Source organism: Chlorocebus sabaeus, chromosome 23 (genome assembly GCF_047675955.1).
Source record: "Chlorocebus sabaeus isolate Y175 chromosome 23, mChlSab1.0.hap1, whole genome shotgun sequence".
Classification (NCBI taxonomy): Eukaryota; Metazoa; Chordata; class Mammalia; order Primates; family Cercopithecidae; genus Chlorocebus; species Chlorocebus sabaeus.
In genome coordinates, this window is record NC_132926.1 from 51,368,863 (window position 1) to 51,513,041 (window position 144,179).

At 37.8% G+C, this 144,179-nt stretch overlaps 1 pseudogene; it reads right to left on the reverse strand.

The window, feature by feature from the left end:
• Nucleotides 1-142,462: 142,462 nt before the first annotated feature.
• LOC103245166 (ADP-ribosylation factor-like protein 2-binding protein pseudogene) overlaps nt 142,463-144,179 on the reverse strand; it is a 12,294-nt pseudogene continuing 10,577 nt past the window's right edge.

A 144,179-nucleotide genomic window follows, 5' to 3' on the forward strand; every position in this document is an offset into this window, starting at 1 on the left:
TATGTGTCTATTTTTGTGCCACGCCAGTACTGTGCTATTTTGATTACTGTAGTCCAGTAGTATAGTTTGAAGTTGGGTAGCATGATGCATCGTGTTAATGTAATTCATCACATAGACAGAAATAAAGACAAAAACCACATGATCATCTCAGTAGATGCAGAAAAGGCCTTCAGTAAAATTCAATGTCCTTCATGGTAAAAGCTCTTAATGAACTAGGTATTGAAGGAACATACCTTAAAATAATAAGAGCCATATATGACAAACCCATAGCCAATATCATACTGAATGGAGGAAAGCTGGAAGCATTCCCCTTGCAAACTGGCACAAGGCAAGGTTACCTTCTGTCACCACTCCTATTCTACATAGTATTGGAAGGTCTGGCCAGGGCAATCAGGTAAGAGAAAGAAATAAAGGAAATTCAAATAGGAAGAGAGAAAGTCAAACTTTGCAGATGAAATGATCCTATACTTAGAACACCCCATCGTCTCAGCCCCAAATATTCTTAAGCTAATAAGCAACTTTGACAAAATCTCAGGATACAAAATCAATGTGCAAAAGTCTATAGCTTCCATGTACACCAACTACAGGCAAGCCAAGAGCCAAATCACAAATGAACTCCTATTCACAATTGCCACAAAATGAATAAAATGCCTAAAAATACAGCTAACAAGGGAAGTAACAGACTTCTTCAAGTATAACTACAAACCACTGCTCAAAGAAATCAGAGATGAGACAAACAAATGGAAAAACATTGCATGCTCATGGATAGGAAGAATCAATATGGCCATACTGCCAAAGCAATTTATAGAGTCAATGCTATTGCCATTAAACTATCACAACATTCTTCACAGAAGTAGAAAAATACTTTAAAATTCATATGGAACCAAAAAGAGCCTGAATAGCCAAGGCAATCATAAGCAAAAAGAACAAAGCTGTTGCATTTTAAATTCTTAGGATATATAAATCTTTTTTTAAAAAACTCTATTGTTTATTTATACTTAAAATTACTAAATAAAAGTTTTATACATTTATCCTGTTCATTATCATGTTTTGAAATATGTATACATTGTGGAATGGCTAAGTGTCTATCAAGAGATGAATGGATGAAGAAAATGTGGTCTGTATACACAATGGATTACTATTCAGCTTTGAAAAGATGTAAATCATGTCATTTGCAACAACATGAATGAACCTGGAGCACATTATGTTAAATGAAATAATCCAACTAGAGGATAAATATCACATGATCTCATGAAATCTAAAAAAGTTGAACTTAGAGAGGCAGAGAGTAGCATGGTGGTTACCAGGAGCTGAGAGCTGGAGGTTGAATTAGTTTAGGGAGATGTTAGTCAAAGCACACAAAATTTCAGTTAGACAGGAGGAATAAGCTCAAGAGATCTATTGTGCAACATAACTATAGTTAGTAGCAATAGCAATGTATGTATTCTTGAAAATTGTTAAGAGTAGATTTTAAGTGTTCTTACCACAAAAAATTATGTGAGATAATTCATATGTTAATTAGCTTGATTTATCCATTCTTATTTCTTTTCAATATTCATTTTATTCTTCATCTAAGACCTACAGTTTCTTTTCTGACCTCTAACCAATTCTCATATCTGTTTTTGTTTCTTTCACATTTCCACAAGGAGAAATAATATTACAAAATATTGAATAGTGGCTATCTTAAAATGATGAGATTATTTGCCTTTTATTTTCTAAAATAGCTTAGCACAAACTTTTACTTTTTTCTTTCTCCTCCTCCTTTTAATTTGAGAGTGAGTAAATACTTGCATGAAATTTTAGGTTTCTAGTTTATTGAAGGGCAGGAGTTATGTTTTGTAAAATATTTAGCAAAGCTATTGTAAAGATGAATGGGTAAGGATGTTTCTACTTATAATAAAGATACTATATATTTCCAAGAGGTTAAATATGTACAGCATAAAAATATACTATATATTTCCAAGAGGTTGCCTAAATTATTATATTATAAATATGTTATTGATATAATTATATTATGTAATTATAATATATAATTATATATTATATATTAAATATACTATTTGTATAATTATGTTAATAGTATATTAATAGTATATATAATAAAAATATAAATACTATAATATATTTACAGCATAATAATTTATGTAACCTCTTAGAAACTTAGAAGTATTAAAAAATGAATATGGCTGATTTTAGATTAATTATGAATAAAAAGGGCATTTTCTATTGAAATGCTGATATGTTTAATTTCAGAAGTTTGAGACATTTTAAACTCTAACGTGGTAGCTCTGAAAAATCTGCAGAAGGATGTAGGAAGCAACTCTAATAAATGTTATTCAATAATTCTATATATAACTTTGTGATTATTTCGTGAAAGACCTTATTATCGATTAAAATTATGTTTCAAATTAAGAGTTTATTTTTACTTAAGCTTTTTATTCTCCAGTTTTGTTTATATTAATTTGAATCAATATTTTCTAATAAAGTAGGATCAGACAACCACTTGGGGAGAATAACAACCTTTTCTAATATATACTTGGTGAAATTGCTTTAATTAAATCTAAATTATATGCCTAAATACCAAATGACAGATACCGCAGTAGGCCTAGCTGAAGGTCAGATTCAGTCTACATATTATTATTGTTAAATATTTGGCATTCAAATATTCCCACCCTTATATTTTCCTCCAAAAGTCATTGTTTGTTTAATGGCCCTACTGTAATTGGTGAGACAAGTACACATAAAAAACCTATTAGCTAAGAAATCAATCCCTTGATTCCTATGATTTACAGAGAATGTTAACAGAAAAATTCACAAGAAAGCAATACCATTAATTGTGGGTTCAAATCCCTCAGAAGCCACTGTAGCCTGCCAAAGGTCATACTACAGATCATACATCACAATGCCATCTGATATCTCTTCATAGCCTATTAAGTAGAAGTGGTTACCTATTTCAGTTGGGGCACAAATTCAGTTCCCTACAGGAATTTGAGATAAATTTCCTCAGTGCTCACTTACATTTTCTCCAGTCAATTTGCCATTTAGGATGAAGTGATGAGGAATAGTTGATGTAGCTGAATGCCTAGACAAGTTTAAAATGAGGCAATGTATGTGATTATTCCTCTACCAACTGCATTACTATCTGGCCAAAAAAAGATAATGCTATGCCACTTAGGACTGTAAATTCTACTGCCAGATGATAACTGCACTAACCAACATCAACATCATCCAATAGACAGGTCATACAAGCCTTTGAAGGGCCAGAAACACATTTCACCTTCAAGGTCTTAGAAATTCAGTAGAGACACAGGATCCATTGCAGTGTTTCAAGTAGAGAGGTGTCTTTCTCAAGGACAAGGATGAGGAAAGTTTGTCTGTGGCACAGTGATCTTTCACCCAGCTTCTGAACAACTTGCAGCCTGGAGGGAGCAAATAAAAGAAAGCTTGACAAGAATCAATGTCTTTGTTTTGGAACTTTCAAAACAAAATGGCAACATATTTCATTCGACGATAAAGTTAGAGAGTAAACTGCTGCTACTCCCTTTTCTTCTCTTCATCTGGATTCAAAATAATTACTATTTTAGGTAAGATCCAGGGTCTGTTGAACTTAGAATTCTCTTTTTCTTTTCTGCAGTCAGGCATTCAGGGCTGTGCTCTGGTGAGGAAAGGTTGTCATATTATATTACCGCCTTTAAAATTATCTGTAGACGTTCCAGATTTCGAGATTTTTCTCCAAGATTTTTCAGGTCATGATTGCAGGTAAAATTTCAGCCAGTGACCACCCAAGCACCCCATAATCATGTAACAACATGGACTCAGGGATTATTCAAGCTGATGCTGGGGACACATTGTCAGTACAGATACACTGAGTATATTGAATACACTTCTAGCTCACACACACAGACCAGTCTAGACACCCTGATAGGTTTCATCCATAGTTATACCGAGCATCCGGTCTGAACATACCTTTCATCCCACTGGCCATCTTAGATAGATCCTACTGCATTGATGTTGGAGAAGATGTTAAAGCTAAGACTGCCCAAAATTCTCATCAGGCCATTTTCTCTTTCTTTATAGTTGCAACAAATTATGGTTTCATTTAATTGCTCCAGGCTCTGACTGTGAAAGCATCCAGGAATCACATAAAAGCAATTTTTGCTTTTCTTTCTATTTTCTTCTCTTTTATAAAGACCACTGCTTACAGGACTCTTGTAAATAGTGATCAGCTTGAGACGTGAATACAATTCAAAGTATTTAGTAGATCTTTTAAAAATCAACCTTAGAAGTTATATAACGTGAAACATCCCAAAGATGTCTTCTATTTTAAGCTTAACAGTGCCTAAAGTAGAATTGTACATTTTGATAGAATCTTCTGTGATTTGCTTAATTCATTGTAATGGAAATGTATGTGAAGCTATGCCAACATTTTAATCATTGGATTCAAATGTGATATCTTAGATAAATTATGTTGTCAATTGTGTTCATAAGGAAATATATTAAGGTATATAATGTATTCATTTCATTAATGACTATAAAAATCTCTAGTATGGTATAACTTATATTTAGTACAGGTGGCTCAGGTAAACCAATCTGAGTAACAATCTCTTCGCATTTGCTGCAGCATCTCTTCATTTCTTTGTCACGGTGGGAATTAAAAATATCTGAAATACGTTTTTCAGCCTCATGTATGGAACACTGCTTTGCATTTAATTGCACACTTAATATGTTTGATACATCTTAGCTGTGACAGTTATGGTTTTATACACCTAGAAAATGGAAGGTCATTTTAAAAGGAACAATAATTTGCTTTATTTGAGAAGGAACAAACAAAATATTTTTTGTAATTTCTGCTTTTCCTTTTTGAATGGGAATAAAAAAGCAGTCACTTAAGTGGGCGATGTTCGTATTATGTTGCCACCATTATTTGCTTGTTCTCAAACTCAGGTGTGGGCATGCATACATTTATATTCTCTAAATATAAGAGCCAGTATCACCTATTTGAGTGCTGCTTCTCACAGAAGACAAAGATAAAATGACTTGTCTCCATTACCGATTGCCTAGACAAATGCATAAACACATGCCATAAATACTAAGTCAGAACTGACCTTCACAAAAAACGTCTACAAATGAAAGCGTCATGTAAGTGTTCTGAATTTAAAGACTGGGTAATTTATGGAACACAAAAAATACTACACCCTAGTTAAACATTAGAAAACCATTTATATGCTCTACTATGCTTATTTTTCTTTATCATCCTAATAACAAATAATTTGTTATATTGTTATTTCAGCTTCTCTACAATAGGATTTCTAGGGTATCTAGCTTTATTTTCACACACAGCAATATCTCTCTCACAAGCAATGAGACTCAAGCATGTCAAAAGGTATTTTCTATGAAGTTTTGTGACAAACACTATGATACAAGTTCTGCTACTATAATAAGCTTAACAGACACATTTTAGTTGACAACTGATGTACTAATAGGAGAATGAATTGTGATTTGGAATACACTGAGTTAAATCAGCTGTAGATGTGACTTCTGCTTGCTATGTCACTGCATATTATTTTCAAACAGTGTAAATTACTAAGAACAACCAAAAGTTTGAAGGGACTTAATATCATGTGGTGTCAGGAAAAGAGAACATGCTTAATGGCACAGTAATTAATGCTGAATTCAAATTGAATTCTGTGAGTCTAAAAATGTATCAGGGGACTTGGTTTTAATCTTTGCAATCACAGTGAACAAAATAAATTAATGATAGGTTACAGAGAATGCTATCAAATGTGTTATTCCATCTTACAGGAAAGCAAGTGCTAATGAAAAACTTTCTCTGCAGGCAAAGTGAAACTCATAATTGACAGCAAAAAGATAGAAAGGAAGGCAGTATCATATGTTTTATGGAAGCTTTTACTCAGAACTCTAAATTAGAAAATCTGTCCTTCCACACTTTGACCTCAAGGAAATGATTGAATCCTTTTTTGTGTATCTGAAGTCCACTAATGGAACAGTGCTGAAAAATATGGAAATTTAGACAGCAGGTCCTTTTTTAAAGCGAGAATACACATGTGCATGCACATGAAAACAGAAAACCTCATGTAGGCATGATTTTAACTGCACGAAGAGCTTCATTTGGTGGCCACTGTAATAGATCCTGGCTATCAGGACCCATCTGAGGGCCAGGCCTCCTCCAAGGAGCAAACTCACCTGCTTGACCCCAACAGTTCTGACTTTTATCTAATCCCATTAGCTCCTTAAACTTGGTAAAAACTGGTAAGCCGTCTCTCCTTTCTGTGTTCAGATTCCTGGATTTCAATTTGTTATCCAGTTCTCTTTTCTCCCCTTTGTGGTTTCTTCTGAAAAGCTTCCTCCTCCCCAACCCAGTGCCAGATCATCCCTTCAGACTCCTCATTATCATGCTACCTATGGCTCTGGCCAGGTGTCTCTACCCCACTTTGTGTGATTACATCAGATGAGGGCTTCTCACAGGCTTCCTGTCCTACATGAGTGTCTATGGTGCTCTTGAACATATTCTTCAAGCTTAAATTTGGAGTTAATCCTAATTGTACAACGGTATATCTGGGAATGAGAAGCAACTAATATGAAAACAAATGCTAGTGGGAAAGGTGTGCAAACTCATTTGAAAATGTTAGGCAATTGTCAATTTATATTCTAAGCTAAAATGCAAATATATCCAGTCCTTTATTTTTAATTGATGGATAAAATTGCATGTATTTACCATGTATAACACAATGTTTTGAAGTATATATACATTACGAAATGACTGAATGTACCTGATTAACATATACATTACCTCACATAGTTATTATTTTTGTGAGCAAATCTTGATATCACCTAATCACTTACTAAAAGTTAGTGAAATTATAGATGTGTGTATAGAATTTTCTGGCAGGTATTTTCCCCACTTCCATGAAATAGTACAGGTTATTAAATCTTTCAATAAATAATTGTAAGTCACTTACAAAGGTTTAAATATGGAGAACTACAGGCTTTTCTTATACTGTATGAATTGCATGGAGACACAGGTATAACTGGCAGTAGAGGTATTACCTGAATGGATCTCTTATGAATTAAGATAAAGACAGGCATTTCAACATTGAAATGGAAAGAAGTACCTCACATTCAACTATTGTCTTTTGCTAGTTTGAATATGTGGATTAATATATTCAACATTTAGTAAAAATAAATAAAAACAAAAAATTAATTTGTAAAAATAAAATATGAGAAAAAGGCTCACCAAAGAGTAAAATATATATTCAATCTTAAAGAAATATTTGCCCTTAAAAACATGTGTTATATTTTATTTCCTGTAACAAATGTATATAGTCATAGGAGTTTCTAAATTTAAACCCACCACAAAATTTTGAGAATATATGGGAAACTGTTTTTCCCTGGAATGTGTCCCAAGATACTTCATACTAAAGGTTTCTCAAGCAAATTCATTTTGACTTAAGCTTAAACCCAGGATCAGATACTTTCTAGATGATATGAATAGACACATTACTTACCAGGGTAGGACTTTTTAGAAGTTGATTATAGTACATAAATTATCCCATCCTTAATATATAAACCTGAACTAAAACAACCTGCAGGGTGTTCATGACAATTTATGCAAAGTCAGTATTATGCAAAAAAAATGCACCCCTGCATACTAAAAATGAAAAACAGCATCCCTAACCAAGTGTCTGCTTAATTATTAAGACAGTCAGGCTTCAGTAATAAAAGGCTTTCCTTCAAGAAACCCAATATGCTTGCTAAGCCTCTGTCCGCCATGTCCCTGAGGGAATGTCTACTTTCCTAGTTTACTTCTTTCTGTGCCCTCAAATTCTTCACTTCACTTGATTACTTTCCCTCATTTTCATAGCAATGTGCTGATATTTTCTGCCTCTGCATTGTTCTCAGACCATATGGAGTGTTTCATCATTACAGGACCTGCTTACGTTTTCTCTCTACCGTGAAGCCTTGCAGCTCACCCCAGAGCTCCCTCTCTCAGCTGTTGTGTTGGTCTACGTCACTTGTTTGGCTTTTATCTTTAATGCCCAAATAGTATTAATTTTATTTGCATTCATTTTTATCTCCATTCAGATGGCAAACATGGAAGCAGGCAGCAACCCTGATTTTTAAAATTCTCTCCACGTTCTATTATAATGCTTTGTATGTTATATATACTGAATAGATGTTAGTTTTTTTGACTGATTGAAAGAAGACAGCTAAGGAATTAAAGACACCTAAACATTTCACACAAACATTCATATTTTTGTGTCCAGCTTGGGCACTGCTTAGACTGAGATGTCAGTTGTTTGTTCAAACCCCTTAGGTCTGGTAGAGTGCTGCTCAATGGATGGCTTGCAGACCGGGCTGGAACATGAACTGATTGCCAGCAGCCCCTGCCAAGATAAAGAATTTATATCAGAAGGTAAATGAACAGTGTCACTTAGCACATTGTAGAGTTCAACTGACATTTTATTTATTTGTATTATTTTTAGCTCGTCAAGGTATAATTGACATACAAAAAATTGCACACATGTAATATGTTCTTAGTTAAAAAATCGCCAAAACCAAAACCTGAAACTACCCCAACAGACACACACACGTGCACACACACACACACACACACACACGCATGCACATAAATTAATTTTAGGACATGATGGATATATTTAGTACCTTAGTTGTACTGATGGTAGTATGGGTGCTTGTATATGTCCAAACTCAACAAACGAGTGATTTTTTTTTTTTTTTGAGACGGAGTCTTGCTCTGTTGCCCGGGCTGGAGTGCAGTGGCCGGATCTCAGCTCACTGCAAGCTCCGCCTCCCAGGTTTACGCCATTCTCCTGCCTCAGCCTCCGGAGTAGCGGGGACTACAGGCGCCCGCCACCTCGCCCGGCTAGTTTTTTGTGTTTTTAGTAGAGACGGGGTTTCACTGTGTTAGCCAGGATGGTCTCGATCTCCTGACCTCGTGATCCGCCCGTCTCGGCCTCCCAAAGTGCTGGGATTACAGGCTTGAGCCACCGCGCCCGGCCGAGTGATTTTTTTTTTAAAGTGATACTTTAAACCAGCGAAACTGTTGTGTGTGTGTTTTTTAAAATTATTTTTAAAGCAAGACTTGATGAAGAAAGCATTGACACAGTGAGAAATACGGTGACAATATTTGGTGATTATAGTGAGGATAACAGACATGTTCTGGTTGACAACTCTGATATATTAATAGAAAAATGAATTGTGATTCATTTGACTTACATTCTAGCCCAAGCTTCTTACCTCATGTTGAAGCTATTAAAAATAATTCAGACCTGCTGAGTTGAGCAGTGCTGGTCTTTGTACTCCTCCCCTGCCTCATGAGTGATTGAGGGGGAGCATATTGCATGTATTTTGTATAATACTATGTAAAAACTTTACTTTCTTGAATGTATAGTTTTCTTAAGCTTCAGTTTCTTCATATATAAAATGGGGCTAATCATATTTTCTTCACAGAACTGTCATCAGAATTAAAATTTTAAAAGTGCATGAAAAGTTTTTTAGCCCAGGATCTGGGATATATGAGCACGAAATAATTGGTGCCTGTGATTACTATTGAAGCTATATCCTATGGGCTATTTGCTGTTCTAGCAGAATGCATTAGTTATAAAATTTAACATATTATTTTATATTTAATTGTAAATATAATTAAAATAAACCATTTAAACCTACTGAATAAACTTTTAAGAAATTGATGAAGTTTCTCATGGTAAGATGCAGGCTTTGGGAGATATGAGTGTGTTCTATCATGACTGAAAGTTGCCTTAATAAAGAAGGAAATAGTGCCATATAGGACAACATGTTCTAGAACCTGAGAATTCAGCTGAATAAAAGAGCCCCAAATTCCCTCTTTTTTTTTTTTTTTTTTTTTTGAGCCGGAGTCTCGCTGTCTCCCAGGCTGGAGTGCAGAGGCGCGGCTCACTGCAAGCTCCGCCTCCCGGGTTCACGCCATTCTCCTGCCTCAGCCTCCCGAGTAGCTGGGAGTACAGGCACCCGCCACCATGCCCGGCTAATTTTTTGTGTTTTTAGTAGAGACGGGGTTTCACCTTGTTAGCCAGAATGGTCTTGATCTACTGACCTCGTGATCTGCCCGTCTCAGCCTCCCAAAGTGCTGGGATTACAGGCATGAATCACTACGCCCGGCCAATTCCCTCTCTTATGGAGCTACAGTCTTGTCATTTTTGGAAATGCAGTGGTTTATTATGACCACAATAGCCCTTATGCTTGGTACTATTACCTCCAGACCTCTATGTCTACAGAGAGTTTAGTCTGGATTAGTTGAGGATTGGGCCGTGACTTTGTATTGCTACCTGACCGTTTCCTAGGCTTTGGGTGAAGGGTCTTCCTCAGCAGAGGGACTGTGGACTAAAGGTGGTCATTGCTGGGGTGAGGGTGGGGCTTTATCAGGCTCCCTTGGAGGCTGGATTCCTTGTCCTCCTACGCTCAGCTGCTCAACCATATCCAAAGCAGCCCTTACCCTCACAGTCCTGCCATGGCTAAGAGGCTTCTGACTGCTGTGGCACCCATGGCTATCTTTATCCTTCAGTTTCCTTTTCTATTCATTCATAGAAAAACCCTGTGGTAGTTAATTTTGTGTGTCAGCTTGATTGGGCTCAAGGATTCCCACATAGCTGGTAAAGATAATTCTGGGTGTGCCTGTGAGGGTGTTTGTGGAAGAGATTAGCCTCTGAATCCATAGGCTAGGTAAAGATCTGCCCTCGTTGATGTGCATAAGCATCCAATCCACTGAAGGCTTGAATATAGCAAGAAGGTGAAGAAAGGGGAAATTTGCTCTCTGCTTGAGCTGGGACATCTATCTTCTGCTTCAGACATCAGTGCTTCTGGTTTTGGGGCCTTTGGGCTTGGACCAGGGCTTATGCCATTGGCCCCAGATCATGGGCTTTTGAGTTTGGACTGGTACTATGCCACTAGCTTCCCTGGGCTGGGCCTCCAGCTTGCAGATGGCAGGTCGTGGAACTTCTAAGCTGTATTTGTATAAACCAATCCCACTGAAAAAATTTACTTCTATGTATCTCTCTATATCTTATTGGTTCTGTTTCTCTAAAGAACCTTGACCAATATAAACAGTATGCCATATGATTTAGGTATTGCTTAAAGTGATTTGCTTATTCATTGGAGCAATATAGCAGCAGGCTAGAAACTTGTAAGTAAAATTCCTTTTTTTTCCTAATGAGATTTAAAAAAATATCTTTCCTATGGGTATTTCTAGACCATATTGTCCTTCTTATATGTATACAATATACTTGAGGTTATAACTTAAATGCTTTAGGTACTCTTTAATTTCATGCAGCCATAATTAGCTATTTATGACTACCATTATGTGCACTGCCTCCTGACCATTTTGAAGATCATGCTTGGCTTCACAGAGCAGTTATTTGACTGTGTGTGAAGCCATCAGTGAAACCAGACTAATTCTTTTATGAAGGGAAAGATTGCTTTCTTTGCCACAAACAGAACTTCTTTTCTAATCTAATGAAATCACTTGAGAATTTATTCATATGAAATCTTTGTGAAATGAAATCTGGGGATGCAAATAGATGTTTACCTCCACTTTACAATTTGGAAAACTGTTGTATGTGTATATACATATCATGTTTTTTTCTCCTTGCATACTGCAGTCTGAAACTATAGAACATTTTAACTTATGATTCAACTGTAAATCAAATGCTGGGATGCAAGAATCTTTTAATTTGGCTATGTGGTTTCTATTTGTTTTTACTATTTAAAATATAATGTTTTTGAAGACATAAATTATTGAAATTATTTTATATTTTTCTCCTTTTCAATTGAAGGACTTTATCTTGTAGATGCCATCTTTGCTAGTTTCCTTTTCTTTTCTGTTCTATTTTTTTTTTTTTTTTGAGATGGAGTCTTGCTCTGTTGCTCACTGCAACCTCTGCCTCCCAGGTTCAAGTAGTTCTCCCACCTCAGCCTCCTGAGTAACTGGGACTATAGGCGCACGCCACCATGACTGGCTAATTTTTGTATTTTTAGTAGAGACAGGGTTTCACTACGTTAGCCAGGATGGCCTCGATCTCCTGAACTTGTGATCCGCCCGCCTTGGCCTCCCAAAGTGCTGGGATTACAGGCGTAAGCCACCGTGCCCAGTCTTCCTTTTATATTTTATTGGAACATATGCCGTACATTCAGAATTAGTTTCCTCAAAGAAGATGCACAAGTATATATGGCTTGTGTCAAAAATCATGAAAAATACAATATTAATGTTGACATCTTTGGTGGCAGTTCGGGGAAACAAAATAAACAGAATATTTTTAGGTAAGGAATTACAGTAATAATGAACACTCTAATAATAATTCACTTTCAGAAACATGTTAATACTAGATTAAATGTCATAAGTAAGACAGCAGGGAGATAAAGAATGAGATACCTGCTTTTCTCGTTGGTAATTAAATGAAATCAAATTCAGTGAGGTCTTAAGAAAGGGAATTGTAGGCTAGAGGGCCTTAGGCTGAGGTGAAGGGAGGTGGCTGATTAGAATTTTAAAATATCTATTTATTGGACCTCTTCTCACATGCATACTGCTACATCCACTAAATTCCAGTGTTTCGCTATTACCAAACAAAAACACAAAGGAAATAGGAACCTGACCAGAGCTCTAAGTCACTTCATGCATTTGAGAGTTTCTACATAGGTGTGTGTTCCAGTAACATTACAGAAACATATGTCACTCAAGGAAACCACGACATATATGAAAATAGTTGCTATATGATGTGTTTAAGTGTAAACAGGACAGAGTGAATCATCACTGGATGAGTGACTGAGGCCCATTTGGAGGATAGAGTGAGAGTGTGAATCATCTGTGGGAAAGGCAAAACACATAGGAATTTCTAATTTTGGGACCTGGAATTTGACCATTGCAGATGTTAGTATGTTTTAGCATTCAGTGGACAAATGCAATCTGCCATAAATCAAGATTGATTTTAGTAATCAGTTTTCAATCCTGAGAGTCACTCTTCAGCACACAGGATTTAAACTCATTTTACTACTGAGTTGTAAGTCCCTTCTCCTTCCCACTTGTGGAAAGTACAGAGGAAAATCTGGGAACTGTTGGAATACTACCAGGAGGGTAGCAGCAAATTTGAAAATTAATAATTCTTAAACATAATGCTATAACATAGTGATCTAGCCAGATCAGTTGTAGAGTATATCACAAAACAAATGACAAGCATATACTTAAGTGTCTTAGTAATCCCTCGTATGGGTGAAAAGAGGGGCATTATTATTTATGCTTCACTGGTTTGTGCCCCACCTGCCCATTTCAACCCGAGTCCAGCTGGAGAACACTTATCACTGTATCACAGCTACCCAATAGTTACACTGCCTTCCCTGTTGTTCCTGGGATCTCTGGAGTATCTCACATCTGCTCCAAACTAGCAGCCTCATTCAGTCTTTTCATGAGCACCCCTCCACCTGCCTCAGGAATTTTCTGTCAGTGCTTCCACTCCCTAGTTGCTGAGTAATGTGCTATCCTATTGCCTGCCCTCTGCCCCTGGAGCTGTTCTGCATTTGATTCTGAATTTGGAGAGTGCCTTCTCCCAAGCTGTTATTCAACTTGGTTCCCAAGTTCCAGAGCTGCAGGAATCAGCCCCTAAGTCTCTTGTGGAAAAGTCCCTCCAGCTTCTGCTTTCGGCCTCTCTATGGGTATCAGATCTATTGTGTGGGACCAGGACACTGTCCTCTCCAAGGGCCTGGCTTCCTCATCCCTAACCTGTCATCCACATACTAATAACAGATTTTACCCAGTAACACTATTGCTTAATGCTTATCCACTGAAACCAAGTTGGTCCTGGGTGATACCTGACCCATAATCTACCATAGTGAGATGACTGTTGAAACTTATGTTTCCACTAGGTCCTAAGTTCCTTCTTCCCACTTCTGGAAAGTAGAGAGAAAAACCTAGGAACTGTTGGAGTACTGCTAGCGGGTAGCAGCAAATTTGGAGATTAATAATTCTTAAACATAATGCTATATAACATACTGGTCTAGCTTATGCTAAAATGTAAAGCTCCACAGGGCCATTTGGACCAGTTAGCTTTCTGTGTGGCTGGCGATTAGACAACTGTGGAATAAGCGAGAAAGAGAAATGATAAAATGCGGAACAAGGAAATTAATTATTTTGAATCCAAACCATTAAGCTCTTAAATGACATGCTGTATTTAAATATTATTTGGTAGAAAAATAAAATCATTAAAAAATTTAAAACAGGTGAATAACATGGTTAGTTCTTTCTTTTATTTTTAAAAGATATTCTTGGTAGCAATGCAAGATAGATTAACCTAGGGACATGCAATGAGACATACGTAATGACTAATGCAGTAGTCCAAGTAAGAAACGATGAAAACCTGATAAAAGTCATGCACTTATGTTAATAGGAATGCAATATTTATTGTTTACCAAATTAAAGATATCAAGCTGAAACCTAAAGAGACCAGAAAGAAGTTATTAAAAGCATGAAAACTTCAGTCAGAATGTCTGGGTTTGAATTCTGGCTGAATATTTACTATCTGTGTGACTTTGGATGAGTTACTTAATCTCTCAGTTTTCTCATCTACAAAAGAGCAGTAATAATAGGACTTATTTGATAGGTTGTTGTGATAATTAAATGAGTGATACATGTAAAATACTTAGAAAAGTGCCTGGCCTTGTTCTTATTCCTATTCTTAATCTTATTATCATTATTTCCCAAGATCATATAGCTAATAATCTAGAATTTACATTTTGATTGCTTGATCTCAAAGCTCACACTCTTAAATACTCTGCTAAAGATAAGAACATATTAGACTGAGAATTTGAGGGATAGCACAAACAAAATATAAAGAATAAAAGAGAGTGAAGTGTCCAGAATCACATTGGAGTTTCTTATTTGGATGCGTATCTAGGACAATAAAGGAAATCAGAAAACCAAGAGAAGAAAACTTTCTTGAAGAAGGGAGTAATTAAAAATGTCATGCAGTGGCATATGGCATCCTCAATTACTGCAAACAAGTGATTGGATTTCCAAAAGGGATAGAAGGAAGGAGAAGTCAGTATCCTTGATCAAATAATTATACTCACCTAACTGAGAAGTTTAACTTAGAATTTAAAACTTCTGGCAGAATATGGCTTTGGTCAGGTTGGAAGGGAATTCTTGTCTAGCAAATGGAATGTAACGATGTGATCCAAATGATAAATGGAAGAGGTCATTAACTGCTGTAGTCTTTGCTTTTGGAAGAATATAGCTGTATTAAACTGTGAATTTTAATGTTGTGATTCTGAAAACCTAACATTTTAGCATGCTTGTGATATTCCCAGATGATTATGTGGACCTGAGAAAAATATTGACTAAGATGAACTTGATGCATTTATTTGTAAGGTTTTTCTCAAATGAGCTTTAATATCAATAGTATACTAAAACAAAAGTAGAATTTACTTTTCTCTCTGTTAAAATAACAAACTTTGATTATTGATCTGCTCTTAATAAGTTGTAAAAGGTTTTTCTTTACCTTTTAAGTAAGGTAAGGGATAGATTCTGTGTTTTATCAGGAAAATTTCCTGTGCTTTTTGTTGAGATTATTCTGTTCTTCACTACCTAAAAGGGCCAAGACTTATCACTTTTGAAAGGGCTAAATGTTTTTACAATTACATTACCTTCTATGTTAACTTTGGAAAGTTTTTTGTTATCACTTTGATTAAATAGGTAGCCGGTATTATTTCTCAGTGACTCATAATCCTTTTTAACCAAATATTCAATCCTCCTAACAACTTTTGATATATCTGTCTTTCCCAAATAAAATCTTGAATGAAATCTTCTTAATCCCAGATGGATTTTGAAGGCCCCCTGGAAAATCATAAAAGATCTTTCATCTTGTAAAAAGACAGGTGCAAACATAATTAGATGTATTTGACATGTTGAATTGAATGGAAAGCACTGTCAAATAAGAAAAGATGTTTAACCTTTCCTAAGTTATATTTGTGTAGACAAAACATAATAAATATAAATATTCCAGAAATTGTATTACGTTTCTGGAAATTTGTCAATGTTTTCTCATTCCATACATTCTAGTGCTATTTTACCTCATATTGAACAGCAGTATAGTGTTATCAGTTGTAATTCTGTTTTTTTTTTTTTGAAAAAAATGTAAAAACAACCATTTAAAAACACTTGTAAAAGCAACTGAGTATTAAAGAACAACAAATATATTTGCCAATTACAATTCTTAACAAAATAAATTCCTCATCAGATCTTTAACCATAGCTATTTTAAGTCTTTCATCATCCACAGAGAGTTTTTTGTTTTACTCTGATGTATTATTAAAAACTCTTGTAATTCATGACAAACACAAGTTTACCAACAAAAAAAGTGCTTGTAATAATCCACAGACCAGAATGTTTCATCTTCAACAGAGAGAGAATGTTTCTGAGATTCATGGGAAGGATTATGACATGTACTCTGAGGCACAAACTTCAGATGGCCTTCAAAATTATTTAAACTTCAAAATTATTTAAATAATTTTGAGACAATGCCCCTGGAGTGAATCAACATTTCTCTAACTCTAGTGGAGAATCTGATAGGTTCACGAGACAGCCAACCCTTGATCAAGCAGAAGAGAATTACATAGTACTAAGTGAACTGATGAAGAATGATTATGGGTTTTGTTTGGATTATTGCTGATGTTTTAATGTTCTGTTTTCTGGAAAAAAGAAATTTCTTTCTCTTTTCTCTTAAGCTACCTAGAAATCACAACATTGTGGATTATACTTTTGTAAACAGAAATGAAATAATTTTTTTCTCCCTCCCGTTCCCTCCAGAATTGAGGCATTCTTATTGAATATTCTTATTTTCATGTCAATATAATTATTTGCGTAGGTTTGAGGTAAGAGATTAGCAGGACTTGTTTTCATGACCCTCTTGATCAAAACAGAATGTAATTTCTTAAACTAGCCCAAATCAGCTAGGACTAGGAATTGTAATGCATTTTCATAAGACACTCCCACCAGTGCCATAACAGGTTACAAATGTCCCAGAAGCTCCCCTATATGGTTCTAGGAACTCCCACCTCCTTTCCAGAAAGTTTATGAATAACCTCCCCCTTAATTAGTACATAATTAAAAGTATGTATAAATATAGCTAGTCAGCAATCCGTGAGTGCTACTCTGAACCAATCTGCCTGTAGGATAGCCCTACTTTGTCTATGAAACAGCCATTTTGCTATACCCTATTGCTCTAATAAGCTTGCTTTCTTTCAGTGTCAGCTTACCCTTCAATTCTTTGCTGAGCAAAGCCAAGAATTCCCCATGGCTAAGCTCCAATTTTGGGGTTCTCCTGCATCAGGTTCAATAAGAATCTGCCCTCTTTGTAACACAACATAATTAGAAACATTAGTTATATAACTAAGGCTTCAACTGGAATGTCATATCTGAGAATGATCCATAAAATTAGATATTACCAGACAGTTTTAACAAACTAAGGTTGACTTTATGGAGCCAATGTTTGCAAACCCCGTTTGGGAAAACTTGACAGGTACCTGACTTACAGAATTCCCAGCTTACAGATGAGTAAGGAGGGTCACTTCTTGGCAGACCCAGGAATATTAGAATATTTTAGGAACCTAAAGAATAGTAACTGGCTTGTCTTCCTAGCCAAGAGGGTTTTAAAAGTCCAATTAGAGACTCTTTATGAAAACTTCCAGCAAAGCAAACTCAAAAAAGTCTATGTGGCCAATTACCATTCTTGCTGCACCTAAATAAGTAATGAAGCTATATTTAATGCAAACAGACTTATTTTGCGATTGAGAATAATCTTACTTTGATGATCTTTGATCAAAAAAGGTGAATGAGATAATGTCCTTTGCAGGGACATGGATGGAGCTGGAGGCCATTATCCTTAGCTAACTAACGCAGGAACAGAAAACCAAATACCACATGTTCTACCTTATAAGTGGGAGCTAAATTATGAGAACACATGGATACATAGAGGGGAACAACACACACTGGGGCTTATCAAAGGGCAGAGGTTAGGAGGAGGGAAAGGGTTAGGAAAAATAACTAACGGATACTAGGCTTGATACCTGGGTGATGAAATAATCTGTATGACAAACCCCCATGACAAAAGTTTACCCACGTAACAAACCTGCACTTGTACCCCTGAACTTAAAACAGAAGCTTAAAAACTTATATTTCAATAGCACACCCTTGAGTTATCAGATCCTATTCCTACTTATTGTCTTTGAGGTATTTTTCTCTGCTCTGTAAATTGCATAGCTTTGTTACTACCTGTAAATTATGCTTCTGTCATTTGGCACAATTGTCCATCCTTACCAAATTTTAAATTTTTGAAGTTTCCTTCAATATTTGGTTACTTCCTCCAAAGTAGTGTTTCCAGTTTTTCTCCCACTCTCCCGACTGGGCATCATTGAGAAATAAAATCTGACTGCCGAGATTCTTACTGGGACTCTAGGTTGTTTCATAACTGGCCTTTTCCACCAAGATCTGAGGAAGCCTCTAAGCTGAAGCTAGATGACTTGAGGTTTATATCACAGAAGATCCTGTATGAGAAAACTTTGTGCCTGGAACTGCTGCTGTGTAGGCCACTTAGGAAGTTCATTGGAACTCCTGCATCTTCCGTATTGTGCTGCTGGAAACAACCATAACGGTGACAGTCTTACTAAAGCCTCTGATTCTGTCCCATCACCGAAAACATTCAGACTGCAAAGTACAAAATTCATGGGATTCTCACTGCCATCTTCATCCCACCATCTAACTATTCTTCAAGCTCAATGTCCAGGAATCTCACCTGACTGCCCACTCATCTCAGAAACGGAACTGAAAGTCTGCTCCTACCAAAAGCCTTTGCTTTTTAAATTTTTCTGTAGGAATTCCTCACACTAAATGACTAATTGCTTGCATTATCCATCAGATATTTTCTACTGCCGAGTCTCAGCAGATGGTGCAACTAGTCTTTCCACAACAGAAAGCTGCTGAAATAAACTGTATGGATGAACTTGGTTTCCCTGGATCAAAAGGGGGAACTGATCAAGGTGGCCTTAACATTCCCCTCAGCTTAACTAAATTTTAGACTAGCTTCTTTCTGCCTTTAGTTCTATGGCCTTCCTGTTCCTTAGAGCATTTGCTTTAGAAAACTTGTAATTTTAAAATATTTCTTTACCTCATTGAGATGTAAATCTTTTTTATTTTTTAAAGTCTCCTGTCAGTTTTATACAACCCAGCACTCTTCTCAGAAGCCTCGGAGACATTCCTTTGAAATCCATCATCAATGAAGATAGAGCCCCTACCTTCTAGTTTCTGTGTAAGTGTAGGAACAAAGTTTAGTGGGTGCCTTGATCCAAGTTGTAAAGTTACTTCCCTTCAAAAAGATAGGGGAAAGTTTATTTCTCCTTTGTGTAAAGCCAGTTAGCTAATTAGATGACCTGTGGTCTCTGCTCTTCCAAGCATTTAAAAATCCTCCTGCTATTTGCTTCAGTGGAGTTGAGTTGACTATATTCTAGTCTCCCTCCCCGATTGGCAAGAGCCTTAAGTAAAGTTTTCCTGGCTTGGTCATGACATAAACGTTGCCATTTTTGATTTGATAATATGAAACCCACAAAAGGTTTCAATTTTTTTCAGATATCCTTAGATGTTATATCAAATATATAAATTATTTTGGACTCACAAATCTAGAGTTTAAAATTAAGCAGACTATAGGCAGTAAACCTTTTTAATCCAAATTAAAAATGTATCCAACAATGCAGGTATTTAAAAAAATTCACTGGTGGCTTAGCCAGGTGCGGTGGCTCACACCTGTAATCCTAGCGCTTTGGGAGGCTGAGGTGGGCAGATCACAAGGTCAGGAGATTGAGACCATCCTGGCTAACACGGTGAAACCCCGTCTCTACTAAAAATACAAAAAAAATTAGCCGGGCATGGTGGCAGGTGCCTGTAGTCCCAGCTACTCGGAAAGTTGAGGCAGGAGAATGGCGTGAACCCAGGAGGCGGAGCTTGCAGTGAGCCGAGTTTGCACCACTGCACTCCAGCCTGGGTGACCGAACAACACTCCGTCTCAAAAAACAAACAAAAAAATTCATTGGTGGCTTTATATTACCAGGTGGATTGCTGTGTGTGTGTGTGTGTGTGTGTGTGTGTGTTTTCCCAACCCCAATAAGATTCTTTGTAAGTTGTCCAAAAATATTAGTGATTTATTAGTGATGCATTTTTTTCCCTAAAGGGATAAAGTTAGGATTTCTGAAAACCTGAATGCTGCTTCCTCCTATGAGCATTAGCACCTACCTGAGTTCCTCAAAGCCTTACTAAAGCTGAAACTTTGATTACAAATCTGGACTCCTACCTTAGCTAGCTGCAAAGGCATGCATGTGAGCCCTAAATTTTCCCTTTAGTCTTTGTTTTTACACTTAACCTAGAGGCAAACTCATGAAGTGGGCTTCATGGGTTAGCATCAACAGAATATTTTTCAAAAGAAGGGCAGAACAGGTGGAATGATGCAAGAGAGAGAAGGGAGAGGACGTTTACCCTACGGAAGAGCATGCTTGCATCAGCTTAGTTCAACTTTTAATTCTTGTCCACTTCCTGATAAAAGTTTTATGCCCTTTTTCCCTTAACAACTAGGCATAATTTCTTTTCCTTAGGGGTGAAGCTTCAGCAGTATAGAAAGTGTCATGAATAAAATCTGAACAATTTTCCATGAGAAATTTCTTTTAAGAGTCCCATAGTAATATTCATTTCCTGTTTTCAGTGTTTTTTTTTTTATTTTTACTTTTTATTTTTATTTTTTTGGCTGTTCTACAATGTTTGATTTTCTACCCAACTCTTACTTTTTTTTTTTTTTTTTTTTTTTACTTGCTCTAGGTCATCTTCTGAGTGTAAGATTTTCCACTTTTCTTTAGCTAACTTAATTTAATTCTGAAATTCAAAAAGCTTTTTTCTAAATGTTATCTAGTATAAACGTATATTTAGTATTTCCACAAGTTTTCAAAGGAAAGATCACATGATCAATGCTTTATGCATGAATGTCGGCATAATCAGACTAAAAATGCCAGAAAATGCCAGTCTAATAAGATAGAAAATTGGCCACAGTGATTTATTTCCCTGAGGCTGGAAGAAGTCTTCACAGAATTCAACAATTTGAGGGAGAGAATCTGAGAGCTCTGGTTTTGTTTTCTTTATGGCTTTATTTCTTAAACTATACACACAATTTAAGCAATTATTCATTGCTTCTTTGCAGCCATTTCATCCTTTATTAACAATTGACCTGTCTGATAATTTTATTAGTCATTGTGTTTTAATGACTTTTTATGGATTATATACTAAGAAGTAAAACTACATGTTCCCCAGTTGAAATAATGGAACTGCTTTAAGAAATCTATAGAGAAAAAAGAAAAACTAAATGATTGTTCATGATTAACAAACTGTTTTTATAAACTTTTTTCACCTCAATGTCTCCTTATCCTTACTTTCTTTTAACACCTATTTATACCATGAAGCAATAGTATTCTAAAGAGCACACTTGTGGAAATACTGAGTTAGGTATACTCAGTCAAAAAATGAAATGTCTTCAGGTGGCTTTTTTTCATCAAGATCATTTTGTTAAGAATATACAATTTAAATTGAAAAATATATGTCACATGACAGCATTACAGCAGAGGTACAGCATCTGCTGTGCTACTATGATTGAATTTTCAGGGTGTCTGTACTTTATTGAATCCAGATTTGGATCTTCAACTTTGTACATTCAGTGGTTCAATTTTATCAGTTGCATTCATGTGTTGTAAAAATGAGTTATGTGGCCGGGCGCGGTGGCTCAAACCTGTAATCCCAGCATTTTGGGAGGCCGAGACGGGCAGATCACGAGGTCAGGAGATCGAGACCATCCTGGCTAACACGGTGAAACCCCGTCTCTACTAAAAAAAAAATACAAAAAACTAGCTGGGCGAGGAGGCGGGTGCCTGTAGTCCCAGCTACTCGGGAGGCTGAGGCAGGAGAATGGCGTAAACCCGGGAGGCGGAGCTTGCAGTGAGCTGAGATGGGGCCACTGCACTCCAGCCCGGGCAACAGAGCAAGACTCCGTCTCAAAAAAAAAAAAAAAAAAAAAGAGTTATGTGAGGGGCAGGAGAAGATGGCAGAATAGAAGTTTCCATCACTTGTCCCCTCTGCAGAAAGAACAAATTTAGCAACTACCTTTACAAAAAAAGCATCTCCATAAGAAGCAAAAATCAGGTGAGCACTCACAGTACCTGATTTTAACTTCATATCACTGAAAGAGGAACTGAAGATGGTAAGAAAGACAGTCTTGAGTTGCTGATGCTAGTCCTTTCCCATTTCTCCCACAGTGGCCACGTGATGCAGAGAAACTTGTGCATTTGAGAGAGGGAGAGTGCAGAAATTGTGAGATGCTGGAAACAGGCCCCAAGCCTTGCTATGAACAGGCCATGAGAAACTGGCCATAAACAAGATCTCTGCAGCACTGTGACATGCTTGTGATAGCTGTGACGCACATGCTGGAGGTTGCTGGTTTACTGGAATGAGGGCAAGGAACACCTGGCCCAGCCAGGGCGGAAAAACCGCTCAAGGCATTCCTAAGCCACAGACAATGGCACGAGCGATCTGTGTCTTAAGGACATGTTCCTGCTGCAGATAACAAGCCAGAACCTGTCCTTTTGTTCTCCATAAGAATACTTTCAGTAAATCTATAAACTGCAGAAACGATGTTTGTCACGCCTTACTGTCAATAAATAGGTGGGTCAAACACTGTTCGAGGCTCTCAGCTCTGAAGGCTGTTAGGCCCCTGATCCCACTCTGCACTCTACTTCTGTGTCTGTGTTTTTATTCCTCTAGTGCCACGGGGTTGGGGTCTTCATGACCGAGCTGCTCTTGGCAGTGAGACTTTGCATAGAACCCAGTGTGTGCTGTGCTGTCACAGTGGAAGGCAAAGCTGAGCTGACCTCAGCTGATGTCTGCCCATGAAGGGAGCATTTAGACTAGCCCTAGAGAGAGAGGAATCACCCATTCCAGTGGTTGGCAGTCTAGGCCACAAGGACTACAGGTTCTAGTGCTGAGCTGGTCTCAGAGTCAGTGACTTACTGAGACACCAGCCAGGTCAGCTAACGGAGTGCTTGTGTCACCCCTCACCAAGCTCCAAGCTGCACAGCTGGTGCCTCCAAAAGATACCCCTTTCTTCTGTTTGAGGAGAGGAGAGGAAAGAGTAAAGAGGACTTTGTTTTGCATCTTGGATACCAGCTCAACCACAGTAAGAGAGGGCAAGAGCCAGTGTCTCGAGGCCCCATTCCAGGCCCTAGCTCACAAATAGCATTTCTAGATGCACCCTGGGCCAGAAGGGAACCTGCTGCTTTGAAGTGAAGAACCAAGTCTTGGCAGAATGCATCACCTGCTGACTAAAGAACCACTGGGCCATGAATAACCAGCAGCCATACCCAAGTGGTATGTCATGAGCCTTGGGTGAGACTCTTAGATGTGCTGGCTTTAGGTTGGACCCAGCACATTCTCAGCTGTGGTGGTGTGTCTGGTATTGGTTCCTTCCAGTGGGTTCTTGGTCTCGCTGACTTCAAGAATGAAGCCATGGACCCTCGCAGTGGGTGTTACAGTTCTTAAAGATGGTATGTCCAGACTTTGTTCCTTCAGATGTTCAGATGTGCCCGGAGTTTATTCCTTCTGGTGGGTTCTTGGTCTCCCTTGACTTCAGGAGTGAAGTCAAAGAACTTTGCAGTGAGTGTTACAGCTCTTAAAGGTGGCACATCTGGAGTTGTTTGTTCCTGCTGGTGAGTTCATGGTCTCGCTGACTTCAGGAGTGAAGCTGCAGACCTTTGCAGTGAGTGTTACAGCTCATAAAGGTTGTACGGACCCAAAGAGTAAGCAGCAGCAAAATTTATTGAGAAGAGTGAAAGAACAAAGCTCTCACCACGTGGAAGGGGACCCCAGTGGGTTGCCCTGCTGGCTTGGATGGCCAGCTTTTATTCCCTTATTTGGCCCCACCCATGTCCTGTTGATTGATCCATTTTACAGAGCGCTGATTGGTCCATTTTACAGAGTGCTGATTGGTTCGTTTTTACAGAGTGCTGGTTGGTGTGTTTACAAATCTTTAGATAGACACAGAGCACTGATTGGTGCATTTTTACAGAGTGCTGGTTGGTGTGTTTACAAACCTTTAGATAGACACAGAGCACTGATTGGTGCATTTTTACAGAGTGCTGATTGGTGCATTTACAAATGTTTAGCTAGACACAGAGCTCTGATTGGTGTGTTTACAATCCTTTAGCTAGACAGAAAAGTTCTCCAAGTTCCCACCCAACCCAGAATCCCAGCCAGCTTCACCTCTCAATTCCCCCTCTAAACAGGACACCCATCTGCTGTTGGGAATTGGGTGATGACCGTTCTAGCTACTTCCTGCTGGATAGGGGTGAAGAAGGGGCCCTGCAGTTGTAGTGTCCTCCAGATGGGAACTCTCTCGGCCAGTGAAAGGGCCAGCAGGTCAGTCCAGGGGTCCTCGGTAGAAGTTGTTAGTTGAGCTCATTTGGGATTCCGTTTGTAAGACCATCTGTTGCTTGATGGCCTTAATCCCAGAGGAAACAAATTTGACAAGGAGTTTAAAAATACAGAGCCCAAAGGCAAGTAACAGCAAGATGGCTGCCACAGGACCTAGAAAGGGGGAAGCCATGTTGCCCAACTCCAGAGGTTAGTATAAGAGTTTGAAAGGCTTTGTCTGATTTCAGAAGCCTTGTCCTGTAACTGCTAGGTGGCGTCTTGTACTATCACTGACTGGTTAGTGTAAAAACTACACTCTTCCCCTAAGAAGGTACAAAGTCCTCCTTTCTCAGCAGTGAGGAGGTCTAGGCCTTGGCAGTTTTGGAGAGTCACTGCTGCCAAAGAGTCTATTTGGGATTGTAGAGTAAGGATAGATTTTGTTATTTCTTGCAAACTGTCTGAGAAATCCTATGAGAGTGTGTGGTAGTAGGATAATGAAGTAGATAAACTGGCTATTCCGGTTCCTGTAGCAGTAGCCATTTCTAACCCTATAAGTAGGGGTATTACTTGTATGGCTCTGCACTGATGGACTTGTGCTTTGAGGGGTACTGATATGGTCTGATTTCCTGGGGCAATGTTAATGTTGGGACTTAGAAAGACTAAGGTGCAGGTGCCTGTCCAATTAGTGGAGAGACCGATATAGGTCGAAATTCCACATAAGAGATATATCTTGGCTGAGTAGACAGAAGTGGTTGTGTATGTCAAAAAGGTGTGTGAGTTTGTTGTTTTCATTTTCCCATACTCATAGAGTACTTGCCAAGGTAGCTCCAGTGAGTGGTTGGAAAGGGGTGTTGGGAGCAAACTGTGTGGCTCCCTGTATTCTGTTTCCCATTGGAGAAGAAAACGTTTTGTATCTACTAGAAACCATTTGAGAGAGTGATTGAAAGAGGGGATGAGAAGGCATTCACTAGTGGTGGGGGCACTGCTGCAGGGAGTCCAGGGGTGAATGGTCATACAGGGAGTATGTTTGCCATTACAAAACCTGGACTGTTTGTTAAGCAGGGAGGAGGTGATGATTTTGGGGGGCCCTGAGAAGTGGACAAGCCATCTGAATGGAGCTGTTTGGGTGACTCGGAAATTACTATGATCAGTTTGGGCTTGAAGTTGTAGGGTGTAATTACATTGATGGGGTAGTAGGTGCCCCAGGGGCAGGCCTGATAACAGGTTGCATTGGATGCATAAAGGGGCTTGGAAATTTAAGATGGTATTCATAGTTACAGGGCCATGTGTGGGCTTTTCATTGCTTGTGTAATAGGTGAGTTTGGAAATGTAAGAACATAAAAGTTGGATTGCACATCCTGTTAGGGTATTCTTGGTCCTATCAGAGATGGGGAAGTCGGCTAATGATTGCATATTTAGAAGTCAGAAAGGGTCTTTTCCTTCATAACAAGGGTGGTAGGTTAAGTTGGTAAAGAACCCAGTTTTTTTGTGGGAATGGGAGTGGCAACGTAAGCAGAATTTGATAGAGAGATACAAAGCCAGCAGTCATTTGCCAGGGAAGGATTGGACTAGTTTGACAGAGAGTGGGTTAAGTTGAGAGTCTTATAGAGGTAATTAGGAGCTAGTGGAAGGGGAGGGGTGATTGTATGATGTATCCAATGAAGCAGAAGGGATAGATAGGCAAAGAGTAAATAGGAAGGTAAAGAGGGTGCTCTGGAAGACGAGATCATCTTATCCAGTCTGAGTTAAAGCTAGGAGTAAATTGCTGTCAGAAGAAAAAAGATAGAAGGAAGGTTGATGTGATTGGGATTTTCATCCTGGCTGGAGCTACAGTATATAGTCCTATCACAAAGAGTATGGTTAGTATGCTACTTAATAATATGATGAAATAGTAAAATGATTCCATTAAAGGGGCAAGGAGAGGTGTTAAAGATAAAGATTATGTAGGTTTTCACTTATCTTTTTTAAGGAGGAAGGGGTTTTTCTTCAGTATGAATGGTAGGAGCCTTTTTAGTCTGGGATGTTTCCTTCTGAAATAGGAGATGCAAGTCCTCCAATGGTTCACAGTTGTATCAAGGCTGGTCTGGTTGATCTTGGGACTCCTGAGCTGATGGTCCTGCAGGTTCCTCAGGGGGTGCCCAAAATTTAACTCAGGTGTGGTGAATCCAGGATTCCACTCCTGCCACCTTAACTGCAGTGGGAGTAGAGAGGATTACCAAGTACGATCTTTCCCACAAAGAGTCCATAGATCGGGAGGTAGAGGGAAGAGATTTGACCAACACTAGATCTCCTGGTTGAAACAACTCTGTTCCCTTTTCTCTGTGACATCCTTCAGGTAGGTTTTTAAGGTTTTGTTGATATTTTGCCAAAGAAGTTATATCTTTGACCAAGTTGGCCGTTTCCTGGTCAAGTAGGAGGTCATTTGTGAGAAAAGGTCATCCATACAACATTTCATATGCACTGAGCCCCATTTTGTGAGGAGAATTTCGGATTCTCAACAAGGCCATGGGCAAAAGAGTAGGCCATGGGAGATGAGTTTCTTTTGTTAGTTTCCTTAAGTGCCTCTTGAGTGTTTCATTTGCCTTCTCGACCTTCCCTGAGGATTGTGGCCTCCAGGCACAGTGAAGGTGGTATTGTATCCCTAGCGCCCTGGAAATTCCCTAAGTTATCGTGGCTTTAAAAGCCAGATCATTGTTGCTATATAAAGGCCGGATCATTGTTGCTCGCTCTATAAGCTTTGGGGAAGCCCAAATCTAGGCATTGTTTCATGAATTAGGACGTCAATCACTTCCTGAGCCTTCTCTGTTTTGCAGGGGAAAGCTTCTATCCAATTTGTAAAGGTATCAACACAGACCAACAAGTACTGAAATCCCTTTGACTTAGGCATGTGGGTGAAGTCTAACTGCCAGTCCTCTCCAGGATAGTGACCTATTCTTTGTTTCCCCAAAGGGGCCTTACAATGGACCAGGGGATTATTCCTTTGACACACCTCACAGGCTTTGACTACCTGTTAGATGGTCCAGGGGAGATTTGGCCCTGTAAATAGGGATTTGACCATTTGATGAGTGTTTTCAATACCCATATGAAAAGTTTGGTGGAGGGTTTTAAGTATTTTCCACTGGCTGGCTTCGGGTATAAGTACCTTTCCTTCTTCTGTTGTTAACCATACTGAGGGGAGAAAACTTTGCCCCTGCGAAAGTCCGCATTCTGTTTCAGTTGAGGAATACTGGGGCTTAATCTCTTGGAGGGGGTTGTTCCATACCAAGGGTCCTTCCATAGGTATTTCTAATGGGAGGTTCCACCTCGCAGCAATTTTGACTTCAGCATCTGCCTGACAGTTTCCTTTCACCTTTTCTCCTTCACCTTTCTGATGGCTTTGACAGTGTAAGACTGCCACCTCCTTGGGTTTTTGCACTGCATGCAGTAACTCCATAATTTCCTTGTGGCATTTAATGGGGGTTCTCCCAGAGGTTAGGAACTCCCCTTCTTTCCGTATTGCAGCATGGGCGTGTAGGATTACATAAGCATGCTTGTTATCTGTATATACATTTATTCTTTTTCCCTTTCCCAGTTCTAAGGCTGGGGTAAGTGCCACCAGTTCTGCTAACTGGGCTCTGGTCCCTGGGGAAAGATGCTTACTTTCAAGTATGGTTACATCACTAACTATGGCATAACTGCCGTTTGTATCCCATTCTCCACAAATGAACTTCCATCGGTATATAGGTTAAGGTCAGGATCAGCTAAGGGGACTTCGAAAGATCATTTCAGGCAGCCATGAGTCTGGACTATAATTTGTTGGCAGTCATGCTCGATTGGTTCCCCATCCTCTGGGAGAAAAGTGGCAGGGTTGAGGGCCACGCATGTATGTATTTGTAGCACCGGTCCCTCAAGGAGTAGTGCCTGGTATCTAAGTAGGCGATTGTCTGATAGCCATAAATTTCCTTTGGCACCTAGCATGCCATTTACATCATGAGTAGTCCAGACAGTGAGATCCTTTTCTTGTATTATTTTGATAGCCTCTGACACTAAGACAACCACCATCACAACCACCCTTAAACAGTGAGGACAGTCTTTTGCTACTACATCAATTTCCTTACTTAGGTATGCCATTGGTTGTGGGGTTGTCCCACGAGTCTGAGTAAGGACTCCAAGAGCTCTCCCTGCTCTCTCTGTGGCATATAAAGAAAAATTTTGTTCTGTGGGAAGGCTTAAGGCTGGAGGTTGAGTTTGTTCCTTCCAATGCCCAGACTTCAGGGTTGATTCCCACCTCAGGTAATGGACAGCAAATTGGTAACTCATTCCCCATATTCATGTAGATAATAGCTCCAGCTTTGGCTAATATATCCCTCCCTAATAAGGGTGTGGAACTTTCAGGCATAACAAGAAAGGCATGTAAAAAGTGCAAAGTCTCCCAATTACAACTGAGGAGGTGGGAAAAATACCTGGTTACAGGCCATCCCAGGATTCCTCGGATGGCAATGGACCTTGAGGAGAGCTGTCCAGGACAGATTACCACTGAGAAAGCCGCACCAGTGTCCAGAAGGAAATAAATTTCCTGGCCCTCAATGGTTAAATGTACCCAGGGCTCAGTGAGGGTGATGACATGAGCTGGCACTTGCCCTAGGCACCCTCATTCCTGTTGTTGAATCATCTTGTGGGGGGCTTCTGGCCCAAAAAACCTTTATCCTCTGGGGCAGTGTGCCTTCCAGTGATTACCTCGGCATAGAGGACATGGGAGAGAGGGCAGCTTGTTTCTTGTTGGACAATCTTTTTTAAGGTGTCCTTGCAAACCACACTGGTAATAAGCCCTACTGGGTGATTGGCCTGCTCCATTTTCTGTCCTCTTTGAACCACCAACGTTTGTTTGTCTAAGGGCCATGACTAAGGCTATGGCCATTCTCTGATCTTGCTTTTCCTTTTTGGTCTGTTCCTCTTGGTTGGTCTCAATTACAGAACACCGAGGTTGCCAGGTTTATTAATGCCTCCAGATTTTGTTCAGGGCCAAGGGCTCACTTTTGGAGCTTTCTCCTGGTATCTGCTGCTGATTGGGTAATAAACTTATCTTTTAGGATCAATTGGCCCTTGAGTAAGTCAGTTGACAGTTGAGTATGTTTTCTTAAGGCCTCCCATAGCTGCTCGAGGAAGGCAGAAGGATTTTCTTCCTTTCCCTGAGTTATGGTACACATCATTGAATAATTCATGGGCTTTTTCCTAATTCTCCTTAGTCCTTCTAGAACACAGGTCAACAGGTGTTTACGACTCCAGTCCCCATGATATGAGTCGAGGTCCCAGTAGGGATCTGTACAGGGGATGGCTTGCTGACCAGTAGGGAATTTGTCCCTTTCTTTGGCTGTCATTCTATCAAAGATACCAAGTATCTCCAAACTCTTGGGCTGCAAGTAAAGCCACATTCTTTTCATTAAAGGCCAGGGTTTGATCTAACAATAGCATGACATCTCTCCAAGTGAAATAGAAGGTTTGCCCTAGACTCTGTAGGACATCTATGTACCTATCAGGATCATTTGAAAACTTACCCAGATCTGCCTTGATCTGCTTTAAATCAGAAAGGGAGAAGGGGACCTGTACCTGGGTTGGGCCAAACTCCCCTCGCCCGACAGCTTGAAAGAGACATAACCAAAACCCCGGGGTTTTTTGTGGTCCCTTGGAGATTTCTTTGCTTGTTTCCTTCTGGGTGGGGGAGATTAGAGGAGGCTTATTAATGGGAAGGGGAGCTATAGGGAGGCTAGGATATGGGGGAATGCTGAGAGGTCCTCCTGTGGGAATGTAAATTGTATGTAAAATGTAAAATGTAAATTGCAAGCTTTGCATAGTTGTGTATTCTCCTTCAATGAAAAGGTTGGATATAAGGTATTTTACTCCATTTGCCTTCCTTCTTAGAGAAAAAGTCAAGCTGCAGGATAGTATTGTAATTTATACTTCCCTCAGGTGGCCATTTTTCACCATCAGAGAGAGAATATTGGAGCCAAGCCATAGTGCAGAAAAAAATGAGCCACCTCTTTTTCAGGGTTTGCAGGTCAAATTGGTCCCAATGGTTTAGGATGCATTTCAAGGGTGAGCCTGTTGATGCCTGAGTGTTTCCCATCTGAAAGACAAAACCACCCGTGGTTTTGGTTGATTTCTTTCCCTGCCCAAGAATACGCAACAGTCCCTGGACCCTGCTGTTTGGAATAGTTGCACTCACCAACGCAGCAGCAGAAACACCTCTTACCCAAGAACCTGCAACGGTTCCTGGACCCTGCTTATTGGAATAGTTGTGCTCATCGATGCAGCAGCAGAAACACTAGTTTTCCTCCTACACCACAAGAAGGACTGAGGAAGGTCAGATGTAGTGGCCCTTACTGACGCATTCTCGAAAACCTCCACCCTTGCCTGTCCTCCTAGACCGCAAAGAGGACCGAGAAAAATCGGATTTAGTGCCCCTTACTGACGCATTCTCGAAAACCTGTTAAGGGTCCTAACCGTTCTGTTAGTATTGGGACTTTACTCGTGTCCTATACAGATGTTGTGCCCCAAAAATGAAGTGGAGGGGCATACCCTGAGGGAGGGAAGGAATCTCCAGAGTTGGAAGAGTGATGCCTTTTGTCCTCACTTATATGAATAGGAAGGATACAATTTCTGAGGCTCCCCATATCCTAGCTTCAGGAATTGCTTTTGTTAGGCTTGCTAGTCTGAGGAGGGATCCTAAAATTCCAGATAGTCCCCCCTATAATGGGGCTTTGGGCAAAAGCTATGTCTTTCTGATTGGTGAGCCAGGTGCCTAAAGAAGGGAATAGAGTCCTGACATTTATATTGGAAATCATTCTTATAGGAGAAACTAGAAAAGCACTAGAGACAGGGAGTGGTTTTTAGAAGCGGGACTAGCCTTGGAGAAGAGAGGTGAGAGGAAGTTTGTCTGACAGGCTTTAGGACCCAGGAGGCAAGGGTCAGGATAGATAGGATAGATGGGTGAGCCTCGCTTGGGCGACGTGACTTTGAGAGTTCCGCTCATGGACACAGGGTCAACCAACTTATTGTTGGGACCCCAGAGCTGAATGGTTTTCCTCTCTGTTGACCCTCGGCTCAGCCCAGAAACAGGAAAAGCGGAAGCTGGTTCCAGGCAAACCAACGTCCCAACTCTGAAGAGTTGGGGGTTGTTACAGAGCCCTTTCCCAGAAAGCCAGACACCTGTGTCTTTAGTCCGCCAGCTGCACTAGTTGCTTTTAACTGGCCGACAGGTGGCTGGTATTTAGCTCCAAAATTCTAAGGAAAAATAGGACAGAATAGCAAGTGAAAGGGGTCTGATGGTACACACCACTTGGTGATAGGTGATAGTCCCTTCATGGTTGCCAAAATGTGTCCAGAATTGGTTCCTTCTGGTGGGTTCTTGGTCTCGCTGACTTCAAGAATGAAGCCATGGACCCTCGCGGTGAGTGTTATAGTTCTTAAAGATGGTGTGTCTGGAGTTTGTTCCTTCAGATGTTCAGATGTGTCTGGAGTTTCTTCCTTCCAGTGGGTTCTTGGTCTCACTTGACTTCAGGATTGAAGCCGCAGACCCGTGCAGTGAGTTTTACAGCTCTTAAAGGTGGTGTGTCCACAGTTGTTCCTCCCAGTGGGTTCATGGTCTCGCTGACTTCAGGAGTGAAGCCGCAGACCTTCGCAGTGAGTGTTACAGCCCTTAAAGATGGCGTGTCTGGAGTTGTTTGTTCCTCCCAGTGGGTTCATGGTCTCGCTGACTTCAGGGGTGAAGCCACAGACCTTTTCAGTGAGTGTTACAGCTCAAAAAGGTAGTGTGGACCCAAAGAGTGAGCAGCAGCAAGATTTATTGTGAAGAGTGAAAGAACAAAGCTTCCACCGTGTGGAAGGGGACCCAAGCAGGTTGCCGCTGCTGGCTCGAGTGGCCAGCTTTTATTCCCTCATTTGGCCCTGCCCACACCCTACTGATTGGTCCATTTTACAGAGCGCTGATTGGTCCATTTTACAGAGTGCTGATTGGTCCATTTTTACAGAGTGCTGATTGGTGCACTTACAAACATTTAAGTAGACACAGAACGCTGATTGGTACTTTTACAAACCTGTAGCTAGACAAAGAGTGCTGATTGGTGTGTTTACAATCCTTTAGCTAGGGAGAAAAGTTCTCCAAGTCCCCACCTGACCCAGAAGCCCAGCTGGCTTCATCTCTCAGTGGCTATGGTGAAAGACTCTTTCTACTTGAGAAAAACAGAGGGAAAAATAAAAGGGACTTTGTCTTGCACCACAGGTACTAGCTTGGTCAAATTGGGGTAGAACATCAAGCAAGTTCTTGGGATCCCTGATTCCAGGCCTTGGCTCTTGGATGGCATTTCTGGACCTTCCCTGGACCAGAGGCCCTACATGTGGCAGCATTTACCACAAGTTAACTGAAGAGTGCTTGGGCCTTAAGGGAACATTGGAGCTGGACTGGCAATGCTCCCTGTGGCCCCGTGGTGATGGTAGTCATTGGGTGAAGCTCCTCTGCCTATGGAAAGGGAAGGAAGAGTGTGAATGACTGCGTCTTGTGGTTTGATTACCAGCTTAGCCACAGTAGTGGAGAGCACCAGGTAGACTTTTGAGATTTTTGACTCTAGTCTTCAGCTTCTTGAAAACATCTCTGGTCCTGCTCATGGTCTGGGGGAACTTGCTGCCTTGAAGGGAAGGACACAAAGTTGTCTGGCTCCACCACCTGCTGATTGTGGACCATGAGGACCTTGAGTGAACATAGGCAGTAACCAGGTAGTGGTTTCAGGGGGCCAGTACAGCAAGACCTAGTGCTATACTGGCTTCAGGTTTGAACCAGCACAGCTCAGTGGTGGTGGCCACATGGTTGCTTTGTTGTCCCATTCCCAGCCCCAGGTGGCTCAGGAAAGAGAGAGAGAGAGACTGACTGATTCTCTTTGGGAAAAAGCAAGGGAAGAGAAAAAGAGTCTCTGCCTAGTAATTCATTGATATCTTCCAGAACTTATCCAAGACCGCCAAGGTGATACCTCTATGTGTATGTAAGAACTACAGCATTGCTGGGATCAGGATATACCCTATTACAGATATAGCTTAGAGCACAACACCTAAGTTTTTCCAAATATCTGGAAAGGCTTCCCAAGAAGAATGGGTGCAAACAAGCCCAGACTGCGACGACTACAATAAATATTTAACAATGCCCAGACACTAATAAGCTTCAGCACGTATCAAGACCATCCAGGAAATCATGACTCACCAAATGAACTAAATAAGGGACCAGGAACCAATACCAGAGAAACAGAGATATGTAACCTTTTAGACAGACAATTCAAAATTGCTATTTTGAGGAAATTTAAAGAAATTCAAGATAATGCAGAGAAAGAATTCAGAATCGTATCAGATAAGTTTAACAAAGAGATTTTAATAATTGAAAAGAGTCAAGTAGAAATTCTGGAGTTGAAAAATACAATTGGCATACTGAAGAATGCATCAGAGTCAGATAGCAGAATTCATCAAGCAGAAAACAGAATAAGTGAGCTTAAAGACAAATTATTTGAAAATACACTCAGAGAAGACAAAAGAAAAAAGAATGTAGGAATGAAGCATGTCTATAGGATCTAGAAAATAGCCTCAAAAGGGCAAATCTAAGAGTTATTGACCTTAAATAGGAGGTCAAGAAAGAGATAGGGGTAGAAAGTCTATTCAAATGGATAATATCAGAGAACTTCTCAACCTAGAGAAAACTATCAATATTCAAGTAAGAGAAAGTTATAGAACACCAAGCAGGTTTAACCCAGAGAAAACTGTCTCAAAGAATTAAAGAATCAAATTTTCAAAGATTAAGGATAAGGAAAGGATCCTAAAAGCAGCAAGAGAAAAGAAACAAAATATACTGGAGCTCCACTATGTCCGGCAGCAGACTTTTTAGTGGAAACCTGGAAGGCCAGAAGACAGTGGCGTGGAACATTTAAGTGCTGAAGGAAAAAAAACCTTTTACTCTAGAATACTATATCTCGTGAAAATATTCTTCAAACATGAAGGAGAAATGAAGACTTTCCCAGACAAACAAAAGCTGAAGGATTTCACCATAGCAAATCTGTCCTACAAGAAATGCTAAAGGAAGTATTTCAATCAGAAAGAAAAGGACATTCATAAACAATAACACATCATCAGAAGGTACAAAACTTACTGGCAATAGTAAGTATACAGAAAAACACAGAATATTATAACACTGTAAGTGTGGATATAAACTACTGTCATCTTAAGTAGAAAAACTAAATGATGAACTGATCAAAAATAATAACCACAACAATTTTTCAAGACATAGACAGTACAATGATATATAAATTGAAAAAGTGAAAAGCTAAAAAGTGGGCAGACAAGTTAAAGTGTAGAGTTTGTATTGGTTTTCTTTTTGCTTGCTAGTTTGTTTATGCAAACAGTGTTAAGTTTTTATCAGTCTAAAATAATGGATTATAAAATAGTATTTGCAAGTCTCATGGTAACCTCAAATAGAAAAACATACAATGAATACACAAAAAATAAAAAGCAAGAAATTAAATAATACCACCAGAGAAAATAACCTTTGCTAAAAGGAAGACAGGATAGAAACAAACAAGGAAGAAAAGACCACAAAAGTACCAGAAAACAGATAACAAAATGGCAGGAGTAGGACCTTAGCTATCAATAGTAACATTAAATGTAAATGGACAAAATTATCCAGTAAAAGGACATATAGTGGCTGAATGATTAAAAAATAAGACCTAATAATATGTTGCCTACAAGGAACACACTTCACCTGTAAAAACATACATAGACTGAAAATAAAGAAATGGAAAAACATATTCTATGCCAATGTAAAACAAAAAGGAGAAGTTACTATGCTTAGACAAAAAAATTTTAAGACAAAAACTAAGAAAAAACAAGGAAAGTCATTATATAATGATAAAGGGGTCAACTCATCATGAAGATGTAACTTTTTTTTTCTTTTTTGAGACAGAGTCTCGCTGTGTCCCAGGCTGGAGTGCAGTGGTGCGATCTTGATTCACTGCAAGGTCTGCCTCCCGGGTTCACACCATTCTCCTGCCTCAGATTCCCAAGTATCTAGGACTACAGGCACCTGCCACCATGCCTGGCTAATTTTTTGTATTTTTAGTAGAGCTGGGGTTTCACCGTGTTAACCAGGATGGTCTCAATCTCTTGACCTCGTGATCCGCCCACCTTGGCCTCCCAGAGTGCTGAGATTACAGGCGTGAGCTACAGCACCTGGTCAAGAAGATGTAACTATTATAAATATATATGGACCCAACACAGGACCACCCACATATATAAAGCAAATATTAGTACTATAGAAAGAGATAGACCCCAATGTAATAATAACTGGAGACTTTAAGTTTGCATTTTCAGCATTGGACAGATCTTCCAGACAGAAAATCAACAAAGAAACATCAGATTTAATCTGCACTATAGATTAAATACATTTAATAGATACTCAAAGAATATTTCATCAGTTGGTTGCAAAATACACCTTCTTTTCCTCAGCACATGGATAATTCTCAGGGACTGATGATATGTTAGCTCAAAAGTCTTGAAACATCAAAAATGTTGAAATAATATCAAGCATTATCTCTGACCATAAGATTTTTAGTTTTCTGGAAAAGCTAGAAATCAATACCAAGAGGAATTTTGGAAACTATACAAACACATGGAAATTAAACAGTATGTTCCTGAAGCTAAACAGTATGTTCCTGAATTAAACAGTATGTTCCTGATGGTCAATTAAGAACTTAAGAAGAAAATTGAAGAAATTCTTGAAACAAATGATAATGGAAATACAACATACCAAAACCTGTGGGATATAGTGAAAGTAGTATTAAGAGAGAAGTTTATTGCTATATACATCAAAAATCATGCCAATTAAAATGGATTGTATCCAAAATGGCAGGCAATGAGAAATGCTCGCAAAGATGTGGAGAAAAGAGAACCCTCATACACCATCAGTGGGAACGTAAATTAGTACAACCAATATGGGGAACACTTTGGAAGTTTCTGAAAAGCTAAAAATAGAGCTACCATATGATCAAGCAATTCCACTGCTGGGTATATACTACAAAGAAAGGAAATCAGTAGACCAGGTGCAGTGGTTCATGCCTGTAATTCCAGCACTTTGGGAGGCCAAGGCGGGCAGATCATGAAGTCAAGAGATTGAGATCATCCTGACCAACATGATGAAACCTTGTCTCTACTAAAAATACAAAAATTAGCTGGGTGTGGTGGCACATGCCTGTAGTCCCAGCTACTCGGGAGGCTGAGGCAGGAGAATCACTTGAACCCAGGAGGCGGAGGTTGCAGTGAGCCAAGATTGCGTCACTGCACTCTAGCCTGGTGACAGAGCAAGACTCCGTCTCAAAAAAAAAAAAAAAAAAAAAAAAAGGAAGTCAGTATATCAAAGGGATATCTGCACTCCTATGTTTATTGCAGCAGTATACACAATCAATAGCCAATATTTGGAAGCAACCCAAATGTCCATCAACAGATGAGTGGGTAAAGAAAATGCAGTACATATATACAATGGAGTACTACTATTCAGTCATAAAAACAAATGAGGATCCTGTCATTTGCCACAACATAGATGGAACTGGACGTCTTTATATTAAGTGAAATAAGTCAGGCATGGAAAAACAAATATCACTCTCACTTATCTGTGGGAGCTAAAAATTAAAACAATTGAACTCATGGACATAGGGAGCAGAAGGATGGTTACTAGAGGCTGGGAAGAGTAGCCAGGGATGCATAGAGGGAAATGAGGATGGTTAGTGGGTACAAAAAGTAGGAAGAATGTATAAGACCTAGTATTTGCTAGAGCAGCAGGGTGACTATAGTAAAAATAATTTTATCATACATTGTAAAATAACTGACAGCATAATTTTATTACTTGTAACACAAAGGATAAATGCTTGAGGTGATAGATACTGCATTTATGATGTCATTGTTACACATTGCATGCCTGTATAAAATATCTCATGTAACCCCAAAATATATATACTTAATATGTACCCACAAAAATAAAAAACAAAAAATTAATTGAAAAATGGGTCTCAGGACTGAACTCATGAGACCTCAATTTATAGAATGATTTATTTATTCATAAGTGATGATAATCTTTCTAGTTAAGAAATAATTTATATAATGTAACATTTTCCAAAATATTTATATGTTACAAAAGTCAGAGAATGTATTTAATTAATTGCATTATGATTTACCAGGAGAAAAATAATGTAAGCAATGTGAGAGATTGATATCAAAACAAACAATGGCAAAGCCACATATGAAAACAGAACTCTGACCATCATTTCTGTAGCAACCAGCCTGGGAAGACAAATCACAACCTCCACAGCTTTTGGCCTGATACTTTACTGGTAAAAGAGAGAGAGAGGATAAAGGGAAACTATAGGAGGTTTTTTGTTTGTTTGTTTGTTTGTTTGTTTTTTTGAGGTGGGGGCACGGTGGTGCTAGTCTAAAAGATACCTCTGATGACATTTGGGAATTAAAGAAGGCACCAGTGTCACAGCAGACCTTTCTTCTCATTTTGTCAACAATTAAAGCTGAAATTAGAAAACAGGAATTAGAATGGAAAATCATCATTTAACTGAACTACAAAACCTAGAAGAACATTCTTAAATATTTCCAGAACAAAACAAGACAGAGCCACAAATAAATTTATGGACCTACAGAACAAACAGTGGATGGCCCACTTCCTAACAGACTACCTATTAACACGGATACATGTAGATATTATAAACAAAAAAAAACACTAGAGAAAAAAGGATTGATCCATCTTAGAAAACCAAAGCAAAAAATATCCCTCAATTCAGATCAGTGAGGATGCTTATCACAAACTCTGGCAGAAGTTATTGCTAACACCGGTTATTAATGATCTTAGATGGACTACAGATCATTCTCATCTTGTTGTCATGTGTAGCTCTAGATTTCTTGCTGGCTAGTCATGGTGGTGTCTGTGCCATTGTGAATATTTATTGCTGTATTTGGAAGAATAAAACAGGCAAAGTAGAATAGACTATACATCAACTTAAGGAAAAAGCTATTTGGCTGTCTAAGGTTGGTCAATCCTTATGGCCTATGGGATTTACTATTTTGATCTAAGTTGTACAATTGGGGTCCCCATTTCTGAAGTATTTTACAAGGATTATTAATTGTTCTTCTTTTTGTTATAGTGGTCATGATGCTTGTATATCACATTCTATCCAAAGCTGCAAATACTTCTGTGCTGCCATTCTCATCATAAGATGATCTGCTTGATGATATAACAACAAAAGGGCCAAGAAGATCTCACAATTCAGCTGGCTTTGGAAATGACTGGCTAACCCCCGAGTGCTGTTTTAGCAACTAACTTGATTAGACTCAAACTGCAAACAATTTTTTATCTTTAGTAGATGCCAGCTCACATCTCAGTTCAGTTCTTTTATCCTTCACTGAGTTGCTTATATTCCCCCTTTTGTATTCAACGTTCAAGGGTGAACTAAGGACTTACACAGAGTTTATATCAGGTACTACAGCTTGCCTTCTCAGGTTCTTTCATTTTTGGGGATTCCACTCTCACTTTCCAAAGGCTGCAGTTGCCCTAGACCCTGTCCTCTGAATGTTCACACCACAAAAATATTGCTTTCTCTATCACAGATTTAGCAGTTCCATGCCATGCTGGGACTGTGCCCTGTCCTCAGTCTAATACTGTAAAAATGAGAATTTGCTGTGTGACAGCCTGTTTTCTATGATTCAATCTTCTCCAAAATCTGCTGGCTTTTCTTCAGTCTCTAGAAGCTTCATATAGTCGCTTTTTATTTTTTTCCTCAGAGTTTATTGCCAGAATATAGATATGTATGGTATGATTAGAGAGGTCTAAATTGATTATCTTTCCATATGGTTGTCAATTATATATCTGAAATTTGGAGAAAGACGTTTCCTTCTACACTGGATTGGAATGACACTACATGTAGAATGGCTCTATGCATGTATCTATATTTCAGTTTTTTATTTAGCACTTTATTCTGTTATATTAGTCTATTTATCAATCCTTGTTTAATACTATGCTGTCATGATTCTGATAATAAGTCTTGATATTTGATAATCTTGATATTTTAAGTTTTATTCTCCTTCTTTAGGGTTATCTTTGCTATTTATTTTACCCATTTAGTTTCCATATAGATTTTTGAATTGACTTATCAAGTTTTATTTAAATTTCTACTTGGATTTTGATTAGGATTATGTTGACTGTATAGATTGATTTGGGGATTATTGTCATCTTTTCATTATTGAGTCTATCAATTCATGCTAGTCATCTAAGACTTCTGAAGTTTAATTTTTTAACTACATAGCTCTCTATCTCCACCAACTTGCCCTTATCTTCCTTTTTGTTGACTGATTTTTATATCTATCTTCTATTGAGAGTTTTAAAAACTGATCAGGCCGGGCGCGGTGGCTCAAGCCTGTAATCCCAGCACTTTGGGAGGCTGAGACGGGCGGATCACGAGGTCAGGAGATCGAGACCATCCTGGCTAACACGGTGAAACCCCGTCTCTACTAAAAACACAAAAAACTAGCCGGGCGTGGTGGTGGTCGCCTGTAGTCCCAGCTACTCGGGAGGCTGAGGCAGGAGAATGGCGTAAACCCGGGAGGCGGAGCTTGCAGTGAGCTGAGATCCGGCCACTGCACTCCAGACCGGGCGACAGAGCGAGACTCCGTCTCAAAAAAATAAAAAAAATAAATAAAATAAAAAAAAAAATAAAAACTGATCAAAACTTCTGAACAAATGGGTTGACTTTTCGACTTCAGCCTATTTTGGTAGAGTGATTAGGTGGGTTGTTGCAGAGGCACTCCAATATCCAGTATCTTTAGATATTTTATTTTGGCTGACTGGCTTTCTTAAATATAAGGCTTATTTTCTCTTCAGAAGTTAAAGTTCTGTTTGCCAGAATTCTGGGAAGTAAGTAAGAGAAGGAAGTAGGGTATCTCAGTGTATAATCTGCATAAGGTCACTTAACTCACCTATTTTTGTAACTTTACCAATACCCATAACTTTGCCTTGTATCCCCCAGGCTAGATATCCTGTTATTTTATTCTATCCACTTCTGAATTATTATGGGTAGGGTAGAATTAGTTTCCCAGAAACATATGACAGTAACGGGGATTAGAAATAGGATTTTCATACAATTTTCATCATATCAGTGTTATTTAGCATTCTCTTTGAGCTACATTCCAGAGGTATTTGGTACTGCCAGTTTCTAAGTCTTTTAACACCCGCAGTGAAAATTAGGTTGTTCTCAGTTTTCACCCTTATTTGCCTAGTGTTCAGCCCTGTACTCTGCTAAGTTGTTTACCAGTTATCCATCTTCTTTCCAACTGCCAACATTTTGCGTGTTGTCTGTTTTTCTGTTCTTACTCTTCCTGTGGGTTAACTTTTTTTAAAAAATCCCTTTTAAAAATCCCTTACTGTAGTTTTAGTTGCATTTGGGAAGGAGTGAATTTGATGCTTTTGTTCAACCAATCATGTTAATTTGGAATACAGTATCTCCATTTTCAGGGACGTTCCTACAACTCCTTACAGAGATGTATTTAACACCATAGTTATAATAGCATCATGCTTACAAATAGACACTTAAATTAGCTATGTTTTAAAAATATACACTATCCATCTTATAATGATTTTTATGCTATATTGAAGGGAACAATTTCTGATATTTTTCTAAAATTTCAGCTATATAATGATTAGGTCATGTTTCCCTCAGCACTGCCTACACACACGCACACACACACACACACACTGCATTTTTTAGTTTTAATTTATAGTATTAGTATTGTTTTGGATTACATAAAAACATTTCAAAGGCCACTTACATTTCAATAGTACTAAAACAGCATTATTTTTTAAGTAAAGAAGCAACTGATCAAACTCTCATTTATTTATTTATTTATTTGTTTTTGAGATGAAGTCTTGCTCTGTCGCCAGGCTGGAGGGCAGTGGCACGATCTCGGCTCACTGCAACCTCCACCTCCTGGGTTCAAGTCATTCTCCTGCCTCAGCCTCCCGAGTAACTGGGATTACAGATGCACGCCACCATGCCCAGCTAATTTTTGTATTTTTAATAGAGTTGGGGTTTCACCATGTTGGCCAGGCTACTCTTGATCTCTTGACTTCATGATCCTCCTGCCTCGGCCCCAAAAAGTGCTGGGATTACAGGCATGAGCCACCATGCCTGGCCCAAACCCTCGTTATTTATATTTATACCCAGTGAGTATACACGACATTGAGCTTTTATTGTTCCCAAAGTGATACTGTCTTGTTTTACGAGGCCATTTTATTTTAGTTTTAAATTCAAAATTGATATTATGTGTACATGATAGAATCGTTTTGCCTTTTAATCAGTAGTTCTCTATCCATATTCTCCATGCCATTCTTCTACTTAAAATCGTAACATATCAGGGTTAAGGAATTTTTTTTTTTTTTTTGAGATGAGTCTCACTCTGCCACCCAGGCTGGAGTGCAGTGGTGTAATTTGGGCTCACTGCAACCTCCGCCTCCTGAGTTCAAGTGATTCTCCTGCCTCAGCCTCCTGAGTAGGTGGGATTACAGGCATGGGCCATCATGCCTGGCTAATTTTTGTATTTTTAGTAGAGACAGGGTTTCACCAGGTTGGCCAGGCTGATCTTGAACTCCTGACCTTAAGTGATCCACCCACCTCAACCTCCCAAAATGCTGAGATTACAGACTTGAGTCACCATGACCAACCAGGAATGTTTTTAAAAAATGATCATATAGAGGTTCACACGGATGATATAACTTGAGCTAGGTTAGATGTTTATTTGCTTAGTATTAGGGAGCCTTGAATTTTCTGTCCCAATTCAGGACTTTTTTCATTACACCAAAACCACCTCATCTAAGTCAGTCTCTTGAGAGTTTTGTGCACTTACTTTTGGGTTCTTATCTCTCTGGGGAAGGATGTATATAACACATAAAAACTTGTGCCTGCCTGAGAGACTGAACTTATTCATTCAAGAAATCATCCATTCATATAAATTATTGATTTGCCTTCTAGACACTTCCTAGGTACTGAGGCAATGACAATGAACAAGATAGCCAAGACGTCTGTTTTTCTAATGTGTATGTACTTGCATAGTCAGAAAGTATATAAGAAGCATATAGGTAAGGTAATTTTAGATGAAGATAAGATATGGGGGTTTTCAAATTTAGGATGGTCATGATGGCCTCTCTAAGGAGGGGAGGAAAGCCTTGATAGGTGTAGTGGTTGCTGTGGAGCATCACTTCCATTCCCCCAGCCCCTTCTATTAGGACTGAAGCATTCATCTTCTAGCTTCTGGGCACCTTGCCTGCTGACAGCCCTTATAGAATGTTCACGGCTGAAAAGAACTGTCTCTCTTCAAATTTCAGCCTGTATTGAATGACTGGTTTATATGGGAGTGTAAAGACTAAGCCACCTTGCCCCACTTTAGGGATATCTTCACCCCAGAGCTCTTCATAGGCTTGATTGAGGCCTTCATTGCAACTGTGTTGCAGTTCAACTCTCTCTGTATAATCTTGCTTCTTTTACTTCCCCTACAGATATTGGCCCCAAGTATCACCCAATATACCATGTGCAGACGAATCTCCATCTCAGAGTTAGTTTCCTGGGAAAACTGACCTACACAAATGGTGAATCATTCTGTAAGTACAGAAGAAAAGCACTGTCAGAACAGTGAGCATAAAGGCTTTGAGATAGGAATGAACTTGGAGTGACTGGAGCATGATATGTGAAGCTTATGATGGTATGATTTGAGGTTAGAGAGATAAGCAAGAAGAACACAGTATAATTCACGCCAAGGTATAAAGTCTGGATTTTATTTTAAATATTAGAGAAAATATTTAAAAGGTTAAAAAGAATGTATTGATTAAAAGCTTAAAGATCCCTTTTTTGTGAAGAGAATGAATTGCATCAAGGATGAGGTGGAGGGTGAAAATAAAACCAGGAAGATCATCTAGGCAGCTATTACAGAGATTTGGAAAAGAGGTGATTTGGGATAGATTATGATGATAGCTTTGGACATAGAGAGGAGTGGACAAATCTGGGAAGTATTTTATAAGTGGACCCCATAGGATTTGCTGATGGATTAAATGCAGACGGTGTTAGAGAGAATAAAATGACTCCTTGTTCTACCAAAAAGACACATGCCCTTGCATATTCATTGCCACACTATTCACCATAACAAAGACATGGAATCAACGTAGATGCCCATCAACAGTGGATTGGATAAAGAAAATGTAACACATTTACAACATGAAATACTATGCAGCCATTAAAAAAAATCAAAATTATGTTATTTGCAGCAACATGGATGCAGCTACAGGCCATTATCTTAAGTGAATTAACGCAGAACAGAAAACCAAATACCACATGTTCTGACTTGTAAGTGGGAGCCAAACATTGAGTACTCATGAACATAAATATAGCAACAATAGTTACTAGAGACTACTAGAAGAGTGAGGGAGTTGGGGAGGCAAGGACTGAAAAACTATTGAGTATTATGCCCACCACCTGAGTGTTGGTGATGTAGGACAGGCAAGCCCCAACGTGGGGCTTAGCCTGAGAGGGTTCTTGGCTTTTCCCAGGAGATAATTCAGGGCAAACTTCAGGTGGAAGAAAACAGCTTTGTTGAAAAGGCAGTGTTATAGCTCTCTGACTGCTCTAGCAGAGCAGGGCTACCCCCTAGGCAGAGAGTAGCATCTCAGGGCAGATTAGCAGTCGTATTTATACACACTTTTAACTACATGCAGATCAAGGACCTATTTATGCAGAAATTTCTAGGGAAAGGGTAATAACTTTTGGTTATCAGGTCATTGCTGTGGAAAGGGGTGGTAACTGCTGTGTGTTGCCATAGCAGTGGTGATCTGACATGGCACACTGGTGGATATGTCTGATGGAAAGCTGCTTCTTCCCTTGCCCTGTTGTAGCCAGTCCTCAATCTGGTCCAGTTGTCCAAGCCCTGCCTCTGGAGTCAAGTTCCACCCTGCTACCTCAATGGGATTATTTGTACTCCAAACCTCAGCATCACACAATACATCCATGTAAAAATCCTGTATATGTACCCTCTGAATCAGAAATAAAAGTTGAAATTAAAAAATTTAGTTTGAGGCAAAATAATGAACAAAAAGACTAAGAAAGAGAAAATTACATAGGAAAAATCCAGGAGAAAGTAGTTTCTCGGAATCCTGGACACCCCATAAACAAACTCAAGAAAATATAAGTGAACATCTGTGTGGAAAGTTGCTTATAAATTCAGTGAAGATGAGAATAGAAAAATGACCAATATGATTTTGGCAACAGGGAAGTCCCTGACGATCATGGAATGAAGGGGATAAAAATCCAGTTGAGATGAGTTTAGAAAAAAATGGAGAAGATTTGGAGAAAGTGACCATAGACTTTTAAGAATCTTTGCCATGGAAAAGAGGCAGAAAAAGTGTTCCACAGGTGGAGGAGAGATATTATGACTGTGTACTCAGGATACTACAGTACAGTAGAGAAATATATGAGGCAGGGTTAGAAGGGACAACTGTGGAAATTAGACTCTTGAGAAGAGTAGGAATAAATTCAAAGTATTTTATTAGGAAATGAAAGTCAGAGAGAAGGGGTACAGATGTAGAATGGATCATACATCTGTTGGCTGGAAGAGGAGAAAGCTCCCATTTGATATTTTCTATTTACTCTCAGAAGTATTGAAGTGAAGTTATTAATTGAGTTGAGTGAAGAGTGGGTCTTGCAAGTTTGAAGAGAGAGATTATTGAGTGAAGAGTGGGTCTTCCAAGTTTGAGAAGAGAGATTATAGTGGAATTATTTAATACTATTGAGATTTGTGGTCTTAATCCTACAGCAAACCAGTAAGCAGATTTGTGTAATATTCTTCACATTCATCATTAGTGAGATGTAGGAATGGAGAAAACAGATTATTAGGTTCAATCAGCAGTGAGATGATAGAATGTAAAGAAGGTGGAGAAAGAGAGACATGGATCTATGTTAAAAGTGTTTGCAAAGATCCGTTGAAAGAGTGAAGTTTGAAATCTAAGCTGGTTAAGGAGAAAGATTCGGTCATGAAGAAGTTATGAACAGTGAAAAAGTAACAGGATCAATTGAAGTATTGATCAGAAAAAAAGTTGATAAATTTCAGTTAAATAAGAGAACTAGAAGGATAAGAAATAGGGAATGTGATATAATTGTCAATAAAACAAACATGACCATGACAATGAGTGGCTGAGGTTTGAAATGAGTAGGAAAATAGCATTAATTGAGAAGAAATTAAAGGACAGAGATTAGATGTTGAAGGGGTCATCCTTGGAATATTGAATTTACCCAGTAGAAATACAAGATAGGGTGGAGACAAAGAATAAACCAGGTTCTAAAGTCATCACTGAAGAGGATGAGCAGGGGTAAGTAGTGTTAGCTGATGGCAAATACTTATGCAATAAGCAGCAAATGGGTGAAGTTTCTGAAGTGTGTAGGAGGAGAAATGGTTTGGACTTTGGAAGTAGATCAAGGCATAGAACTACCCTAGCTTTACATCCTTAAAACTGTAGAACGTGAGGAAAAGCAGGCCCCACTTGAGAGAGAGAGTTGAAAGGAGGGTCATGTCCCCAGGGAACACTGGTTATAGTTAGCTCAAGATAATGAATGTTCCATCAGAAGAGGTTGAGATAATGCAGAATTATCTGACGATACATTCTGAGTTGCAGGAAGACCTGGGAAGATGGACACTTCAAGACTGGGCTTGATGAGAGATGGGCAGAGCTGTTACAGAGATGAAGTTTGTTTGGATATTAATGGATAACTTTGAATATTTTACTAGATGCAAATGGTTCTCCCTATGATGGTTTAACAGCAGGATATGCTATATGGTGGGGTTAAAATAGAGATTGTAGAAAATTATCTGGATAAAATGGAGGCTTGAAGAATTAATCACTGGGAGAAAATATATGAGGGTGTCAACTACATTAAGTACAGTGTGAATTACACATTTATTTGGGATTGCAAATGGTAGTTTGCCCTCCTGAGAACTACTGCATTTATAAAATGCTTTTTTTTTTTTTTCTTTCTTTCATCCTCTTCCTTATTTTTACAGGCTTATTCCCATTTGGTAGTAAATTAGCTTCCTGGAGAATGTAGAGATCAGTGCATTTCATTAGAGGGAAGACAGGACTTGAAACAGATCCACTGGAAATCCTAAATTTGTACACATATTGGGAAGAATGCTCTCCCTGTTCACGTGTGTGTGTGTGTGTGTGTGTGTGTGAGAAAGGAGAGCTTATAATAAGCCCTAAAAACCAAGTGTGAAAACTGATGTCTATGTTAGGGAGCAGCAAATATTCTAGTTGCATGTATAGGCACACTAGAAGGAATTGTCCCTGAATAAATCAGTGATTGCTTTTTACAGTTATATTTACTTGTGCAATAATTTGTCATAGAATTTAGGATCCATAACTCCAAATGTATGCCATCTGTTTTACAGGAGCATTTTTATCCCTCAGAAACAAGTCTGGAATCTATAAACACAAAATAGGAATGCATATATTCACTTAGAATATTAGAAACTTGTAAAATATTAGGTTAATCTTTTATATTATTGCTATTTATAAATTTATTAGGTAGGGTAATGAATGAATTTATTCCTCATTTCACTTCCTTAAAGATTCCTGTTTATTTAGCTAAGGAATGTTTATTGAGTCCTACTAATAACTAACAGTGAAAATGTACTGTCTTATGGTGGGTTGTTTACTCCATACTATTTCCCCATATTATTAAGTAATGCAAAGTATTAATCAAATGCCTGTTAACATAGGGTACTGTGCTAGGCATTGAGATACTGTGGTGCCTGTCTTCATGTGCTCAAATTCTTGCAAGAATGAAGAAGAAAACCTAACTAACAGCTATTGAGTTTTTATGCCAGGCATTGTTTATTTCATTTAATCTTCACTTTATATAGTAAATATTATCATATAATTCCTGCATTATAGATAAAGCTGAACTATTTTGAGGAGCTATAAAAGTTTTGTATGCTTGTGCTTGATTTAATGGAAATCAGACAGATACCATGAAGCCTCTTAGGAATCCCCCACTTATCCAACATAATGCAGTTGTAGAATAAAAATAACTAAACATTTTGAGGAATTCATCAGCTGTTTCCTCAATTTATGTTGTAGCAGTTGTAACAATGACTAATTAGTGTCAGTAAAATATGCGACCAGAAACATGCTGATGGATTTCACAATTGAATGCAGGATATAAATTAACATGATAAATATTTTCTCCAAAATGTGTGCTTTTTGCCCTATCCTGAACCACTCTGGATTCAGGTTATACTTGAAGTAAATTATCTTCTGTGCTAACCATGTAGTAAGCTATTTCCCATTCTCAGAAATACTTTTCTTTTCCGGAGGAATTGAGGCAGTTAGTCCAGGTGTGAGAAATCTGGCTGTATCCAGTTTTATATTATAACGTGGAATTCAAGTCACATCAGCGGTTTTGACATTTGGCTTTTTTTTTTTTTTTTTTTTTTTTTTTACTGATTCACTTCTTTTTAAAATTATTTTTATTTTTTATTATACTTTAAGTTCTAGGGTACATGTGCACAATGTGAAAGTTTGTTACATATGTAAACATGTGGCATGTTGGTGTGCTGCATCCATTAACTCGTCATTGACATTAGGTATATCTCCTAATGCTATCCCTGCCCCCTCACTCCACCCAACAACAGGCCCCGGTGTGTGATGTTCCCATTCCTGTGTCCAGGTGTTCTCATTGTTCAATTCCCACCTATAAGTGAGAACATGTGGTGCTTGGTTTTCTGTCCTTGCGATAGTTTACTGAGAATGATGGTTTCCAGCTTCATCCATGTCCCTACAAAAGACATGAACTCATCCTTTTTTATGGCTGCATAGTATTCCATGGTGTATATGTGCCACATTTTCTTAATCCAGTCTATTCTTGATGGACATTTGAGTTGGTTCCACGTCTTTGCTATTGTGAATAGTGCCACAATAAACATACGTGTGCATGTGTCTTTATAGTAGCATGATTTATAATTCTTTGGGTATATACAGAGTAATGGGATGGCTGGGTCAAATGGTATTTCTAGTTCTAGATCCTTGAGAAATAGCCACACTGTCTTCCACAATGGTTGAACTAGATTACAGTCCCACCAACAGTGTAAAAGTGTTCCTATTTCTCCACATCCTCTCCAGCGTCTGTTGTTTCCTGACTTTTTAAGGATCACCATTCTAACTGGTGTGAGATGGTATCTCATTGTGGTTTTGATTTGCAATTCTTTGATGGCTAGTGATGATGAGCATTTTTTCATGTCTCCGTTGGCTGCATAAATCTCTTCCTTTGGAAGTGTCTGTTCATATCCTTTGCCCACTTTTTGATGAGATTTTTTTTTTTCCTTGTAAATTTGTTTGTGTTCTTTGTAGGTTCTGGATATTAGCCCTTTATCAGATAAGTAGATTGTAAAAATTTTCTCCCATTCTGTAGGTTGCCTGTTCACTCTGATGGTAGTTTCTTTTGCTGTGCAGAAGCTCTTTAGTTTAATTAGATCCCAATTGTCAATTTTGGCTTTTGTTGCCATTGCTTTTGGTGTTTCAGACATGAAGTACTTGCCCATACCTATGTCCTGAATGGTATTGCCTAGGTTTTCTTCTAGGATTTTTATGGTTTTAGGTCTAACATTTAAGTCTCTAATCCATCATGAATTAATTTTTGTATAAGGTGTAAGGAAGGGATCCAGTTTCAGCTTTCTATATACGGCTAGCCAGTTTTCCCAGCACTGTTTATTAAATAGGGAATCCTTTCCCCATTTCTTGTTTTTGTCAGGTTTGTCAAAGATCAGATGGTTGTAGATGTGTGGTATTATTTCTGAGGGCTCTGTTCTGTTCCATTGGTCTATATCTCTGTTTTGGTACCAGTACCATGCTGTTTTGGTTACTGTAGCCTTGCAGTGTAGTTTGAAGTCAGATAGCATGATGCCTCCAGCTTTGTTCCTTTGGCTTAGGACTGTCTTGGCAATATGGGCTCTTTTTTGGTTCCAAATGAACATTAAAGCAGTTTTTTCCTATTCTGTGAAGAAAGTCATTGGTATCGTAATGGGGATGGCATAGAATATATAAATTACTTTGGGCAGTATGACCATTTTCACGATATTGATTCTTCCTATCCGTGATCATGGAATGTTCTTCCATTTGTTTGTGTCCTCTTTTATTTCATTGAGCAGTGGTTTGTAGTTCTTGAAGAGGTCCTTCACATCCCTTGTAAGTTGAATTCCTAGGTATTTTATTCTCTTTGAAGCAATTGTGAATGGGAGTTCACTCATGATTTGGCACTCTGTTTGTCTGTTATTCAAGTATAAGAATGCTAGTAACTTTTGCACATTAATTTTATATCCTGAGACTTTGCTGAAGTTGCTTATCAGCTTAAGGAGATTTTGGGCTGAGATGATGGGGTTTTCTAAATATATAATCATGTCATCTGTGAACAGGGACAATTTGACTTTCTCCTTTTCTAATTGAATACCCTTTATTTCTTTCTTTTGCCTGAATTCCCTGGCCAGAACTTCCAACACTATGTTGAATAGGAATGGTGATAAAGGGCATCCCTGCCTTTTGCCAGTTTTCAAGGGGAATGCTTCCAGTTTTTGCCCATTCAGTATGTATTGGCTGCAGGTTTGTCATAAATAGCTCTTATTATTTTGAGATAAGTCCCATCAATAACAAATTGATTGAGAATTTTTAGCATGAAGGGCTGCTGAGTTTTGGCAAAGGCCTTTACTGCATCTATTGAGATTATCTGGTGGTTTTTTTCTTTGGTTCTGTTTATATGCTGGATTATGTTCTTTGTTTTGCATATATTGTACCAGCCTTGCATCCCAGGGATGAAGAAGGCAAGAAATAACTAAGATCAGAGCAGAACTGAAGGAGATAGAGACATGAAAAACCCTTCAAAAAATCGATGAATCCAGGAGCTGGTTTTTTGCAAAGATCAACAAAATTGATAGACTACTAGCAAGACTAATAAAGAAGAAAAGAGAGCAGAATCAAATAGACGCAATAAAAAATGATAAAGAGGATATCACCACCGATCCCACAGAAATACAAACTACCACCAGAGAATACTAAAAACACCTCTATGCAAATAAACTAGAAAACCTAGAAGAAATGGATAAATTCCTGGACACATACACTCTCCCAAGACTAAACCAGGAAGAAGTTGAATCCCTGAATAGACCAATAACAGGTTCTGAAATTGAGGCAATAATTAATAGCCTACCAACCAAAAAAAGTCCAGGACCAGAAGAATTCACAGCCTAATTCTACCAGAGGTACAAGGAGGAGCTGGTACCATTCCTTCTGAAATTATTCCAATCAATAGAAAAAGAGGGAATCCTCCCTAATTCATTTTATGAGGCCACCATCATCCTGATACCAAAGCCTGGCAGAGACACAACAAAAAAGAGAATTTCAGACCAATATCCCTGATGAACATTGATGCAAAAATCCTCAATAAAATACTGGCAAACCGAATCCAGCAGCACATCAAAAAGCATCCACCATGATCAAGTTGGCTTCATCCTTGGGATGCAAGGCTGGTTCAACATTTGGCTTCTAAAGTGTCCACCATTGTGGTAAATGTGTCCTTCAGTCACCAGAACACTCAATAAAACTTTTAAAAAGTCAAATTTATTTTTCCTATTGACATTTTTTGGGATCGTTTTTAGCAACCAATGAACAGAAATGAATTTGCTATTTTATTAACTGTTTTCAATAAACCTTCCTGAAATTTATCCATAAAAATAAACAATATTCTGTTGATTTGGGGTGGAGAGTTCTATAGATGTCTATTAGGTCTGCTTGCTGCAGAGATGAGTTCAATTCCTGGATATCCTTGTTAATTTTCTGTCTTGTTGATCTGTCTAATGTTGACAGTGGAGTGTTGAAGTCTCCCATTATTATTGTATGGGAGTCTAAGTCTCTTTGTAAGTCTCTAAGGACTTGCTTTATGAATCTGGGTGCTCCTGTATTGGGTGCATATATATTTAGGATAGGTAGCTCTTCCTGTTGAATTGATCCCTTTACCATTATGTAATGGCCTTCTTTGTCTCTTTTGATCTTTGATGGTTTAAAGTCTGTTTTATCAGAGACTAGTATTGCAACCCCTGCTTTCTTTTGTTCTCCATTTGCTTGGTAAATCTTCCTCCATCCCTTTATTTTGAGCCTATGTATGTCTCTGCGTGTGAGATGGGTCTCCTGAATATAGCAGACTGATGGGTCTTGACTCTTTATCCAGTTTGCCAGTCTGTGTCTTTTAATTGGAGCATTTAGTCCATTTACATTTAAGGTTAATATTGTTATATGTTAACTTGATCCTGCCATTATGATATTAACTGGTTATTTTGCTCGTTAGTTGATGCAGTTTCTTCCTAGCCTCGATGGTCTTTACATTTTGGCATGTTTTTGCAATGGCTGGTACCGATTGTTCCTTTCCATGTTTAGTGCTTCCTTCAGGGTCTCTTGTAAGGCAGGCCTAGTGGTGACAAAATCTCTAAGCATTTGCTTATCTGTAAAGGATTTTATTTCTCCTTCACTTATGAAACTTAGTTTGGCTGGATATGAAATTCTGGGTTTAAAATTCTTCTCAGCACCACATCGCACTTATTCCAAAATTGACCACATGATTGGAAGTAAAGCACTCCTCAACAAATGTACAAGAACAGAAATTATAACAAACTGTCTCTCAGACCACAGTGCAGTCAAACTAGAACTCAGGACTAAGAAACTCAATCAAAACCACTCAACTACAGGGAAACTGAATAACCTGCTCCTGAATGACTACTGGGTACATAACGCAATGAAGACAGAAATAAAGATGTTCTTTGAAACCAATGAGAACAAAGATACAACATACCAGAATCTCTGGGACACATTTAAAGCAGTGTGTAGAGGGAAATTTATAGCACTAAATGCCCACAAGAGAAAGCAGGAAAGATCTAAAATTGACACTCTAACATCACAATTAAAAGAACTAGAGAAGCAAGAGCAAACACATTCAAAAGCTAGCAGAAGGCAAGAAATAACTAAGATCAGAGCAGAACTGAAGGAGATAGAGACACAAAAAACCCTCCAAAAAAGTCAATGAATCCAGGAGTTGGTTTTTTGAAAAGATCAACAAAATTGACAGACGGCTAGCAAGACTAATAAAGAAGAAAACAGAGAAGAATCAAATAGACGCAATAAAAAATGATAAAGGGGATATCACCACCGACCCCACAGAAATACAAACTACCACCAGAGAATACTATAAACACCTCTATGCAAATAAACTAGAAAACCTAGAAGAAATGGATAATTTCCTGGACACTTACACTCTTCCAAGACTAAACCAGGAAGAAGTTGAATCCCTGACTAGACCAATAGCAGGCTCTGAAATCGAGGCAATAATTAATAGCCTACCAATGAAAAAAAGTCCAGGACCAGATGGATTCACAGCTGAATTCTACCACAGGTACAAGGAGGAGCTGGTACCATTCCTTCTGAAACTATTCCAATCAATAGAAAAAGAGGGAGTCCTCCCTAACTCATTTTATGAGGCCAACATCATCCTGATACCAAAGCCAGGCAGAGACACAACAAAAAAAAGAGAATTTTAGACCAATATCCCTGATGAACATCGATGCAAAAATCCTCAATAAAATACTGGCAAACCGGATTCAGCAGCACATCAAAAAGCTTATCCACCATGATCAAGTGGGCTTCATCCCTGGAATGCAAGGCTGGTTCAACATTTGCAAATCAATAAACATAATCCAGCATATAAACAGAACCAAAGACAAGAACCACATGATTATCTCAATAGATGCAGAAAAGGCTTTTGACAAAATTCAACAGCCCTTCATGCTAAAAACGCTCAATAAATTCGGTATTGATGGAACGTACCTCAAAATAATAAGAGCTATTTATGACAAACCCACAGCCAATATCATACTGAATGGGCAAAAACTGGAAAAATTCCCTTTGAAAACTGGCACAAGACAGGGATGCCCTCTCTCACCACTCCTATTCAACATAGTGTTGGAAGTTCTGGCTAGGGCAATCAGGCAAGAGAAAGAAATCAAGGGTATTCAGTTAGGAAAAGAAGAAGTCAAATTGTCCCTGTTTGCAGATGACATGATTGTATATTTAGAAAACCCCATTGTCTCAGCCCAAAATCTCCTTAAGCTGATCAGCAACTTCAGCAAAGTCTCAGGATACAAAATTAATGTGCAAAAATCACAAGCATTCTTATACACTAGTAACAGACAAACAGAGAGCCAAATCATGAATGAACTTCCATTCACAATTGCTTCAAAGAGAATAAAATACCTAGGAATCCAACTTACAAGGGATGTAAAGGACCTCTTCAAGGAGAACTACAAACCACTGCTCAGTGAAATAAAAGAGGACACAAACAAATGAAAGAACATACCATACTCATGGATAGGAAGAATCAATATCGTGAAAATGGCCATACTGCCCAAGGTAATTTATAGATTCAATGCCATCCCCATCGAGCTAACAATGAGTTTTTTCACAGAATTGGAAAAAACTGCTTTAAAGTTCATATGGAACCAAAAAAGAGCCCGCATCTCCAAGACAATCCTAAGTCAAAAGAACAAAGCTGGAGGCATCACGCTACCTGATTTCAAACTATACTACAAGGCTACAGTAACCAAAACAGCATGGTACTGGTACCAAAACAGAGATATAGACCAATGGAACAGAACAGAGTCCTCAGAAATAATACCACACATCTACAGCCATCTGATCTTTGACAAACCTGACAAAAACAAGAAATGGGGAAAGGATTCCCTATTTTATAAATGGTGCTGGGAAAATTGGATAGCCATAAGTAGAAAGCTGAAACTGGATCCTTTCCTTTCTACTTATACAAAAATTAATTCAAGATGGATTAGAGACTTAAATGTTAGACCTAATACCATAAAAACCCTAGAAGAAAACCTAGGTAGTACCATTCAGGACATAGGCGTGGGCAAAGACTTCATGTCTAAAACACCAAAAGCAATGGCAACAAAAGCCAAAATTGACAAATGGGATCTCATTAAACTAAAAAGCTTCTGCACAGCAAAAGAAACTACCATCAGAGTGAACAGGCAACCTAAAGAATGGGAGAAAATTTTTGCAATCTACTCATCTGACAAAGGGCTAATATCCAGAACCTACAAAGAACTCAAACAAATTTACAAGAAAAAAACAAACAACCCTATCAAAACGTGGGCAAAGGATATGAACAGACATTTCTCAAAAGAAGACATTCATACAGCCAACAGACACATGAAAAAATGCTCATCATCACTGGCCATTAGAGAAATGCAAATCAAAACCACAGTGAGATACCATCTCACACCAGTTAGAATGGCGATCATTCAAAAGTCAGGAAACAACAGTTGCTGGAGAGGATGTGGAGAAATAGGAACACTTTTACACTGTTGGTGGGATTGTAAACTAGTTCAACCATTATGGAAAACAGTATGGCGATTCCTCAAGGATCTAGAACTAGATGTACCATATGACCCAGCCATCCCATTACTGGGTGTATACCCAAAGGATTATAAATCATGCTGCTATACAGACACATGCACATGTATGTTTATTGCGGCAATATTCACAATATCAAAGACTTGGAATCAACCCAAATGTCCATCAGTGACAGACTGGATTAAGAAAATGTGGCACATATACACCATGGAATACTATGCAGCCATAAAAAAGGATGAGTTTGTGTCCTTTGTAGGGACATGGATGCAGCTGGAAACCATCATTCTTAGCAAACTATCACAAGAACAGAAAACCAAGCACCGCATGTTCTCACTCATAAGTGGGAACTGAATGAGATCACTTGGACTCGGGAAGGGGGACATCACACACCGGGGCCTATCATGGGGAGGGGGAAGGGGGGAAGGATTGCATTGGGAGTTATACCTGACGTAAATGACGAGTTGATAGGTGCTGACGAATTGATGGGTGCAGCACAGCAACATGGCACAAGTATACATTTGTAACAAACCTGCATGTTATGCACATGTACCCTAGAACTTAAAGTATAATAAAAAATATTAAAAAAAAAAACAATAAAAGCTATGGAATTTTAAAGATAGATGTAATAAAACAGCTCACTGACTGTTTAAATAGAGGCAAAAAATATAAAGTAATTATACTATTTGTTTTTTCCTGTTTTATAAACACATTTAATTTAATGTTAAGATGTCTAAAGATTACAAAATGTTACTTTAAACTTCTAATGTTAAAGCATTAAAATTTTGAACTTTGTGTTTTAAATAAAATAATGAATTTTGATTTCTTCCATCACAAGTAGAACCTTTAAAATATTTAGAAAAGTGTCATCAATGTTTGGGAGTCAGGTAAAGAAACTATTCTATGGGCATGGATGTAAAATCATTCTAATATAAAATATTTCTTTTCTTAGATTATGCCAGAATAATACTTTAGTTATACTTGAAAGGTGAAATACAATTAAATTTTACTTTGAAGTTTAAAATATAGGATTTAAGCAAGCATTTTCTGGATCATTTAACTGTGCATTAATCTTATTTTTTAAAATGATATACCACTTTAAAATTTTAGTGGTGTCATCTAAATGAAAAGTAAATTAATTTTAAGAATTTTTGCTTTATATGAATATATCAAACTTTTACATAAGAAGTAATATAATTTTTCTTCATGGCCAATGAAGTACATCTCAAATTTAATAATTTTTCCTTATAAACTGTATCACCCAGTAGAGCACTCATAAAATACTGATAGAAAAGCAAGTGTCAGAAAAAGAATTTCTTTATGAATTTACAAAGCAAAACTTAAAAACTGCTTTGAATTATTTTTCTTTCTTTACTTAAGAAAATTATTATTTTAGTTTATTTTTGCTATAACAATGTTTAACATAAATGATATAGAGCTAAAGCCATTGTTATTATTATTAGTATGGATCTGCTGACTAGCATCCATACATTAACTATACCTTTTAATGAGAAATTAAGTTTCTTTAAACTGGAGTGAGAACTTTTTATTTTATCTTATGTATTTATTTATTTATTGTTTATTATACTTCAAGTTCTGGGGTATGTGTGCAGAACATGCAGGTTTGTTACACAGGTATACATGTGACATGGTGGTTTACTGCATCCATCAACCTGTCATCTACATTAGGTATTTCCCCTAATGCTATCCCTCTTCCACCCCTCAACCCCCGAAAGGCCCTGGTGTGTGATGTTCCTTTCCCTGTGTCCATATGTTCTCATTGTTCGACTTACACTTACGAGTGAGAACGTGCAGTGTTTGGTTCTCTGTTCCTGTATTAGTTTGCTGAGAATGATGGTTCCCAGCTTCATCCATGTCCCTGCAAAGGACATGAACTCACCCTTTTTATGGCTGCATAGTATTCTATGGTGTATATGTGCCACATTTACTTTATCCAGTCTACCATTGATGGGCATTTAGGTTGGTTCCGAGTCTTTGCTATTGTGAACAGTGCCACAGTAAACATACCTATGCATGTATCTTTATAGTAGAATGTTTTATAATCCTTTGGGTATATACCCAATAATGGGATTGCTGGGTCAAGTGGTATGTCTTGCTCTAGATCCTTGAGGAATTGCCACACTGTCTTCCACAATTGTTGAACTAATTTACACTCCCACCAACCTGTAAAAGCATTCCTATGTCTTCAGCATCTGTTGTTTCCTAACTTTTTAATGATCGCCATTCTAACTGGCATGAGATGCTATCTTATTATAGTTTTGATTTGCTTTTCTCTGATGACCAGTGATGATGAGCATTTTTTAATATGTTTGTTTGCTGCATAAAAGTCTTCTTTTGAGAAGTGTCTGTTCATATCTTCACCCACTTTTTTATGGGTTTTTTTTTTTTTTCTTGTAAATTTGCTTAAGTTCATTGTAGAGTCTGGACATTAGCTCTTTGTCAGGTGGATAGATTACAAAAATTTTCTCCCATTCTGTAGGTTGCCTGTTCACTCTGATGATAGTTTCTTTTCCTGTGCAGAAGTTCTTTAGTTTAATTAGATCCAATTTGTCAGTTTTGGCTTTTGTTTCCATTGCTTTTGGTGTTTTAGTCATGAAGTCTTTGCCCATACTAATGTCCTGAATGGTGTTGCCTAGGTTTTCTTGTAGGGTTTTTATGGTTTTAGGTCTTACATATGAGTCTTTAATCCATCTTAAGTTAATTTTTATATAAAGTGTCAGGAAGGGATGCAGTTTCAGCTTTCTGCATTTGGCTAGCCAGTTTTCCCAACACCATTTATTAAATAGGGAATCCTTTCCCCATTGCTTGTTTTTGTCAGGCTTATCAAAGATCAGATGGTTGTAGATGTGTGGTGTTACTTCTGAGGGCTCTGTTCTGTTCCATTGGTCTATATCTCTGTTTTGGTACCAGTACCATGCTGTTTTTGTTGCTGTAGCCTTGTAGTGTAGTTTGAAGTTAGGTACCATGATGCCTTCAGCGTTGTTCATTTACTTAGGATTTTCTTGTCTATGTGGGCACATTTTGGTTCAATATGAAATTCAATGTAGCTTTTTCCAATTCTGTGAAGAAAGTCATTGGTAGCTTGATGGGGATAGCATTGAGTGTATGAATTACTCTGGGCATTATGACCATTTTCACGATATTGATTCTTCCTATCCACAAGCATGGAATATTCTTCCATTTGTTTGTGTTCTCTTTTATTTCATTGAGCAGTGGTTTGTAGTTCTCCTTGAAGAGGTCCTTCACAGTCCTTGTAAGTTGGATTCCTAGGTATTTTATTCTCTTTGTAGCAGTTGTGAATGGGACTTCACTCATGATTTGGCTCTCTGTTTATCTGTTATTGGTGTATAGGAATGCTTGTGATTTTTGCACATTGATTTTGTATCCTGAGACTTTGCTGAAGTTGCTTATCAGCTTAAGGAGCTATTGGGCTGATAGAATGGAATTTTCTAAATATACAATAATGTCATCTGCAAACAGGGACAATTTGACTTCCTCTTTTCCTAACTGAATACCCTTTATTTCTTTTTCCTGCCTGATTGTGCTGGCCAGAAATTCCAACGCTATGTTGAACAGGAGTTGTGAGAGAGGGCCTCCTTGTCTTTTGCCAGTTTTCAAAGGGAATGCTTCCAGTTTTTGCCCATTCAGTATGATATTGTCTGTGGGTTTGTCGTAAATAGCTCTTATTATTTTGAGATAAGTTCCATAAATACCTAGTTTATTGAGAGTTTTTAGCATAAAGGCTGTTGAATTTTGTCAAAGGCCTTTTCTGCATCTATTGAGATAATCATGTGGTTTTTGTCATTGGTTCTGTTTATGTGATGAATTATGTTTATTGATTTGCATATGTTCAACCAGCCTTGTATCCCAGGGATGAAGCTGAATTGGTCGTGGTGGATAAGATTTTTGATGTGCTGCTAGATTTGGTTTGCCAGCATTTTATTGAGGATTTTTACATCGATGTGCATCAAGGATATTTGCCTGAAATTTTCTTTTTTTGTTGTGTCTCTGCCAGGTTTTGGTATCAGGATGGTGCTGGCCTCATAAAATGAGTTAGGGAGGATTCCTTCAATTTCTATTGTGTGGAATAGTTTCAGAAGGAATGGTACCAGATCCTCTTTGTACCTCTGGTAGAATTTGAATCCATTTAGTCCTGGACTCTTTTTGGTTCGTAGGCAATTAATTACTGCCTCAATTTTAGAACTTGTTATTGTTCTATTCAGGGATTAGACTTCTTCCTTGTTTAGTCTTGGGAGGGTGTATGTATCCAGGAATTTATCCATTTCTTCTAGGTTTTTCTAGTTTATTTGAGTAGAGATGTTTATAGTATTCTCTGATGGTAGTTTGTATTTCTGTGGGATTGGTGGTGATATCCCCTTTATCATTTTGTATTATGTCTTTTTGATTCTTCTCTCTTTTCTTCTTTATTAGTCTGGCTAGCAGTCTATTTTGTTGATCTTTTCAAAAAACCAGCTCCTAGATTCATTGAGTTTTTGAAGGGTTTTCATGTGTCTATCTCCTTTAGTTCTGCTCTGATCATAGTTATTTCTTGTTTTGTGCTAGCTTTTCAATGTGTTTGCTCTTGCTTCTCTAGTTCGTCTAATTGTGATGTTAAGGTGTTGAATTTAGATCTTTCCTACTTTCTCTATTGGGCATTTAGCTTTACAAATTTCCCTCTACACACTGCTTTAAATGTGTCCTAGAGATTCTGGTATATTTTGTCTTTCTCATTGGTTTCAAAGAACATCTTTACTTCTGTCTTCATTTCATTATTTATCCAGTGGTCATTCAGGAGCAGGTTGTTCAGTTTCCATGTAGTTGTGCGGTTTTGAGTGAATTTCTTAAACCTGAGTTCTAATTTGATTGTTCTGTGGTCTGAGAGACTGTTTGTTATGATTTCCATTCTTTTGCATTTGCTGATGAGAGTTTTACTTCCAATTATGTTGTCAATTTTAGAATAAGTGTGATGTGGTGCTGAGAAGAATGTATATTCTGTTGATTTAGGGTAGAGAGTTCTGTAGATGTCTATTAGGTCCGGTTGGTCCAGAACTGAGTTCAAGTCCTGGATATCTTTGTTAATTTTCTGTCTTGTTAATCTGTCTAATATTGACAGTGGGGTGTTAAAGTCTCCCACTATTATTGTATGGGAGTCTAAGTCTGTTTGTAGGTCTCTAAGAACTTGCTTTATGAATCTGGGTGCTTCTGTATTGGATACATATATATTTAGGATAGTTAGTTCTTTTTGTTGCATTGATCTCTTTACCATTATGTAATGACCTTATTTGTCTCTTTTGATCTTTGTTGGTTTAAAGTCTGTTTTATTAGAGACTAGGTTTCCGACACCTGCTTTTTTTTTTTTTTTTTTTTTTTTTTTTTGCTTTCCATTTGCTTGGTAACTCTTCCGCCATCCTTTATTTTGAGCCTATGTGTGTCTTTGCACATGAGATGGATCTCCTGAATACATCACACCAATGGGTCTTGACTTTTTATTCATTTTGCCAGTCTGTGTCTTTTAACTGGGGCATTTAGCCCATTTACATTTAAGGTTAATGTTGTTATGTGTGAATTTGATCCTGTCATTATGATTCTAGCTGATTATTTTGCCCATTATTTGATGTAGTTTCTTAATAGTGTTGATGGTCTTTACAAACTGGTATGTTTTTGCAGTTTCTGGTACCGGTTTTTCTTTTCCATGTTTACTGCTTCCTTCTGGAACTCTTGTAAGGCAGGCCTGGTGGTGACAAAATCTCTCAGCATTTGCTTCTCTGTAAAGGATTTTATTTCTCCTTTGCTTATGAAGTTTAGTTTGGCTTGATAGGAAATTTTGGATTGAAAATTATTTTCTTTAAGAATGTTGACTATCCTGGCTAACAAGGTGAAACCATGTCTCTACTAAAAATACAAAAACAAAATTAGCTGGGCATGGTGGTGGGCACCTGTCGTCCCAGCTACTTGGGAGGCTGAGGTGGGAGAATGGCATGAACCTGGGAGGTGGAGCTCGCAGTGAGCCAAGATTGTGCCACTGCACTCCAGCTTGGGCGACAGAGCGAGACTACTTCTCAAAAAAAAAAAAAAAAAAAAAGAAAAGAAAAGTTGAATATTGGCCCCCACTCTCTTCTGGCTTCTAGGGTTTCTGCTGAGAGATCCACTGTTAGTCTGATGGACTTCCCTTTGTGGGTAACTTGACCTTTCTCTCTGGCTGCCCTTAACAATTTTTCCTTCATTTCAACCTTGGTGAATCTAACAATCCTGTGTCTTGGAGTTGCTCTTCTGTCTTGCTAGGTTGGGGAAGTTCTCCTGGATAATATCCAACTTGGTTCCGTTCTCCCCGTCACTTTCAGGTACACCAATCAAATGTAGGTTTGGTCTTTACACATAGTCCCATATTTCTTGGAGGCTTTGTTTGTTCCTTTTCATTTTTTTCCTCTAATCTGGTCTTCATGCTTTATTTCATTAAGTTGATCTTCAATCTCTGATATCCTTTCTTCTGCTTGATCAATTCAGCTATTGATACTTGTGTATGCTTCACGAAGTTCTCGTGCTGTGTTTTTCAGCTCCATCAGGTCATTTATGTTCTTCTCTAAACTGGTTATTCTAGTTAGCAATACCTATTACCTCTTTGCAAGGTTCTTAGCCTCCTTGCATTGGGTTACAACATGCTCTTTTAGCTCAGAGAAGAGGTTATTACCCACTGTTATTGAATAGGGTATCCTTCCCCCAGTTTATGCTTTTGCATGCCTTTTCAAAGATCAATTGGTTTTAATTATTTGACTTTGTTTCTACATTCTCTATTCTGTTCCATTGGGCAATGTAGCTACTTTTATACTAGTACCATGCTGTATTGGTTACAATAGCCTTGTTAGCATAAGTTAAAGTTGGATAATGTGATGCCTGTAAATTTTTCTTTTTGCTTAGGATTTCTTTGGCTATTTGGGCTCTTAAAAAGTTGATTCTTTATACAACGTTTTAGTTCTTTAAGAAGATATAAAAATTTGTTTGCATATACCAAATTAATTAGTCTAGAATTACACACCTACAAGGAGAAATAGACTAATCAATAACCACAGCAGGAGATTGTAATGTTCTTAGTCATTGAACAAGCAAAAATCAGTAAGGATGTAGAAAGTTTGAAGAATTGCTTTAACTACCTTGAAGACGTGGTGATTCAATTTAACTCTTAAAAAGCATTTATTTCCCAACTTTTTCCAGTCAGTTTTGTTTATTAACCCTTTCTGCAGAAATTACATAATATACAATCGCATCTCCTAGACTGAAAACAAAATGTTTACCTTACATCTTGTATTTTCTTTTGGTCTGCAATATTTCCTTGAGTTTACTTTCCATACTTCTGTTGATACTTATTTATTTATTTATTTTTTGAGATGGAGTCTCACTCTGTCACCCAGGCTGAAGTGCAGTGGAGTGATCTCGGCTCACTGCAAGCTCCGCCTCCCAGGTTCGCGCCATTCTCCTGCCTCCGCCTCCCAAGTACCTGGGACTACAGGTGCCCGCCACCAACCCTGGCTAATTTTTTTTTTTTTGTATTTTTTTTGGTAGAGACAGAGTTTTATCGTGTTAGTCAGGCTGGTCTCAAACTGCTGACCTCATGATCCTCCCGCCTTGGCCTCCCAAAGTGCTGGTATTACAGGCGTGAGCCACTGCACCTGGCCTGTTGATGCATTTTTAATTTTATTACCATGTATTATATTTTGAAAAATTCCTTATTTTTCTAAAGTGTTTCTTTTAAAAAAATGAATCTTGATATTTTTACAGATACAGTATTTCCTTGAATCTTTCTGAGGGTAGTAATTAAATATATTTACAATTATTTTCTCTTTCTTGAAACATTTCTGCTTCCTCTGAAGCCAGATGTTTTGTGTTTATCATGGCATTTCTTTTTTTTTTTTTTTAATTATAGGCTCTCCTCTAATATCTGGTAATTAATAATTTTCTAATCATATTGAAGAACAAATCAGTTGTTGACTGATTGGGTACTTAGAAAGAGGAAGGTTTTGCTCTGGGTTAATAACGGTCACATTTCTGTAACTGTTTTCAGATAGTCTATTTAGTGTTAACTGAGAAGAACCTGCTTTTTGGCTTTTTAAAAAATTGGTTAGATAGTAAAGATCTAGATGGTAAACACATTGTGCATTTCTTCAGAGAAGTAGTCATATCTTTGGGGAGGGATTTCTATGATTTTTATGTATATAGATTTAAGACAGTAATACCTTCATCTTCAACACACTTATTTGTAACAATCATAATACTTGCTTCTTTTTCTTTTTTCTTTCTCCTTTTTTTTTTTTTTTTTCAGAGAGAATCTCACCCTGTCTCCCAGGCTGGAGTGCAGTGGTGCGATCTGGGCTCACTGCAAGCCGTGCCTCCCGGGTTCACGCCATTCTCCTGCCTCAGCCTCCCGAGTAGCTGGGACTACAGGTGCCCGCCACTGCGCCCAGCTAATTTTTTGTATTTTTAGCAGAGACGCGGTTTCACCGTGTTAGCCGGGATGGTCTGGATCTCCTGACCTCGTGATCCGCCCGCCTCGGCCTCCCAAAGTGCTGGTGTTACTTTGGGAGGCGTGAGCCACCGCGCCTGGCCAATACTTGCTTCTCTTATTGAACCCTCTTCAGAATTCTGCCAAACAGATTGTTTCCTTTTAGTCTGAAGCCCCTTCCAAGAACATTCTACTTGGTGGCCTCTTCCACTGTGTTTTATGGGTATCATTGATATCAGTTATTTCGTGGTGCTTTTCTCTTCCCTTTTGGTTGTATGATTGTGTTTTTGGTAACAATTACATATTCAGAAGAAAGTGAATATAAATGTGTGTCCTTTGTATGTCTCCATTAAATGGAATCCAATTGACACTTGAAACTTAGGATGTTAGACTTTGAAAAAATAAATAATTGAGATATTATTCAATGCTGGTCATTATAACATTGATGCTGATTTATTGGATTTCTGTCCCCAAACTTCAGTATGAAACTGAGTGCAGATACGTATCTATTACTTGTAATATTTCCTTCATATTATGGACAGGAAAATTTCATCTTTTTTAAATCATAATTTTCATAGATTATGTTAACTCTGAGTCTTATATAGGTCCCTGATAATCTATAATCAGCATGTTATCAGCGAGTATATGTGCCATTATAAACATCACACACACAGATGGCAACCTGAAATGAAAACCTTTACAGAGAAGGGAGTGACAGCAGGCAAGCACATAGGGACTGAGTTTAACAGCACAAGTACTAAATAGAAATAATTAGTTTAAGGTGAAGTAAAGAGAATGTAGTTGAAATATTAAGAATCCATTAAAGTACAAGAATACTTCTGCAAGAGGAGACTGTCAGGAGAGAGTCCATGAAGTGTGTAATCTCCAGAGTAATTCCAGGCTGACAGGTGACACCTGTCTACCCAGCGAGTAATTAAAAAGTAATGACATCAATGCTGCCCATTCACCATGAAAGATGAGGCTCCTGAGAAGGCTTACATGCCTGAAATGATCCTATATTTATTCAAACTGTCACCTTTCTTCCCCTTTAGAGAATCTCAGGTCTCAATGGCTGAGCTATGCCAGATCAGATCAGCTCTTGATTGACAAATGCCTGTGGTGCTGCCTGTGTTTCCATAGATGGAGGAGAAGTGACTCAGCAGGAAGTGCTAGTCCCTGGGTGTAGAAAGAGCTGAGTGAGGTGTTCTACTTTTCCAAAGTGAAATCTGTAAAGTGAGATGTTTCTATTTCATTTCTTCTTCTTTTTTTAACCTCTTCTCCTCAACTGCTAGCATTGTAGCTATGACTGAAGGAGAATTTGAATGGCAGTTTTCTGGAATCCATTTTAAATGAAATTGTCATCTGACTTTAATGACTCATCTTAAATGCAAAAATGGAGTAGTAATTTTGAAATTCTCTTCACCCTAATAGTATATGATTCTGTATCAAAATGGCAGCCCAATGGTCATGAAAACAAACATTATCATCTTGTATTCAAAACAGGTATGTAAATTAAGAGTGACTCAAACGAGTATGTGAAAAATGGAAGTTTATTAACTATTTTAAAAATCAATGATTTAAAATTGCTTTGAAGCAAGTGCTTAAACAATATTTCAGATCCAGATGGTTGTGATCTAGGGTCCAAACCCAAATTTGCTGACATTGTAAAAGCCTGAGATTTTAGATAGCTCTCGTATAACACATCAGTACTTTGCAGTGGATGTATAGGATAATAAAAAAGGTTGAAATTCCAGGGGTTAGAACCAAAAGAAGGATTTTACAAAATGAAAAAGACAAGACTCTTAAGGAGTGCTTGGAAGGAAATGTTGAAAGCTTTACAAACTGTGATAGTAAGTAATTATGAGTAATTCAATTATATATAGCCAGTTTCATGATATATATTCATAATCTAATAAAAATTAAATGTAAATTTTTTGTAAAGCTAGAATGCCATACACAAAGTGAAAATTATCGTTCTGGAGAACTAAGTGAGAAAATCTTGTGAATCAAGTTTTGTAAATTAAAAGAACATATCTTTATGTAATTAGTGGTGGTGATAGAAAGTAAACCAAAGGCAAATAGTAGGAAAAGTCTTGTATGGAGGCTTCTCACAACTGAAGTCACAATGATGTCAGTGAAGAAAGTGCTAGGGCACTCTGATTGATGATGATGATATAACTGGAAAAGAGTGCTATAAATTGATGGGAGAGTTCTGAGAAGTAGATTGAAAAACGAACGTGGAATTAGAGTCAGAAAACTACTTTTTGGGTCTTAACACCTGTTTCATCACCTTGAGCAAGTTATGTAATTCTTTGAAAATCAAAGTCATAAACAACCATAAGACATGGCAAATGATATCCGTACTGCTTACCTCACAAAATATGAGTAGAAATTACCTCCACCATAGTTCTACAGGAGATAGATTTTTCGTTTTGGTGTTTTCTTCAAGCCATGGCAAGTGTTCCTAAGTATGGACCCAATAAATTGATATTTTAAAAGTACTGGGTACAGGTAATCAGTAACCACAGATGCATATGTATGTGGTAGGTCTGTGTTTGCACTGGCAAGACTACCTTTTTTATAACCTTGCTCAACAAACTAATGATGAATGCTTGAGATGATGAATACCCCAATTACACTAATTTGATCATTCCCCATTGTATGCTTATATCAAAATATCAGATGTATCCTGTAAATGTGTTCAACTGTTACACATCCTTAAAAATTAGAAATTAAAAATTTAAAAAGTAAATAAAACCTTGCTCAAGCTTTTAATTATTTTCTATGGGGTATTGCCCAACTTAATCTTGTACCTAGATTTCCATATATTTCTGCATGTGCATCAGGGACCTGTGATAACATTTCCTAATACTGGAGTGCAGGTTTACAAGCTCAGTAGTGCACACCAGTTGAAAAAATTCATGTGTGCCCCATTCAATTACATGATCAATGAATATAACAAATAGAAAACACATTATTGGAAACAAGTGATCATTGGAACCTTCGTTTTTGCAGATTTTCTTCTCTTCCTCATACTTATTTGGGTAAGATAGGACACTCTCTTTGCATAACAGATATGAAATAATTTTGTCCTCATGGTCATTAGTGTGACACTTGCCATATACACTAAATTCCTTTTGAGTCAGATTCATTACTGAGCAGCAGTGGCTGGTATCCTTCATGAGCTACAGAAGGCGACAGATGCTTCCTCAGTGGCGGTTTGATCTACTTCAGGGGAAGGTCAGTCCTGCAAAGACACACACACACATACACACACACACACATACCCCTCTGCAAAGAGACACAAACATACATTCACACACACAAACACACATATACTCGAGCACACACCCCTCTGATCTAAACTGATCTTGGATAAAATGCATAGGGAAATACATTTCCAACTTCTTAGTTTCATGGATAATGCCAGAAGCCAGAAAAGTGTTTTTCCTTTTTCTAGGGTGCTGAGTTAAATCAAGTCTAAAATGGGAAGAAAATATAAACAATAATCAGTAGACTACTCATCTGGAGAGAAAATAATTTGAGGCATTATAAATCATACAAACAGATATTAAACCTATTCTTCATTTAAAACATTTTTTCACTGCTCATATGGTTAGAATTACCACCAACTGGACAAAATATTTTCTATCCTAGTTATTTTGGAATTGTATCTATAAGAAGCATAAGAATCATAGACAATGTTTCATGTTAACATTCTGCTATGAGTTTATCAAACATATTACCAAAAATAAGGAAGGAACATGAAGTATAGTTAAAGAAGAATCAGTATTCTGAACTTTCTTCCTTCAAATCATCTTTAGTTCCCTGGAGACACTTTTAATCGCCAAAGGATATTAATAATATTGCAGGCTGGAACTTCTAAGCAGTAAAGCCTGAAATAAATGGCAAAAATCTGGCTTGCATTCTCATCGTTGCCTGTGCTACCATTTATCACACCTCTATGGAGGCCCAACAGTTTATCTTCTCTTGATGGTATCTATAAATATAAAGATGTTAATAGACTTTTAGGGAGCATATTTACAAGAGAATATAAACTGTTTGCAAAAACATCCTATATGTATTAGTTTAATTGTACATTTTCTTTTCTCCAGAGTGACTTTATCCCACAGGGAAGACACCCATGCCTTCAGATTCATTTATACTAATGGTCATGAATGAGGTGTGGGGGGCGGGGGAATGGGGTATGGTGAGTAGAGAGTGGTGAGGAGCCAGGATACAAAAGGTGGCCCTAGATTTCAGTCTTCAGGTTATATACACTCTTGTGTTCATTAGAAGAGCTAAATAGAACCTTACCTTGCCTTTGCAAGTCAGCTGCTCATTTCTGAGGTCTAGAAAACTTCTTGAACCTGGGTTCATTATTCCTCATGTCAATATCTAGGAAAAAATTCCATGTTGATAGTTTCTGTCAGAATCAAGGTGAAGTTACTTAACACATTTTTAGACAGGGTAAACTCTGACATCATAAATAATGTATTGACTAGCTCCCTAAAATTTTGCAATTTGACTTTGATAAGTGCCTGAAGTATATTTTTGCAAATATAACGCTTCTTTTGATCAAGAATTTATAGAAAAACAATACAGATATTTTTGATTTTCTCCTGGATATTGATTTTCACAAGTCTATTAGATGTTGATGAAATTTCTATGAACTTGTATTGGCAAATGATGTGTCAGCTAATATCAAGAGATGAGCAAATTCACAGACTTTGGGACTGAATCTTGAAAGAGAAATGGCTCATAAAATTTTAGAATTGAAACAAGCTTAGAGACAATTGGACTCAACCCCTTGTTTATATAGATGATGAAACTGTGGACATGGTCATCTGAGCACAGCCAGTGAACAGAACCCTGGTTACAAGACTTTCAATCAAACATATCCTCTCCGTGGTAGTATGGGAATGCAAAAACTGATGGGCATTGATTCTTAAACTGTGGTCTTTAGACCAACAGCATCAGCATTGCCTGGAAATTTGTTAGAAAGGCAAATTTGTACGCTCCGTACCAGACCTCCTGAATCAGAAACTCTGGGTTTGGGGTCACGTAATTTGTTTTTTAACAGGTGATTCTGATGCACACTAAAGTTTGAGAACCACTATGATAGGACATTTTTAGTTCAAGAAAGGATATTTTAATTTTCTGTATTCACATTTACAATGCGTTAAAAGTAAAAAAGGTAATTGAAATGAAAAAATATTCTGATGATCTTATTTAGGGATTTATAATTCTGTTGACCAGATTTTTTTCATAAAAGCCATGATATGCTAATTTGAGTCACATTTATTTGCTAAAATAGCACCTTTAAGGAAACATAAAATTTAGTAGACTGCAGCAGAACAAGGCATTAGTCTTTTAAAAAAAACGTATTTTCTGATGGAGACTTACTCCTTAACTAAAGGATGTGGTTTATTTTATTGCGGTTGTATTACTTTGGTATCTTTTGCTTCCCTAAGAAGTCTACGTTTTGCTACATCCTACGTTTACCAGCTGGGCAAAGGTGCAATAACCAACTACAACATGTCATTTTCTGTTTTTGTCAACTAAAAGAGCAAATACATACAAACACTCGATGTCCATAATATTAAATAACTTTAAATTCATCATATTTATTATGCCAAAAAATTGGAAAATATGGTACTATGTACAAATTTTTGAGATTTATTCATATTGTACATGTAGAGTTAATTTTTTGTTTTTTACTGTTGCATAGTATTCCAGGGTGTGAATATATTATAATTTACTTATCTATTCTTCTCTTGATAGGCACTTTGGTTATTTCTAGATTTTTCTCTTACAGATTGTGTTGCATTGAACATTCTTCTCTATGCCTCCTGGAATATATACATGCAATTTTATTTTGGATATATATCTAAAACTGGAATGACTGAGTCATAGAATACGTGAATATTGAATTTTACAAAGAAGATCAAACTACTTTCCAAAGAATTTGTATTAATTTATATTCCAATAATTATATAAAATAAACACTGTTAAACCACATCTTTTTTTGAAACTTATTATTGTACATATTTTTCAATACTATTTTAATGGGTATCACATTGTGGCTTCTATTTGCATTTCCCTGACTTCTATTAAGGTTGTTTCTGTTTCTATATTTGTTGAGCATGTGATTTTTCTTCTTCAAAATAGATGACAATGCATTTTACCTATTTTCAAAGACTTTTTGTAGGCCTTCTATATTCTTTTTCTTTCAAATAAGCATGATTTATTTATTTTCTCTGTGGCATGGAACTATCATAATTTAAAATTTTAATTGGAGTCAAATATCCTTTATTTCTTTAAAAGGAAATATTGTAAATTCCTATTCTGAATTTCTCATGTTTTTGTTGTTAAAAGTTTTTTTTTTCTATAATGGAATGTGGTGTTTGTTCACCCTCTGCAAAAGCTTTTCTACATACTCACATGGACTTGTCACTAATAAATTTAATATAAACTGAAGGTGAGCACAACTTCTGGGTGAGTTGTTTAAATATTCCTAAGTTTTGTTTTCTCCATATGTAAAATTCAGGTCAGTAAAGGTGAAAATGAGTCAATTATAGTAAAATAGGTGTCTGTGGACTAAATGCCTGTGTTCACTAAAAATTCATCTACTGGGGACAGTTACGCTGGCTCACGCCTGTAATCCCAACACTTTGGGAGGCCGAGGCAGGCGGATCACTTGAGGTCAGGAGTTCAAGACCAGCCTGGCCAACATGGTGAAACCCTGTCTCTACTAAAAAATACAAAAATCAGCCAGGCATGGTAGCAGGCACCTGTAATCCAAGCTACTTGGGAGGCTGAGGCAGGAGAATTGCTTAACTCCAGGAGGCAGAAGTTGCAGTGAGCCGAGATCGTGCCATTGCACTCCAGCCTGGGTAACACAGTGAGACTGTCTCAAAATGAATAAATAAATAAATAATTCATATATTGATGCCTAGTTTACAATGTGATAGTATTTGGGGGTAGGTCCTTTGAGAAGTAATTAGGTAATGAGGGCAGAGCCCTCATGAATAGAATTTGTGTCTTTATAAGAAGAGATAGGAGAGAGATGATATTTCTCTTTGTACCATGTGAAAATAAAGCAAAGAAAATGGCCATCTACAAACCAGGAAGAGAACCCACACTAGGAACTGAATCAGATGACACTTCAATCTTGAATTTCCTGGCCACCAGAACTGTGAAAATTAAGTGTTTGTTGTTTAAGTCACCCAGTCCATAGTAGTTATTATAGCAGTGCAAACTGACTTAGACATAGGCTTAGTATAGTGAGGGCAAAATAAAGGATAGTCATTATTTTAACGTGAGTGAAATTAAATTCATTTTTAAATTTGGATTATAAATTTAATCTTAAATTTAGTTCTTAGTTGTTGTAAAGTTATTAATGTTAAGGTATAAGTATGTAAACGTTCCCAATGAAAAAGTATATCATCAGGTGCATAAAAACCTAGAAAAAATTTCAAAGAAATTAAAAATCAGAACATGGAGAGGAGGTGGGAGGCAACACATTTTTTATCCCCACAGTGCTGTTACACACAATGTAACTGTCCTTTAAACAGATTGGAAAAGAACAGACAGTGAAAGGACACAAAGACACAAAAATGCGTACCCGCTCCCCCGCTACACCCTATTGCTAAACCCTTTTGTTCTGCTCTCTAATCTCTGCACATACCAGAGATTTCGTAAGTTCTGTAAGTACCTGTTTTTCTTTCTGAGGCCGGGTCACAAGACGTGTTTAAGTAAGATAAACCCCTGCTGCCATAAACTGGTTGTGCAACCTGACGCAATATGATTAACTGCCTTTGTGTAGAAACTGCTCTTCCGGCTCAAATGTTGAACCGAAATACCCAAAATGGCGGGAACCAATCATAACTAGCCAAATCGCCTTGTTTAAATACCAGCCAATCATACATCTGATCTGTATAATGATTCAATGACCACTTTTCTTAGACTATATAATACTGTGTAAAACTCTGGGAGGGAACTCTCTCTTTCTCTCTGGACCCTCTCATGCCGAGAGTGAGTGAGAGTTCCGGGTTCGAACCTGTAATAAAGATCCTTGCTGCTTAGCTTTGACTCTGGACTCTGGTGGTCTTCTTCGGGGAATAAACGGTCTGGGCATAACAACAGTAACTCAGAAACAGGATGAAGCTTCAGTCTTGGCTCTTTATCTTTCAATGTCTCTAAAAATGTGCTGACCATAAAGTGCCTTTTTTTGGAATAGGCAAAGGAAAATACATCCAATTTGAATTTTTAGTCTGCTCTGGGACAGCAGTTCGTGGAGAGGTACACAGTTGTTGTGGGAATAGACCCAGTTGTTCCCATTCCAATCATAATGGTTGAGTCCATTAGATGGAAGTGAGAACCAGATTTGCTTATTTGGGGTTTGCTTGTTCATCCTGTAGGCTCCTCTATCTCCACACAGTTTAATTACTAAAATACTACTACCAAACTTAGACATCTTAAATCTCAACTGTGTACGATTTGTTTGTAAGCTTTCAAAAAACAAATAGACAATCTGCCAACACATCATCTCTGCCAGTCGTTTATAGGTGGCCTTACCTAGAGAGCTTTGGCCACACCAAGTTAACATTTTCTTCAAATTCATCAAATGGACTCTTGCTTTTTTTTCCTTTTATTTTTAGTTGACATGTAATAACTGTATATATTTTGGGGATAGAGAGTAACATTTCAATACATGTGTCCATTGTGTGATAATCAAAGCAGGTTAATTAGCATATCTATCACCTCAAATATATATAATTTCTTTTTGTTGTGAACATTCCAATTCCTTTCTTCTAGCATTTGAAAATATATTATAAATTATGGTTAACCATATTCAACCTACAGTGCTGCAGGACATCATAACTCATTCCTTCTATCTAGCTGTAATTTTATAGCTATTAATCAACCTCATCTCATCCTCTGCTCCCCACCACCCTTCCCTGCTCCTAATACCCACAATTCCATGCTCTATTTCCATAGGCTATTTTTTACATTCCCACATATGAGTGAGAAAATGCAGTATTTATATTTCTGTTTCTGACTTATTTCTTATAACGTAATGTCCTCCAGGCTCATCCATGTTGCTTTGAATTACAGTAGTTTATTCTTTTTTATGGCTAATATTTCATTGTAAATGTATAGGTTATTTTCTTTATCTGTTCATCTTTTGATGAATATTTTGGTTCATCCTATAGCATAGCTATTGTGACCAGTAGTATAATAAACATGGGGGTGCAGATATCCCTTTGATATACTAATTTCATTTCCTTTGAGTAAATATCCAGTAGTGGGGTTGCTGGATTGTATGGTTCTGGGGAAAAGAAAGAAAGATCGGACAGTTACTGTGTCTATATAGAAAGAAGTAACATAAGAGACTCCATTTTGTTCTGTATTTGAAATGCTGTTAATCTGTGACCCTACCCCCAACCTTGTCCTTACAAAAGACATGTGCTGTGGTGACTCAAGGTTTAAAGGGTTTTGGGCTGTGCAGGGTGTGCTTTGTTAAACAAGTGCCTGAATGCAGCTTGCTGGTTAAAAGTCATCACCATTCTCTTAATCTCAAGTACCCAGGGACAGGTACACTGCCAAAGGTCGCAGGGACCTCTGCCTAGGAAAGCTAGGTATTGTCCAAGGTTTCTCCCTATGTGATAGTCTGAAATATGGCCTCGTGGGATGGGAAAGACCTGATCGTCCCCCAACCTGATACCCGTGAAGGGTCTGTGCTGAGGAGGACCAGTACAAGAGGAAAAAAGGCCTCTTGGCGGTTGTTGGCGGTTGAGATAGAGAAAAGCATCTGTCTCCTGCCCGTCCCTGGGCAATGGAACCTCTCGGTATAAAACCCGATTGTATGTTCTGTTTACTGAGAAAGGAGAAAACCGCCTTAGGGCGAAAGGTGGGACTTGCTAGCAATGCTGCTCTTTATGCACTAAAAAGGTTTACGGAGATGTTTACATATGCATATCAAGGCACAGCACTTTTCCTTAAACTTATTCATGTCACAGAGATCTTTATTCATATGTCTTACTGCTGACCTTCTCCCTACGATGATCCTAGTATCCTGTCACTTCCCTTTTTTTCTAAGATGGTAAAGGTAATTATCGCCGGGCGCGGTGGCTCAAGCCTGTAATCCCAGCACTTTGGGAGGCCGAGACGGGCGGGTCACGAGGTCAGGAGATCGAGACCATCCTGGCGAACACGGTGAAACCCCGTCTCTACTAAAAATACAAAAAATTAGCTGGGCGAGGTGGCGGGTGCCTGTAGTCCCAGCTACTTGGGAGGCTGAGGCAGGAGAATGGCGTAAACCCGGGAGGCGGAGCTTGCAGTGAGCTGAGATCCGGCCACTGCACTCCAGCCTGGGAGACAGAGCGAGACTCCGTCTCAAAAAAAAAAAAAAAAAAAAGGTAATTATCAATAAATACTAAGGGAACTTAGAGACCGGTGCTGGCGTGGGTCCTCAGTATGCTGAGCGCCTGTCCCCTGGGCCCACTTTTTCTTTCTCTATACTTTGTCTCTGTGTCTCATTTCTTTTCTCAAGTCTCTCGTTCCACCTAACCAGAAACGCCCACAGGTGTGGAGGGGCAGGCCACCCCTTCATATGGTAGTTCCATTTTTAGTATTTTGAGAAACTGTCACCTCTTTTCCATAGTGTCTATAATAATTTATATTCCTATCAAAAGTGTCTAAACATTACCTTTTCTATGCATCCTTCTCAGCATTTATTTTTTGTCTTTTTGCTAATAGCCATTTGTATTTGTCAGAGTTCTCTAGAGACAGAACTAGTGGTTAGTGGAATATATATATATATATATTTATATGTGTATATATATTCCCACTATATGCATATATTCCACTATATATATATATTCCACTATATATATATTCCATATATATATATGGGAGTTTATTAAGTATTAACTCACACAATCACAAAGTCTCACAATAGGCCATCTGAAGGCTGAGGAGCAAGGAAAGCCAGTCCATGTTCCAAAGCTGAAGAACTTAGAGTCAAATGTTTGAGGGCAGGAAGCATCCAGCATGGTAGAAAGATATAGGCTAGGAGGCTAGGCCAGTCTCACTTTTCACATTTTTCTGCCTGCTTACTAGGCCAGTCTTGCTTTTCACATTTTTTTGCCTGCTTATATTCTAGCTGAGCTGGCTGCTGATTAGATTGTGCCCACCCAGATTAAGGGTAGTCTGCCTTTCCTAGCCCACTGACTCAAATGTTAATCTCCTTTGGCCACGCCCACAATTAATACTTTGTATCCTTCAATCCAATCAAAGTGACATTCAGTATTAACCATCACGCCGTTCTAGCTGGGGTGAGATGATATTGCATTGAGATTTTGATTTGCATTTCCCTGATTATCAGAGATATTGAATATTTTTTCATTTATTTGTTGGACATTTGTATATCTTCTTTTGAAAAGTTCCTATTTAGATCCCGTGACCAGTTTTTAATGGGACTATTTGTTTTTTTGTTGTTGTTGAGTTCAGTTCCTTGTATATTCTGGATATTTGCAAATATTTTATCCCATTCTACAGGTTGTCTCTTTACTCTGATAGTAGTTTCCTTTGATGTGTAGAAGCTTTTTAGCTTGATGTAATCTCATTTGTAATTTTTGCTTTTGTTGCTTATGCTTCTAAAGTCTTAACCATAAAATATTTTGTGCTATGTGTTGTAATGTTTCCTTTTTCATTGGTAATTTTATTTATTTTGATATTCTCTCTTTTTTTTTCCTGGTTAGCCTAACTAGTGGTTCATTGATACTGTTTATCTTTTCAAAAACCAACTTACCATTTTGTTGATTTTTTGTATTTTTAAAGACTATATTATTTACTTCTTCTCTGATACTTAATATGTTTTTCCTTATATTAATTTTGGGTTTGATTTGTTCTTGCTTTTCTAGTTTCTTGAGGTGCATTTTTACATTGCTTATTATAAATCTTTTGACTTTTTTCCAGGTAGGTGCTTATTGCTGTAAGTGTCCCTTTTAGCACTGCTTTTGCAGTATCCCATAGGTTTTGGTATGTTGTTTACATTTCCATTCGTTTTGAGAAATTTTTGGGATATCCTTCTGTGTTAGGCCATTCTTACATTGCTATAAATACCCAAGGATGGGTAATTTATGAAAGAAATAAGTTAATTGGCTCACAGTTCTGCAGGCTGTAAAGGAAGCAGAGTGATGATATCCCTTTGGTTTCTGGTGAGACCTCAGGGAACACTTATTCATGGTGGAAGGCAAAGCAGAAGCAGCATGTCATATGACGAGAGCAGGAGTAAGAGAGAGAAGGTGGATGTCACAGAGTCTTTTAAACAACCACATCCTGTGTGAACAAAGTGAGAACTGACTTATTACCAAGGGGATAGTGCTAAACCATTCTTGAGGGATCTGTCCCCATTATCCAATCCCCTCCCGCCAGGCCCCATTTTCAACATTGAGAATAACATTTCAACATGAGATTTGAAGGGGACAAATATCCAAGCCACATTACCTACTTAATTTCTTTATTGACTCAGTGGCCATTTTGAACATGTCCTTTTATTTCCATTTGTTTGCATTATTTCTTTTTTTATTTTTATACTTTAAGTTCTGGAATACATGTGCAGAATGTACAGGTTTGTTACATAGGTATATACATGCCTTGGTGGTTTGCTGCAACCATCACTGGTCATCTACATTAGTTATTTGTCCTAATGCTATCCCTCCCCTAGCCCCACACCCCCTGACGGATCCCAGTGTGTGATGTTCTCCTCCCTGTGTGTGTGTGTTCTCATTGTTCAGCTCCCACTTATGAATGAGAACATGCAGTGTTTAGTTTTCTGTTCCTGTGTTACTTGACTGAGAATGATGGTTTCCAGCTTCATCGATGTCCCTGCAAAGGACATGAACTCACCCTTTTTATGGCTACATAGTATTCCGTGGTGTATATGTGCCACATTTACTTTATCCAGTCTATCATTGATGGGCATTTGGGTTGGTTCCAAGTCTTTGCTATTGTGAATGATGCTGTAATAAACATACGTGTGCATGTGTCTTTATAGTAGAATGATTTACAATTCTTTGGGTATGTACCCAGTAATGAGATTGCTGGGACAAATGGTATTTCTGGTTCTAGATCCCTGAGGAATCACCACACTGTCTTCCACAATGGATGAACTAGTTTACACTCCCACCAACAGTATAATAGCATTCCGGTTTCTCCACATCCTCTCCAGCATCTGTTGTTTCCTGACATTTTAATGATCACCATTCTGACGTGAGATGGTATCTCATTGTGGTTTTGATTTGCATTTCTCTAATGACCAGTGATGATGAGCTTTTTTTCATATATTTGTTGGCTGCATAAATGTCTTCTTTTGAGAAGTGTCTGTTCATATATTTCACCCACTTTTTGATGGGGTTGTTTATTTTTTTCTTGTAAATTTAAGTTCCTTCTATATTCTGGATATTAGCCCTTTGTTAGATGGATAGATTTGCAAAAATTTTCTCCCATTCTGTAGGTTGCCTGTTCATTCTGCTGATAGTTTCTTTTTCTGTGCAGAAGCTCTTTAGTTTAATTAGATCCCATTTGTGAGTTTTGGCTTTTGTTGCCATTGCTTTTGGTGTTTTAGTCATGAAGTCTTTGTCCATGCCTATGTCCTGAATGGTATTGCCTAGGTTTTCTTCTAGGATTTTTATGGATTTAGGTCTTATATTTAAGTCTTTAATCCATCTTGAGTTAATTTTTGTATAAGGTATAAGGAAGGGTTCATTTCAGTTTTCTGCAAATGGCTAGCCAGTTTTCCCAACACCATTTATTAAATAGGGAATCCTTTCCTCATTGCTTGTTTTTGTCAGCTTTGTCTCCTGGTTTTGTGCTTGAAACCCAGGGCCCTGTTGGCATAGGCACCCAAGGGAATCTCCTGGTCTGCCAGTTGTGAAGACTAGGGGAAAAGCATAGTATCTGGGTTGGAATGCACTGTTCCTCATGGCACAATCCCTCATGGCTTTCCTTGGCTGGTGAAGGAGTTCCTTGACCCCTTTCACTTCCCGGGTGAGGCAATGCTCCACCCTACTTTGGCTCGCCCTCCATGGGCTGCACCCACTGTCTAACCAGTCCCAGTGAGATGAGCTGGGTACCTCAGCTGGAAATGCAGAAATCATCCACCTTCTATTTTGATCTCACTGGGAGCTGCAGACCAGAACTGTTCCTGTTCGTTCATCTTTCCAACCACCTTCACATTATTTTCAAAGTTCTAATTAATTTCTAGTTTTATTCAGTTGTGTTATGATAAGATACCTGGTATAATTTTGGCTTTAAAAATTTGTTGACACTTGTTTTGTGACCTAATACATTTTCTATACTGGAGAATATTCTATGTGATGTTGAGAAGAATGTGTATTCTGCACCTGTTGGATGAAGTGTTATGTAAGTGTCTGTTACGTCCACTTACTCTATAGTGCAGATTAAGTCTGATGTTTCTGTGTTAATCTTATGTGAAGATGATCTATCTAATGCTGAATGTGAGATGTTGATGCCTCCAACTGTTATTGTATTGGGATGTATCTCTCTTTGTAGATCAAATAATGTTTGCTTCACAGGGTGCTCAAGTGTTGGTTACGTATATATTTACAATTCTTATGTCTTTTTGCTTACTTGATCCCTTTATCATTACATAATAACTTTCTTTGTCTTTTTCTATGTTCTTTGACTTAAAGTCTCTTTTGCCTGATACAAGTATACCCACCTCTGCATGCTTTTGTTTTCCATTTGTATAAATTTTTTATTGCTTCTCTTTCAGTCTGTGTGTCTACAAGTGAAGAGTGTTTCTTGCAGGCAGCATATAATTTTTAAAAATTTTTTTCGGCTGGGTGCGGTGGCTCACGCCTGTAATCCCAGCACTTTGGAAGGCTGAGGTGGGCAGATCACGAAGTCAGGAGATAGAGACTATCCTGGCTAACATGGTGAAACCCCGTCTCTACTAAAAATACAAAAAATTAGCCGGGTATGGTGGCAGGCGCCTGTAGTCCCAGCTACTTGGGAGGCTGAGGCAGGAGAATGACATGAACCTGGGAGGAGGAGCTTGCAGTGAGCAGAGATTGAACCACTGCACTCCAACCTGCACTCCAACCTGGGCAACAGAGTGAGACTCTGTCTCAAAAAAAAAAAAAAAAAAAAAAAAAGAAAAGAAAAAAATTCAGTCAGTTCTATATCTTTTAATTGGAAACTGAAACCAATTACATTTGAGGATTCTGTTGATAGGTGAGAACTTATTTCTGTCATTTGTTGTTTTCTGATTGTTCTACCTACACCTTCTTCCTCTTTATGATTTGTGGTTTTCTATAGTGATAACATTTGAATCACTTCTCTTTCTTATTTGTGTATCTGATCTGCCAGTGAGTTTTAAACTTTCATATGCTTGCATGATGGTAGCTGTTGTGCTTTTGCTTCTATATGTAAAACTCCCTTAAGTTTTTCTTGTAGGGTCCCCTAATGGTGATGAATTCCCTCAGATTTTGCTTGTCTGAGAAATAATGAAAAACTATTTCTCTATAATCTCTGAAGGATAACTTTACTAGGCATAGTATTCTTGTTTGGCAACTTTTTCCTTCAGCACTTTGATTATGTCATTCTCTCCTGGCATGTAGGGTTTCTGGTCATAAATTTTCTGTTGGTTTGATGAGGATTTCCTTAGATCTGACTTGATACTTTTCTCTTGCTGTTTTGAATTCTCTGTCTTTAACTTCGATGTTTTGACTATAATGTGCCTAAGAAAATACGTTTTTGGATGGAAATTTTGGGAGTTTTGACCTCCTGTAGCCAGATGTTTATATCTCTCACAAAACTTGGGAATTTTCAGCTATGATTTCATTAAGTAAGGAAACACGAAGTGTCATGTTTCCTTACTTTTTCATGTGTCCTTAGGTTGATATCTGCATAATTGGTGTATCATTTGCATCTTCCAATTTTATGGAAGGGCTTTTGTTGGGAAAGACTTTCTCTTGTAGATGTATCTATAGATTTGATTGAGTAAGGTGCTTTGGGTTTGATACTGGGTGGGCACAGTAGTGTAGTCTCCATATGATTTCTTTGGCATATTAGCACTGTCTGAGTTCGTCAGTGTCTTTCCCCATCTCTTCTTCTTCTGGTACTACCAAAATTTGAATATTTGCTTACTTTATAGTGTCCTATATATCATGGTGACTTTTAAAATTCTTTTTTTTTTTTTTTTTTTTTTTTGTCTGATTGGGTTATTTCAAAAGATCTGTCTTCAAGCCCAAAAATTCTTCTGCCTGATCTAATCTATTGTTGAAGCTATTGGTTGTATTTTTTACTTCATTCCTTGTCTTTTTAGTTCTAGGATTTATGTTTGGCTCTTTTTTTAATGATATGTATCTCTTGGTTCAATTTTATGCAGATTTTTGTGTTGCCTGTGTTCTTTTGTATCTTGCTGAGTTTCCTTAAGATCATGTTTAGAATTCCTTTTCAGGCATTTTGTAATTTTATTTTTTTTGGCATCCATTACTTGAGAATTATTGTGTTCCTTTGGACATATCATGTTTCTCTGCTTTTTCATGTTTCTTTGGTCTTTAGGTTGATATCTATGTATTTGGTGTATCAGTTGCTTCTTACACTTCTATGTATTTACTTTTGTTGAAAAATACTTCCTTGTGGATGTATCTATAGAATTGGTTGGGTAGGGTGCTTTGGCTTTGATTCTGGGTGAGAAACAGTCAGGTAGTCTCTATATTATTTCTTTGACTGTAATCAACATTAGTAGTGCCTGCAAGTTTCTCAGTGGCTCAGGCTGTGGTTGTTAGCGGAGGCTCTGGCAAAGGTTTGCTGGGCATAGGGACACCTGGAGGACTTGTTCTTGGCCCTCTGAGTGGCATGCATGAGCACTGTGATGGTGGCAATAGACATGCCAGTCTTCAGACCCATCGGCAGCATATGCAGGCACTGCCAGTAGTGGTATGAGGCCTCAGTGGGCTAGTTCTCAGGCCCCCAGGGAGACTTGTGAGTGCTGGCAATGGCATGTGGAGCAGACCAATCCTCAGGCTGCTAGTTGGTGCATATGGGTACTGGCAGCTGCTGGCAAGGCTGGCTAATCTCCAGGCTCCTGGAGAGGATTTGTGTATGCCAGTGTCAGCAGTAGGCATGGAGGATCTGCCTTTTGGCTCCTTGGATGGTACACATAGGCTGGTCCTCAGGGCTTTTGAAGTCATACAGAGGTGCATGGGAGCCCCATTGCTAGAGAGGGCAGGTTTGCTGTCAGTGGCAGTGGCCGCAGGCAGGAGGCTTCAAGGCTCTGAGGAGTGCATACTTTGGGGCCCTTTGCTTTGTGGCCACTCTGCCTGGCTTGCTGGACTCCTCTTCCCTGGGGTATAGGACACTGAGTGGTCTAGAGGGCATCACAACACTGAAGCCTCCAGGTGAATGTAGGGGAATGTCAGCAGGGCTTCAGGTATGTGGAGATGCAGGGACTATTGGGTCCCAGGGCAGGATGTAGTATGGTAGGGACTAATCTCTGAAAATCGCACGACGTGGCAGTAGCTTGGGTTTCAGGGGATGAGATGGACCAAGCATGAATTTCTTCTCTGGAACAATGCAGTCACCTGGACTCCAGGCATCTCCCTATGCTAGGCTCAGGGCCTGGGAGAGCTAAGAGACTCTTCTGTGCCTAGGATTGCAGGTGTTCATGTTATGATAGTATACCATAGAGATTGCTTGGTTGCCTTTTCCCCAAGATGGGAAGTCCCTCCTCTCTCTGAGCCATTTCTGGCTGGGATGGCTGCTTCACTTCTCTCTCCTGTGCCTCACAGTGGTCTGTCACTTGTTATATTCCAGTATTCTCTTTTAGATGCTATATTTGATGTGTGGCTATATACTCAGTGTTTTGTAAAGGAAGTGAGTGCCAGCTGCTTGTGGTCAGCCATGTTGATGGCTTCAACTCTGCTTTTGGAACATTGAAGATTTGATTGAGGCAGTGGAGTTCCATTGTCCTGGTTCAACATTCAGACTGTGGGGATTGCAGAGCTGGGTGTCCTCCAGTGGCCTCAGAGCCCCAGTTCAGACTTGGGTTTGGTTTGGAGTCACTGCCCAGCATAGTTGAGTGTCCTCTATTTTCATTTTTTTATCCTAATCTTTTGTTAGTTATATTTGTTGAACATATTAAAGTATAAAGTTTGATTTTACCCATCCTTTAAATTACTTTTGCACACACAAAATATTTTAACTTTAATATGGAAAAAATAAACAAATTTTCCTTTTAGAATTATTGCTTTTAGATGTCCCCCTTAAACTGTTATTTCCTACTTTAAATTCAGAAAGAAATTCCACTATATATTTTAATGAAAGTTTAAGTGTTTCTTTTGTTTTACTTTTAATTTCATATTCCTTCTGGGTTTGATTTTGTGCATGATGTGAGGTATGGATCCAATTTCCTCTTTTTCCAAGTGGATTGCCATTTTTACAAGCTTCACTTATTGAATATTTTCTACATTCTCCACTTATCTGTCATGCCAGCTATATCAAATGTCAAATTCACCATAATCTTCATAAGTCTTAATAGATATTAGGGCAAATTCCTCCTCTTCCTCCACCTTCTTGTTCTTCTTATTAGTCTTGTTTTTGTTCTTCTTCTTCTTCCTTCTCCTCCTCCCATTTATCTACCTCCTTCCCTTCCTGCTTTTTTTCACCTTCTTCATTCTTCTTTAGTAGTGTCTTGCTATTACTGGGCCTTTATTTTTTTCATATAGCTGATGGAATTGTCTTCCTCATTTCTAAGAAATAAAAACAAAACAACTCATGAGCTTTTTAACAGAATTACTTTGACACTGTAGATCCAATTAGGAAAAGAAAAGATATCTTTAAAAGACTTCCCATTCTTTTAAGATACTTCCCATTCATAAACATATGATAGCCCTCCATTCATTTCATGTTCTTTGACTTCTTTCTAGAAAATTTTAATAGTTTTATGCATACTGGTCTTGCACATGTTTGTTAGATTTAATCTTAAGTATTTTGCAACTTTGTTGCTATTGTAAATGGTGCTTTTAAAAATAATACTTTTGAATTGTTGCTGATTTATAAAAATGTAACATCCAGTCATATTGATGAAATATCATAATTTTTAATATATTCTTTTACATTATCCACAAAGGTAATTATATCTTTGTAAAAGATGATAATTTTATTTCCCTCTTTTAAATTCTCACTATGTTTAAAGATTTTTATTGTTTGATTTCACTAGCTAAGACTTCAAGAAAAATATTAAGCAGATGTGGCAATAGTGGACATCCTCATTTTGTTCATAATATTTAAACATTTTAAAACTCAAAAAATACCAGAAAAATATGAAATTGTTTATCTTATCTCTTACTTTAAAATTTATTTTATTTGATATTTTGAACAAATTTAACATATAAGTTAAAGAATGTAATAAAGTCTTATATGTGTATATAATTATATATATGTATGTTATATATATATAGTCCTGTGTGTGTGTAAATACATACATAAATGTTTAAAATTTTCATTCTTAAAATTTTTTTTTGCCAAACTACTTGACAGTATGTTTCACATAGTATGACTTCTCACTCTTAAATCTTCGGCAGGCTACTCCTAAGAAAAGGGGATTCTCTTAAATAGCAAAAATAAAATTGTCAATTTGAGGAAATTAAATATTGATATACTATTAGTATCTGATATATATTCCATATTCACATTTTCCTTGTTATTATACTATACTTTATACATTTTTTTTCTTGATCTAAAGTCTGCTCCAGAGTTACACAAAGCATGTTTTCTTCATCTCTGTTTAGTCTCCTAAAGCCTGGAACACTACCTCTACCTTTCTTTTTCCTTAATACCATGGATGTTTTTCAAGTTTATAGCTTTAGTTTCTGTTTTTTTAATAACATATTTTAATTTGTGTTATCTAATACTCCCATGATAAGAGTATGCTTCTCCCTTCATAAAGAAAATGTGAACTGTGGGACGGGTGTTTTGAGATTTTTTAAATGACCCTGTTGCCTCACAAACTTTCACATAACTATTTAACTTTCATTCACGATCCTTTTCTGAATCAGTTGTTATAATGATGACTGCAAAATGATGATTAAAAAAGAAAACTCTGTTCTGTATACTGCTGTAAAGTGGACTTTTCCTTTTCTCACTGCACTTTGTTTGCTTATATTTAATCAGTATATATGTCAATATTTAAAATTCACTATGTTATCCATTACTGTCATTATTCATTTTAATGTTCAAATTTCCCTCCATGTGGTCAGTGGAAGTGTCTTTAAGTCAGTTCCTTCATTGTTTTAGGAGAGCCCCATCACTTATTGAGAGTTCACATTTTGCCTTGCCTCAGCCCTATAATAATACATTTGTCTAATAAGCTCTAGTTACTTTTAGTGTGAAATGGTGCTTAAAAACTAAGACCTGAGAGTAAATGGGTGTCATTTACTCAATCCTACAGCATTTACAGATTTGCTATATCCTATCCAGCAAAAAAAACAAAAAACAAAAACAAAAACAAACTTACTAACAAAACCTATTAAGTCAAGTTCAAGATTTCTTTATCCTCCTTTTGGCCTTCAGTCTAAGAGCATAGCATGTAGTATTGTATATTTAATTGAATTTGTATCTTTAATTTTCACTTTTGTCAGGTTATTTTATTTTGGCATGTACTTATAGTCATTTGTTCCTATTTGTGTACATATTTTGTATTTTTTCCTTATTCTTATTAATTTAATTCTACTTTTAAAAATATAAAACATTAACAGTTCCAAAGATATTTATAAAGACATAGAAAGATATAAGTCATTATGCTTCTTTTTACTCCTTGTTCCCACACTCTGTAATTAAGAAATTTCATTTATTTGTGGTTTATCTTCCTTATATAGCTATTTATTAAAAAAGAAGTTGGATCCTACCTAACATCACATACATGAAGGAAGTCCAGATAGATCAGACTTAAAAACTTTATAACTGGAACCATGTCAGTATTGTCGACAGCTAAATTACTATAACCTGGATGTAGGAAATCTCACTAATGAATTCTAAATCTAGATTCAGTCAACCAAAAGATAAACATCATAAAATTAAAACCTCTTGTATGACAAGAAAAAAATCACTAAAGAAAGAACAAATAACAAATTTGAACTTGTATTTAGTATATAAAAAACTGTTAAGATTAAGGGAAAAGGACTAAAAATCCAACAGAATAAAGAACTTTCTCCGGAAAACTCTGACCACAAATCTAATTTAAAAATGAGGAAAAGGACATAGACAATGCACCCCAAAATATCAAAACCCTCTATAAACATATTAATATGCAGTTAATTGCAATCATAACAGTAATTTGCAGTTCTAACAACAGAAATAAAAACTAAAACACTGAGATACTGTTTTTCACCTATTAGATGAAAATTTTTTTTTAAATTATACTTTAAGTTCTAGGGTACATGTGTACAACGTGCAGGTTTGTTACATATGTATTCATGTGCCATGTTGGTGTGCTGCACCCATTAACTCATCATTTACATTAGGTATATCTCCTATGGTATCCCTCCCCCATCCCCCCACCCATGACAGGCCCTGGTGTGTGATGTTCCCCATCCTGTGTCCAAGTTCAGTTCTCAATGTTCAGTTCTCACCTATGAGTGAGAACATGTGGTGTTTGGTTTTCTGTCCTTGCGATAGTTTGCTGAGAATGATGGTTTCCAGCTTCATCTATGTCCCTACAAAAGACATGAACTCATCCTTTTTAATGGCTGCATAGTATTCCATGGTGTATATGTGCCACATTTTCTTAATCCAGTCTATGATTGATGGACATTTGGGTTGGTTCCACGTCTTTGCTATTGTGAATAGTGCCACAATAAACATACGTGTGCATGTGTCTTTATAGCAGCATGATTTATAATCCTTTGGGTATATACCTAGTAATGGGATGGCTGGGACAAATGGTATTTCTAGTTCTAGATCCTTGAGGAATTGCCACACTGTCTTCCACAATGGATGAACTAGTTTACAGTCCCACCAACAGTGTAAAAGTGTTCCTATTTCTCCACATCTTCTCCAGCACCTGTTGTTTCCTGACTTTTTAATGATCGCCATTCTAACTGGTATGAGATACTATCTCATTGTGGTTTTGATTTGCATTTCTCTGATGGCCAGTGATGATGAATATTTTTTCATGTGTCTGTTGGCTGCATAAATGTCTTCTTTTAAGACATGTCTGTTCATATCCTTTGCCCACTTTTTGATGGGGTTGTTTGATTTTTTCTTGTAAATTTGTCTAAGTTCTTTGTGTTCTGGATATTACCCCTTCATCAGATGAGTAGCTTGCAAAAATTTTCTCCCATTCTTTAGGTTGCCTGTTCACTCTGATGGTAGTTTCTTTTGCTCTGCAGAAGCTCTTTAGTTTTATTAGATCCCATTTGTCAATTTTGGCTTTTGTTGCCATTGCTTTTGGTGTTTTAGACATGAAGTACTTGCCCATACCTATGTCCTGAATGGTATTGCCTAGGTTTTCTTCTATGGTTTTTATGGTTTTAGGTCTGACATTTAAGTCTTTAATCCATCTTGAATTAATTTTTGTATAAGGTGTAAGGAAGGGATCCAGTTTCAGCTTTCTATATACGGCTAGCCAGTTTTCCCAGCACTGTTTATTAAATAGGGAATCCTTTCCCCATTTCTTGTTTTTGTCAGGTTTGTCAAAGATCAGATGGTTGTAGATGTGTGGTATTATTTTGGAGGGGTGTGTTCTGTTCCATTGGTCTATATCTCTGTTTTGGTGCCAGTACCATGCTGTTTTTGTTGCTGTAGCCTTGTAGTTTAGTTTGAAAGTCAGGTAGCATGATGCCTCCAGCTTTGTTCTTTTGGATTAGGATTATCTTGGTAACACGGGATCTTTTTTGGTTCCATATGAACTTTAAGGTAGTTTTTTCAAATTCTGTGAAGAAAGTCATTGGTAGCTTGATAAGGATGACATTGAATCTATAAATTACCTTGGGCAGTATGGCCATTTTCACAATATTGATTCTTCCTATCCATGATCATGGAGTGTTCTTCCATTTGTTTGTGTCCTCTTTTATTTCTTTGAGCAGTGGTTTGTAATTCTCCTTGAAGAGGTCCTTCACATCCCTTGTAAGTTGGATTCCTAGGTATTTTATTCTCTTTGAAGCAGTTGTGAATGGGAGTTCACTCATGATTTGGCTCTCTGATTGTCTGTTATTGGTATATAGGTATGCTTGTGATTTTTGCACATTGATTTTGTTTCCTTAGACTTTGCAGAAGTTGCTTATCAGCTTAAGGAGATTTTGGGCTGAGATGATCGGGTTTTCTAAATATATAATCATGTCATCTGCAAACAGGGACAATTTGACTTCCTCTTTTCCTAACTGAATACCCTTTATTTCTTTTTCTTGCCGGATTGTGCTGGCCAGAACTTCCAACACTATGTTGAATAGGAGTGGTGAAAGAGTGCATCCCTATCTTGTGCCAGTTTTCAAAGGGAATTCTTCCAGTTTTTGCCCCTTCAGTATGATATTGGCTGTAGGTTTGTCATTAATAGCTCTTATTGTTTGGAGATACATCCCACAACACCTAATTTGTTGATAGTTTTTAGCATGAAGGGCTGTTGAGTTTTGTCAAAGGCCTTTTCTTCATCTATTGAGATAATCATGTGGTTTTTTGTTGTTAGTTATGTTTATATTGTGGATTACATTTATTGATTTGTGTATGTTGAACCAGCCTTGCATCCCAGGAATGAAGGCCACTTGATTATGGTGGATAAGCTTTTTGATGTGCTGCTTAATTAGGTTTGCCCATATTTTGTTGAGGAGTTTTGCATTGATGTTCATCAGAGATATTGGTCTAAAATTTTTGTGTGTGTGTATGTCTCTGCCAGACTTTGGTATCAAGATGATGCAGGCCTCATAAAACGAGTTAGAGAGGATTTCCTCTTTTTCTATTGATTGGAATAGTTTCAGAAGGAATGGTACCAGCTCCTCTTTGTACCTGTGGTAGAATTTGGCTGTGAATCCATCTGGTCCTGGACTTTTTTTGGTTGGTAGGCTGTTAATTTTTGCTTCAGAGCCTGTTATTGCTCTATTCAGGGATTCAACTTCTTCTTGGTTTAGTCTTCTGAGGGTGTATGTATCCAGGAATTTATCCATTTCTTCTAGATTTTCTAGTTTATTTGTATAGAGGTGTTTATAGTTTTCTCTGATGGTAGTTTGTATCTCTGTGGGATCGGTGGTGATATCCCCTTTATCATTTTTTATTGCGTCTATTTGATTCTTCTCTGTTTTCTTCTTTATTAGTCTTGCTAGTGGTCTATCAATTTTGTTGATCTTTTCAAAAAACCACCTCCTGAATTCATTGATTTTTTTTTGAAGGTTTTTTTGTGTCTCTATGTCCTTCAGTTCTGCTCTGATATTAGTTATATCTTGCCTTCTGCTAGCTTTTGAATGTGTTTGCTCTTGCTTCTCTAGTTCTTTAATTGTGATGTTAGAGTGTCAATTTTAGAGCTTTCTTGCTTTCTCTTGTGAGAATTTAGTGCTATAAATTTCCCTCTACACACTGCTTTAAATGTGTCACAGAGATTCTGTTATGTTGTGTCTTTGTTCTCATTGGTTTCAAAGAACATCTTTATTTCTGCCTTCATTGTGTTATGTACCCAGTAGTTATTCAGGAGCAGGTTGTTCAGTTCCCATGTAGTTAAGCGGTTTTGAGTGAATTTCTTAATCCTGAGTTCTAGTTTGATTGCCCTGTGGTCTGAGAGACAGTTTGTTATAGTTTCTTTTCTTTTTCATTTGCTGAGGAGTGCTTTACTTCCAACTATGTGGTCAATTTTGGAGTAAGTGTGATGTGGTGCTGAGAAGAACGTATATTCTGTTGATTTGGGGTGGAGAGTTCTGTAGATATCTATTAGATCTGCTTGATGCAGAGCTGAGTTCATTTCTTGGATATCCTTTTTAACTTTCTGTCTCATGGATATGCCTAATGCTGACAGTGGGGTGTTAAAGTCTCCCATTATTAATGTTGGGAGTCTAAGTCTCTTTGTAGGTGTCTAAGGACTTGCTTTATGAATCTGGGTGCTCCCGTATTGGGTGCATGTATATTTAGGATCGTTAGCTCTTCTTGTTGCATTGATTCCTTTACCATTATGTGATGGCCTTCTTTGTCTCTTCTGATCTTTGTTGGTTTAAAGTCTGTTTTATTGGAGATTGGGATTGCAACCCCTGCTTTTTTTTTGTTTTCCATTTGCTTGATAGATCTTCCTCCACCCCTTTATTTTGAGCCTGTGCATGTCCCTGCATGTGAGATGGGTCTCCTGAATACAGCACACTGATGGGTCATGACTCTTTATCCAATTTGCCAGTCTGTGTCTTTTAATTGGAGCATTTAGCCCATTTACATTTAAGGTTAATATTGTTATGTGTGGATGTTATCCTGTCATTATGGTGTTAGCTGGTTATTTTGCTTGTTAGTTGATGCGGTTTCTTCCTAGCATTGATGGTCTTTACAATTTGACATGTTTTTGCAGTGACTGGTACTGGTTGTTCCTTTCCATGTTTAGTGCTTCCTTCAGGAGCTCTCGTAAAGGCAGGCCAGGTGGTGACAAAATCTGTCAACATTTGCTTATCTGTAAAGGATTTTATTTCTCCTTCACTTTTGAAGCTTAGTTTGGCTTGATATGAAATTCTGGGTTGAAAATTCTTTTCTTAAAAATGTTGAATATTGGTCCCCACTCTCTTCTGGCTTGTAGAGTTTCTGCCAAGAGATCCCTTTGTGGGTAACCTGACCTTTCTCTCTGGCTGCCCTTAACATTTTTCCTTCATTTCAACTTTGGTGAATCTGACAATTATGTGTCTTGGAGTTGTTCTTCTCGAGGAGTATCTTTGTGTCATTCTCTGTATTTCTTGAATTTGAATGTTGGCCTGCCTCGCTAGGTTGGGGAAGTTCTCCTGGATAATATCCTGAAGAGTGTTTTCCAACTTGGTTCCATTCTGCCCATCACTTTCAGGTACACCAATCAGATGTAGATTTGGTCTTTTCACATAGTCCCATATTTCTTGGAGGCTTTACTCATTTCTTTTTACTATTTTTTCTCTAATCTTCTCTTCTTGCTTCAGTTCATTCATTTGATCTTCAGTCGCTGATACCCTTTCTTCCAGTTGATTGAATCAGCTACTGAATCTTGTGCATGCGTCATGGAGTTCTCGTACCATGGTTTTCAGCTCCATCAGGTCATTTAAGGTCTTCTCTATGCTGTTTGTTCTAGTTAGCCATTCGTCTAATCTGTTTTCAAGGTTTTTACCTTCTTTGCTATGGGTTCGAACATCCTCCTTTAGCTCGGAGAAGTTTGTTATTACCAATCGTCTGAAGCCTTCTTCTCTCAACTCATCAAAGTCATTATCTGTCCAGCTTTGTTCCATTGCTGACGAGGAGCTGCGTTCCTTTGGAGGAGAAAAGGAGCTCAGATTTTAGAATTTTCAGCTTTTCTGCTCTGGTTTCTCCCCATCTTTGTGGTTTTATCTACCTTTGGTCTTTGATGATGGTGATGTACAGATGGGGTTTTGGTGTGGATGTCCTTTCTGTTGGTTAATTTTCCTTCTAACAGTCAGAACCGTCAGCTCCAGGTCTGTTGGAGCTTGCTGGGGGTCTGCTGCAGACCCTGTTTGCCTGGGTATCACCAGTAGAGGCTGCAGAACCGCAAATATTGTAGAACAGCAGATATTGCTGCCTCATCATTCCTCTGGAAGCTTCATCTCAGAAGGGCACACAGCCATGTGAGGTGTCAGTCGGCCCCTACTGGGAGGTGCCTCCCAGTTAGGCTACTCAGGGGTCAGGGGCCCACTTGAGGAGGCAGTCTGTCCGTTCTCAGATCTCAAACTCTGTGCTGGGAGAACCACTACTCTCTTCAAAGCTGTCAGACAGGGACGTTTAAGTCTGCAGAGGTTTCTGCTGCCTTTTGTTCAGCTATGCCCTGTCCCCAGAGGTGGAGTCTACAGAGGCAGGTAGGCCTCCTTGAGCTGGGGTGGGCTCTACCCAGTTTCAGATTCCTGGCTTTGTTTACCTACTGAAGCCACAGCAATGGTGGGTGCCCCTCCCCCTACCTCACTGCCACCTTGCAGTTGGATCTCTGACTGCTGTGCTAGCAGTGATCAAGGCTCCATGGGCCTGAGACCCTCCGAGCCAGGCACGGGATATAATCTCCTGGTGTGCCATTTGCTGAGACTGTTGGAAAAGTGCAGTATTAGGGTGGGAGTGACCCAATTTTCCAGGTGCTGTCTGTCTGTCACGGCTTCCCTTGGCTAGGAAAGGGAATTCCCTGACCCCTTGCACTTCCCGGGTGAGACAATGCCTCGCCACTCTCTTGCACCCACTGTCCGACAAGCCCCAGTGAGATGAAATCGGTACATCAGTTGGAAATGCAGAGACCACCCTCTTCTGTGTCGCTCACGCTGGGAGCTGTAGACTGGAGCTGTTCCTATTTGGCCATCTTGGAACCTCTCCCTAGATGAAAAAAAATTTAAGAACTTGACAGCACATTCTGTTGGCAAATATGTGTGGGGGAAAAAGCCTCATACAATGCTCGTGGGAATGTAAAATGTTTCAACTGCTATGGAGAAGAAATAGGCAAAATTTAAAAAGTCCTAAAGGTACATTTATCTTTTGACTTCACTTTTAGGGATTTACATTTAAGTTATAGCTTCAACAATATGAAAATACATAAATAAAGACTACACAGTGTAGTATTATTTGTACTTGTAAAATATTAGATAGAAACAAACTAAATGCCCACACATTTGGTACTTCTACAAGATAGGCTATTATGAAGCTATAAAAAAGAGTGAGAAAACTCTATGAACGTGATTTCCAGGTTGTATTGTGAAGAAAAACAAAATGCAGAGAGTATAAATTGAATCTACCTTTTGTGCAAAAAAAGAGGGAAAACATACAGACACGCTTATGTAAAACAAAACTCAAAAACAGATAAACCAGAAAACTATGAAATTATTTATCTTATTTCTTGCTTTAAGCGGAATATTTCTAACATTATCTCATTTAGTATAACGTTTATGGTAATATTTTCTAAGTATCTTTTTTCAAAGTAAATATTCCCTTTTATGCTTATTTTATTAAGAATTTCTTTCATTGATGGGTGTTAAAGTATTTCGATTTTTTTCTGTATTTGCTGGAATGATGTTTGTGGTGTATTATTCTCATACATTGTTGGAGTTGATTTGCTATTATTTTGCTTTTGATTTTTTCATTTATATTCACTAATAAAATTTGCTAAAATTCTTCCTCCTTATCCTTTGGAATGAAGGCACTGTTACTTCCATGTCTTTCGAGTAATTATTTCCTTAACCTCTGGTAGTTTTCTCACATGCATGCACGGATCAATATGAAGCTGGATAATGTAAGAGGTAAGAACAGTTAACATGAGATGTACCTTTTTAATGAAGTAGTTTTTTGTGTACCAATTACATCTCAATTAATCTGAAAAAAAAATACTCTAGGGAGAACTTTTTCAGATGTCCAGAGGTCTGTCTCTTCCATTACCCAGTGGAGGCCTGTTTTTCTTCATCTCTTTTTTCTTGCCTTCTTTTAGATTGGCTGAGTATTGTTCTTTTTAAAAAATTTTAAGTTCTGGAACACATATGCAGAATGTGCAGGTTTGTTACATAGGTATACATGTGTCATGGTGGCTTGCTACATGTAATGACCAGTCATTTAAGTTCCCTCCCCTCTCCCCCGCACTCCCCAGAGGGCCCCAGTGTGTGTTGTTCCCTTCCCTTTGTCTATGTGTTGTTCATCTCCCACTTATGAGTGAGAACATGCAGTGTTTGGTTTTCTAATATAGTTTGAAGTCAGGTAGGGTGATTCCTCCAGCTTTGTTCTTTTTGCTTAGAATTGTCTTGGCTATACGGGGTCTTCTTTGATTGCATATGAAATTTCAAGTAGTTTTTTATAATTATGTGAAGAATGTCAATGTTAGCTTGATGGGAATAACACTGAATCTATAAATTACTTTGGGCAATATGGCCATTTTCACAATATTGATTCTTCTTTTCTATTAGGATGGAATATTTTGCCACTTGTTTGTGTCCTCTCATTTCCTTCAGCAGTGGTTTGTATTTCTCCTTGGAGAGGTCCTTCACATTCCTTGTTTGCTGTATTCCTAGGTATTTTATTCCTTTGTAGCAATTGTAAATGGGAGTTCATTCATGATTTGGCTCTCTGCTTGTCTGTTATTGGTGTAAAGGAATGCCTGTGATTTTTGCACATTGATTTTGTACCCTGAGACTTTGCTGAAGTTGCTTATCAGCTTAAGGAATTTTGGGGCTGAGGTGGTGGGGTTTTCTAAATACAGAATCATGTTGTTTGCAAGTAGAGACAAATTTACTTCCTCCCTTCTCATTTGAATACCTTTCTTTCTTTCTTTTGCCTGATTGTCCTGGCCTGAACTTCCAATACTATGTTGAATAGGAGTTGTGAGAGAGGGCATCCTTGTCTTGTACTGGTTTTCAAAGGGAATGCTTCCAGGTTTTGCCCATTCAACATAATATTGGTTATGGATTTGTCATAAATAGCTCTTATTATTTTGATATATGTTCCATCGATACCTAGTTTATTGAGGGTTTTTAAGAAGAAGGGATGATAAATTTTATTAAAGGGCTTTTCTACATCTATTGAGATAATCATGTGGTCTTTGTCTTTGGTTCTGCTTATATGATGGATTGTATTTATTGATTTGCATGAATCAGCCTTCATCCCAAGGATGAAGCTGACTTGATCATGGTGGATAAGTTTTCTGATGTGCTGCTGGATTTGGTTTGCCAATATTTCACTGAGGATTTTCTAGTCAATGTTTATCAGGGATATGGCCTGAAGTTTTCCCTTTTTGTTGTTTCTCTGCCAGGTTTTGGTATCAGGATGATGCTGGCCTCATAACATGCGCTGGGGAAGAGTCCCTCCTTTTCAATTGTTTGGAATAGTTTCTGAAGGAATGGTACCAGGTCCTCTTTGTACTTCTGGTAGGATTCAGCAGTGAATCCATTTGGTCCTCAGCTTTTTTGGTTGATAGGCTATTCATTACTGCCTTAACTTCAGAACTTGTTATTGGTCTATGCAGGGATTTGGCTTTTTCCTGGTTTAGTCTTGGGAGGGTGTATGTGTCCAGGAATTTATCCATTTCATCTAGATTTTCTAGTTTATTTGCATAGACGTGTTTATACTATTCTCTGGTGGTAGTTTGTATTTCTGTGGGGTCAGTGGTGAAATCACCTTTATCATTTTGTATTGTGTCTATTTGATTCTTTTCTCTTTTCTTCCTTATTAGTCTGTCTAGTGGCCTATTTTGTTAATTTTTTCAAAAAACCAGCTCCTGGATTTGTTGACTTTTTGCAGTGTTTTTCGTGTCTCTGTCTCCTTCGACATTTCTTGTTTTCTGTTAGTCTTTGGATTTGTTTACACTTTCTTCTCTAGCTCTTTTAATTGTGATGTTAGGGTGTTGAGTTGAGATCTGTCTAGCTTTCTGATGTGGGCAATTAGTGTTATAAATTTTTCTCTTAATACTGTGTTAGCTGTGCCCCAGAGATTCTGGTATGTTGTCCCTTTGTTCTCATTGGTTTCAAAGAACTTCTTGATTTCTGCCTTAATTTCATTATTGACCCAGGAGTCATTCAGGAGCAGATTGTTCAATTTCCATGTAGTTGTGTGGTTTTGAGTGTTTATTAATCCTGAGTTGTAATTTGATTGCACTGTGGTCTGAGAGACTGTTTGTTATGATTTCAGTTCTTTTGCATTTGCTGAGGAGTACTGTACTACCAATTATGTGGTTAATTTTAGAATAAGTTTCATGTGGCACTGAGAAGAATGTATATTCTGTTGATTTTGGGTGGAGAGTTCTGTAGATGTCTATTAGGTCCACTTGATCCAGACCTGAATTCAAGTCCTTAATATCATTGTTAATTTTCTGTCTCATTAATCTAATATTGATAGGGAGGTGTTAAAGTCTGCCACTATTATTGTTTGGGAGTGTAAGTCTCTTTGTAGGTCTCTAAGAACTTGTTTAATAAATCTGGGTGCTTCTAGATCAGGTACATATATATTTAGGATAGTTAGCTCTTCTTGTTGAATTGATTGCTTTACCATTATTTAATGCCCTTCTTTGTCTTTTTTGATCTTTATTGGTTAAAGTCTGTTTTGTCAGAGACTAGGATTGCAACCCCTGCTTTGTTCTGCTTTCCATTTGCTTGGTAATTTTTCCTCCATCCCTTCATTTTGAACCTATGTGTGTGTCTTTGCATGTGAGATGGGTCTTCTGAATACAGCAGACTGATGGGTCTTAACTCTTTATCCAGTTTGCTAGTCTGTGTCTTTTAATTGGAGCATTTAGCCCATTTATATTTAAGGTTAATATTGTTATGTGTGAATTTGATCCTGTCATCCTGATGCTATGTGTTGATTTTGCACACTAGTTGGTGCAGTTTCTTTATAGTATCATTGGTCTTTATATTTTGGTGTGTTGTTGCAGTGGCTGGTACCAGTTTTTCTTTTCCATATTTAGAGATTCCTTTAGGAGCTATTGCAAGGCGGGCCTGGTGGTGACAAAATCCCTTGGCATTTTCTTGTCTGTAAAGGATTTTATTTCTCCTCTCTTATGAAGCTTAGTGTGGCTGGATATGAAATTCTCTGTTGAAAATTCTTTTCTTTAAGAATGTTAAATATTGGCCCCCACTCTCTCCTGGCTTGTAGAGTTTCTGCTGAGAGGTCTGCTGTTAGGCAGATAGGCTTTCCTTTGTAGGTAACGTGGCCTTTCTCTCTGGCTTAACTTTTTTTCCCCTTCATTTCAACCTTGGAGAATCTGATGATTATGTGTCTTGGGGTTGATCTTCTCATGCAGTATCTTAGTGGTGTTCTCTGTATTTCCTAAATTAGCATGTTGACCTGCCTTGCTAGATTCTGGAAGTTCTCCTGGGTAATATCCTGAAGCATGTTTTCCAGCTTGTTTCTAGTCTCCCTGTCTCCTTCAGGTACTCCAGTCAATGGTAGGTTCAGTGTTTTCACATAGTCTCTTATTTCTTGGAGGCTTTGTTTGTTCTTTTTCATTCTTTTTTCTCTAAAATTGTCTGCATGCCTTATTTCAGAAAGGTGGTCTTCAAACTCTGATATCCTTTCTTCCACTTGGTCAATTCAGCTATTGATAGTTGTGTATGCTTCACAAAGTTCTTGTGCTGTGTTTTTCCGCTCCATCAGGTCATATATGTTTCTCCTTAAACTGGGTATTCTAATTAGCAGCTCCTCTCACCTTTTTTCAAGTTTCCTAGTATCTTTGCATTGGGTTAAAATGTGCTCCTTTAGCTCAGCTAAAAGGAGTTTGCTGTTACCCATCTTCTGAAGCTGACTTCTGTCAGTTCATTCATCTCGACCTTCATCCAGTTCTGTGGACTTGCTGGAGAGGCATTGTGATCATTTGGAGAAGAAACACTCTGGCCTTTCGGGTTTTCAGCATTTTTTTGTTGATTCTTTCTCATCTTCATGAGTTTGTCTAGTTTTGATCATTGAAGCTGCTGATTCTTGGATGGGTTTTTTTTGCAGGAACTTTTTTGTTGTTCTTGCTGTTGTTGGTGGTTCTGTTTGTTTTTCTTTCAATGATCATGTACCTCTTCTATAGGGCTGCTGTGATTTGTTGGGCTTTCACTTCAGGCCGTATTCATCTGGCTCACTCTAGCACCTGCAGATGTCACACAGGGAGGCTGGAGAACAGCATAGATAGGTGCCTGCTCCTTCCTCTTGGATCTCTGACCTCAAGGGGCACCAACCTGATGCCAGTAGGATCACTCCTGTATAGGGTGTCTGCTAACCCTTGTTGGAGTGTCTTACCAAGTTGGGTGGTACATGAAGCAGGACCCAGTAAGGTTCGTTATAAGTTCTTTGTCCCTCTGTTTGAAAATATGTTTTGTTCCTATACCCTTTTAAGAATTAAAACACGCATATTTACTTACCAATTTCCAAACCAGTCAAAAGTTCTAAATACAAAAACTCATAATTTGATAGTATCAGAATCTCAGGGAGTAGAACCTAGAAACATGTATTTTAAACGAGTGCCCTGGGTGATTTTTATTCATGATTAACTGGAGAACTAGATTAGAAAACAATTATACCAGAAAAATAGCCTAAATTAGGCTAAGGCAATTAGGCTTTAATTTTATCTATTTGTTGCTTTATAGTCAAGGCAAAATGGAAGCAGGCATTACTGAATTCTCATTATCTAACAAAAGAAAATATAGCAGATGATAAGGAGAGATGTATTTTGTGTGAACAGTGACTATGAAGAGTAATTTTCACTGTCAGATTTTAAACACACTTTCAAATAAGTTTTTAAATAGGGACATTGATCAACATAATGCATTGCGTCATCAGGAGCTATTCTACAAAAGATACAGACATGGTTTTCATACCATCTGTTGCAAAAGCCAAAACCATTATATTTAAATCATATTTCTGCAAATTTTTTTTTTGCAGAGCTAAAGTCATTGTTCATGTGTATGCTATTTTGAACATGCACAAGTGTAAAAAAAGAGAAAGAACTTAAGCTTTTCATATACTAATATAAGGAACAATTTCATGATTTGCTCTGGGCTCAATACTATGTACGTATTGAGCATACAGAAATGGCTAAGATAGAGGCCCAGACCTCAAGGAATTATGGTCTACAGATGAAACAGATCAGTACACAAAATGGTACACTATGCTGTGATTTTTTTTTTTTTTTCTTTTTGAAACAGGGTTTGTCTCTGTCACCCAGGCTAGAGTACAGTGGCACAATCTCAGCTCACTGCAACCTCTACCTCCTGGATTCAAGCAATTCTCCTGCCTCAGCCACCCTATGCTGTGATGAATGTTTACTTAAACATGTTTCGTAGATATCTCAGGGGAACAAATGGGGAAGGCTGTGTAGAGAGGATGACACTCATTTGTCCTTAAAAGATATTTGCAAATAGAGCAAATAAATGCTTTTGCCTGATCAGTCTTCATTTGCCCTCTTTGTAGTAAGAATTCCACTATTTCTTATTGGAGCTACTCCTCTCCCACCTAGTTAGACAATCACGCCCTACTGCCACAGGAGTTATCATGAGATAACAGCTTCCATGAGAGTAGTGTATTTCCATGTATTCAGTCCAGAGGTGGGCACTATCCAGGTAAGGCCAAGCAGAGATTTTCGTCCTGGAATTATTTGGCTGCATAGGAAAGTGAGAGTCGCTCTCTTTCCAAGAGTTCAAGAGTATTAAAAAGACATTGTTTTCCTAGAATTGTCCAGTGCTATCTTTGCTGTTATTTAGAGAGAGCCTGCTTGAGTAGAATAGTGCAAATTATCTGGAACCTAATTCCTAAGTTCAAGTTTCACAAAGATAAGGAGAAAGAATATGCCAAAACAGATAATGTTTTATATATGAGCCTTTGTTACATTTAGTTTTTGGGACTGTATCTTGATAGGACAAGCAAAATGATAGTGCCAGAAAGGCATTTACAGATAACAGGGAAAGTTGTGGAGAGGAGTTGTTAAAGTGTTACCAATTTGAAATGAAAGGATGATGGCCTGAGTTTGGCATAATTTATACGGAGTATTTTGAATGAAAATTAGCTGTGTGCAGCACAAACCATGTTAACATATGACACAAAGCTTATGCTCTGTTTACCACAACAGGATAGCATGTGTTATAAAAAGTTTGTCTAAAGTTATATCAAATATTTAGATGGAAAGTAAAAACTAAATATATTTGAGATAATTTATGTCAGGTTATGATGTGCAATATAAAGATAACTATAGTATAATGTGGAATTATTTGACGGTTAATTGGTATCTCCATCTGTTTTCTGTTTCTTATATCACCTAAAACCGTGTAATTTATAAACAAAGGGGAAAGTAATTTATTTCTTAGTTATGAAGGCTGAGAAGTCCAAAGCTGAGGGCCTGCATCTTGAGAGAGCCTTCTTGCTGGTAGAGATTCTCTAGAGCTCCTGAGACAGTGCAGGGCATTGTATGGTAAGGCGGCTGAGCACACTAGCTTAGATTTCTCTCTTTTTTTCTTTTTTTTTTTTTTTTTTTTGAGACGGAGTCTCGCTCTGTCTCCCAGGCTAGAGTGCAGTGGCACAATCTCGGCTCACTGTAAGCTCCACCTCCCGGTGGAGCAGGAGAATCACACGATTCTCCTGCCTCAGCCTTCCGAGTAGCTAGGACTACAGGCACCCGCCGCCATGCCCAGCTAATTTTTTGTATTTTTTAGTAGAGTTGGTGTTTCACCATGTTAGATCTCCTGACCTCGTGATCCACCCGCCTCGGCCTCCGAAAGTGCTGGGATTGCAGGCATGAGCCACCGCGCCCAGCCAGGTTTCTCTTTCTCCTCTTGTAAAGCCACTAATGACACTCCCATGATAGCCTATTCATTTATTATGCCATTAATGCATGAATGGATTAATCCACTCATGAGGGCAAAGTCTTTATGACTCAATTACCTCTTAATAGCACAGCTTTCAGTACTACCACATTGGAGATTCAGTTTCAACATGCATTTTGGAGGGGACCAATATTTAAACCATAGCAACTGGTAAAAATTCCCTGGTTTTGAAACACAGATATGATTCTTATTGTCATTTATACTCTGTCCTCATGTCTGAAATGGATATATTTAAACTTACCCCATAGATTTATTGTGAAGCTTAAAAACAAGTCATGATAAGTAAACTATGAATTGATATAAAGTGTTAATATTTTTATTGATATATTACTGCATAATTCTCCATATTTTAATAGAGAATTAATGCTGGATAAGAATTGATGTCCTCCCTTAAAATTTGAAATAGTGGTTTCATTTTGCTTTTTAAAAGTTAACATTGAAAGTTTTATTCTTTTTTGCTTTTCTTTCTTCATGCCTTGCCAAATCATCAGAGCTTAACTGGGTTATGATGATAATTATTTACAGCAAATAGAATAGAAATTCAAAATTTAGTCAGTGTTCAAACATTTAGATGGTTATGAAAAATATAAAGTTTGAGATTATATTTGCTGTGGTACCCAGTGATCACTGTGAGTCTTGGTTTGGTGGAAACTGCAGGTGAATCACAGGATGGGAACATTAACAAGACTCACAAAGCCATTAAATATCATTTTCTTCATAAAGAATTTTTAATGGACTAATATACATTTCAATAAATCTTTGGTTAAATCATTTACATAAATAATGCTGATTCAGAGACTAAATTTTTTAATGTATATTTCAGTAAGAATTATTAAAGCACAAATTCTCATTAATGAACAGGCAATCTATTCTAAACTAAGTTATTCTGAATTCCATTTCTTATGTGTGTGTGTTTAAATGCAAAATTCATCCATTTATTATTTATCACCTGAGATTCATCCTTGAATGGAATTTTGAAAAGCTTCTCATCACATCTCATCTAATTAACTATCTTTAAATGAAGAACTTCTGTCATCTGAACTGCCAAATTAACTGGCAGATACTCACCATTATTTAATATATGGTTTTTTTAAATATATGGATATGTAAGTCTTGTATTGTTATAAGTAACAATATCTCAAGGTAAAGACCGGGGTTTGCGATGTTGTCAGCACCAAGAAAAATGGCACACAAATATCTCTAAACTGGCACAACTTTCGCTCATTTATCCTCTTCAACAAGCTAAGAGGTAAATGAAAAATAAAGTGGGATAGAAGGTATTAACTCCCTGGTTCAGGGACTACTCAGTTTCTGCTCACCCCTGGCCTATGTGCCCTCTGTTTGTAGTGGCCCCTTTCGAGCATGATATAACAAATAATTGAAATTGCCTTATGATCAGTGTGTAGCAGTCTGCAGCCAGCTCAACACATTCTGAAAATATATGCATAGCATATCTTAAAAAATAAAAGTTAAAAACCTGCCTTGTTAGCTCTAGCCTTTACTATTTATGATTCATGTTTGTTTACATGATTTATTTTCTTAATGCTTTGTATTTTCATGTCATTCTTTTTTCAGAGTTCTGGATGTGTTGTGATTCCACAATGAACTATAATCAACTTATTTATATTATTTATTGCTTTAACCTCTAATATTTTGAACATAATATATACATATGGATGTTGGGAACTAGATTTAAAATGCATTTTTTAAAAATTCATGTTTAATATGGTAGAGTGGCCACACAAACATTCTTCTCCACTCTTCTGTGACTTCTTGGAAAGGCTTTATACAAATCCAAAAAAAGAGAGAATGAACCTTTAATAGCAGGGAGATTGGGAGGAAGTAATCATTGAAGCAATTTTAATATATTTGTGGAAGAAGAAAAGTGAATTAAAGTTGGTTTACAGGCACAGCAAAGCAGTAGAAGCTAGAGCCTTGGCAGGGGTGAAAGCAATTCTTTTCAATAAGAGTCCCAGTTATGAGTATAGGTCCAGGATTAGGAAGAGGACTAAACAGCTGACATTAGCCAAAGGTCTTTCTGAATGACAGTTAATCAGTTTCTACACTTTCTCCTTTCCCTTCTCTCGTTTCTCTCACTACACCTCCATTCCCATACCCCTATCACTAGACTCCCTGGTAGAATGAGTTAAGCCTCATTCTGCGATTCAGGAAGTGCTCAGTCTGACATTGTACTATAGGCATATGCACCCTATGGTGACCTTTCAGTGGTGAAGCCTTCCAGGGACCCAACTTTATCCAAAAAATAACAGGGAAAAATCCATATTCATTGTATAGATTAATAATGTTATGGTTTATTAATAATATGAAAAAACAAGAATAACCAGAAAGAAAAATAATCAACGAGAAATAAAAAGACCAAAATGAAAAACAAACTCTAAAAGGAAAATAGTTATTCAGGAGTTAGAAGAGTCTAGAGTGTACTGTAGTATAAAAGAATAGGATGTAATGAAAAGAGAACACAGGGAAACAAGAAAAAGTTATTAGAAACGGAATAATGATTGACAGAGTGAATTTAACTTGATAAGATAAATTCATATAAACCCTCGGAATATACAATATTAAAATGTTAGAATATAATTTCAAATTTCCAAAAGGTGAAAGAAAACAGAAACCTTCAGTTTAAAAGAATAAGGTTAATAAAAAATACAAAAACAGGCATTCTCTAGATATTTACTCATACCAGAAGTAAATAGAATTTACATCCCCTAGAAATATTGCCTACTAAAGATCTAAGTTATGCTATAGGCCCAGACTTACTGCCATAATCTGCACATATTCTTTTTTTTTCTGTAAAAGAGAGGAAATGGGTTTCCAAACTTTTGACCATAGGGAAGACATTCTGGATAAATTTTGGGATAGTGGAACTATTGTTTTTACTACGAGAAAAAAGAAACCATGAGATATTCCAGAAACGCATTAACAGCAACTAAAATAATCAAAACATAAGTCGGGCATATAATTCTGAGGAATTTTGGGGGGTAGGAAAATAAAATTTACCACATCTTATTACTCATTTTTAGACTTACTGAAAAATCTAAAAAATAGTACAGAGTATTCTATAAATTCTTCATTCAGCTTAGCTAATGTTAACACCTTGTAAAACCACAACACAATAATCTAAACCAAGAAATTAACATCAGCAGTGTATCATTAACTACACTACAACTTAATTCAGACTTGAACAGTCTTTTCCACCAATGTCTTTCCTGTTTCATGATCAAATCTAGGATCCTACATGGTATTTAGTTGTTAGGTATCCTTAGTCTCTTTCAACTTGTGACAATTCTTGAGTCTTTTCTTGTTTTTATGACCTTGACACTTTTCAAGAATAGTGTTCAGTTATTTCATAGAATGTCCCTTAATTTTTGTCTGATTTTTTTTCATTTATTTTTTACCTTTTAAGTTTATGGGTACATGTGCAGGTTTGTTGTATAGGTAAACTCCTGTCATGAGGGTTGGTTGTACAGATTATTTCATTGCCCAGGTGTTAAGGCTAGTACTCATTAGTTATTTCTCCTGGTCCTCTCCCTCCTCCCAACTTTGTCCCTCTGCTAGGCCTCAGTGTTTGTTGTTCCCCTCTATGTGTCCATGCGTTCTCATCATTTAGCACCCCTTTATAAGTGAGAACATGTGATTTGGTTTTCTGTTTGTGTTTGCTAAGGATAATGACCTCCAGATCCATCCATATTCTGGCAAAGGACCTGATCTCATTCTTTTTTATGGCTGCAGAGTATCCTATGGTGTATATGTGCCACATTTTCTTTATCCAGTCTATCAGTGATGGGCATTTAGGTTGATTTTATATCTTTGCTGTTGTGAAAAGTGATGCAATGAACATTCATGAAAATGTGTTTTTATGATAGAATGATTAATATTCCTTTGGGTATATCTGTCTTTTTTATGATTAGGTTGGGGTTATGTATCTTGGAATAGAATACTACAGAAGTGAGGGTCTAGAGACAAAGTCAGACATATATGGTCACTTGACTTATTTACACATGTGGCATTGTAGTGCCGCGGGGGAAGGAGAATCTTTTCATTACATTTTCTTGGGTCAATTCGATAAATATGTGAAGAAAAATAATTTTAACCATTTGTTTATAATAAACACATCAATCAATTTCAGATGGATTATTTATTTAAATATAAAAGGTAACATAACATTCAAAAGGAAACAGAGTGCCTTTGAGATCACTTTTTTAAAAATAGGACACAGAACTAAGCAGGTAGGAAAAATAACATGAATTACATTAAAATTAAGAACCTCAATTTTTATGAGCTTAATGGTATCAAAGATATGCTTAAGAGGGTGAAAGGCAAGTCACAGGGTGGGAAAAATGTTTGAATTTTTTATCTTATCCAGAATATATGTGCCATATCCAGAACATGTAAAAATTACTTCAAATTGATGTCAAACAACCCAATGGGCAAATGTTTTGAACATTTTATAAAAGGACATATTCAAATAGCAGTAAACACATGAAAAGTGTTCAACCTCATTGGTTATTAGCCAAATGCAAGATTAAGCCTCAATATGATACAAAATCACACTCACCAGGATGGCTAAAGTGAAAAAGACACATAATACCAAGGTTTTGGGAAGAAAAATGATGTACAGACAGAAATTGTCTCTTCAGTGTCTTGCTTTACTTCCCTTCTTGTTTAGCACAGTCATACTGCTGATAAAAGTCAGATTAACTAGACATTTGGAAGTTGAACTTTAGAAAATGAGAAACCCCTGCAAGTTTGGAAGAGTAGATTAGAATATAAAATTTATGGGTCATAAGCAGTTGATGTAAACCCGGTAGCTATGCTTATTTGATGAAGAGGAATATGGGTTAGGCTGATTAATCCTAAATCCCTATAGTGATTATGAAAATTGTTCCTGCCTCTATGATAAAGAACATAGAGATGATGCATCAGATGAAGTTATAAACTGAAGAGACCCTGTTGAACCAGCTTAAGGATCTTCATTTCAGAACCGAGGCCTAAGGATATAGTATTATAATAGATGGGAAATAAGAGGATCAAAAATATCAAAACAAGCATTCTTCCGCAGTTTTTTTTAAATAAAAAGAAAATGTACTAATTAGGACCTTGGACATCAGAATCATACAATCAGGCGGAAAGAATTTATACCTTCATGACACACAGGCTTCTCCTCCATAGTTTTGTGTCTTGGTTAACTGTATCACTTAGCACTTTTGTAACCCTGGACAAGTAAGTTAAATGCTGTCTGCCTCAGTGTCTTCACTTAAAAGGGAAGAAAAAAGTATTACCTTATAAGATTGTTTAGAGGATCAAATCAGAGGATGAAATTGATAGTGCATATAAAGCACTTAAAATGTTTGGAATATTGTGCATGTCCAGTAGATATTTATAAGATAATACAGTCAAGCACCACATAAAAACATTTCAGTCAGCAATGGACTACTTATATGATAGTGGTCCATTGTGGCACACATGATGGTGGTCCATAATATATATTACTATATTTTTACTGTACATCTTCTATGCTTAGATACACAAATACTTACCATTGTGTTACAATTGCCTGCAGTATTCAGCATAATAACATGCTGTACAGGTTTGTAGCCTAGGTACAATGGGCTATACCATATAGCCTCGGTGTGTAGTAGGCTGTGCCATCTAGGTTTGCGTAAGTACACTCTATGATGTTCTCACAGCAACCAAATTGCCTAATGAGCATTTGTCAGAACGTATCCCCATTGTTAGGTGATGCATGAATGTAGTTACAACAAGAAGAGAAAAGAGGGGTAGCAAAGGAGGAGAGGGGAGAAGAGAGAATCGGAGAGGAGAGGAACAGAGATATGCTTTTTGCTGGGGGAGTAATACACATGTTAATAGATTGCTTGATGAATAGCGTATGGTGAAGGAAACTAATATAGTTTGAGAATAAGATAAAAGAATCCAGATAAGATGAGGCCAAAAATCAAGGGGAGAATAACTTCTGAAGAGAAATAGTTGGGTGATTTTGAATCAATGGACACATTCATACCAAATGACTGATTGTGATAGTCCTGATAAATTGGAAAAATCTTTATCTTTTAATAATACCTGGGTTTTAGTGAGGCACACTTTTCCAGAATAAGGAATCATAAATATATAACATATTTTTTAGTGAGTCACACTGGATTTGCCTTAAAGTAGCATGACTTTTGTTTATTGCTCAATTCTATTTCTCATGATTATGGATCTTCAGTATGAAATAGGTACAGCCTTAATGCTCATAGAACAGCAGTTTGCTATTGTTTCAAAATAGCTTCTGTAGCATCACTGGTCGTTATGCCAGCAGTCTCCAACTGTGATTACACAGTTCATCACAGCTGCTTGAGTCATTGAGTAGGAGTCTTAGTTTCAATGACAGAGTTTTTAAGCTGGTCCCAGAGAGCATCAGAGCCCATTTCCTGCTGCTCAATACAAGTTTTTTTCTGTCCCAGAAGATGAATTTTCTGTTACTTATGCTAATGTTTTATAGTGAACATATCATGTATTTTGTTGTTAATTTGGGGACATGAAGGTACCCATCATTTCACAGATGAACATCTGAATCACACTTGATGAGTTTGAATCACACCAGTCCTCTCCCCAGATAATATGTTATAATTAGTCTAATGCTTTTATACAATTCAAAATAAAAATAATGTTAAAAATTAAGAGTCATAATAAGACTTTATATGGCACAGGCAGGGCTGATAATATAGCTTTAAGTTTTTTGAATATACTAAATCACTCAAAGTACAAAACTTATAAAGAAGCAAGAGGGAGAACAAAGCACTCATGGTCCTATCACTTGAAGGTAAATGTAGTTAGCATTTAGGCATATTTGCTCTTTAACCTTTTGTTTCCAATTATTTATAGACGTAAGATCATCCTGTATTTACTATTTTAAAAAAATTTAATGTTATACATAATTTCCCTGTATTAAAAAACTGTCTTTAAACATTATAACATCTTTTTAAATGACTTTGTAATATTTAATTGCTTTGTATACATTTTCAATTGTTTATTGAAAGTGTATTATAGGTTATCGACATTATTCTTGTTCCATTATCAAGTTATTATTATTGTATACTTATTTTCTTCTTTGTTAATTGTTTATATTCTCTGCTGTTTATTTTTGTGGTGAGTGTTTTTGTTACTGTAATATCCCTCTATCTTGTTGGCATTATATTTCCCTTTTCCAGCTAATAATAATTCATTTTTTCTCCTTTTTTGATAGAATTTAATGAAAGTTAATTTTATTTACATGGTTCTAAAATATGATTTTGGCTTTATGTTATGATTTTACTGATTAAGTATTAAAAGTTATTTTCCTTATTCTTTAACCTCTAGTTTCCATCTTATGGTGCTTTTTGAGAGTTGCTTCTTAAAAAAAAAAATTCAGGAATTCAGTAACTAGTTTTTTTATTTTTTAACAGTAAAAATAATATTATACCTGTAAACCCAGGACTTTGGGAGGCCGAGGCGGGCAGATCACTTGAGGTCTGGAGTTTGGGACCAGACTGGCTAACATGGTGAAACTGCGTCTCTACTAAAAATACAAAAATTAGCCGGGTGTGGTGGTATGCGCCTGTAGTCCCAGCTACTCGGCAGGCTGAGGCAGGAGAATCACTTGAACCCAGAAGGTGGAGGTTGCAGTGAGCCAAGATAGCACCACTGCACTCCAGCCTGGGCAACGAGAGGGAAACTCTGCCTCAAAGAAAAAAAAAGGATATTAAATATACAAACAATTTGATAATAATGTTTCAAGGACTCACCATCTGTATTTAACTAAACTAGGTATTTTGTCTTGTTTCCTGCAGATATGTTAATTATGCTTAAAAATCAAAATAGCTAAATGCCACCAACATTATTTTATTCTCCAATGTTCCCAAAATAAGTCAGTACTAGCGTTCATATATTATTTCCATTTAATATAGTTTCATTTAAATCAATTTCTCATCCTTGAAATTATTGACATTTTAGGTCAGATAATCTTTGTTGTGAAGGAGGCATGCCTGTGCACTGTAGGATGTTTAGCAACATTCCTAGCCACTACTCACTGAAAAGATCCTTAAAAACATGCTCACTCTTACCTTCCTGCTAACCATGGCAGTGGAGCATCTTCACTCCCAGGTGTGACAACCAAAAATGTCCCCCGACATTGAAAGGACAAAATCACCCCTGGTTGAGAACTGCCTTTTTAAACTAATGTAGTAATACATTATAAGAAAGGTTTATTAATTTCTGTTAGATGAACAATTAGGCTGTCTACAACCATCAATATTGCAAATGCTGCAAAGGACAATGTAGTACTTGTCTTCTACGCACTTATGCTACAATTTTCCTGGGGTACATACCTAGTAGTGGATTTGCTGCATTATAAAGAATGTGCATCTTCCAATTTAAAAGATACATCAATAACTGGAAAACAGTTAAACAAACTTAAACAAGCACCAGCAATGTAAATATTTCTTGTTGTTCCATATCTTTGCCAATTTTTTTTATCAGTGTTTTAACATTTTTATCAGTCACTTATGTACAAATAGTAACTCATGATCATTTTAATTTCCATTGCTATAGTTATCAGTAAGGTTGAGCATCTTTTCAGCATTTTATTAATCACTTTTGATTCCTGTTCTGTGAATTGCCTACTCATATCCTGTTTCCATTTTCAAATTAAGTTTTATTTATAACTTTTTCAAATTTAGTTTTACTTGTATGTATTTATTATGTACACCAAGATGTTTTAAACTATATATAGAGTGGAATGATTAAATCGAGCTTTTTTCTTTTCAAAATTCACTGTAGAAGTTAATTTAGAAACAAGCTTTATATTTTCTCAGTCTTTGCCTTAGTTTATTGTGACTTCTGTTCAACAATTAAAAATAATATAGTCAAAATTTCCAGCTTTCACCTTTGTGATTGTACTTTGTATGTTTATTTTTTAAAATTCTAAACCACGCAAATACCTTTGTTTAAATGTTGAAACTTGGCTGTTTTTATATTTTGGCTTTTAATTCAACTGAATTCATTTATTTTAACAGATTATTTAAGTATAATTGACAACCTAAAATAAACTGCTAAAATTTAAGGTATATAATTTATAATTTTTGATATATGTATAGACCTGTGACACCATCACTGCATTTAAGAAAATGAGGCCGGGCACGGTGGCTCATGCCTGCAATCCTAGCACTTTGGGAAGCCGAGGTGGGCAGATCGCGAGGTTAGGTGTTTGAGACCAGCCTGGCCAACATGGCGAAACCGCATCTCTACTAAAAATACAAAAATTAGCTGGGTGTGGTGGCGGGCACCTGTAATCTCAGCTACTTGGCAGGCTGAGGGAGGAGAATCACTTGAACCGGGGAGGTAGAGGTTGCAGTGAGCCAAGATCCTGCCATTTTACTCCAACCTGGGTAACAAGAGCGAGAGTCCACCTCTCTCTCTCTCTTTCTCTCTATCTCTCTCTCTCTCTCTCTCACACACACACACACACACACACACGGAACAAACCTTTCATTCTCAAATGTTTCCTTGATACTCACCCCCTTCCATCTCCAGGCAGCCACTAATCTGCTGTCTGTCACTAAAAATTCATTTTCTGGAATTTTATATGAAATGAAACCATATAGTATCTATTATTCTTTGGCTCTTTTCATGAAGCATATTTATTTTGAGATGCATCAATGTTGTTGCACATATCATGAAGTCATTATAGGGGTAAAAAGATAGAGGAAAATTGTGGAAAAAACATACCGATGGTAGGGAATATGAACTATATTTCCAAGTTTTTAATTTATCTATCACATTAGATAGATGTGTGGCCTCTTTGGACCTTATCTGAAAATTAGGGGTATAAAATGTTTTCTTTATCTCTTTACATACTCCCTGAAAAAAAGTTTATTTTTTAAAGCAGGTTCTTATTACACAGGCTTAGCAGATGTAAACTGTAGTATCCATTTTATCTAAATTAATTCATGTTACAATTAAAGGATGCAAATTGCTGAGGCTTCACTTTCTGATAATTAAGAATTACAAGATATTTATATAGTTCACAATTCTACTGTGAAGGATAATAAAAATAATCAAATTTTTTGAAATAATACATTGACAAAATTTAAAGGCAAATGGAAAGTTTCCCATTAATATTGATTGCTGCACAAGTTTAAATATTAATAGTTTAATAGTTAATTTTTTAAAACGTTATCTAAACTATGATGTATCATGAGATTCAACTTTGGGAAATATTAGCACCAAGTATCTGAAAACTAAGCAGGGGCCAAAATGTTGATAATATTGCAAACGAGAGGTGAAAGTTCTTTCCTATGCTTTTGTTTGCAAGTAGGTCATGTGTTATATTTGCAAAGCAAGTGTCCACTGGAACATAGTCAAAAATAGTTTAGAACCCTGAACCTGAACACACACACACACACACATATCTAAAGATATAGATATATTCCATGAAGAAGACAGTGAATCTTTTTGTGCTGTTATATTGTAAATGGACTATTGTACTTCAGTACTTCATATTAAATCATAAAATCATAGCTATGTTTAGAATAATAACTTAAATTTTTTGTTTTTATATTTCAAAACTTAAATTTTACCTTGTGAGTTATTTTTGTAAATATACAGAGATGATAGATTATAATTAATGTAGAGAGCTGTGAATGAAAGTTATGAGAATCAAATTGCTTGCAGTTATTGTTAGTAGCCCAAGAGTATACTATTATGGTATGGTTATGCAACTTCTCTTTTGTTTGCCCTTTTTCATCTCCCAAAATAGCCTCAAGGAAGCATGATGACAGAGGTGTTCTTCTTTGAGGCATAAAGAAGGAAGGAGTAAACATGAAGGGACACATTTCAAATATAGTGAGCCAACTCTAAAGAGCATTTCTCTAAATACCTGCTTACAATTAACTATCTGCTTTTATCTCATTGGCTACTACTATTTCTAAAGAAAGCTGGGAAATACAGGTTTAAATGCAGGCGTGTAATGTTTTTAAAGAGAGTTATTAATTTTTCTTTTCTTTCCAACTTGTATTTTACATTCAAGGTATACATGTGTAGATGGGTTGCATGGATAAATTGTGTGTCATGGGGTTTGGTGTACAAATAATATCACCCAGGTAATCATCATCATATCTGAGAGACAGTTTTTCAATCCTCACCCTCCTCCCACCCTACATCCTCAAGTACACCCAAGTGTCTATTGTTCGCTTCTTTGTGGCCATGTGCACTCAATAGTTAGCTCACATTTATAAGTGAGAACATGCAGCATTTGGGTGTTTGGTTTTCTGTTAATTCGCTTAGGATAACATCCTCCGGCTCCACTCATGTTGCTGCAAAGGACATGATCTCATTCTTCTTTATGAATACATAGTATTCCATGGTATATCTGTGCCACATTTTCTTTATCCAGTTCACCCATTGATAAGTATCTAAGTTGATTCCATGTTATTGTTATTGTAAAGAGTGCTGCAATGAACATATGTGTGCATGTGTCTCTATGATAGAATGAATTATATTCCTTTGGGCATATACACAGTAATGGGATTACTGGGTCAAATCGAAGTTCTATTACAAGTTCTTTGATAAATCTTCAGACTGCTTTCCACAGTGTCTAAACTAATTTACATTCCCACCAGCAGTGTGTAAGAGTTTCATTTTCTCTGCAACCTTGCCAGCATCTGTTATTTTATTTTATTTTTCTTTTGAGACAGAGTCTCACTCTGTCACCCAGGCTGGAGTGCAGTGGCCAGATCTCAGCTCACTGCAAGCTCCGCCTCCCAGGTTTACACCATTCTCCTGCCTCAGCCTCCACGCGTGGCTAGTTTTTTGTATTTTTTTAGTAGGGACAGGGTTTCACTGTGTTAGCCAGGATGGTCTCGATCTCCTGACCTCGTGATCCGCCCATCTCAGCCTCCCAAAGTGCTGGGATTACAGGCTTGAGCCACCGCGCCCGGCCATCTGTTATTTTTTGACTTTCAATAATAGCCATTCTGAGTGGTGTGAGATGGTATTTCATTATGGTTTTGATTTGCATTTCCCTAATGATTAGTGATATTAAGCATTTTTTCATATGCTTATTGGCCACATGTATGTCTTCCTTTGAGAAGCGTTTGTCCATATCCTTTGTCCGTTTTAAAAGTGGGGTGCGTTGTTTGTTACTTGTGGATTTATTTACACTCCTTATATATTCTAGATATTAGATCCTTCTTGAGTGTATGAATAGTTTTGCAAATATTTTCTCCCATTCTGTAGATTGTCGTTTACTCTATTGATAGTTTCTTTTTGCTGTGCAGGAGCTCTAGTTTAATTAGGTCCCACTTGTCTATATTTGTTTTGTTGTAATTGCTTTTAGAGTCTTTGTCATGAAATTTTTGTCAGACCCGATGTCCAGAATGGTATTTCCCAGGTTTTCTTCTAGGGTTTTTATAATTTTAGGTTTCACATTTAAGACTTTGATCCATCTTGATTTGATTTTTGTATATTGTATAAGATAGGGGTCCGGTTTTATTCTTCTGCATATGGCTAGTCAGTTATCCCAGCACCATTTATTGAATAGGGAGTCCTTTCCCCAATGCTTGTTATTGTCCACTTTGTCAAAGATCAGATAGTGGTAGGTGTGTGGCTTGCTTTATTTCTGGGTTATCTAATCTCTTCCATTGGTCTGTGTGTTTGTTTTTATACCAAGTACCATGCTGTTTTGGTTACTGTAGCCTTGCAGTATAGTTCCTTTTGCTTAGGGTTGCTTTAGCTATTCAGGCTCTTTTTTGGTTCTCACTGAATTTTAGAATGTTTTTTTTTCTAATTCTGTGGAAAATGTCATTGGTAGTTTGATAGGTATAGCATTCAACCTGTAAATATCTGTAAATTGCTTTCTGCAGTATGGTCATTCTAACAATATTGATTCTTGCTATCTATGAGCATAGAATATTTTTTCATTTGTTTGTGTCATGTCTGATTTTGTAAGCACTGTTTTGTAATTTTCATTGTAGAGATAATTCACCTCCTTGGTTAGCTCTGTTCCTAGGTATTTAATTCCTTTTGTGGCCATTGTGAATGGGATTATATTCTTGATTTGGCTGTCAGCTTAGAGGTTATTGATGTTATTGGTGTAGGGAAATTCTACTGATTTTTGAACATTGATTTTGTGTCCTGAAACTTTGCTGAAATTGTTTAACAGAACTAAGAACCTTTGGGCAGAGACTATGAGGGCTTTTAGGTACAGAATCATATCTTTTGTGAAGAGGGATAGTTTGACTCCCTTTCATCCTATTTGTATGTATTTTATTTTTTCTCTTGACTTCTTGTTCTGCTAGAACTTCGAGTACTATGTTGAATAGCAATGGTGAGAGTGAGCATCCTTATCCTGTTCTAGTTCTCAAGGGGAATCTTCCAACTTTTGCTCATTCAGTATGATGTTGGCTGTGAGTCTTTCTTAGATACCTCTCATTATTTCGAGATATGTTCCTTTGATGCCTACTTTGTTGAGAATTTTTAACAGGAAGGGATGTTGAATTTTATTGAAAGCCTTTTCTGCATCTACTGAGATAATAATGTGTTTTTTTCTTTAGTTTTATATATGTGATGAATGACATTTATTGATTTGTTTATGTTGGATCAAACTTGCATTTTAGGGACAAAGCCTACTTTATCATGGTGGACTAGCTGTTTTATGTGATGCTGGACTCAGATTGCTAATATTTTATTGAGGATTTTTGCATTTATGTTCATCAGGGATATTGCCCTGAAGTTTTCTTTTCATGTTGTGTTTCTGCCAGATTTTGGTATCAGAATGATGCTGGCCTCATAGAATGAGTTAGGTAGGAATCCCTCCTCCTCAATTTTTTACAATACTTTTGGTAGGATTGGTACAAGCTCTCCTTTTTATATTTGGTAACATTTGGCTGTGAATCTATATAGTCTAGAGCATTTTTTTGTTTGGTAGATTTCTTATTACTGATTCAATTTTGGAATTTGTTATTGATCTGTTCAGGGTTTCTATTTTTTCCTTGTTCAATTGGGAGGTTGTATGTTTCTAAATGTTTATCCATTTCTTTTAGGTTTTCTGTTTTGTGTGCATAGAATTGTTCGTAGTAGTCTCTGAGTTTCTTTATTGTATTTGTATGTGGTCAGTGGTAATATTGCCTTTTCATTTCTAATTGTGTTTATTTGGATCTTCTCCATTTTTTTTCTTTGTCTAGCTAGCAGTCTATCTATCTTATTTATTCTTTCCAAAAACCAACTTTTAGTTCTGTTGATCTTTTGTATGATTTTTCTCATCTTTATTCCATTCAGTTCACCTCTGATTTTGCTTATTATTTTTTCTTCTGCTAGCTTTGGGATTAGATTGCTCCTGTTTTTCTAGTTCTGCTAGGTGTAATGTTAGGTTATTAATTGGAGACCTTTCTAACTTTTTAATGTAAGCATTTAGTGCTATAAATTTTCTTCTTTACTATGCTTTAGCTGTGTCCCAAAGATTCTGGTATGTTGTGCCTTTATTTTCATTAGTTTTAAAGATTTTTTAAATCTTTACCTTAATTTTATTCTTTACCCAAAGTCATTCAGGAGCAGGTTGTTAATTTCCATATTTTTATGGTTTTGAGAGCTCTTCTTGGTATTAATTTTCATTTGTATCATGCTGTGGTCCAAGAGTGTGATTGGTATGATTTTTATCTTTTTGGATTTGTTGAGAATTGCTTTATGGCCAAGTGTGTGGTCAATTTTAAAGTATGTACCATGTGCAGATGAGAAGAATGTATTTTCTGTTCTTGTTGAGGGTAGTGTTCTGTAGATGTTTGTTAGATCCATTTGGTCAAGCATTAAGTTTAGATTCCAAATATCTTTGTTAGTATTCTGCCTTGATGATCTGTCCAAAACTGTCAGTGGGATGTTCAGGGCTCCTACTATCATTGCGTGGTTATCTAAGTCTCTTCATAGATTTCTAAGAAGTTGCTTTATAAATCTGGGTGTTCCTGTGTTCAGTGAATACATATTTAGGATAGGTATTCTTGTTGAATTGATCCCTTTATCATTATTTAATGTCCTCCTTTGTCCTTTTTGATCATTGTTGGTTTAATGTCTGTTTTGTCTGAAATAAGAATAGCAATCCCTGCCTTTTTCTGTTTTCCATTTGCTTGATCTTTCTCCATCCCTTTATTCTGAGCCTGTGGATATCTTTCCATGTGAAATGGGTCTCTTGAAGACAGCACAGAGTTGAGTCTTGGTTCTTTATCCAATTTGTCACTGTGCCTTTTAAGTGGGGTGGTTAGCCCATTTACATTCAATGTGTTTTGTTTCCATGTATAACACTTCCTTAAGGACATCTTGTAAGGAAGGTCTGATGATAACACATTTACTTTGTGGTTGCTTGTCTTAAAAAGATTTTATTTCTCCTTTGCTTATGCAGCTTAGTTTGGCCAGATGTGAAATTTTTGTTTGAAATTTCTTTTCTTTAACATAGGCCCCAAATCTCTCCTGGCTTGTAGGGTTTTTGCTGAAAGGTCCACTGTTAGTTCTGTGGGGTTCCCTTTGTAGGTGGCCTGCCCATTTTCTGTAGCTGCTTTTCATATTTTTTCTTTCACACTGACCTTGAATAATCTGAAGACTATGTGTGTTGGGGATGTTTGTCTTATACCATATATTGCAGAGGTTCTCTGAATTTCCTGAATTTGCATGTTGACCTCTCCAGCAAGATTGGGAAAATTTTTATGGAAAATAGCCTCAATTTTTTTTTTTCTAGTTGTTTGATCTCCTTGTCTCTTGGGAACACCAATGAATCATAGATTTTGTCTCTAAACAATCCCATATTTCTCAAAGGTGATAATTTTTGCATTTTTTTTCTTTATGTTTGTCTGACTGAGTTAATTGGAATAACTGTTCTTTGAGCTTTGAGGTTCTTTCCTCAGCTTGGTCTATTGTACTGTTAATACTTCTGATTGTGTTATGAAATTCTTGTAGCAAGTTTTTCAGCTCTATCAGCTTAGTTTGTTTCTTTCTTAAAGTGGCTATTTTTGTTTTTCTTCTTTTGAATCATTTTACTGAATTCCTTAGATTCCTTCTAAACGGTTTCAACTTTTTCCTGAAACTTGATAATCTTTGTTGTCATTCAGATTCTGAATTCTGTGAGGGCCATTTCACCTATTTCAGTCTGGTTAAGAACCATTGCTGGGGAGATAGTGCTGCCCTTTGGAGGTAAGGAGAGACTCTGGCTTTAAAATTTGCTAAGGACCAGGCATGGTTGGTCACACCTGTAATCCTAGCACTTTGGGAGGCCAAGGCAGATGGATCACGAGGTCAGGAGATCGAGACCATTCTGTCTAACACAGTGAAACCCCGTCTCTACCCAAAATTCAAAAAATTAGCTGGGCGTGATGGTGGACCACCTGTAAGTCCCAACTACTCGGGAGGCTGAGGCAGGAGAATGGCGTGAACCCGGGAGGCGGAGCTTGCAGTGAGCCGAGATCGCCCCACTGCACTCCAGCCTGGGTGATAGAGTGAGACTCTGTCTCAAAAAAATAAAAATAAAAATTTGCTAGAGATCTTGTGCTGGTTCTTTCTAATCTGTGTGAGCTGATGTTCCTTTAACTGTGGTGTAATTTGAGTATAGTCAGTTGACTTAGTTTCTGGATGTTTTCAGAGGCTGAGGCTTCGTGCAAGGTCTTTATTTGTGTCTGAATTCTTGTACCTGGTTTTATAGGAGGGCATATTAGCAAAGTAATTTTTGCTGTTGAAGTTTGGGCTGTGATCCAGTTGACGTCACTTAAGCATAATGGTCAGTAGGTAGGATCTTAGCCATGTCGCTCTTCTGTATTTCCTCATGATTGCAGCCATGATCCCTCTCAATGCTCTGAGAGTGTGTGCTCCTCTCCCATGTGAATGCTGGCCACAGATCTTAGCTGGTACTGCCTGCCTGTGCATTACATCCCTGAGAGAGTTCAAGCTTTTTGTTTCCTCCCCAGCTTGGGGGTTTCATGGGAAGGGACCTTGGGAGTGGCAATGGCAGAAGGCCTTTTATTTGTCTCTTGGGGCTCCACCACAGAGAAATGCAGAGCTGCTGCCTATTCTTATTAGAATGATAAGCCCAGAGTGTGACAGCTGTGTTGTGGGCCTAAGCCAGGGGGCCCTGCATGGTGAAGAGCAGGGGTGGTGGAGGGATTACAGGAAATATAATCTGGCCTCTTTGTTAGCGGTGAGGATTCCATATGGGTCCATATGGGTCTGCAGCAATTCTTGCCTCCTTGAAGGAAAGAATTCATCCAAGGGTCATAAGGCAGAGTGAGCGACAGAGGCAAGTTTTAGAGCAGCAGTGGAAGTTTATTAAAAAGTTTTAGAGCAAGAACAAAAGAGAGTAAAGTACACTTGGAAGAGGACCAAGTGGGTGACTTGAAAGAATGAAACATGATGTTTGGCCTTTGACTTAGGGTTTTATACATAGGCATGGTTGCATCTCTTCTCCCCTGATTCTTCCCTTGGGGTGGGCTGTTCACCTGTGCAGCAGCCTGCCAGCACTTAGGAGGGGCCACATGTGCAATGTGTTTACTGAAGTTGTGTGTATACTCATTTGAGGAGTTTTTCCCTTACCAGTTGAGTGTTCCTAGAGGAAGGTCATATACCAGTTAAGCTCCTCCATTTTGCCTCAGTGCACATGCTTGAGTCCACTCACCCAACTCCTGAGATCTTATTGGAAAGATGCTAATCACCAGCTTCAGGTGTTTTCTATCTATTGAAATGGCCGTACCTTGGTGACAGCTGCAACCAATTATTATTATAGCAAGACAGTTTAACAAGCACCTGATCATCACCTGATGGCTGCCTGAAATTCCTTGGAGGTGCCCTCCCCTGCCCTTCTCATGTCTGCCTAGCTACCTATTCTAACATCTTCTCTGTAAGACAGCTGTGGCTTGCTGGATGTGGGAGTGAAGCACCCAGGTTCTTTGTCCCTTTCTCAGCTTGGTTGCAGCAAAGACCCACCATCCTGGGTCTCCATCCCAGAGAGACACAGAGCCACTGCCAGTGGGAATGTTTAACTAGGTATGTGGCAACTGCACTCTGTACCTGAGCTGAGGGCCCTGCCTGGTGAAGAGCAGGCACGGCAGGGGCTCACAGGGAAGAGAAACCGGACTCCTCTCCATATGGCAGCTACAGAGTGCTGGAAGTGCCAGCAAAACAATCAGGGTCTTTGTTTCCCATACAGAGTGCAGCGAGGGTGGTACCACTACAGTGTCAGTGGTAGAAGGACTTCCAGTTGCCTCTGGGATCTCCACCACAGTGAAATCCAGAGCTGTGCTAATGGGAATGTTCAGCTAGAGATGGGGCAGCTGCACTACCCTGAGCCAGGGGCCCTGACTGGTGAAAAGCAGGGGGCTCAGAGGCTCACAGGAAAGAGAGACTGGGTGGGTGGTGAGAGGTGTTTCAGCAGTGGCAAAAATGACAGGCTGGTCTGTTACCTCTAGGAGCTCTGTCTCAGAGAAATGCAGAGCTGCCACCTGCCAGAGTGCTCAGATGTGGGTGGTGTGACTGTGCTGTGGCCCCAGGTCTGACCAGTGAGGAATAGCAGGGGCAGAGACCCACATGGAAAACAATCCAGCTGCTTTACTGTAAGTCAGTTGCAGCAGAAAATTAAAATACGTTCTAATCCTAGGGAAGGAGCAGGAGAAAAATTCAGTTAGCAACTAGTGGCCTCTGGGACAATAAAATAGAAGATCATTAGTGTGGGTAATTAATGAAAGATATGCTGTATGAAATATTGATGTTTAATTGTCCCCAAATTGGAAGTTGATGCAATTGTCATGTGGCAAATTTTGATTTCTTTGCTTACCAAGTGAATGGTCTACCAAAAGAAATAATTATTTACTTATCATGTTTAACCTATAGTATGACTAGAAAAATACTGTTAGTAAAATAATTTAGGTTGTATTCTCTCAAACTTTCTTTTTGAAATTAAATCTGATTAATTAAGAGGTGGATTACTAATCATTGCTGTCTTCTGTACCTTCTCTTTGAAATTTCTGTTTGAGATCCAAGACTCATGTGACTTTTAGTTGATCCACTTTCTCATTTTACCTTCCTTATGGCCAAGACATCAGTAAGTGACAAGCAGGAGAAAGAAAATGCATGGTAACAAAACCCAGCAGCATATTTGAAAGAGGAATTGCAATCTACCAAAAGTATGCTGTATAATTTATGATTTTATAAATGAACATGAATTAATAATATATAATTTCACAATTTTAAAAGCCCCCAAATTGGGGCTTATCCTGCAGTGTTTTTGGTTTCATCCAGTGATATAGTTTGGATGTAGTCCGTTCCCAAATTTCATATTGAATTGTAATCCCCAATGTTGGAAATAGGATTGGTGGGAAGTGATTGGATCATGGGGGTGGTTTTCTCAGGAATGGTTTAGTACCATCCCTTGGTACTATCCTTGCAATAGTGAGTGAGTTCTCGTAAGATCTGGTCATTTAAAAGTGTGTAGCACCTCCTCCTGTCTCTCTTGCTCCTGCTCTGGCCATGTGATATGCCTAATCCCCCTTTGCCTTCTGGCATGATTGTAAGTTTCCATGGGCCTCCCGTGAAGCCAAGCGGATGCTGTCATGCTTCCCATACAGACTGCAGAACTGTGAGTCAATTAAACCTCTTTTCTTTATAAATTACCTAGTCTGAGGAATTTCTTTATAGCAATGTGAGAATGGATTAATACACCAAGGAAAAAAATTAAGGGTAAGCAAGTAGTGTTAGACAGCAAATTTTTATTGAATGGTTATTTCTTGCTGGGCAGGGCTAACTCCTTACACAGTGTGCCCAGAATTGGCAATGTATGGGCTTTTGGCAACTGTATTTATACTCATGTAAATCCACTTTCACTCACAGGCAAATTAAGGGGTGGGCCAATGCAAATTGAGGGGTAGGTTATTTAGAATTTTTTAGGAAAGGGGTAGTAACTTCTGGGTCATTGCCATTGCATGTGTAAACTGTCATGGCACTGATAGTAGTGTCTTATGTTAACGAGTAATGAGGGCAGCCAGGGATTGCTTTCATCCCCGTTTGCTGGTTTCTGCCAGTTTTTTCACTTTATCCTGTCTGGACCAGATCCTGTTTTGATCAGCATATTTGTGACAAGAAAACAAGTCCTGATGGTCTCCTACCTCATTCCTCCCTTGGACGTTAGATACTCCTCCTTCATCATAAAGGAGCTGCAATATGGTGGAAACCCATCTTATAAATACAGTTGGTAAAAGACTACAATTGCTGCTGTCTCTGCTGTCGTACTGCTGTGTTGGTCACTGCCTCTCACTTGCTGTCTTCATCCTTTTATTGTTGCCAGATGATGCAACACAGGTGAGCCCCAAAATGGGGCTTCAAAGAGGATTCTTGGCTTCATCCAGGAAAGAATTCAGGGGCAACCTGGTGGTGGTAGACAGCAACATTTTTGTTGAATGGTACTGCTCTTTCTGAAGCAGGGCTAAATCATAGACAGTGGGCCCAGAGTTAGCAATATGTAGCCTTTTGGCAACTGTATTTATACTCATGTAAACCCATTTTCAATTGCATGCAAATTAAAAGGTGGGTCAATGGATATTGAGGTATTGAGGGGTAGATTACTTAGAACTTTTTGTTTTTTCTTTTTTGAGATGATGTCTCACTCTGCCGCCAGGCTGGAATGCTGTGGCACAATCTCGGCTCACTGCAACCTCTGCCTCCCAGGTTCAAGTGATTCTCCTGCCTCAACCTCCCAAGTAGCTGGGACTACAGGCGTGCATCACCATGCCCAGCTAATTTTTGTATTGTTAGTAGAGATGGGGTTTCACCATATTGTTAGTAGAGATGGGGTTTCACCATATTGGCCATCTTGACATCCTGATCTGCCCACCTCAGTCTCCCAAAATGTACTTAGAACTTTTAAGGAAAGGGACGGTAATGTCCAGGTTGTTACCATGGTAAAGGGTCTGGATTGTTGCATGGTATTTATAAGCTATCATGGAACTGGTGGTATTGTCTTATGCGGCTAATAATGAGGGCAGCCAGGGATGACCCTCATTATTATCTTGTGGTTCCTGCCAGTTTCTTCACTTTATCCTGTCTGGACAAGATCCTGTTTTGGTCAGCAGGGTTGTGACCAGAAAACAAGTTCCCTTAGTCTCCTACCTCAGTATGATTCTATTCATTACAAAACACACACACACACACACACACACACACACACACGTCTAATCTGTGATATTAGAAGTAGGATAGTGGATACATTTCAGGAGGTTGAAGAAGTAGTGACTGGAGGAGCTATGACCAGGGCTTTTCAGATGTTAGAAATGTTCTATTTTTTCATCTAACGTGAGTGTATTTCATTTGAGATAATTCATTGAGCTGTACCTTTATGATTTTGCACCATTTTGTATGTGTGTAATTCTTTAATGAAAATAACATAACAAAGTGTGGTTTTATGTATTTATTTTTAATACATTTTATTGTGTATATTTAAGGTATAAAACATGATATTATGGGATAGATAAAGACAGTAAAATGATTACTATAGTGAAGCAAATTAACATATTCATTATCTCACATAGTTATCAACTTTATTTTTGTTTTGTGGCAACAGCAGCTAAAATCTACTCATTTAGAATAAATCTCATACATAGTATAATTTTAATACCTATAGTCTTCATGTTGTACTTTAGATCTCTAGATTTGTCCATCATACATATTTGCTACTTTATGTAAGTATTTTAATGATATTTTAATATAAAAGAATTTGAACTTAGAATTTTATATTTGGCCATATTTTACTCAAATGTTTGTAAATAATAAAAATATTTATAGGCATATAAAAATCCATATTGAAAAAACTCTTTTGAAAAAGTTTTGATGCTTCAAGAGAAAGAAACCTGGAGATACTGTAAGAAATTGTGAGTAATAAAATATATGAGGCTTTGCAACTAAAAAGAAATGAGAGTGAGGAAAGTACTTATCTTGTTGGGGAGAAAATATTAATAATTTTAATAAATTGATGTGACTTAGTATATATGATTATACATTTATGTTACAGACAGCCAGCATAAAGGAAATTAGTATATATAAGTGATACAGGATAGGCAAGCTCCAAAATTGGGGATTAACTTGGGAGGGTTCATGACTTCACTTAAGAAAGAATTTGAGGGCAGGCCACTGGTGTTAAACAGCAATTTTGAATGAAGCGGCACTGTACAGCAGCAGCAGATGCATAACTCTTTGTGGAGCAGGGCTACCCCATAGACAGTGTGCCCAGAATAGCAGCTCAGAGGTGGTTTTGAACTCAGTATTTATACCCACTTCTAATTATATGCAAATTAATAGGTGGTTTATGCAGAAAATTTTAGGAAAAGGGTGTCAACTTCCAGGTTGTCAAGGTCATTGCCATGGAAAGGGACAATAACTGCCCAGTGTTGCCATGGCAATGGAAACTGACATGACATACCGGTGGGCATGTTTTACAGAAATCTGCTTCCACCTGGACCTGTTTTAGCTAGTCCTCATTTTGGTCTGGTGTCTGAACCCCACCTCCTATTTCAAAAGTGTTAAACAGACAGAAAACAACTCAAATGTATTCAGTAGAAATCAGGAAAGGAGAAAAAATGAATAAAAAGTACATAAAACATAAAATTATATAAAAGTACAAATATCACACTATTAACATATATGTAAAAAGGTCAAATTTATCAAAAGAGTCATCCTCTGAATGGATAAAATGAAAGTGTGACAATATATTTTCTACATTACACATAGAAAGTTTGAAAATACGGCAATCTTAATGCTTTGAAATATAGGTAGCACAGGCATAATTAGTAAAGAATGCACAGACAGAAACAGATAAATAAGCTGATTCATAAAAAAGTAGACACATTTAGCAGAGATGGATAGATTATATGTTGTATATAAAAACTGAAATCAGGACCATAATGTTTGTAGAAGTCAGAGGAACATTTTCATGGAAGGTAAGGGTAGGCTAGATTTCTCAGCAGTTCTAATAAAAAGCATTATTTATGAAAGGAAATAAATGGATAAATTTGAGCTTCATCAAAATTAATATACATATTGTTTTTCAAAGAACAACATTCATGAAATAAAAAGGCAAGACACAGAATGGAAAAAATATTTGCAAAAACTGCATTTTGCCAAAAAGAATTGTATCTAGAATATGTAAAGAAGTCCTACAAGTCAATTAAAACCCTCAAAATGAGTGAAAGATTTGAATAAGCCTACACACACACACACACACACACACACAAATACACACATCATCAATAGCACTTGAAAGGGCAGTCAGCATCAGGAAACTGCAAATTAAAACCACATCCATCACGATCTCCTTTTCAGCAACCTCTGTTGCTGCCTCAGTCCACTCCAGTTAGGATTTCATCCCCACCACCCATTGAAAATGCTTTTGTCAGGATAATCAAGTTTCCAAATATAGTGCTTATTTCTTTGGGCTCATGCTTCTTTGAACAGAATTCCATGAAGTTATTTACTCCTTCCAACTGGAAACATTTTCTTCTCTTAGCTTTTCTTTTTATAACAGCAGTTCAGACTTCCTCACTGAAGTGAGAAATAATGTAGCCCAACTGCTCACTTGATACATCCAGTTAGACATTTCCTAGGCAGCCACAATGAAATGCCCCAAGAAGAAAGCCTGATTCTTTTCTCCATCCAACTTTCTTATTTCTGTTGATAAGCCAGCTCTCCACCAAGTTGCTCAAGCAGAAAGTCAAGAGTAATCCTTGATTCTTTCTTAATCATCACCCGTACCCAATTCATCAGCAAATCCTATAGATTTAGCCTTCTATATATATATATATCGAGTTTGATTGGTTCTCAGTTTTTGCTTAGTTCTAGCCACAGTTCTTTTTGCCTGGGCTATTAATATATCTTCCCAACTGTCTCCTTGCTGTCCCTTTTGCTCCTCTGTGAGAAAACATTTTAAATGGTCCATTTTCAAGGACCATTTAAATCTAAGTACTGGCAGCCAGCCTGCCGAGGTGACTAACTGCATGGCTCATGCACCTAGAAGGTCACGATAAGTGAACAGAATGTAGAAGAGGGGTCTGCCCATAAAAGGGAAGAAAGTTTCATTCCTGGAAAATTGAAACTTAAGTGGGGAAAGGGGCCAGGGTATAACTTATAAGGGAGATAATGAAACTTAGGTGACATTCGGGAAGATTGTAACCCCACAGTATTTGACCAGTGAGGAACTGGGGGAGGGACTTGCATGTTAGGAGATAAATTACCTGCTGTAACTGCCCCAGGTGTGCCTGCCTACCAGACACCAGGTCTTGCAAGACCACCATTAAAAGTCTCACTTCCACCGTTCGTCATGTCTCAGAGTCCACTCCTTGGGTTTGGATGGGTGAATGTGTTTCTCACAAACTTGGGGGACCATCTGGGATCTCTGTTCCTGTGTGAAGTGGGACTCCAGCAGAGAGGGGAGACACGTTTCACCTGATTTAGGTGACCCACTCTGTTCAGGCATCCTGGATCTCTGCGGAGGCCATAGACAAACCTGAGACTGTTATTCAGGAGGCAGCAGAGGTGACACGGGGAGAAATGCAGGCACTGCAGCAACCAGGCAAACTCATGCAAGAGACAAGTTAGGAAAATTGGACTATAAGTACTGCCTTGGTCAGTTGGACATTTTTGGAGTTTATGTGTGTGTGACTGAGATATATCCTAGATATGAAGCAACTGTGGAGTCCCAATCTGTGATACCATTCTCCCATGAGGAAAACTGCCAGAGATGGATGAAGTGATTCTCGGGGTATGCAAGAAACCTCTAGTCGGGGTGGGGGTGGGAGTTGAGTACACCAGAAAATGCTCAGACACAGAGACTGACCAAAGATTGGAAACAGAAATTCTAGCCTAGGGGACAAAGAGGGAGGCTTTAAAACTTTGACATTCCCTGAATAGTCCTTTGGGGAGAATGCTGCAGGATTGGAGGGACAACCCATGAACCAGGGACAAGCAAAAGCAAAAAATCATAAAGTATTGCTGTTTTATCTGACCCAAAGGCCCTATTCATAAGCCTTCAGTCTTTTGGCCTACATTTGGCTCAATTGAGAATTGAGTGTGCCAAGCTTTGTCTATATGAAAAATAAAACCCCATCCTCACAAGAAGGGATAGGTTATGCTTTCCGCTGGATCAAGGAATTAGCCCCCATGTTCCCCCTCAAAGAAGAAGAAAAAGAGCCTAGTAAAAAGCCCTTGCCCAGTAAAAAGCACTGGGACCCCCTATCATGCTTGTCTCCTCCATACGTCTCACAAAACAGGGGGAAAGGAAGATCAAGGGGCAGCAGGAGGGTTACAGGAAGAAAGACCTGGAGACCATGGGGGAGTTGAAACAACCACTCCTTTACATTCTTACGCAAATTTAAGAAAAGAATTAGAACAGTTTAAGAAGAATATTGAGAACTTCCCTATTCCTTCCATACAGCAGGCATCTAGCATGTTCCCTCTTAGGGAAGTTCCCATGGGACAGGGAGAGATCAGCTTTGTAAATTTTCCTCTTACAAGTAATGAAGTTAGGAATTTCAAGAAGGAAATGAAACCACTCCTAGAAGATCCCTTGGTTTAGCAGACCAGCTGGACCAATTCCTAGGACCCAGCTTTTATACCTGGGCTGAAATTATGTCTATCATGAATATCCTGTTCACAGCAGAAGAAAGGGGAATGATTGGGAGAGTGTCCATGGCCATTTGGGTGAGGCAACATCTTTCATGCAAGGAGTCTTGCCAGCCAAACAAAAATTTCCAAATGTCAATCCCAAATGAGATAATAATGATCCCAGGGACCAGACCCAAATGCAGGACCTCAGGGAACTACTAATTAAAGGGATCAAAGAGTCCACTCCTAGGACACAAAATATCTCAAAGGCATTTGAGATTCAACAAGAAAAAGAGGAAACTCCCTCTGCATTCCTGCAGAAGCTCAGAGATTAGATGAGAAAATACTCTGGATCTAATCCAGAGTACCCAGTAGGGCAAGACCTTATGATGGTTAACTTTGTAACTAAGACCTGGCCTGATATTACAAAAAAATTACAAAAGACTGATGGATGGAATGAAAAACCAATTGAGGAATTACTGAGGGAAACTCAGAAGGTCTTTGTAAGGAAGAGAAGCAGAAACAAAAAGAAAAAAATCATGGTTTCCACTGTGGAAGAGGTAGTCAGAAAAATGTTAGCTCAAGATTCCTCTCGAAAGAGACAAGGGAAAAGAGACATACAGAAAGAAGAGAAATGCAGAGAAAAGCTCCTAAAACTATGAGTGGACATTACAAGTGTGGAAAACCAGGGCATTTTAAAACAGAATGTCCTGAATGGAAAAAAAGAAGAAAAGGTGATTCCCCTCATGACTGTTGATGAAGACTGGGGGAGGTCAGGGGTTCCTTCTGAGTAGGTCCCAGCAGGAACCCTTGATAAATTTGAAGGTGGAAGCCAGGGGAGAAGAAGTGACATTTTTGGTTGATACTGAGGTGGCTTGCTCTTCCCTAATTCACCAATGAAGGGGTACAGAACTCTCTAACAAAAAATTGACAGTATCATGAGTAAAAGGGTTCTGATTTCAGGTTCTGATATTCAAGAAAATGTTAATTAGATTGGGACCAGAACAAATTGAGGGGTCCCTCTTATATGTTCCTGAAGCAGGACCTAACCTCCTTGGTCAAGACCTGATTGTGAGATTGGGTGTAGAATTAGGAATAGAGGAAGGAAAAATAAAAGTAATCATGGGTCTCCTAACAGAGGAGGGGGAAAGAAAAGTTAATCCCCTTGTGTGGCTTAGGGAAGGCAACAGGGAGGGTTAACAATCACACCCTTACAGATTGAACTAATACAAGCAGAAGAAGTCATTTGCAGAAAACAATATCCCATATCTCTTGAAGGGAGAAAATGTCTCTAACCAGTAATAGTGGAATCGATTAAAGATGGACTATTAGAACCCTGCATGTCACCATACAATACTCCAATTCTCCCAGTCAAAAGCCTGATAATGCAAGATCTGAGAACTATAAATCAAATTGTTCAGACCCACCACCTGTGATGCCTAACCCCTAAAATTTCCTTAGGAAGATACCTTGTGAACCTAAGTGCTTCCATGTGGTGGATCTTAAAGATGCATTCTGGACATGTCCCCTAGACTTCAGAAGTAGGGACCTCTTTGCCTTTGAATGGGAGAATCCTGTAACTGGGAGAAAACAATAGTACTGCTGGACCGTGCTGCCACAAGGTTTCATGGAAACCCCAAATTTATTTGTTCAAATCTTGGAAAAAGTCCTGGAGGAATCCCAAACTTCCAGGGGAACCCATTTATTGCAATATGTAGACTATCTTTTAATTTATGGGGAGAAGAGAGCCAAAGTATCAGAAACCACCACAAAATTGCTTAATTGCCTAGGAGAAAGGGGATTGTGAGTCTCTAAGAACAAAATGCAGTTTGTAGAAAAAGAAGTTAAATATTTAGGACACCTGATTAATGAAGGGAAGTGGAGAATAAACGTAGAGAGATTATTGGAAATAGTGGATCTGCCTTTGCCTAAGACAAAGAAAGAACTCTGAAACTTTTTTGGTTTAACCCATTACTGTAGGTTATGGATTGACTCATATGCTCAAAAGACAAAGATTCTGTATCTCAAGTTACTAGAGGAGGAACTCAATCCCTTGTAATGGTCCCCAGAGGAATTTCAGGCACTGAAGGAGCTAAAGCAGGCCCTCATTACTGCCCCAGTCCTGGCTCTCCCATCTTTAGAGAAACCATTCTGTCTGTAACAGTAGACAAGGGCATGGCCCTTGGGTTGCTCACTCAAACCTTGGGAGGGAAGAGGCAACCTGTTGCTTTTGTCTCCAGGCTTCTCGATTCTGTCTCTTGCAGGTGACCCGAATGTATGAAAGCAGTAGCTGACACAGCCCTGCTGGTAGAGGAGAGTCAAATACTGACCTTTGGTGGGGCCCTAATAGTAAGCACCCCACACCAGGTCAGGAATATATTAAATTAAAAAGCCAGGAGATGGTTAATGGATTCTCAGATTCTAAAATATGAAGCCATATTAGTAGAAAAAGATGATTTGGTCATAACAACAGACATTTGCCTGAATCCAGTCAGTTTCCTATAGAAAGGAGAAGAGAACAAAGAGAAGTCAGACCATAATTGCTTAAATATCATAGAATACCAAACCAAAGTTAGACCAGACTTTAGGGAAGCTCCATTACATGATGTGCTGTTTGTGGATGGGTCATCCCGAGTAATAGATGGCAAGAGACATAATCATTATACTGTCATTGATGAAAATAAACGTTCCTTATGTGAGAAAGGTAGATTACCTGATGGCTGGTTAGCCCAAACCTGTGAATTACATGCTCTTAACCAGGCCCTAAAGTTCCTTGAAGGCCACGAAGGCACTATATATACTGATTCTAAATATGCCTGTGGGGTAGTACACACATTTGGAAAAATCTGGACAGAGTGGGGCCTAATAAATAGCAGGGGAAAAGAATTGGTACATGAGGAACTGGTCAAACAGGTTTCAGAAAGCCTCCTGCTTCCAACAAGAGGTAGCTATAGTTCATGTAAATGATCATCAGAAAGGAAACACTGTAGAAGCTGTAAGTAACAGGCTTGCAGATGAAGCTGCTAAGCAAGCTTCCCTGGAAGAAGAAATTAGACTATTTAGCCTGATCCCAGACATCTCTAAGGTAATATTAAGACCCAAGTTTACCAGAGAGGAGAAGGAAGAATTGAACAGGATAGAGATCACTCAAACTGAAGATGGGAAATAGGTACTTCCTGTGGGGAGAGAAATGATAAAACCTCTGATGAGAGAACTAATGTCTATATTACACAAAGGGAGCCACTGGGGACCCCAGGCTCTGTGTGATGCAATACTTAGGAATTATGTGTGTATAGGGATTTAGACCTCTCTAAACAAGTATGTGGAAGTTGTATAATTTGTCAAAGCATAAACAAAATGGTGATTAGAAAACAAGCCATGGGAGGAAGACCTCCCGGACAAAGCATTTAAGTAGATTTCACAGAAATGCCTAAAATAGGAAGACTACAGTATTTACTGGTGATCGTAAATCACCTTTCCAGCTGGGTATAAAGTTTTCCCCTTCCAATGGTCACCACCAGGAATATGGTCAAAATAATATTAGAATAGATTGTACCTAGATTTGGCCTGACAGGAAATATTGATTCAGACAATGGGAGTCACTTTACCTCAAGGGTGTTAAGGGGAATTATGGAAGGTTTACAAATTAGATGGGATTATCGCACCCCCTTGGCCTCCTCCTTCCTCTGGAACGGTAGAAAGAATGAATCAAACTTTCAAAAAGCATATCACCAAACTAATCTTAGAAACTAAAATGCCTTGGACCAAATGTCTCCAAATAGCACTCCTTAGCATTAGGATAGCCCCAAGAAAAGACAGGACTGCCCCCCTACAAGTTATTATATGGGCTCCCAAATTTAGGCAGAGCTATGGATCTCCCTACTATGGAAACCAAGGATCAATTCTTAAGAAATTATATACTGGCCATTTCCTCCACCCTATCATCCCTTAGGTTAAAGTGACTTCTAACTCAAACCCTGCCTCTTGAGTTCATGATTACCACTTCCAGCTTGGTGACTTGGTACTGATTAAGACTTGGAAAGAAGATAAGTCTTCTTCCACCCAAGCTGGGATGGTCCCTATCAAGTGCTTCTGACCACTGAGACAGCCATGAGAACAGCTGAACAGGGGTAGACTCACTATACTGGAGTCAAATGACTGGTAAAAGAGACCCCAGAAGGGAGAGAGAAAGACCAGTGTAAAGTGCATGGGTCACCTAGGAACCCTTAAAGTTAACTCTGAGAAAAATCTAAAAAGATAATATGGGCTGGCCCAATTCCTGGAAGTTAATATGGCTGGGATGGGCTACTATACAAAGAGCAGAAGGCTAAAATGGAAACTGGCAGGGGACTCCTCCCTACCCAGTCAGATTGGTAATTAATGTAATCAAGATGGTAGCACCCTAGACTGTAAGATTTGATGCCTGCCAAGTCTTACCTTGTGGGAATTTGGAAAATCAGAGACAACTCTTACGGGCATATAAATATCTTTGCCCTGAACCAGACACAGGTTACAGTAGGGCATCACCTTGCCCCAGCTGGGATGATGTATGGTGCACTACCCAATTTCAGGGTTGGACAGTAAACATGGGGTGGGTAACTCGTAGCTAGAGATCATTAAATAATAAACTACATCTGTCCAAGGGCTTCCCACCAAATAACTGCCAGAATTTGAATGCACTCCTATACTCATCACCATTGACAATCCAGCTGTTCTAGACCAAGAACCAAAAGTAGTGTCTTGGGTATATGGATTAGGGGCAAACATCACAGGGAAAGACACCCTAGGGTGATCTGTTCTCAAACTAATCAAGAACTCAGCCTCCCATTTGCCTGGGACTACTCCAACCCCAGACCCCAATAAACACTTTAGTTCACCAAATAATGACCCTAAAAGGGTAGAAATAATTGAGGTAAAGGATTTAAGGCAAACCTTAGAAACTGAGACAGCGTACAGGGATGTGAATGCCATTTGACATGGGTCAAATTTTCGGTACAAGCCCTCAACAAGAGTAACTGCTATGCATGTGCTATGGGACAACCTCAAGCACAGGTGGTTCCATTTTCCCTAGGATGGGATACCAATCCTGAAGGAATGCATTGCATGTTGGCTCTATACCAGGACACTGGTGCATGGGGAAATGAGACTTGTAAGAGTCTATCATTGCTCTTTCCTGTATTGCAAAGGTCAGATCCCATAGCAAACACCTCATTCTCTATAGGGAATATGAACCACTCCTCTTGCCTCTCTAGGCAGGGGGCAGAGTTCATTAAGCCCATGGGAGAACTATTGACTTGTACCTACATCCTAAATATCATCGGTGAGTCAGGCAATGGCAATTACTCAGCCTTCATATACCCCGGTCTGATGTCTGGTGGTATTGTGGGAAGAGGAACCTCTGTAACCTGTTACCATCCAATTGAACTGGGATTTGTGCTTTAGTCTAGATGGCCATTCCCTTCACCCTGGCATTCCATAAAATACCTGAAAACACACATGGCCACCAAAACTGGAGAGATTTGACAAATTCTTTTGATCCCAATTTATATGTTGACTTGATAGGAGTCCCTGTGGGGGTGCCTAATAAATTTAAGGCCCCAAACCAAATAGCTGCTGGGTTTGAGTCAGTAATCTGCTGGTGGTCAGCTATCAATAAAAATGTGGATTGGATTAACTACATCTATTGTAATCAACAGAGATTCATCAGTTATACTCAGGATGCCCTCAAGGGGGTGGCTAGCCAGTTAGGTGCCACCAGTCGAATGGCCTGGGAAAACAGGCTTCAACTAGACATAATACTAGCAGAAAAAGGGGTCGTATATGGCATGCTGAGTGGGAAATGTTGTACTTTCATTCCCAAAAATATTGCCCCAGATGGGACCATCATGAAAGCTTAACAAGGACTGACAACTGTAGCCAACAAACTGGCAGAAAATGCTGGAATTGATGATCCATTTACGGGTTGACTCGAAGGATGATTAGGAAAATGGAAAGGCATGGTAGCTTCAATCCTTACATCTCTCACAATTGTGGCAGAAGTCTTAACAGCAGTGGGGTGTTGTATTATTTCTGTGTGAGCAGACTAGCACAGAAATTAATTGAAATAGCTGTTAATAAACAAATGCCCATGTCTTACCAGAAAAATAGCCTGCTACTTTTAGAAACCAAAATAAACAACTTCTCGAGTGATTCAAGGAGCAAAAGGGTTTAGATGAAAATGAGAGCATCAGAAATAGAAAAGAGGAGGGAATTTGTGAGAAAACATTTTAAATGGTCCGTTTTCAAGGCATGATAAATCTAAGTACTGGCAGCCAGTCTGCGAATGTGGCAAACCACATGTCTCATGCACCTAGAAGTTCACAATAAGTGAACAGTATGTAGAGGAGGGGTCAGCCCATAAAAGGGAAGAAAGTTTCATTATTAAGAAATCGAAATTTAAGCTGGGAAGGGGACCAGGGTATAACCTTGTAAGGGATAATGAAACTTAGGCAACGGCTGGGAAAATTGTAACTCCATAGTACTCAACCAGCAAGGAACTGGGGGAGGGACTTGTGTACTAGGAGATAAATGACCTGCTGTAACTGCCCCAGGTGTGCCTGCCTACCAGACACCCGATCTTGCAAGACTACCATTAAAAGTCTCGCTTCTCCTGTTCTTGTCTCTGAGTCAATTCTTTGTGTTTGGATTGGTGAATATATTTCTCACATCCTCTATGGTTCACTGTCCAAGCAGAAACGGGGAGTGATCATTATAAATCTGAATTAATTCCTGTTATTCTTCTCCTTAGACCCTCTCCTGCCTGGCCAGCAGTCACTTTGCATGGCTCTTGGAATACAGTCTAAACTATTTAATATGTTATTGAATACTGAAATAATTTTGTCCCTGAATATTTCCACCTCTAATCTCTCTCAACTCTTATCCTCTTGTCCTCACTTAATGTGTTGTAGTTATCCTCATCTTCTTTTTCCTATTTCTAAAATACATAAAGGTTCTAAACTTAGAAATGGTTTACTTGTTCCTCTATCTGGAATTCTCTAATTATGCCACTTGAAGCATGGTTGGTTCCTTCTAGCATTTCAGGTCTCAGCTTTTCTAACTGACCAATCTAGTAGTCTTCACCCTCTCCTGACCACAGATTCAAATTTATTTTGTTCAGATCACTTATATATAGTCTGCACTGTTTATTTGTTTATTTCTAATGTTTACCCCTCAACCCCTGAATGCATAAAAATGTAAGTAAAATGAGGTAAACATTTGGCTGTTTTTATTTACCAATATATTCTCAGTACCTAAAATATGTTTTGGTAAATGGTAAATAAATTAATATATGGAAATTATCTTTGAAACAATTGTTCCAAGTATAAGATTTTCATTGTTTAGCCACTTCTCTGTAACCCTCTGTGAGCAAGGACATAAATGAAGGATAAAGACTTTAGAGCCAAAGGTAAATTAAAACCTGACCATATGAGATTACATTTGTTTAGATTTAACACAAGGAAAAGGGAAATGAAAATAATGACATTTTAGTTTATTTGGGAAGTCTTGAAACAGAAATGCAATTTCGCTTCAAATGGTTTTTTGGTGTATATTTTGGTGTATATTTTGTCTAATTAGTTGTATTAATGGGAGACTACAGTTTGGATGATGACTCTAGGTATTTGTAACTGAGGGGGATAAATTAAGTTTGGGCAGTAGTTCTGGCTGCTGAAGAAAAGCAACGTGGTGGCAGGGAGGCTAACATTTAACAAAGGAAGGCCATTTATTCAGGCAAATTAGGGAATCGTGGAATTATAGGTTATTCTGTAGGTTTAAACAAATTAGAAACATAATTATTGATATATAATGATTAGGAGATATTTTCTACTCATTAAAAATTGAATATGATTTTATAAAAAATGTTATTGCTCATAATGTTAGTTTGAAATTTTTAGGCAGGTCTTGAGAGGTTATGAATACTTAGAAAAAATCTATTTATTCCTGATTTGTTAGCTATTTTAATGGAGATATGGTAGTCTCCATTACAGTATCCATAGCCTCTGAGGAAAGAGAGCTGTTTATATTTAGCTGTAGTTATTTGGCTGTCTCATCCACAGCAGCTGTTGAGCTAAGGAACATCGCATACCACCATTTGTTCTCTGATATCTCACCTAGAATATGAGTTGACAACAGGAAAAACTAATAAAAAGAATACAAAGCAATTAACAGATTTGAAGGGAATGATAAAGATATAATAACCGTTTAACATGAGAATTAAAATCCTCATATAAGACACACCAGCAGCTGTAAAAGAATAACAAAAACATGGTGTTTACTACCAATGAAAGATTAGTCTAAACACTGTGGTGGATCATGTGTCTGCTTTGTTATTTTTGCCATATGAAAAATTTCCCTGAAAACAACCTTACTTTTCTTACTTCTTATACAAGCACTTGGCATAATTAGTACTAGCTTGATTGTGTGATTGGTTCTTATCATTTTGTTTTTAAATTCTGCTTTTGTGTTCATTTTTTTTCACTTGACTTTTTTTTTTTTAACTGAGGTTTACTTTTATGTATATTAATTTTCTGCTTCTTCAATTGAGTGAAGTGTAGATCTTTTAGGCATGGTATATTTTACTAGACTACAGTATTCTGCTAGTGTGAACAACCTTCTTGGTTTGCTTCAGACTAAGCTGGACTTCAAGTGCTAAATTTTGGGACAATTTGTCACCTTAGCCCTGAAAAAACAAAAAGAATATAGAAAGGTCTTGGAAAATCTGAGATCAAGAAGAAGAAATTAAGATGCCCTTAAATGTTTGTGCCCATGTAACTGTAGGTTCATGTGTCAGCCTGCTTCCAATGTAAGAATGCCGTCCAAGTTTTGGGACATGTCTAAGTGAAAATGGACAGGTTTGAAATGTTGCCAACCTGAAAGCAAAGAGCAATGTCAAGATGTTCTGCTAAAAGTGGAAACTCCCAGAACTGAAGGAATAACCTCTATGCTCTATTTAATATAAATTTGTTTCAAACTTTAAATTCACAATTTTGAAATTGTTTCAGAGACTTATTAAATTCAGCCACAGCCATCTTTGAGGTCAATACTCCTCTATTTGTCACCTTTCCTACGGATTTTATTGCATTTATAATTTATTACAGAGTAAATCTCACATATTATCAGCTCTATGGCATAGAACATGTAGCATGAGAATGAGGGAGTTACTAATATATCTTTGTATGATGCAGCTCTAACTTTCGTCTTAATCCTTTAACAGCTTTATTGAGATATAACTCACATATCATACAAGTCATTCATTTAAAATGTACAATTCATTGGTTTTTAGCATGTTCACAGAGCGGGGCCAATTTTACCACCACCACAGCCGATTTTAGTACATTTTCATATTCCAATACAGAAACTCCACAGTCATTAGTAGTCATTCTCCATTCGTCTCCTTCCCCCTTCTCCTTTGCTCTTATTCCTGGCCCCAGGTAACCACTTGCCTAGTTTTTATTTCTATATGTTTCCCTATTGCAGGCATTTTTAAAACTCCTCCTGTGATTGTATGTCCTTTGACCAACTTATCCCAATCTTCTGTCTCCACTAACCACCGAAACTCCTGGTAACCACCGCTCTGTCCTCTTCTTTTATGAGATCAGCTTTTTTAAGATTCCGCGTGAGTGAAATTATGTGGCACTTGTCTTTGTGTGTGTGTGTGTGTCTGGCGGGGTGGGGGGGGGTTTCCCTTACATGGAGTTTCAGTGGTCACTCAGCTTACTGCAACCTCTGCCTCCCGGGTTCAAGCAATTCCTCGGCCTCAGCCTTCCCAGTAGCTAGGATTCTAGGCGTGTGCCACCACGCCCGGCTAATTTCTGTATTTTCAGTAGAGACGGGGTTTCACCATGTTGGCCAGGCAGGTTTCAAACTCCTGACCTGAAACGATCTGCCCGCCTCAGCATCCCAAAGTGCTGGGATTACAGGTGTGAGCACCACACCCGGCCTTTTTTTTTTTTTTTTGAAGTGATTTTCTCTCTAGGTTTTCTCACGACACTTTTTTCCGTTTTCCTTTGAGCTTTCAAATGTATCCTTCTAAAACGCCTTCTCAGGCCGCTGGCATGCCTCTTAAATATTAGGATTCCCAATACTGTATGCTTCTCCTTCTGTTCCCTTTTTTTAACCTTCCTTCCTGTCCCTTCCTTTCCTTCACTTCTATTATGCTACCCTTCATTATCCTTCTCTACTCTCCTTTGCCCTCTAAGAGTTGGTCTCATCTATATCCATGGTTTCAATTGTGACTCTCAAGTTTATATCAGCTACTCAGATCTCTCTTCTGAGATTAAGACTTATTATATACATTTGCTACTGCTCTGCACAAACAAGCCTTATGTGCTCCTCAATATCAACATATCAAAAACCAAACTCATCATTATTCAACTACCCTTCTCCTACCAGTTCTTCTAACTTATTTGCCAATTTAGATCATAGTACAGTCTTTTCTCAAAGCCTAGAAACTGGGGCTTATCCTTCCTCTTATATCTATCCAGTCAATAATTCCAATCAATTCTAAATTTTCTAAGCTATATGTGTCTCTCCATCTCCCTTGGTGTAGAGCATCATGTTTGCTCACCTTGATTACTGCAACAAGCAATAATTTTTCCTCCTGTGGATGAATAGCCTTATCCATTCTTCAAATAAATTCTATACACTTCAGCCAATTGGCTTCCTAAACTATGAATCTTATCATGTCATTCTCAAGCTAGAAATTCTTCAAGGCCAATGTCCAGATTTCTTGGTATGAATTAGACAGACTTTTATGATCTATCACCTACTTATCTCCCCAGTCTCATCCCTGAAAATGTATCACCACTCACCCTCACCCTCACCCTCCCTAACCCTTATCTGATTCAGCCAGAGTGAGCTGCTTGTAGTTTGTTGAACAGACATTTGGTTGTACCATCTGTGTTCCAGGAGTACCCTCCCTGCCTGGTTAACACTTTTCATCCCCCCTAGATTCAGTTCAGGTATCACATTCTTAAGGAAGTGTGTCAGTTGCTGCTACTACGTAGTCAAATAACTGTGTAAACCTCCTACATAAGCATTTACTCAGTTTATGATAATTTTTGTTTCTTCATTTATCTCTTTCAATAAACTGCAAACTTCCTTGCCTACTAGGGGCCATGTGTTATTTATCTTCCTGTTTTCAGCTTCTAGCACTGGAGATGGTACATAGTAGGTACTTGGCAAATGTTAAGTCAATATCTACAATGAGAGCTATAAGAGCAAAGACTCAACATGGCTTTCTAAACCTGGTTATTATAAATTTGAAGCCTGTCTATGCATTAGTAAGGAACAAGGGGATAATTCTTTATCTTGCTTCTCTTTTCATGCTTGCAAGAATCGAGACAATATTCTACATTGTATGGTTGAGTTTCTTTTTTTCTCTCTTTCTTGAATTTTTTCAAAAATATGCTTTCTATTATATTTCAGTCTCACACATCTATTAGTTTATGACTTTTAGACACTTCTCAGATAAGAATGATGGTAGAATAAAAATAAAATCCTGGTTTCTTAAGTCAAACTGACATGGGTTTGAATCCAAGTTCTGCAACTTATTAGTCTACAATCCTGCATGCATAATGTGTTTTCTTTTATTTAAATTGATAAAATAGTCATAATGCAATTTTTCTTATAGGGTTACTATAAATATTGATAAATTATTGTAACTATTGTAGCATTGACAGCAGTTCAGTGTCCCAGGAACACTAGCAGCTGTAATTCTATCACAAAATGGAATTCTGTTTTTAAATAGAATATGTGAGGGAGAATAACAGATGTGAAACTCCTAGAGTGCAGGTGAAATCATATTTTTACATTTGCATGTTTATTATAGCACCAAGCTGTAGGTATATGATATAAATAATCTGGAGTCTTCATTTTTATTTTTTTCATATCTATATATTTTTGAATTCAGCACATTTATTGAAGCTTATGTCAAATGTTTTACTAAGTATTATGGGAAGATGCAAAATAATTAAGACATTGCCCTATCATAAAAGAGCTTAAAAATCATTCCATAAGCTAGAAAAACTAAAAGTAAAATCACTTGAAAATAAAAAGTCATGTTTACTGAGTATATTATTAAAACCAATTAGTAAATACTAGTAACTTTGAATATATAGCCAAAGTATCACTTTATATGAAATAGTAACCCATATTTCTGATAACTAAACATCAGCTTAAACATGGAAGTATATATTACATTTACTTTCTTTATGACCTCATCTGATATCTTGCTTTTCAATGACATTTTTGTTGATTACTTCTAAATTCATATTTTCAGCTTAGACTTCTCCCCTGAACCCCAGACTCACATATCCAACTCTCTACTTAACATCTCTGCTTGGATGTCTAATATGTGACTAAAACTCAAAGTGCTCAACATTGAACACTGAATTTTCTAGCTTCCACATGGTCTTCTCCATATTAGGAAATAGAAACACCTCCATTTGACTGTTTTTCAGGCCAAAATTCTTAGTGCCATCCTTTTATTTTTCTTTCTATTACTTATTCCTAACACTGAATCCATCAGCAAATCTTGTTGGCCCTGCCTTTAGACTCTATCCATAATTCAATCACGTTTCACCACCTTGACTCTTAGCCTAAACCAAGGCATTATAGCTATAATATGGCTTACTGAAAATGGCCTCTTCCATGGTCTCTCAGTTCCTTTATAATCTATTTTCCATACCATAGTAGCCAGAGATACTTTTAAATCGTTAAGTCAGATGCTATGCACCCCTTTCTCAAAACAAGGTTCTGTGTGATCTGAACCTACTATCTTTCTAACCCAATGCCCCCTTATGTATTGTGTTCTAGCTATACTTGACTCCCTTGATGCTTCTTGAATTCACTAAGGACTCAGGGCCATTGTGCTTGCTCTTCTTTCTGCTTGCAACATTCTCCCTTGATATTTGCATGGCTTACTTCTTCATGTAGTTCAGGCCTTTGTTCAACTTTCACCATATCAGAGAGGCTCACCTTGTCTACCTTATATAAAGAGACACCCACCCTGGCAGTCTCTGTCCTCCTCGTTTCATAGCACTTGTCCTTACCTATCCTGTATATTGATGGAAAACGTTTTTCTGCCTCTTCTTACTAGAATATAAGCCACAAAGGGCAGTGAGTTTTCTCTCATGTTCATTGCTTTACCCACAGTGCCAAACCAGAACAATGCCTGATAGATGATAAGCATGTAATAAATACAGATTGAATAAATTATTAAATAATTCTTATTTAATTGCTATCAGTGGGAAACAAAAGCAAATAGCAAGTATGACTATTTCAGTACATTTTAATAGTATGTTAACTCTGATACCAATAAAACCATTTACCTATAATCAGTTAATCCTGTTGCTGCTGATTTCTGTATTTTTAATATCCAGTTGCTGAACTTATCCAGATCTATGGGTTTTATTTGTGACATCTCATGTTCTTGTCAATTAAAATGACATTTTTGGAAAATAATGTCTTCTATTTTAGTTTGCAGATATTCATATTGCCTTTGTACTATTCGTTTGAGTTTCTAAATAATAGCCTCTCGGCTTCAAAATTAGTCTTAAATTTACCTTCTAGTCGTCTGTAAAGCATTAATCTGTCATCGTGCTTTTTAAAAGCAAAGTGTTATTTTTCTTTACTTTGCTGAAGGCAGGATATGTTAAACCAGTTCATCAAATTTCCATATGCTTTTCTGAAAGTCTTTCTACATATTTGAATAGGCTACTGGGTCTTCTTATAAGGTTAACCTTTAAAAATTATTAGTTTCAAATCATGCCTTATTGGACTCTGTGTGTGTGTGTGTGTGTGTGTATTTTGGGTGTGTGTCAGAAAATGATGCAGAATCAAAGTAGGAATGTAGAAAGGATTGTTATAAGTTTTATTAAATTTAATGTTTTAGATCTTGAGTGGTGAGATCCAGCTGATGCATTCGTCCCCTACCCTATCTACTAGGAGATACATATCTTTCCCACCTGAGGTTTGATGTTTACACTTATCTTTAGTACTATGACATTGAGCTATGAACATTTGTTTAGATTGACAGCATTCTAGAATGCTCTAAAAGAAAGGCATCGGAGTTGGTCAGTCAGGGGTTTTATTGTCTGCTCCACATGTTTCTAGCTCTGTGATAACTGGCAAGTTATTTAACATCTTTTGAGCTACAATGTAAACACCTATAAAATGGGTATAATAATAGATATTTCATTGAGTTACTGTGAAGCGCAAATAAAAATATGTTTTCTAAGTGTCTACTTAACAAGGAACCTAATGAATTCTTATTGGGTGAGAAATGAAATGAATGTTAACCATCACTGGCTACCAACATGGCACCATGAGGCAGCACCTACATCTTAAGGAGAGGCCCTGACAGCCATGCTTGAGATCACAGTCCTACCAGGAGTTCCAGATGTTCTGAAATGCATAATAGTTTTGACAACATGAGTCATCTAGGAGAGTGCTGGCATAGGAGGGCTTCAGGAGGCATGTTTGAGGATTCCTTACTAATAATGTTGCTGCTTTTTCCTTCAATTTTGTGGTAATATAAAGAAATCCTCCAAATTTCCCTATAAATAGTTCCTTGCAGTCCAAGGCTAGCCTCAATGATAAACAGACTTTTTCTTGTGAGTTACTAGGATTCCTTGCTAACATTGACCTATGACAGCATTCTTACTTGATTCACACTCCATGAGTATTACATTCTTAAAACCACGATTATGAAGATGGTCCACATTTCATATGACTTAGTAATTATTTGAATGTATGAACTAATTTCCAAGCTAAGGTAATATCCAAGTAAATATTTTGTAATAATTTGAGAATGCTTCAGTGCTAAGCATTTCAGTGGATGTCAATAAATTCCTGTATGAGTAGACTGCGTGTCTATTTATTTGCAAATGTAGTTATGTATGAAGATATATATTGGTACACTATCTGTATTATGCCAGGTATTACTCAAGCCCTTTCCCCTAGTCCACCATTAAACCACCAGCAAAATTATCTTTCCTAAATCTAAATCTTATTATTCGTCTCCAGCCTAAAACCTCCATCAGTTCAGGATTACCATCAGGAAAACTTTCAAATGTACTATTATGACATAACAGATGTATTTCCCTATTCTTTGCAATATAAACTTTATTATCTCTGTATTATATTATCTATGTAGATTTAGTATGTATCTGTTAATACATATAAAATCTTCACCAGTACCAGTAAGTAATATGTCCCTTTCTTTATTTCTATTAGTGCAAATGTTGTTAATTTTGCCTAGAAAATTTATTTTCTTTCCCTCCCTCCCTCTCTTCCTTCTTTCCTTCCTTCCTTTCTCCTGAGACAGAGTTTCGCTCTTCTTGCCCAGGCTGGAGTGCAATGGCACAATCTTGGCTCACTGCAACCTCTGCCTCCTGGGTTCAAGTGATTCTCCTGCCTCAGCCTCCTGAGTACCTGGGATTATAGGCATGCACCACCATATTCAGCTAATTTTGTATTTTTATTTTTATTTTTTTTTTAGTAGAGATGGGTTTACACCATGTTGGTCAGGCTGGTCTCGAACTCCCAACCTCAGGTAGTCTGCCCGCCTTGGCCTCCCAAAGTGCTGGGATTACAGGTGTGAGCTACTGTGCCTGGCCCTTAATCTTTCTTAAAGACAGAGCTCATGATTTACCTCCTCAATCCTGTCTTCAGAAATAATCTTCTGTTCTCTGATGGCACCTAGTCATTTTCCTGTTAGAGTTCTTTGTATGCTGTATTACATTTTATGTTAAAGTGATGAAAGTAAAATACAGGAATGGAGGAAGGAAAAGGAGACAAAGGTAGAGTGATAGGCTGCAATAGGGAAGAAAGAAAGGGAGGGAGGGGAAAGAAAGATAAAACGATGAAGAGAAGAAGATCCTCATATGAATCTTGGTGTCCAAAAAGATGATAGTCCTTTACTATTAATCTCAAAGTAGAGTACATGTACTTCCATGACTACATTGATGAGCAAGGAGAATGGGAATCTACAGGATTGATTTGTTACTAATTCCTGGAATGTCAGTTTCCCTTGAAGACTAAAGATATTTTATGGGTAATCATACTACTGCATGTCATTCAGGAGACTATTGGACATGAAGGAATCATTATGATATTCAAATTAGTTTTATGCTTACCCAGGTTTTTCAAGTTAAGCTCACCAATCATTTTTCAAATCTTGGCCTATGTGTTTACTCTCTTTTGATAAGGGTAATTTTCTTTAAATGATTGCAGACAATGGTTTATTTTATGTTAGAATTCAACATAAAACATATTCATATTTTTTTCTACTCATAGTATCAAAGTATAAATAAGCAACACATCAGTACAGAAAAATATATAGCTTGTAACTAATCCTTTAAAACCAGAATATCCAAATTCAATACAGATTTCTATTTTTACTTTAAAAAAAATCAAAGTTACACATTGGGGCTTGAGCTACTGTGTTTCTTCTTCTTATACAGATGTGACATACATGATTTCTGGTAAATAATATTCTACCAAACATTGTACTAAACCAAAGCAGACAGATGACCAGTAAAGCTGTTTACTATCTCCTACCCATGTTGAGCGAGGCTAGTGAAACACCATCTTGATAGGAAAGATTTTGACAGTAAGAAGAAATCAGAGTCCCTACCTACCCCAGCAGAAAATCTAACAAACTGGTTTATATGGAAAACATTTTCTGCAATCCTGCATAAACACACTGAATATGCTATAATAACAGAATATCTTTTGGTCTACTTCCAGCACACAGTATACATTCATCGGTGCTCAGTAAGATATAATTGAACACCAATATAGAAAGCATTTTTGTCTTCATAGCACTAACAACTAAAAAGCACACAGCATAGGCTACTTTGATCTTTAAGTGGGTAATCATGGAAATTTCATGATCATATTTACTATGTTAGCTGGCATATTCATCTATATTTTTTTCAAAAATAATTGTTCAAAAAGACTTCCAGAAACAGTCCTGATACAGTTTCACTGTTTCTGTTGAAGCCTACAGCCAAGACAAGCTGTGAACATGGGAGATTCGGAAATCTCAAGGCAGGCAGCAGGCTTGAGGAACACCCTAGATAAATACTACCAAATACTCAAAAGCCCCATTGAGGCTGAAGGACTGAAACTCTGATCCATGTAAAAAAGAGCTGTGAGTGCACAAAGAGATTCATGCAGAACCTGCTGGGACAAGAAGGGTTCATGATGGCAGATTATTCCACACTGTTGACATACCAACACATATATTGGGGGAAGGGCCCCCCTAGGTGGAATGCTTGACATGGGCTTGCTCTAGAGGAATCTGACTCAGGGCACCTGAAAGAGGTGTCTAGTTGGGGAGGGGAGGAATACTAGGGTTACTGAGCACTTGGGAAGAGTACTAAGGTTATAAAATACAGAAAAGTGTTTCAGGAGAAACAGGCCTAGGAGTGTGAGATCATTTTGGTTTTGACCCATCAATACTTAACGTGAATGAAGAGTTGCAGAACGGAGTCAGTCTATTTAAGATGTATTCTTCTGTCATAATTAGCTGAGCCTATTGGCCTATTGGACCAGTGACATCCAGAATGCTCCCATTCATTGCCTGGAGGCAGGAACTTAGTGCAGAAGATCGTTCTGGGAAGCTGGCATAGAAGATGATTTGCACGACAAAGTTACCACTAAACCACTGCTTAAGTCCAGTCCCTGGTCTGCTTTCTCTGCTTTGTAGTCCAGAAATATTTCTTTAAAAGCCATAAAAATCTGTAAATGTGAGCGGCATGTTGAATATGTCACCAGCCACTTCATCCTTATGGTGTTGTAATGTTGCTGTGAAAACTACCACGTTAAATCCAGGAATCCTCTCCAGCAGCTGTTCTACATACTTTCCTACCAAAGAAATATATTCATTAAAAATAGGCATGAAGTTGAGTTTATTTTCTTCTATGTCTGCAAACTCTTAGTAGTACTTGTCCATAAAATTTATCTAATAACTAGAACTTGTCATCTTTGATAATATCCCCTGAATATCCAATCACAGCATCAAATTCTGCATCAGAGGTGAAGTACAGCACAAAGCTCTCTTCATCTAATGAGGCCACTGTTGCTGCCCTACCCACCAGGTGGGCCAGGGGCTGTTGGGCACCTATCCTGCCCTGGGTCAGGCCTGGGCCCAGGCTCTACTCTGTTCTCCAAAGCCTCAACCTGGCTGGCTGGCCACTGAGGCCACTGTCCACTCACAACCCACCTAGGTCAGCACTTGCGGGAGAGGCCCAACCTTGGGCTCCCCAGCTGCCACCACACATAGGTCGGCGTGCACAGCAGCCACTGCCACTGTGGGTCCAAACAGCCCATACTCATACACTTTTAAAGGAATAAAATACCATAAAAAGAGGAATTAAAGGATATGATGTATCAGAGGAGAAAAAGAGCTGCTCTCAGATAATTAATTGGAGAATTGCTGATGAATTGTATTTGAATTCAATCTTGCAGGATGAGTAGAAGTAGATACACAGAGGTAAGAAGTGTGTGTTTGTCAGCTTAGGTCTTCTGAGAAGCAGACACCAACGTGGGACTATGTGTACTAGACATTTATTAGGGGAGACACTTACGAAGAATAAAGGGTGAAGGTGTAAGAGTAGATAAAGCCTCAGAGCATGATGCATGTCTATTCTTTTTTTTTTCTATGATGCCAATTTTTTTTTTTTTATTATACTTTAAGTTCTAGGGTACATGTGCATAACGTGCAGGTTTGTTACATATGTATACTTGTGCCATGTTGGTGTGCTGCACCCATCAACTCGTCAGCACCGGAAAGAATTAGAAAGGAAGAGCTCTAGGCTATAGCATTGTTCTCAGAAAGTCTCGGGCAGGATGATGGGGGTTCCATGAATTAAAGTTGCCTATTTGAGACATATTGCACAGGGCAGAAATGGGCTAGCACTCATAATTCTGCTATGCTGAGTCACTGGTTAATAGTAACCCAGGGAAATTGTGGCCTCAGCATTCACAGGACTGGCTGCTGCAGGCTTTCAGCTAACTCTGCTCCCTATAGCAGGTTTTCTTAAAGAGATCTGAAGGGCACATGTCCATGGCTGCCCTATGGAGTAAAGATGATCAGGCACACAGAGAGAAACTGCAAGATGTCTATGACAAATAGCAACTGCAGATTGTGTGGAATATGACATACAGGAAAGATAGTGGTGAAGGAAATTACAAAGGTAGTCTGAGACCAAAACTTTGAACAGTCTTGACGAATCAAATGGGGAGTTTAGACTGAACAATCTTTCATAATAATGACTCATTACAAGTTTAATTTTTGAACAGAAGGGTGGTG